This window comes from Phalacrocorax aristotelis, chromosome 20, assembly GCF_949628215.1.
Source record: "Phalacrocorax aristotelis chromosome 20, bGulAri2.1, whole genome shotgun sequence".
NCBI lineage: Eukaryota > Metazoa > Chordata > Aves > Suliformes > Phalacrocoracidae > Phalacrocorax > Phalacrocorax aristotelis.
Window position 1 is genome coordinate 3,987,516 of NC_134295.1, and position 122,870 is coordinate 4,110,385.

The 122,870-nt window shown below is 54.7% G+C and overlaps 8 protein-coding genes and 1 long non-coding RNA gene across 16 annotated transcripts; 5 read left to right on the forward strand and 4 right to left on the reverse strand.

The window, feature by feature from the left end:
* The first annotated feature begins 9,192 nt into the window (after window positions 1-9,192).
* WASF2 (WASP family member 2) lies at window positions 9,193-39,091 on the forward strand. The gene is made up of 9 exons (XM_075115011.1): window positions 9,193-9,312; window positions 26,131-26,284; window positions 30,221-30,355; window positions 30,880-31,033; window positions 32,143-32,260; window positions 33,410-33,540; window positions 35,098-35,253; window positions 37,011-37,531; window positions 38,017-39,091. The coding sequence occupies exons 2-9, from the start codon at window positions 26,155-26,157 to the stop codon at window positions 38,172-38,174; spliced, it is 1,503 nt and encodes a 500-aa protein (XP_074971112.1). The 5' UTR covers window positions 9,193-9,312; window positions 26,131-26,154; the 3' UTR covers window positions 38,175-39,091.
* Window positions 39,092-45,641: 6,550 nt separating this feature from the next.
* LOC142066904 (uncharacterized) lies at window positions 45,642-47,597 on the forward strand. The gene is made up of 2 exons (XM_075115012.1): window positions 45,642-45,845; window positions 46,477-47,597. The coding sequence occupies exons 1-2, from the start codon at window positions 45,719-45,721 to the stop codon at window positions 47,469-47,471; spliced, it is 1,122 nt and encodes a 373-aa protein (XP_074971113.1). The 5' UTR covers window positions 45,642-45,718; the 3' UTR covers window positions 47,472-47,597.
* Window positions 47,598-49,019: 1,422 nt separating this feature from the next.
* Window positions 49,020-50,605, reverse strand: GPR3 (G protein-coupled receptor 3). Its single transcript, XM_075115013.1, has one exon. It carries the CDS (start codon window positions 50,316-50,318, stop codon window positions 49,332-49,334), a length of 987 nt encoding a protein of 328 aa, XP_074971114.1. The 5' UTR covers window positions 50,319-50,605; the 3' UTR covers window positions 49,020-49,331.
* A 3,469-nt stretch (window positions 50,606-54,074) lies between these two features.
* On the forward strand, window positions 54,075-60,093 carry CD164L2 (CD164 molecule like 2). Its single transcript, XM_075115014.1, has 6 exons — window positions 54,075-54,292; window positions 56,070-56,183; window positions 56,719-56,796; window positions 56,976-57,053; window positions 57,761-57,926; window positions 59,488-60,093. The coding sequence occupies exons 1-6, from the start codon at window positions 54,208-54,210 to the stop codon at window positions 59,492-59,494; spliced, it is 528 nt and encodes a 175-aa protein (XP_074971115.1). The 5' UTR covers window positions 54,075-54,207; the 3' UTR covers window positions 59,495-60,093.
* Window positions 60,094-60,990: 897 nt separating this feature from the next.
* On the forward strand, window positions 60,991-71,145 carry MAP3K6 (mitogen-activated protein kinase kinase kinase 6). Of its 6 annotated transcripts, none has more exons than XM_075114712.1 (29): window positions 60,993-61,506; window positions 61,877-62,176; window positions 62,673-62,812; window positions 63,501-63,524; window positions 63,952-64,136; window positions 64,255-64,423; window positions 64,599-64,705; window positions 64,821-64,991; window positions 65,275-65,387; window positions 65,539-65,698; window positions 65,830-66,004; window positions 66,169-66,276; window positions 66,346-66,395; window positions 66,525-66,620; window positions 66,938-67,022; window positions 67,104-67,237; window positions 67,316-67,443; window positions 67,545-67,681; window positions 67,870-67,975; window positions 68,125-68,282; window positions 68,391-68,571; window positions 68,649-68,811; window positions 69,102-69,267; window positions 69,364-69,549; window positions 69,651-69,756; window positions 69,988-70,216; window positions 70,297-70,552; window positions 70,673-70,749; window positions 70,868-71,143. In XM_075114712.1, exons 1-29 carry the CDS (start codon window positions 61,062-61,064, stop codon window positions 70,944-70,946), a joined length of 4,434 nt encoding a protein of 1,477 aa, XP_074970813.1. In that variant the 5' UTR covers window positions 60,993-61,061; the 3' UTR covers window positions 70,947-71,143. The 6 variants fall into 6 exon arrangements, with proteins under 6 accessions (XP_074970817.1, XP_074970813.1, XP_074970814.1 ...); XM_075114713.1 differs by having other exon boundaries at window positions 60,994-61,506; window positions 70,871-71,145; XM_075114715.1 differs by having other exon boundaries at window positions 60,994-61,506; window positions 65,830-65,980; window positions 70,871-71,145.
* SYTL1 (synaptotagmin like 1) lies at window positions 71,141-77,735 on the reverse strand. Of its 2 annotated transcripts, none has more exons than XM_075114718.1 (15): window positions 77,275-77,735; window positions 74,985-75,281; window positions 74,516-74,661; window positions 74,328-74,436; window positions 73,936-73,975; window positions 73,478-73,577; window positions 73,188-73,282; window positions 72,859-72,981; window positions 72,607-72,773; window positions 72,421-72,523; window positions 72,148-72,309; window positions 71,999-72,077; window positions 71,828-71,927; window positions 71,537-71,742; window positions 71,141-71,429 (listed from the first exon to the last, which is right to left on the reverse strand). In XM_075114718.1, the coding sequence occupies exons 2-15, from the start codon at window positions 75,230-75,232 to the stop codon at window positions 71,290-71,292; spliced, it is 1,818 nt and encodes a 605-aa protein (XP_074970819.1). In that variant the 5' UTR covers window positions 75,233-75,281; window positions 77,275-77,735; the 3' UTR covers window positions 71,141-71,289. The 2 variants fall into 2 exon arrangements, with proteins under 2 accessions (XP_074970819.1, XP_074970820.1); XM_075114719.1 differs by lacking the exon at window positions 77,275-77,735 and adding an exon at window positions 76,471-76,730.
* A 4,471-nt stretch (window positions 77,736-82,206) lies between these two features.
* On the reverse strand, window positions 82,207-90,975 carry TMEM222 (transmembrane protein 222). 2 transcript variants are annotated; one of them, XM_075114799.1, is made up of 6 exons: window positions 90,819-90,975; window positions 88,388-88,472; window positions 87,612-87,643; window positions 86,828-86,924; window positions 86,529-86,659; window positions 82,207-83,010 (listed from the first exon to the last, which is right to left on the reverse strand). In XM_075114799.1, exons 1-6 carry the CDS (start codon window positions 90,929-90,931, stop codon window positions 82,905-82,907), a joined length of 564 nt encoding a protein of 187 aa, XP_074970900.1. In that variant the 5' UTR covers window positions 90,932-90,975; the 3' UTR covers window positions 82,207-82,904. The 2 variants fall into 2 exon arrangements, with proteins under 2 accessions (XP_074970900.1, XP_074970901.1); XM_075114800.1 differs by having other exon boundaries at window positions 82,207-85,563; window positions 90,819-90,972.
* A 512-nt stretch (window positions 90,976-91,487) lies between these two features.
* Window positions 91,488-116,733, reverse strand: WDTC1 (WD and tetratricopeptide repeats 1). Its single transcript, XM_075114797.1, has 15 exons — window positions 116,600-116,733; window positions 113,991-114,074; window positions 113,002-113,048; window positions 111,690-111,801; window positions 111,010-111,197; window positions 110,160-110,342; window positions 109,754-109,848; window positions 108,553-108,668; window positions 107,356-107,431; window positions 105,518-105,614; window positions 104,162-104,335; window positions 100,691-100,926; window positions 100,147-100,315; window positions 99,532-99,724; window positions 91,488-99,378 (listed from the first exon to the last, which is right to left on the reverse strand). The coding sequence occupies exons 1-15, from the start codon at window positions 116,705-116,707 to the stop codon at window positions 99,181-99,183; spliced, it is 2,076 nt and encodes a 691-aa protein (XP_074970898.1). The 5' UTR covers window positions 116,708-116,733; the 3' UTR covers window positions 91,488-99,180.
* On the forward strand, window positions 105,532-117,162 carry LOC142066815 (uncharacterized). Its single transcript, XR_012663792.1, has 3 exons — window positions 105,532-105,620; window positions 107,581-107,684; window positions 108,311-117,162. It is a non-coding gene; the product is annotated as an uncharacterized LOC142066815 (long non-coding RNA).
* Window positions 117,163-122,870: the final 5,708 nt, after the last annotated feature.

The window sequence follows — 122,870 nt, forward strand, 5'->3', positions numbered from 1 at the left end:
AACAGGGAAACTGAGGCACGGGGAGGTGGGGGGAGAACAGCCTTCCTGGCTGCTCTGCCCTCGCCGTGGCTGTGCCGCATCCTGCACCCATCCCACAGGCACTGATCCCCCCGGCCAGCCCCCGCACGGCCATTCCTGGGGGGACGGGGGTGTCTCTTGGGGATGCATGACCATTCCCACCTTGGCTCTAATGCGATGCTTCTCACAAGCATCAGATTTGCTCTTTTCCCCTCATTTTTTTATTCTCTTTCATTTCAGGTCACAAAAAGCAGCAGCGAAGGAGGACGAAATCCACTGTGGCCTGATAAACACCCTGGTAAGGTGGGTGCAAACAAACGTGAGACTGATGGCGGCACTGGGGTGAGCTGGGAGAGAAATCCCCCAGGAGGTAAATCCCGCCAGGAGGCATCGCCTGGCACGGCCACAGCTTCATCGGGTACGGCCGGCTGCTTGGAGCACAGCTTGATTTTATTTATTTTATTTTATGTTTTTTTTTTTCTTTTTAAGACTCAATTAAATCTATCAAGCAGCGTGCGCCGTTTCTGAGGCTGAAAAGCCTTGTGATTGGGCTGATTGCTGGGGGTTTATCAGCATAGCCCAGCGTCGCCCGTCTCCGCACCCAGCTCTCACCTGGGTTTTGCCAGCGGAGGCTGCTCTGGGAGGGGGGAAAAAAAGGAGAAAAGACATCAAAATTAGGTGGGGAAGCGTTTGGTTTGCTACTTCTTTATTTGCACGGCATGTGTTTGTCAAAGGTTTCTGGGATCTGCTTGCGGGGATGCTCGGGGGGAGCCTGGCGTGGCGGCAGTGCCACGCAGCGCCCAGGGTGACGTGGGATAGCGGGGAGAGGAAAGCCTGGTCCCCGGGCACCTGGCTGTACCTGCTCGGCCACGCCGCCTCCTCGGCATGGAAATTATGATTTTAATTAATCAGCTCTGCTGGGAGGAGGTTTCTGGCCTCTCGTCGTGCTAACGGTGCAGGTGTTGGTGCTCGGAGCCCGGGGGTGCCGTGGGACAGCGGGACGAGGGATGCTCCATGTCCCAGGTGCCGGCCGAGGGGTCCAGGGCTGACCCCGGAGCTGCTGCGCTGTGGCGAGTGCCGGAGCTTTGCCCGCAAGTGCCACGGGGAGCGTGGCTGTAAGGAAGCTCGTTGCGCTGCTGCCAGGATTTGGCATGTGCTGGTGGAAGGCAGCTTTGCCGCCATTTCGACTTTTTCCATCCCCTTGGAAACAAGGCAGGAATTTGCCCTCCCCTCCTGCCCACCGCATGGGGACGGATCTGGGGGGCAAGGCTGGGGAAATGCCCTGTCCCCAAGGAGGTGAGGGGCGATGTGCCGGGGCAGAGGATGGTGTGCATGCATGCACACGTGTTGCACACCCATTCCAGGCTTCACCATCACCCTGGCACGGGGAAGCACACACATGGGATGCCCATGCCCATGCGGAGCTCACCCGAGGACCGGCACCCGGCTCAGGTGCTGCCCGCCGGCACCTGGAGCGGGGCAAGGGCCGCATCACCCACCCCAGCCCTGGGGTCTGGCCCTGGGGGGGCAGTGGTGGGACCCTGCCTTCACCCCGCAGGGCCGGGGCCAGTGGAGCCACCTGGAGCTGCCCGGGAGGTTTGGACACCCCCTTCTCCTCTAAATTAATGGCTGTGCCATGAAGAAAATTGAAGCCATTATTCTTAGCTCGCATCCTTTATACCCACCAACTTCAACCACTTGACATGCTAATCACAAGCTAACGAGGAAGGGAGGCGATTTCCCACGTCAGACCTGCAATCCAGTGCATCTGGCAGCTGGGGTGGGGAGCATCTCGTGCCGGGGGGCCACTGGCACCCCACCCCAACGCCGGCACCCTTCCCTCCAGGAGTGCCCCGCCGAAGAGCCCCGTAAGCCCTTTTGAAGCCCTCCACGTCCCCGCTGGCTGCTGCCCCCCCAGGACAGCCAGGGAGGGGGCGCGGGGCGATGGCGGTGCTCCCCAGGACCATCGCGCCGCAGGCAGCCCGTGCCATGCCACGTCCCTGCCGCGGGAACGGCCTCCTGCGCCGGCAGCGGGGGCGGCGCGGAGCCCAGCTGGAGGACCAGACCACCCCTGCTTTTCCCAGAGGAAGGGCCAGGCCCTTGGAAGATATTTCCACCACCCCCCCGCCGTGTCCACCCCCCCCCCCCATCCCCCTTCCGCTCCGCCAGCAGCCGCTCGGGCTCCCCATGCGCTCCCCGCTCTGGGGTCCAGCTGAGCCCTGGCGCACTCATCGCACCCGCCGCAGGGCTGCGCCTGCCCGTCCCCAGCCACCCCGGGCTGGATGCGGCCCAGCCGCCGGCCAGGCAGAAAGCTCTGGAGTCCATTAACATTCCCCCGAGCGATCTAATCCTCCTCTCTGCCCTGGCTCTGGCTTTTACTTGGTTTTAATCAAGCCCAGCCTGGCGCCTTTTAAATAACGGGGGCGGGTGGCACCCTGCTCCCTGCACGGCACATGGGTGCTGCCATCCCCGGTGTGGGTGCTGGCGTGGAGGGGGAGGCAGGGGTGGCCGGGGGCAGAGCATTTGCAGAGGTCTCCACTCTCCAGTAATTTTAAAAGGCGTTTTGGAGCTGGAGGAGCTGAGATCAGCAGAGCGGGGGCCAGGAAAGCGAGGGAATAAAAGCAAAGGCTATTGCAGGGGTTGTTATTAATATTTGCTGGCTGATGATGGCGGGGGGGAGCCGGCACTGGGGGGTGGGCTGCGTGCCCACCTCGTGGGGAAAGGGCAGGCTGGGCTCCTCATGAAGGGAGGGGGATTTGGCAGCCGGACGCCTGGGTTCCTTCCTGGCACCCAGTGATGGGGTGGGGGGTGTAGGAGCCATGCCAGCACGCCTGGGTCTTGTGCAGCCGCCGGCGGGGCCCTGGCTGGGGCGAGAGGCGATGCTTTCCACACCGACACTCCTAAACCAAAGCGCTGGGGCACAGCTGGGGCGTGTCAGGGGGGCCCTGGACCCCCCTGGGGTGGGGACACCCAGGGGATCCCCCCTAACACCTCGGGGACCAGAAAGGTGCAAGGGGATGGCACCCTGGGGGGGGCTCAGCTTCCAGGGGCTTTGCCATGTCCCTGCTGCAAAGGGAGCAGGAGCCTGGGGGAGCAGAGTGGGGGTCCTGGATGGGCCCCCTCCCCAGCTGGGGGCTCTGTGGGGTCATGGTGGCTTTGCCCTGTGGGAAGGAGCCAGGAGCGATGCTGGTTCCCCCCAGGCTGGCACCGGGACTGGGTGGGGGTCTGGGGGTGCTGGGGTGGAAGGAGCCAGGGGCCAGCACGTGGGGTTTTGGGGGGCAAAGCATGAGCCAAAGCGTTTGTTTTTCCAAGGGCCCTGGCGGTGTGAGTTATCAGCAGCGGCAGAAGTGCGGTGCTTCCCGGCCGGGTATGCGCACCAGCTCCTCGGGGAGGGATTAAGGGGATTATATTATTATTTGTTATCACTGAGGGGGGAGAAAAAAGAAGAAACCTCCATTGCTGGGAACTCTGCCTAATCGGAGCAGAGATTAGCTCCCTGCCTCCGCCCAGCCGGGCTGGGATGGCTTCTGTGGGCACTGGGACTGCGGCTGCCCCTGCCCAGGATGGGGGTCCGGGGGGCTGCCCGGTGCCCAACCCACCGGCAGTGGGAGCCCAGCGGGGTGACACGAGGCCGCTGGGTCCCTGGGGAGCCACCTTGCCTGCGAGCCACATATGGGACCAGATTTTGGAGGCAACGGTTACTGCCCGAAGCGGTTGGCAGAGGAAACGGTGGCTCCTCTTCCAGCCTCCCCTGGGACCATGGGGACCGTCACCCTCAGCCGGGCATGGTGGCACCCCGGCCCTGAGGGGACCAGCCCCGTGGTTTGGCACAGGGCAAGCTGGGAGTGATGCTGTGTGATGCTGTGCCCTGGGGATGGTGAGAGCCGCCTCAAAGGCTGCTGGCGAGGGCGAGCTCATGGCCGTGGCCATGGTTTTCCATCTCCCCTGGCCACGGTGGGGAAATCTTGGCAGGTTTGGGGGGAGCAGGAGCTCAGCTTGGCAGCACTGGCAGGGGTTTTGTGCCTCCCCTGGCATCGCGATGAGGGTAAGCGCTCCCAGCGACACCCCAGCATCTCTGGGAGATGGGGACAAACTTGGCTGTGATCCCTCCTCAAGTAACCAGCTCCCAGCCCTGAGTCACAGGGTGAGAAATGGAGCTCCTGGAGGGACCCAAGACCGGTGCCCCGGGTCTCGCACCAGGCAAATCTCTCCCCGCCGCAGTGCTGGGACACGTTGGCTGCCCTGCCTCCCCCTTGTCTGCTGCTTTCGCCCTCCTCCTGCAGTCGCTGCGTGGCAGGCGGTGAGTGATGCTGCTGCCAGCTCAGGCCTGCCTGGCTCTGACTCAGGGGGGCCACCCTGGCCGGGGCCGCTGGGGAAGATGGGTGGCTCGGTGGGGTGATGTGCCACGGGCTGATGTGTCATGGGGTGACATGTCACGGGGCAACATGTCATGGGGGGCAGGGGATGGAGGCTGGGCTGAGCCGGGGTGCTTTGGGGCATGCTGGCATGTGAGGAGGCAGGGGAGACCCTGCAAGTCAGCTTGGGCTCTGCCACCCCCGTGCCTGCTCCCAGTAAGGGCTGGCAGGGGAGCAGGAGGATGAGGAGGGTTTAGAGAGCCAGGTACCCATGCATGGCAAAGTTTTGGGGTTCCCCCTTGCAGCAGGGTCGTGTGCCCCATCCGATCCCCTCGTGTGCCTGTCAGGGGCAGATGGCTGGTACCTGTGGGCACTGCGGGTCCTGTGCCACTCCCTGCCCATCCCGAGCTCCACGGGGCTGTGAGCATCCCCTGCCTGCACGGTGGGCTCCGGAGGGCTTTGGTGGGCTGGGGATGGAAATACTCCAGGACAGCCAGCACAGAGGGGCCACCCCCGCCCTGCTCCCTGCTGGCTCCACAGGTGCCAGGGCAGGGTAGTCACACCACGGAGCAGAGGAGGTGTGGGACCACGCTGGCTGTGCCAGGAGCCAGTGCAGCCATCTCAGGAGATAAGGCTATTTTTTTCCGCCCCTCCTTAAGCCCCCAGCTCTGTCTGCTGGACCGGGAGTCCCCCAAGGACAGCCTCACTCATTACACTGCAGCTTACAAGTGCGCTTCTTGAATTTTTCTTTCAAAACCCCCACTTTCCAGCAAGTGGAGGCCTAGCCAGGTTCAAACGTGGGGTGCAGTCATGGGGCAGCCCCTCTCCAATTTTGCCTTGCCTGTAGGGAGGCTGAAGCCACCACCACCACCACAGAAAGCCCGTCATTAGAGCTGCTTCCACGCACTCTTTCCGCTGATGGACCGCGCTATTTTCTTTAGTCTTTTATTTACACTTTATTGCTCTTGTTTTTGCACCGGCAAGCGCTGCTGGAGTGCACAGAAATCCTTCAGATCTCCGCTGGCAGCAGAGCTCTGCCTAATCATAGTCATTATCTGAAAGCAGGTAATGGGCATCTTTCCCATGTTAATTTGAAAACAGAATCGGCGAGAGCAGGACACCGGGGACGGAGCATGCTCCCAGCAGCCACAGCTGCCTTTGGATGATTTTTGGGTGCCAGTGGCTTCAGTGAGTGCTGACCGCCGGGCAGGGGTGGGTTTGGGATGGGGCCACACACAACCCTGGGCACAATGGCTTGTCCCGAGCCCCGTGGCTCAATAAATCAGTCAGGAAGGGGCTGCTGGCCGACATCCCGCATGGCCGGAGCCTGTCCTTGCTGCCGCAGCAATAAAATCCCCCAGCCTTGTTTTTTTGGCGGCGAGGAGGATGGCGGTTCTCCCTCCTCCCCGCACCACCGTCAGAACTTGCCCCTGGCTCAGCCCAGCGTGGCTGGGTCCTTCGTTAACAAGGACTCATGCCTTTTATCCCCATCGGCGGGAGGGGACGGGTATGGAGGTGAGAGGCGAGGATTTCTCCCGGGGCCGGGAGGGGAAGGCTGGGTGGCGTTGGAGTTTCGTTTGCTGAGATACCATTAACGAGTGAGCAAAGGTTGCGGAGTCTCCATGGAGACAAGACAGCAAGCGAGACGGAGCGGGTGTGCAGCTGAGGTTAGAGCTGATTAGTAAATGTCAGTGGCACAGCAACTGCCCGCTGCCACGCTGGCTCGGGGACCCGGCGGGCAGCGGGTGCCCCGGGCACCCCACACACCCCGGGCACCCTGTGCACCCCGTGTGCCTCACTGCGCCCCAGGTACCCCGTGCATCACATACACCCTGGGTACCCCATCTGTCCTGTGCATCCCAGGCACCCCGTCCGTCCCATGTGCCCCATTGCATCCCGTGTGCACCGTGCATCCCGTGCACCCTGGGTACCCTGGGCACCCTGGGCATCCCAGGCATCCCACACTCCCTGACTACATCCAGGTGCTCCACGCGCCCTGTGCATCCCACCTGCCCCATGCCCAGGCACCCCAGCTCGCGGCTGCGGCCCAGATTGATGCCAGGGTGTCACGGTCCATGGGACTCAGGGATGCGGCAGAAGCCTGGAACACGCTGCTGGGTGCGCATTTCTGGAGCACCCTCGCAGCTCCGCTGCCAACAGCCCTGTCTCCTTTCCCGCAGGGAGCAGGGATGCAGCTGGAGCCATTCCACCCTCGCACTGGCCCCCGTGCCACGCTGCTGCACGCTGCGGGGGCTCCTTGACCATTTTGTGAGACGCTGGGGAGCAGGATGGCAGGGCCGGGACAGGGGCAGTCGGCCAGGGAAGGGGCACCCACGGCTCCCCAGCAGATTGTGGGTGACTCCAGAGAGCCGCTTGGCCGCCATCCCCAGGCGAGGACGTGGCCGTGGCCTTGTGCAAGGCTGGGGTGGCACACAGGCTGCGATAAGTTGTCACCTCCTTCCTCCCGTGGAGGGTGTCTGCTCCTCCATTCCTGGGTCACGCAGAGGAAGGATGAGGCTGAACATGCTGGGTCCCACCTTGTTTTTGGCAGAAGCAAAGCCCAGGCTGAGGGAAGCAGAGCTGGAACAAAGCCAGAGGCGACAGCAATTTGTGCCAGGGTCTGTCTGGGGTTATCAAGGGCTTGGATGAGGCTGGAGCTCACCAGGGAGGCCGGAGCAGCCCAGCTATCCTTCCCCGTCACCCCAAGCATCATTTACCTCCAGCAAAATGCAGGGAAGCACCTGGCAGGCGAGAGCATCCCTCTTGCAGAGAAACAAGTGTCAGGGGGTACTGGTGGTGGTGGTGGGGTTGGATCTCGCAATTTAGCGGGTATTATTTGGCAGCTATAAACAGAGCCTCTCACACAGCCTGGGAGAGATAAAGGTTGCAGTGCAGATACAGATTAGGTGGTTCCCTTGAGGATGTGACACCTTGAGATAGAAGCAGATCTTCTTCAAGGGAATGGCTCACTGGCAGCCTGGAAAACCTGGAGCTGAGTAGCCTCCATCAGCACCTTGGCCCTTGCCTGGCTCCTGCAGTGGGATACAGGGGGTGCAGGGGACTGGTGGGTGCTGGTGACACTGGGAGGTGCTGAGCATTGCACCCAAGGCAGCTGTGCGTGGGGAGGAGTGATGCAAAATGGGCAAGAAATGGCTGTTTGCAACACATGCATGTGCCAGTCTTGCCCAGGAGGAGCCAAAGGAGATAGTGGCAGTGGTGGAGACACCCCCGAGCAGGAAAAGGCTGTGCCACAGCGCAGGGCGGCCAGGGGTTGTGGTCAAAACAGGCAGGCACAGCACATACTGGAGTGACCCCAGGCTGCCCCAGTTGGGGCTGCCGGCTCTGCCTGTGGCTGGGGTGCCCTCGCTGGCTGCTGCCATGGCTCCCAGCAGCACTGACATGGATTTGGTCAGGAGTGATGGTCATTTCCTCCCCACGGTTCGATTTAGAGCACAAGGAACACTCTGAGCATGGAAGAGAGAGGTGGCTTCGCCCTTCATCCTGCTCCCACCCGCTCCCTCTTCCCCCTTCTGCAGGCATAAATGAACCCGGCGCTTAACGTTGATAGTCAGAGGAAGAAAGATTTAATATCCAGGTGCGCAGGCAGAAATGCGGTGTGTTGTGGGCTGGTAATTTTTGATCAAGTCTTTGCTCCCACAGTTTCTATGGGGAGCATTAGCATCGCCCCGGCTCGGCCGAGGACTGGGCTGAGCTGCCCATCCCAGCATGACCTGCCGCAACCACGGTGCGATGTCCTTGTGGGACCCAGATGGCGTCATGTCCTTGTGGGACCTGGATGCACGGCAGCGTCTGCTCCGCAGGACCCGTCCTGTGTCCCCCCCATACCGACACTGCCAGCCCCGCTCATTAAACCAGACTTGTTTATGCTTCAACTTCGCTCCCCGCCTCGTCAGGCCGTGGGGAGAAACCCAGGCGGGAGCCAAAATCAGCGTCACCCACCGGCTTCCAGCGGCCATCACCCCCGCGCGGCTAGTGAGGAGAGCGGCCGGCGTCTCCGTGCCCCCAGCGCCGGGTGCCCCTGTACTGGGAACCCCCCGCCCTGTTTTGGGGGCTGGAGGCGGATGGGGCCCCTCTGGGTTTGTGGCAGGAGGACACGGAGGTGTCAGGCTATGGTTCCACTCACCAGCCCAGCGCCATCCCTGTCACCTGCACCCCCTGCCACCCCCCCAACCTCTCCCCCAAGCCCCCCATCCCTCCACCCCTTCCACCCACCCAGTCCTGTCCCCCCAGCCCCGTCCCCTAACCCCCGCCCCACAGTCCTGGCCCCCAATCCCTGCCCCATAGCTCCCAGCCCTGACCCCAAAACCCTGACCCCCCCCCAAGCCTTGACCCCCCCCCCGCCCCGCCCTGGAGTGACACCCCCGCTCCCCCAGGTGGAACTTTCCTCCCAGGGCGTGAGACCATAGAGGCGAAAGGCAACACCAAAGGGGAGCTCTCCGGAGGGGGGGAGGAAGAGGCAGAGACCCCTTTCCTCCTGGAAGAATACGGAGCTCAGGCACTCACAAACACAGAAGCATATTTCGGGTATGTCGTGGAATGAGCATGCTGTCGCGATTCTTCTCTCTGCCCCGGGAGTCTGTCCCAAAGCCGCACAGGGATCCCCCCCGTCTAGCCTCCCCGATGGTACGTTCCTCCCTGTTTACTCTCTTTGCGCGGCCGGCTTGGGTGGGGTTCTTCTGCTGCTCCATTTTCGTACGCAAGTGGCGCAGAGCGGCTTTGATAGACATCCAGGCTTGGCCAGTAGCGTGGCAGTATTGTTGGCCGGCGAGCCAATGGCGCAGCGGACCGGCGGCCGGGAGGAGGCGGGGCGAGGCTCAGTCAGGGCAGGGAGGGGGAGTTGTGGAATGGCGGACGGCCGGGCTGGCCCGCCCTGGTGGTAGCGAGCCGAGGGGGCCGGAGGGGACAGCCGCGGAGAGGGGTGAGTACGAGAGGGGCGAGCGGCGACTCCTCGGGCCTCCTGGGCCGCCTCTTCTCGGAGGAGGGACGCGGAGGCGCTGGGGTGGGCCTCTAGGCCCTTGCAAAATAGTGAGCTGTGGGGTGAGGCGAATACTGTTTCCTGCCACATAGTGATCCCCATTGGTGCGGGCCCTGGTGCCCCCGGGCCGGCGGGGTGGGGGCGAGCCTGGCCCCGGCCTGGGGTCGGGGAGGAGGAAAGGGTTTCCTCCCTGGGCTGACACTTGCCCAGCCCCTCCCAGGTGCCGTGGCTGGCTTGCAGGGTGTGTGCCCTGGGCCGTGGCTGGGCTGGCCGGAGGGGCTGGGGTGTAAGGGGAGGGCTGGCCTGCCCGGGGAGGGAGAGCCCTGTGCTGGGTTAAGGAAATGCCGGTCTGCTGGGCTCTCCCTAGGCCTCGCCGGTGCCTGCTGTCCTGGGGCCGTTACAGAGGTCTGACTAAGTGGGGAATGGCTTGGGGGGGCTGGGGAGAAGGCGGGGGTGCTGCAGGGTGCCCCCGAAGGGAGAGGCAGTCGTACTGTGCTGGGGAAAGGGAGGGGGTGTCTCTCCCTTTCCAGGCGGGTCACAGTCTTTGCTGTCTGGGTTTGACATCAGTGCTTATGAAAACGCGTGCGTGTCTGTGCACAAAGTCTACTTGGGTGTGAGCTGGCTGCCCCTGTTGGTGCAAGCCCTGGTGATTGCACTCACGCAGCGTTGCTGTGAAAACGACTTCTCCCTCCTGGCTGTCCTCCCACCCCGCGAGCGGATGCACCCTTCAGTGTGTCTGGCTACGCTTTTAGGATGTGCGTAAGCCCCTTGACTATTAACTGTGGGCACGCAAAATGTAAAACTACTTGGGGTGAGTCTGTGTGGGTGCTGTAGCATGCTTTGGGAAATGTTTTTCCCCAATATTAAATCCCTGGGCACCCTTGGAAAGGAAACTTGGAAGGGTGTAACGGGATATGATCGAGTAGTTTGGTCAAACACACTGACCTGCCAGGGACCCTAGACTGTATTTCTTCCAGAGATGAAGTAAGTTGTTAGGGAATGTCCTTAGGGTTGTAGCCCACCAGCATTTAGGTTTGTGTTGGGGTTACCCCTTTGAGATGCAAACAGCATATGCCCTTTGGAGATAGGTAAGAGATTGCAGCTCCTCCCTGTTAGCTATTATTTGATCTCGGGGATCTTCCTGTGGTGAGATATTGGGTTTTTCCTGCCAAAAGTTTCACATTTGGCATTACTGTTTTACTTTCATGGGTAGCAATGGCAGAATTGGGCACCTCTGCATAGATCACACCACCAGTGGGGCTGCACGATGTGTTAATGCCAGCAGTAGGCCTGTTCGATAAGACACTGGAAAACACTGAAAGTCTACGTCTTTCAGCACTGCAGGTGTTAGTGGAGATGAAATGATACTAATGAATAATGCTGAAAAAGTTTTATTAAGTTATAAGACAGGGTCATAATTGCCTGAGCCCTCTGTAACCCTCACTCTTGCGTGTCCTTCCCAAGACTTGTGAGGTGGAAAAGTTAAAAGATGTGAGAAGCCAGCAGGGTGTGCGTGCGTGTGCTTCCCTGGTGCTAAATGTTACTTTACGGGAAGTACTAAAGTCTGTATGCTTGGTCACATGAGGAAGGGGAATAGTTATGCTTTCCACCCATTTTAAACATCTGCAGAATCAGTCACTACTAAACACTGCAGGAATTTGAAATGCTGCGTTGCGACACTTTTAGTTCTGATTTGCCCCTTATTGACCTTGAGTGGGTTTTTGTAATAGAATCCGATACAGAGTTTAATCCAAAACTTAGTTAAAAACAAACCAAAGCTAACATCTACCCACTGAAAACACAGACAGCATGTCAATAGAGTGACTTTGAAAATCCGCTTGCATTCACAGCGAAGGGCAAGCTTTATCCAGGAAGTGGGGTGGAGCAGGCCAGGCACTCCAGTTCCCTGCTTTTTTTTTCTCCTCCTTTTATTTTTTTTTTTTTTAAGGATTGTGCTTGAAAACATAAAGTTTGAATGAGAGAGAGCTCGACCCAAGCTTTAGGCCCACCTAACGCTGATGTTCGGTCAAGCTACAGTTGTCACTGTTATCCCCGGGTGGGTTGGTGACAGTGGGGATCAAACCCAGGACTTCTACCTCCCAAAGCATCGCTTTCTGCTTGATTAAAAGCCTCATTCTGTTTGGGGCGAGGGGCAGGTTTACCAGCTCCCTGTGTAGCCCGGTTGAAACAGGGTGAAGCCTTGCTGTACTGAATAGTAAGTATGGGTTGCAAGAGGATAAACTTCCAGGGGTGAACTGAATGTAAACTTTTCCCTAAACCGTGTATTTTCACTCCTTTTAAAAAGAAATGTGATAATTTATCTGTCTGGTAACAAGTTCAAAAAGTAAATGCCCCAAATTCCATTATTTTCATTTAAAAAAAGAAAAAACCTCCTGATGGCTCATGCCTGTCAAGACTCCTTCCTCTTCACAGCTGTGAAGATAACGCCTTTCCAAGCTGTCTGCTGCTGATCAGGTTTTTCCAAGCCGCTGCACGGTGACATTAGCAAGACCCCTGCTTCATTTCACTGTTCCCATACCCCCGTCCCCAGCCCCGCCAAAAACCAGCGGCGCAGCCGTGCAATGCTGCTGCCTGATCTCTGGCTGCGGGCTCGCCCCCCTTCCTCACTTCAGCTTCTGTCCAGTCTACATTCCGAACAAATCTTTCAAGCTCTGGTTTTACAAAACTATGCTGGGGTGGTAGGGAGGAGGATGTAAGCTGAGGCTACAGGGAGGGAGGGGGAAGGAAATACAGTGTGTTTCTGGCTACTTTATTTTGTACAAGACTTACATGAAATGTGGTGTTGTGAAGTGAGTGTCTTACTGAAGAAGGGTAGAGGCTGGAACTGCAGCCCTCATGTCTTTAGAGATGCCACTGCTGGGGTCTGAAGTAAGGAGTTAATAGTAAAGTTCTGTTAAGGAGAGTACAAAACTGGTTTCCCTATGAATAATGTGACACACCGAACAGAAATGGTGTATTTTTAAGTTACAGCTCAGAAGGTATTTGTGAGCAGTGATTCATTAAAAAGAATACAACCTTTATGATAAGTACCAACCCAGTTTCTCAGCATGCTTTGAATATATCTCATTCTTCAGGGCTGGTCTAGGAAAAGTTGATTTCATTCACAAAGCTTAGATAATCATGTAGTGTGGGTGGAGGGGTTAAAACTTCAGTGATTGCCTCATATGCATATAGTTACAGCTGCAAATCCATCCCCTGATTTTTTTTTTATTATTTTATTTTTTTTGTGATCATAGAAGAACAAAGAAGGTTGTTAGGATTAACGTTTCAACAAAATCAGGTTGGTTTTCTTTGACAGACCGTAATAAGGAAGATTTCAACAAGTGTAAGACTTGGCTTTAATCCTTCTAGATAGTTTCTCTCTGTGGGCTTTCTGGACTCAAACGTTTAATAACCTTAAATGTAAGGTTTGTGTTTTGTTTCTGCTAGGTTTGATGATAATACTTAGCCCTTGGTCATACAGCTGAGCAAAATACATTGCTGCGTGTGCTGCACGAGTCAGTCACAAACCAGGAAAAGGATTGAATAGCAATTGCGTTTGCCTGCGTTGCGTATGAAGTTCCCGCTGCCCCCACATGGAATGGGACCCCAGCGCCCGCGGAAACACGTACGGCCAAAAGCTTCTTCTGAGGGTTAAAGTAGCCGGAACAGGCCGCTGTCTGATGGCTCAACGCTGGGCTTGCTCCTTTGCATAGTTTCTAAAGTAATGCTGTGTGAAATGCACAGGACGCAAACCAAAAGTGACACTTTCACTGTGCCGAAATCTAGGAGAGCAAAATGTAACTGTTTTCCCAGCCTGTCTCATGGTGTGTTACTGTTTTCAGCAGCCTTCTCTCTTCTAATGGGATCCGTAGTAAGAAATTGTGTATTTGAGTATTTATTCTCACTGTGCAAGGATAAATATTTGTGAGATCGGGCCCTTAGTTATGGCAGATTACCATTTATTTAAATATTTTAGGTATTTATAAACACTGGATTTTAAAAAAGGCATGTGGAAATGGCTTCTGGGTAATAAGCAAATGGCTGCTCAAAACAGAACTACTCTGGTGACATTTACTTCCTTTGTATTTTTGCAACTCTGTGTATTAAGAAGACCGTGTGTTTTCTTTCTGAGGAGGGGAGGCTACTGGTGCTGCCGATCAGGCTTTGCTGCAAAGGGCGTGCTTGCTACCAGGGGCTTCGACAGAAGGTTGTCGGATTCAGGCCTGGTTCTGATTTATGTAAGATTTGTTTTTCCATCTGAAGGCCTGCAGGATGTCTTTGCCCTGGATAGGAGGCAGTAGGGGGGAGGTCCCCTCCCAGAAGAACTGAAACGTGAACTTCCATGTTATTTTGTTGAGCAAGCAGCGCAGTGGCAGCACAAAGCGTTAATCGCATTTTCCATCCTGAGCTGGCCTTCGCCGCAGTAATGGGCCTGGGAAATAGTTCCTCTAGATCCTACCCTAATTCTTGAAATCACAGTAAAGCTTTCTGGTATTATGTTGCTGCTGGAGAAGTGGTGGAGCACAGACATATCTCAAGTATGCATCTGCCGGGGGCTTTGAAGAAGAAGATTTAAAGGACCAGGAATCTCAACTGGTCTCCCACAAATGGGGTCAGTGGCGACCTGCTCTGTTCCTTTGATGCCTTCTGTGTCGTCTCCTTTTACAGAGCATTATCCCAGACCTGTTTTGGGGAGAGGTGGTGGTTTAAAGGATGCTGTGATGCCAAGAGAGGAAGAAGGGAGATGCCTATAAGCAGCAGCAGTTAGCATTTGTTCTTGAGGGCTTAAATGTCTGCATGGGAGGCTGTTGCTGTGCCACTGCTTTAGAGGAGCTGCTCTTAGATCGCTAGTGACCTGTTGTCCTGGAGGTTTTGATTCTCCTGTGTTACTGTTGAAGTGGTGCGCAGTCGAGAATGGGACAGACAGCACGCAAAGAGCTGGCCACTAAAAATAATTGGTTCTTACTGCCGCTGTAAATCAAACCTAAACCATGAGTTTATTACTTCGGTTTCTGCTGGAAGTGCTCAATAAGAATTGAGAGATTCTCTTGTGCTGTCTGATGCAGCCAGATAACCTTCTCCTCGGAAGGTGCTTGTTTAGTATGAATGCATTTATTTGAACAACTCCTTTATGAAGCAAAGACACGCATGGAATTGAGGTTAAAAATCTCCTAATTGTAAAGCGAAGGGCATAAAAGGAAACATCTTTTTACCTAGCGTATAAGAAATGTAGGACTTGCTGCCCTGGGATTTCATGGTTGCTGACTGTTTAGATGAGTTGGGAAGCTGATGAGACCAGTTTATGTAATTGAAATCCATAAAGGACAATTAAATGATAGCGTTTGTTTCCGCGTGGTCTTAAGGTGCCATGGGATGCTGCAATGTGGAAAAGGACAGGAGGGCGAACTGTTGCTCTGTGCTTGCATTTTTCTCATGCTCTTTTCTTTATGCATCTGATAACTGGCCACTGACGGACAGAGGATGCTGGTTTATCTGGAGGCTGGATGACCTAGCATGGCTATTCTTAAGTCCTGTGGCTTAGGGTTTCTTGCCTTGTTTGCTCGCTGACGTTTCCGATGATGTTACAGAGCAACCTGCCTCTTCTGAGCCGCCATTTCTACCCGCTCATAAAACTGGGCTAATGACTCTGACCTTTTGTTTGTAAAGGAAAAGGATCAACAAAATACTGGAGCTTATTTACTATCATTACTGAAATGATGAGCAATGCCACTTTGCGGTACTTCAAAGAGGCTTCGTTTATAAGATGCTGGAAATCCCTAGAGAGAGAAAATGTTTCAGATGGAAAAGGGGGGTGGGGGTAGGGGGGGAATATTCCTCCCGTTCTCATCTTGTAAGTCTGCTATCCTGCAAGGCGCGGAGGTGATATCTCCAGCCATCTCCCCTCCCAGCTGCGCTATTTAAAATAGCTTCTGACAATCTTTGCATTTTTCCGTAATAGCCGAACGGGCTGGTATCACTGGTTGCATCGAGTTCAGCGTAAGTTGTTCACGTGCTGTGCAGTTTTGCAAAGTACTTTGTTGACCTATTGTATTACCGCTAATAAGATAGAACGTGGTTTTAATTTCTCATTTCCTCTTTCACTGGATGTCCTTTTCCTACTTTTTAGAGTCTTACTTCAAGTCTCTGTATAGCAAAACTCTTTTTCTGTTGCTCAAAGAATGAATGATGCTTTGCTTTCAAGCAGCTCCGCACTGGAGGGCTTTAAGTGGCATTCAGAGGAGGCTATCAGCCACAATATCTGATGTATTGGTGTAGCTGCGGTTCATGCATGGAGTGCAAAAAATGGGATTTAATTGGGAGGGAGGGGGAGTAGTGGCCTTGGCTGAATGGATGGGTGAAAGTTCCCCGACCACCCCTTAGCCCAGCAAATAGTTCGTTGAGTGCTTGCCAGAGCGGAAGCGAGTTCCCTTTCAGGCACCCTGCTTTTGTGCACCGTAAGAAAAAACACACACTCTTATGGTTTTGGCCTTGCAGCTGCAAAAAAAAAAAAAAAAGGCGAGAGAACCGTGCACACACCCAGATCCTGTTCTTTCAATACCAACAGCTGCTGAGCCGATCCTTTGCTGGGGGAAGGCATACAGCTATAAACACAGCTTGTGTAAAACCTTTACCTTCTGTCTAGGGCAGCATGAAATAACTAGCCGCTTCCCTTTTGGAGGCGAAATTAAAAACGCGTGTAATTAACTTATACAAAATAGCCTTTTGGTTGCTATCGAGAATTCAATATTGTATCAAGGAGGTTACATCTAGGGTCTGGCTTCACATGAGAGGTTTCCATAAAGCAGCTTATTATAGACCTTGTGGAGAGCTTTGATAGAAAGACTTGCTTCTTTAGCATCCCTAATACAGTCTAATCTCTCTTCTCCCAAAAAGATCGGTTCAATAAAGTGGTTTCAAACACTCTGAAATAGTTTTGGATGGTCCAGAGCCTCGAGTTTGTACTGTAGATTACATAAGGTGAGATCACTGCTGGGCTCAAAACATGCGAAATGGAAACAACTGCAGCTTGAAAAGAACTACATCTTAAAAAGAATATTTTTCTGACTGTCCCAAGGAGATTACACAGGCATCTGTCACCATATCCAAGCTGAAATTTGACCCTGCTCTGTCAGACCAAGGGGGTTGTTTGAAACAGTGGGCCTTGCCGAAGTCTGCCTGGAAGGTTGTTTGGTCCCGCTGGCTGCACGGATGGAGCAAGTGAGTCCAAGGATTGTCACGCTGTTGAGCAAAACCAGAAGACTGCTACTCGCAGCTTCCCGCAGCTCTGCCTGCAAATCCCAAACGGCAGCCCGGGATCACGCACCGTGCCCGTACGTTGCACAGATGGCTTGTGCATGCACAAAAAATGGATTTGGTGTTTCTGTGCCGTCGCCTCGCCAGGCACCTCTGTGGAGGAACTGGGTAATTCCAGACATGGGACAGGCTCCTTCTCCCCCAGCTCTGGTTCCTCTTCCCACCCTTGGACAGGACAAACCGTAGGCGTGGGAAAGAACTGCCTGGAAAACCCCAGATATGTGGGGGCTTTTGGTACTGGTGGGGGCCTGCCTGTTCTCCCGAGCTCATAGTAGCACCCATCTGGCTTGAGTCCTGAGATCCAAAAGCCATATTCAGGGCCTTAATGTGGCATCATGTGTCTCTTTTTTTTTTTTTTTCCCTTCCCTTCCACAATAGAAAAACTCATGTATTATTTTGACTTTACTAAGACGCTGTTCATAAGCCACTTTAATTTAGACGCTCAAGGCTGTTCCCTTGGTTTTTTTTGTGACAGAAATCCCAGCAGATATAACACTTCTGGAAAATACCAGGGAGTCAGTGTCCTTTCCCCCCCCCCACCTCGTGTCAAAGGTTAACTTAAAATACTAATGCTGCAAAGATTCATTTAAGATATTAAAACTGTTCAGGCAAGAATACATGTACATATTGTAATTACTTCCTTTTTCTTACAATTAAAGTAATTGGATTATATTTAATGAGCTATTTACATTTAATAATTAAGAAAAGACTTATCTTTCCAGTATTCCCCAAGTGCAGCAGAAGGGTGGGGGCACTCAGAACTGTGATATAATTATCTAGGCGTGAGTTGAAACTGAAAGAGCAGTTGAGCTGTATAGAAAACACTTGGAACTGGTTTGTTCCTACTCTTTCATTAATCAAAATAGTTTAGTGTGTGTTAAAGGAGGGGAGGCTGAGCTTAGCTGCAAATGAGACAGAGTTTATCTGCTGAAAAGGAAGGTTAAAATATGTTCAGACTTCAGGAATAAGTCATTTAGAAAGAAAACCACACCCTCTCTTTCCGTATTAATTACCGAGCGCTGCCCTAGAATGAGAATGTGCTGATGTATTGTGAGCGTTGTGCTTTGCACCGAGCGCTTTGTTCGTGCTAACAGGCACAAGCCTTTCCTCTTGCTGGAGGAGGCTGGTGTGAAGGAGAGGAAGAAAACATGCAATCCTCATTAGCAGTAATTCAGCCTGGCAATGAGCGATTCGGCAGCGTTTGCTTTAGCGGCCGCGCACCATTTGCAGAAGCTGGCCTGCAGTTCTGCGCAGGCATCCCCGCAGCGGCAGCGCGAGGCTCAGGTACCTGCAGTACCCCCAGTGAAGCCCTTGGGAACGATGCTGCTTGTGTTGCCACCTCAATTACATCTCTTCTAGTCAAGACTTTTTGAAGAGAATCCAGTGCTCTTACAGACTTCGAAGCTTGGAAAATGAAATCTTGTGACTTTATCCAGAGCTCGTTTTGCCTGGGTCAGGACAGAAACAAACGGGTGGCTTTGCCAATGAAAACTCCACAACCTTGACCTTTAAGGACTGGCTTTTGGGGCCGAGTGGCAATCCCGTTTTAGTAGACATCTCTCCCTTGGGTTGCTGTGGCTCCTAACCTGGGTGGTTGTCACTCCTCAGGGGACTCATCTCCTAGGACAGGTAGAGACTCTGGATTCCGTGAATAGTCTCATTGACTTTGGGGAGGGGTTTGGGCTCAGACCAGGCGTCATTGGAGACCTCCTGCCCACGGAGCTGCCCACTGACCAGGCACTGACCCCGCATCCTCCTAAAATGTTTGAGAACCTATAGCGGCTTTTCCGTACCTGAGTATGCCGAGTATGCCAAAGCTACCTGTTGATTGAAGCTGGTGATACTACTCTGTATTGTCACCAACCTTGTATCCCTGCCAAAATTATTCATAGGTTTAACTGAAAGCATTCTGCTCCCTTTGCTGCTCCTGTTTCCTAGGAAGCAACAAAGCCGGAGCTCTTCTGGCGCTGAAGGAGCCCTGCCTCTCTCCTGATGTATATCCTCACAGCAAAGACCTTGAAACCTTTCTGTTTCGGAGCTTTAATTCCTGTTTAATCAATAGTTCTGTATTCTGAGAATCAAATCCCTGTGACAGCTCTCTTTAATTGAGCTAAACTGCCTTTCTCTTGTCACATCTCTCCTAGAGTTTTATTTGAATGCGTTTGTTCTGCCTGTATCCTAGTCAGGCATTGATAGGAACACCAGGTGACCCTCTTTGTTTAACTTGTTTTTCAGCTAAATGAATGGAAACGTTAATTAGGGCAATGGTGTATTTTTTTAGGAATTAAAAAAAAAAAAGTCTAGGTCAAACTGCTGGCTGTATTTGCACTCCAACAGAAGCGAGGAGGATCTGTATGTTCCCCATTAGTGACACCCCCATCCTTCCACCCCCAGCTTGCTTTCTGCCAGCGGCTTTGAGCGAGTCCCTCTCCAGGAGAGCAGGCTGGCATTTATTCCAGCAAGATCATCTTCAGTAAAGCTGATAACAAAAGTTTAAAAGAAAGAGCCAAATTTTCAGTCACACCTGTGCAATCCCCTTGAGGGCAGTAAATGATGACGATAATGTATGAGCCAGACAAAAAAACGCAGAAAATGGCTTTCTGAGCCTCTTTTGCATTTTTCAGAGCCAGCAGACTGGAGGGGGGGGGGCGGGGGGGGCGAAGAGTATTTTTACTCCAGGAACTGGGCGGGCTGGATGTTTGTTGTCTCAAGGACTCCACAGTGTGCTGTACAATGCTTCGTTATTCTGCGAGATCAGGGCTGACGTTTCCTAGTGGCAGAACATCGCTGTGGAAATGTGCGGCGCTGCTCTTGCCCCACGCTATTGCCAAAACACCTCTTTCGTAATGCCGGCAGATTGTATCTGCGACGTTCTGAAGTTGGTGATTGAAGTGGATTATTAATATATGGGGGGGGGGGTGGGTATGTGTGGGGTTGTTTTTTTTTTTTTTTTTTTTTCAATGGGCTAACTGTGTTTTCCTGAAGGCCCCGTATTTCCAATAGATCCTCCTTCAGGAAAGCTTTTGTGCGATGGTGGGTGAAAACGCAGCCTGCGCTTCCCATCTTAGCGGCTGGTAAGAGATGGTGGGCAGCATTTTGCCCAGTGCCCGGGGGGTTTTACCCGTGCATCTCCCCTGTGGCTTTTGGGGAAGATTAGACCACTGTGAAAGGAAGCAGCCCTGCAGCTGCCCTTCACTGCTGACTCCTGCTCAGCTGCTGGCAGGCTGGGCTGTTAATGACAGATGAGCCTGTGACGCGTTTTGGGGAATGAATACTTGTTACAGCTGGCGGGATGGAGTAGTTTGTGGCATCACATGGCAGTTTGCTCTATAATTTCACTCCCTATTGCTCGGATGCAGCACTGATTGCTAGGTCTCTCTCAGAGTGTGGAACTGTAGCATTTCTGATTGCTGCATCCCACTTCTCTGTGGCTGCATTGTGAGCTTGGATATAGCCCTGAGCACTCAGCAGAGCCTTCTGCTGAATTTTTTTTTTTTCAGTTCTCCATGTGTGTGTGTGGCTGCTGCTTCCCTTTCTGCTAGTCTTTTGGGGTTACATAAAAGCCAGTCTCTTTCTGGCCATTACAGCTACATGGGGGAGTAGTTACTGCTGAGAGAAGCTTGAAATTTGAAGCAGAGTTGTCACAGACATTAGAAAGAACAGTCAGTCTGCGTTGGCAAGCTACTGAGTTAAGTCTCATTTCATACTGATGGGAATTTCAGATCTGATTATCTTCTTCCTCCCTCATTCCCAAACCTGCTGGTGTGTCTAATCCCCCGATGGGTACTCCTAAAGGCTACTCTCCAAGGCACTTAGCTGAAGGCTTGGTCTCCTTGACTGTGCTGCTTGTTTGTGTCCAGGCGGAGGATTTGATAAGCCCTGCTGAGGGCAGGGTGATTGGTGACCCTGATGGACTTGAAAATCAAGCCTAATTTCCCTCCCCTTCCCCAAAAATGAGCTCTTGTCCTCCTTAGGTGCTTTGTGCTACACCAGACACTATGACAGATGATATCACTGCTGGGGTCCAGATTTATTTGCAGATGGTCCCTGATCTAAGAGGTTGTGTGTCACATTGAGTGGGGAATTACCCAGGTGACTCCCAGTAATGCTATGCTAGCTGGTCAAATACCAGTGAGAAGAACCTTGCCAGATCTCTCCCTCCACCAACTCGGCTGTTATTTACAGCTCTTTGTGTGCATTGCATACACACATCTCACCTTGTAGTCCTGCCTGCCTTCTCCTCTGCATCACAGTGTTGACTGTGCTATCTGCCTGCTGCACAGAAAAAGAAAGACTGGTTCCTCTCTTGCTGTGCAGTGCTGTTTTCTGCTCTGCTCCTAACTGCTTGTTAAGGAGTATTTGCTCCGAGTTGCTGTTTTCACTTGACAGAAGTCGCCTTGGAAAGCAAATACTCAACCCTAAAATGTCCCTGTATTGCTTCTCAATACTTGTAATCAAAGTCTGTCTCCTTTATTGTTCATAACAATTGTCCAATTTTACTGAGCCAGCCCTATTTATTAAAAATAGTCAATAAGACGCAGCTTTGTGCGAGGGGTTTATAGACTGGCAGTTCTTGTTTGAAACAAACCAATTGTACTTGATTCTAATCCAGAACTGGGATTCCTGAGTGATCCGCTACAGCAGAGCTCATGGGGAGAGCAGTCGATGACTTGCTGATAAGAAATCTTAGAGCAGCACGCTCATCTTGAATTTACCTTGTGCTTTGCTCATTGCATCATTGGATTCAGAAAGGCAACGACTGCAAGTTGCATTCCCTACCCCCCCCTTTATGGGCCTGTGTTGCGCCACGCTTGTTCCCCAGCGCCCCAAGAGTATTTACAGAAATAATTGGCCGAAGTCGGAATCCACTTAAAAAGTGGTGAGCAAGGCATTTGAGGTTAGAGCTTGTTGTGGTGGGAGCGGGGTGTTGGATTGGCACCCATGTGAAGAAGCACGGGTTGATCCTGCTTTCCTGGAGAAATACGAGGCATCCAAGACCCCCTGTGTGTGCAGTGAGCAAGCACAGGAGTTTGTAGGAAGGGTGATAGGGAGCAAAAGCCCAGTGAATCCTGGAAACGAGGTGCCAGTTGTGGCTGGAAGATCAGTAGGAATATAGGAGGGGTGAGCTCAGCTTCCAGGGCTTTTGTCATGCTCAGCAAACTCTTTCTGGGCCGGCATGGGGCTGTGGAGCGGGCCAGGGCTCGGCAACGCCTGCGTAAGCATTTTGGGAGAGGGGAAGTTATGAGGAATTCTGGCAGTGCCCGGCTGGAGGTGGGGCAGTGTACAGCTGCGGGGAGGTGGGGGGAAAAGAGCTACGGGGCAAAGCTGGGCTTTTCAGATAGTTTGGCTTTTAGTCACTGCCGTCATAACAAGGCTTGGAGCCTTCTTTGATTCAAGCCGTGACTTGGAGACTTCAGAGGAAATGCTTGCCGTGAGCAGGTAGGAAGGTTCTGATTCAAGTGGGAGAGAAAAATCATTTGTTACCATAAGAAAAGACCTTACTTCTTGTTTTTAAGAAGGTGTGAAGCATGGCAGTTGGGAGGATGAATATGTTGAACGTCGACTGATGCAGCAGTGTTCATAAATTTGGCACACGACTGACTTCGGCATCGGCCCGTTTCCTTACAGCTCTCCCAACCAGCAGTGCTCTGCACCAGCAAAGATCACTTAACTTCTCTCCTCACACAGCTAGCAATGTGTTTCAATTTGATGCCTTTTTTTCAATATTCATTAGAAATCTGTTGCAGACGGTTTTCTGTTTCTTAGAGGCAGCTTCCTTTTACTTTTAAGGTACTTGGGTCTCCTCTCCTCTTACAGTGGGATCTGGGCAGGTCCTGTGTGCCCAGGACACATCATTCTTGCAGCTTCTGCAAACAGCACATGTACCCCAAACTCCAGTACTGAAACAAATATAATCTTCAACATTAATAAGCAAGTGGAAATGCTTATCTTTGCCCGAAAAATAAGGATTTCTGGCCTCGCAATTCATTTAACTTGCCTCTGAATGGTAGGATTTAGTTATAATATATGGTCTGCGGTAGTTACGTGACAGTGACTAATGCCGGATGACCAGTCTGGCTAGCTGGGGTGGAAAACTGCTGTGCTGTCATGCCCTGACCACTGAAAGTAAAGCGGTTCTGGATGGCCCTTGCTGGTAGCATGCTGTCAATTGGCTTCTTAATGACTCTCTTAAAGAATAAAAGCAAGAGCCTCCTGGAAAGCTTTTTTTTCTTAGGTCTGTCCCTTCCTTGTTTCGTTTGCTGTCTCTCTTCCCTGCCCCCAACTCTGTGCCTTGTGCAGTCTCCGGTGTTTTGCTTCCTCCTTCTCCCTCTGCTCTCATACCTTCTCCCTTCTCCACACTTGATTTTCTGCCCCTCCTGACTGCTGCTTTTGAAATACACCACTTATTTTCCAATCCAGACTATTAATCTTTGTCCCACCTACTCATGAGGCATGAAGGTTTTACAGGAGCCCATTAGCTGTTATCTCTATACCTACCCTCCAAAGGCTCACGGGGAAAAACCAAGGTCTAACAGTGAAGTGCCTTCTTGCGGGGACATCGGCTGCTCTTTTTGCGAATGTTGGCACCAAGCTCTGGTTGTAGGTCCCAGATTTCCTATCTGCCTGCCTCCACCCTGCAAAAACATCTGAAACCTTGAAGCTCCTTGTCCTTCCGCTCAGAGGAGAGGAAATTTTGCTTTAAAATGCCTCTTATCCCAGGGACCGTTGGCTGCTGTGAGTGCAGAAGGGTGGTTGCCCACAGCCCATCCTGTCCTCCCTGCCTTGCTCATCTCCGGTTAATCTCCTCTTTCAGTTTGACTGCTGCTTGCTGGATCCCGATGGCGTTAGGAGCAGCAGCGGGGCAGCAGAGCCCCGTCGCCTTGGGAAGAAGCGATGCTGCCGTACTCTTTGCGAGGAGGGCTGTCGTAGCGATCACGAGGGCGAAACTCTTGATTCTGCAGTGGAGTGTGGCAGGCTGTGCTGGGAGGGTGGGGGTGGCTGGCAGGATGAGCCAGGCTATAAAGGGAGTGTTTTTCTTAGCCCTTATCTCTGCTGTCTTGCACCGGTGCAAATTCATAATGTACCTGTGCTGTACCGTTGTTACTTAAAAGAGTGACTTTCACCAGTACTCCTTGCTTTTAGTTTCAAAATGTGTTTTGAAGGCAAACACTTTGGGGTGGGGGCGCTTTATGTAGACACCATATTCTAAGCCTTTGTTTATTTGTGGGTATTTGAGGCTCCTCTCCATTTTCTGCCCTGTTCTCCTGATACTCGCAGAGATTAGTGGTACCTGAATTTATCTGACCTGGCTACCTCTCATCTTTTGAGGGTTGGGTTTTTTTGCTGCTTTTCACATGCATGGTCACATCTCTTCCCTGTTACAGGCTTATTTTTTCTCTTGCTGTTTTCCTTCTGTCTGTCCTGCACCTTGGAAGGTTTCCAGCTGGGTTTGGTGGATGGGCTGTCCACTCTGGCTCTGCAGATCCCACCGCGTGTGCTCCCCGGCCGAGCCCTGGGGAAGCACGGGGGAGAAGCTCGATGCAGGCAGCCTGCAAATGCTGCCTTGTTTATGAGAGCTGCTTGTTGGTGCAGACTGCAGTCTGGGGGGAGCTGGGAAAGTTTGTCTGGCATAAAGCGCTAAAGCTGACAAAAGATTGTAGGGCTTGGGCTGTAATCGATAAAACATGGGGTATTTAGAAGCGAAGGTCAGAGTCCTTCCTTAGTTCACCCTGTTCTTTAAATATCCCAGCAGTTACTGATGGCTGCTGCAGTGGTTGGACATGGTGAAGAACAACACGGCCTTCAGTCCTCGGAGGGTCTCTGCTTTTATTTATTTGGATGCAGATCTCGCTCCCCTTTTCTATAAGGCGTACGGTTTGGGGGACCCTTTCCTTGCGCAGGGACAAGCACGCAAAATCCCTCGCATGGAGGCATTGTAAAATGGCAACCTGCATCTGCTTGTCTGGGAGATATCCGTGCGCCTGGTATGCTGCGGCTCTTGAACCCCTCTGCCTTAATGGGTCAAATTTAGCAATTCAAAATCTGGCTTGTGAGGTAATTACGAGGGATAATGCCCACTTCTTCCTCTTAACACCCTGATAGAAAAGCATCCAGGAAGGACTCCTGGACCTCAAAGATAAGCTGCCAGCTGCCACAGAGACTATCAAAGGGTGGCTCAAAGTCAAGAGCAAACAGCTGATTTTTTATGGTTCTTGGGTTTTTGCTGTTGGTGACAGGAAGCCATGTTCCCCAAGCTGTTAGCTTCCTGTTTTATTTTTATACCCAGCCCAGGCAGATCAGCATGCCTATCACATGGGAGCTGGCTGCTTCTCTTGGGTTGTTCCTCAGCTGACCTAGAAAAGTGATTCTTTCCCCTTCTAAATTAATCAAGAAGTTGGGGTGTATTTGCTTTCACTTAGTCTTAAAGATTTCAGGCATATATCATCAGCTCCTTGTTCTGAGCTGTTTACCCGAGTTTCCTCCTCTCTCTTGGAGGCGGACAGTCTGAGAGGGAACTGTTTGTTGCTTCAACATTTCAGCCTCTTAGCAAAGAAGATTTTTTGTTAGTTCAAGACACTGACCTGCACATAAAAGCATTTTCTGTCTAAAGCATAACTTCCGGACACTTATGGTTTGTTTTTTTTTTTTTTTTTTTAAGAAAGAACTGGAAGTTTGTCCTGAGTGTTGTACAATCAATCTTGACTTCTTTCTGAGCACACTCTAGTCCTGCATCCTGATTAGAGCTCCCTCATCGTTAAACTGCTGTAGCACGAAAACAATGGTCCAGTGTAAACCTCGGCCCCGGGGGATTTCCCAAGGGAAGAGGGGTGCAGCCTGCAGGATAAGGAACAGTCACCAGAAAGTTTCCTGGTCAGCTGCAAGCGCTTCCTGTTGTTTCAGGAGAGCCCTGTCTCTGCTGCTCCGGGAGAGCGGCACTACGCATGCTTTGGTGTGCTGGCAGAAGCTGGTTGTGTTAGTTGTTTGGTTTTTTTTCTAACATCTCCCATCTTCATCCTCTTGGTTTAAGCAAACCTATTGATTGCAAGTTTAAAATATTTCTGAAGAAGAGGTTGTAAGACTCACCAAAGACGCTGTGCGCGAGCGCGGGAGGAAGGAGACTGCTCAGAGGCGGCGGATGGGTAGGAAGGGAACAACGGCTGTGGTGATGCCAGCAGCACCTTGCGTGTGGGTGAAGATGTGTAGTTTTCCATCTCTGCCTCTGTACCTGAGCTGGTGGGGCTTTGCTGTCACTGCAAGTCATAGAACAGCGGGATCATTATTTCTGATGAACCAGTTTTATAAGGGTGAGGAGGGGGGAAAGAAGGCTTATAAATAAAGCCATTTGAGAGCAGGAAAAATGAACACCATGGCTCTGGTGTGCCTGGAATTTGCGGTTGAGTAATCCTTTCCTGTTTCTTTTTTGGGTTGTTTTTCATCTTTCAGAACAGTGCCTGAAGCAGGTCCACCATGCCGTTAGTAACGAGGAACATTGAGCCAAGGCACCTGTGCCGTCAGACGTTGCCTAGCGTTCGAAGCGAGCTGGAATGCATGACCAACATCACCCTGGCAAATGTCATTCGACAGCTGGGCAGCCTGAGTGAGTACCATGGCGAGCCTGCGCGTTGCCCTCAGGAGTCGCTAGTGCTCTTTATTTAGCTCCCTTTCTACTCTCGTGTTCCTATTTCTCCCCCATCTGCCTTCCCTGGGTAATGCTAAAATGTTTTCCTAAAGAAATCTGATGCTAATTTCATATCCCTGGTCCCACTGCCTTCCCATCTAAGAGAAAATGGGGAGGGGGGGGGTGTATGTGTGTGTGCGTGCATGTGTGAGAGGCTGCAGCAAAACTGCAGATGGGAGGATGGAGCACAACTCGGGCTTGTAAAATGGGAGGCTCTCCGAGCAGCCAGGATCTTGTGTCAGAGAATGTGCCTGTAATTGCACGCGCTACTAAATGGAGCTTGACTGTGTTGAATCTACAGTGTGTCAGTAGCCTTATTTTTAATGAAAGATAATTAAAGCGCACACGCAGAAGCTGCCTGTTTGCCCCTGCTGTTTGTTGTGTTGCAAGACCCAAAGTCCCCAGTCTGAGCCAAGTGTTGCCTCTGGAGTATTGGGGGTTTGGGGCTGCTCGCTCAAATGGCGGCACAAGCTGTAGCGATGCCTGGCTCAGCTCTCCAGTGGGCTGACCGATAGCCTTGTAAAGGCTGGAGGGAAAACGTGGGCCTACGTGCCATAGGAGAAATGAAGAGTTAATTGTCATCTCTCTAGGCTGGCTCCTTAGTTTGTTGAAATGCTCTGGGTTCTGATTAGCCACCTTTGCCCCTGAAGCAAGGCTTTGATAATCAAATTAATATATTGTTTAGCTTCTCCGTTGTGTCTGCAAGCACTTCTGCTTGCTCTGCAAAGCAAGTCCCTTGTCTTCCACCATAGCATGAATGTGGCAGGGAAAGTTTGGGTGCAGTCTCTTTCCAGCAGTGAAAACCATGGCTGTCGCTAAAATCTGGGCCTGTGTTTGCTGCCAGTCGGTATCACATTCTGTTGGGCTGTAGAAATGTCACTGCACAGGCAAGACCAGTCTCTCTGCTTGCGTTCAGCTGGCCGTTGTTGTTCATTTGTTAGGTCTTGTAGCCAAGATGGTTGTGGAGTGTGAGTAAAATCCACCTCGTGCATGTGAAATGATGAGGAAGAAGGCAGTAAAGCTGTGCAAATCTCAGCTGCAGAGAAAGCTAATCCCAGTCCAAAGGCATGCAGTAGGTTAGTGTGACAGAGCTGTGGTGAGATCCTTCAGGTTTAGACCTTCTTTGCACAGCTCAGATATTCAAAGCATCTCTGCTTCTACTTCCTCAGAGAGGATGAAGCGCTGGGAAGGCAAACTGCAGCCCAGTTTCTTTATCAGGAAGGTACCCTGGGAGCCTCACTGGGCAGTGTGGGGAGGGCTGTGCGTGCTGCTGGACCGATTGTAGATACTGCGAGGAGAGCGCTGGAGAGAAAACTCGGGAGAGGTGGCTCTTGCTGACACTTGCGTGCTTGTCTGTGTAAGAGGGGAGCGAGGCAGGTGGGGAGGAAATGCTGAGCACTGTCTCTTACCGCTTCCCTAGGGTCAGCAGTACTTTGCAGTACTTCAAATGAAGCAATATTTAGAGTAGCTGCTACAGAACACTTGCACCCAAATGACCAAACTCCTACCTCTCCTCCTGTTCTCTTCTTACTTCTGAAAAATAAATCCGCTCCTTCCTTGTACGCTGAGTATTACAGGAACGTAAAGCAGGTTCAGTAGGCTGTGACAGCCCTGTCAAGTGAATAATCAGCCATGCCTAGTGCACCACAGTCTCTTTACAAAGATGCAAACATAAATCTTGTCAAACTTTCATATTCCAGTGAGTTTACCCTTCGTTACTATCACAGCTGGTAGCACTTTGTATAAGTCGACTGCGTTTCTGTGTGATTTTATAGAATCCACAAGCTAAAGATGGAAAGACCTATTAAATCATGCCGTCTGTCTTCCTGCCAGTGCATGACAAAGATAATTCTGATTGTAAGCTGCACTTTTGCAGTCAAAGTAACTAAACCAAAAAATTAATCTCTGCCTTACCTCATCTGAAAGCATACATGAAACACAGAACAGTATGGGAGATGCTGGATGATAACTCTGTACAGGTGCACTTCCACAGGCAAGGGGATATGGGCCATCCCTTCTTCTCCCTTCAGGGTCAAGAGCAGTATATACAATGCTGTTTGTTTATTTTTTTATGCTTGACACACACTACTCAGCATTGCAAACCAAAGACTTTATTTTTCCCCTAGTGCTCACCGCAGTTCCTCATGAAATTCAGAAACTGGTTTCGGCTCTCATGAAAGCAGAAACCAGATTACAACTTTTCTTTCTTGAAATGTTGCTGGGAGGTCTCAAATTATCCCACAGACAAATGTTCACCCTCTTTGGTCAAATAGGAAAGTATTGTGCTGATGTTGAACATGGAGAGTGTTTCATGAAACCTGGCTGTAGCAAGAGCTACCTGGCCCTTAGGTCTCCAGAAACAAAATCCCTCTCATGAGTTGGAGGACAGCTGGTTGGGCTTGTTAATGGAGCGTATGTGGAGACTCTATTGTCCGGGAGAGCAGAGGGAGGAGGTCAACTGAAGTTAATGTCCAGCATTTGCTTTCTATGAACACTTCAAGCTGGCATTGCCACCAAAAGGGGTGGAGGAGGTTGATTTTTAACCTGGCTGGTTCTCCGTGCTTGGCAGTGTAAGGAGAACTGTGCAGGAGCATGAACAAGTAGCTGATATGTCAGTTTAGATAGCTGAAAGTATTTGTGCAGCTGGGCTTTGGGGGATGCCCTCGTGTTGCCCTGTGGAAGGGGCGCTTGTCTTCCTGATGTGACTCACTGCAGACAACCAGATTTTCCAAAATTGCTGTTGAAGTTAGGCTTCCAACTGGTTATCCTTTCCTGAGTGTGGGAGAGGATCTTCAGAGGTAACAGATTCCAGAAGAAACTGTCGACCATATGATGATGCACTTCAAAACCAGACTGCTTATTGGGAGCCGCCTTGTACTCAACAGCCGCGGCTGGAAGTGTTTCCCATCAGTGGGAACTCCACGGGCCTATGTCTGCCGTCAGTGCCAAGTCTGTTCTGATCAGTCCTCGGCGTGGTTAGGGCTCCCTGTCTTGGGTTATGCCTAGAGAGCAGAACAAAAAGACAGTACTTAATGTAAGTTCTTGGTTTTCTTCCAGTTCTCCCACCTCTCTCTACCTGTGGTCATCTCATGTTTATCCTAGATTTAAGATTTTTTTTGTTGTTGTTACACTTATAAGTGGTGCAGCGAGCTCCCGATCCAAGCCCCCAGGCCCTCTCGCAGTCCAAACGATGGGTGATGTTTGTCATGGCAGCCCACTGGGCCATCCAGCCTGTTACAGAAAGAATATCCCTGTGTGAGAAGTTCCCCTTTGGTTTTGATTTAGAATAAACGTGAATGCATCAATTTTTCAGACACTGCCACCTGAAGGAACAAAAGGGTCAGTGCTTCCGTCTGTGGTTATAGCTCAGCCTCTAGGATCAAGGACTGGGTCTGCTCTCCAGTTCCAGAGTACTTTGAGCTTGTAAATACGTGCCAGTTACCCTGGAGGCAGGCCTGCTGGAGACTGGGAGCCTTTGAGATTCTCCAGAGCAATAAAAATCTAACTGTATTTGCTTGTCTAATAAACAGAACAGCAGAGAATCTTAAAGGACCTGCAGACCCATCCAGATTCAGACCAGCAGAGCGGTGTCAGCCCTCTTTATTTCATTACTCCTAATAACGACTTGAAAGTATGTCCCGATTGTTTCTTTATTGCTTGAAGATCCCTTGGAAATATCAGGTTTTGGTGGAATAGAGCGTTTTCTTCCTGGATGTTAAACTCAACCCTGACAAACTTGAAAAGAAGCATGGTTCGTTCTTTCTTTCTTTCTTCTTTCTTCAAGAAAACAAGCTGGGAGACTGAATATGGTCTGATGTGGCTCATGAGGGTAATGTGGACACTTTAATATTCCAGGTAAATTTGCAGAAGACATATTTGGAGAGTTGTTTACTCAAGCCAACACCTTTGCCTCTCGGGTGAGCGTTCTAGTCGAGAGAGTTGACCGCTTGCAAGTCAAAGTCACTCAGCTGGATCCCAAAGAGGAAGAAGGTAATGGAGTGGAGCGCAGTCCTTGCAGACCAAGCGTGGTAAAGATTCTTATTGAGTCAGCGTGGTTGGTTCACGGCCATAAAATGAGCATGATCCTGTGATGGGGTTGGAATGTCTTCTCTTGGACTAAGAGGGACCATTTCCTCCCCTCCTGAAAAAGCACTGTGCTGCTCATGTGGACAGCCTTTCTGGCTGAGTCTAGATTTGCTCGTTAGCACGTCTCCATGTGGAAGCTCACTTTTCAGCAGTTTGATAGCGGTGCACTTCTCGAGTCTTGGTCGCAGAGGTTTGAAACCACATTGGCAACTCTCGGGAGAGCTGTGTCTATACAGCAGCAGATCTTGGCACGGCATGATCTGAGATTTTCTGGGTTTCCCAAGAGATCTGTGGGAAAAGGAACCTGACCTTAAGAAGTGCTAAGCATGCCAAGAACTCCAACTGAAATCAGATGTTCGCTACTTGATCTTCAGTGTCATTGGCCTGGGTCAAGCTGTTCTTCACTTGCTCTCTCGTCTTTCTTACAGTCTCCCTGCAAGGCATTAACACCAGGAAGGCCTTCAAAAGCTCCACTACTCAGGACCAGAAGCTCTTCGACAGAGATTCTCTCCCTGTGCCTGTCCTTGAAACCTATAGGACCTGCAATACTCCTCCACCTCTCAACATTCTCTCACCTTACAGGTATGGCTGCAACACCACCTTGGCCCCTTGTTCCCTTGCAGAGGAGAAGCTCTTCCTCCTGACCTGCCAGGGAGGTAACTTCCCATCCCGAGTTGTACTGAAGTAGCTGTTTCCAATGGGAAATCGAGTTGCTAAACTGAGATCCACCAGGAAACCTCCATGCTCTGGATTGCATGAAACTTTGCTTTTGGGGCTGTAAAAATGAGCGTAGCTAGAAAATTTTTTGGTTACCTGGTGTCACTTTTGTGACTGCCTTGGGGCGAGGCTTGGCTGGCACTGCATAAACATGCTAGGTGTTGTGCAGATGATGCATTTTTCTTGTGCTTCTCTGTAGCCCTGTGGCTGCTTTCCAGCAAGCCGCAGTGCAAACTGCAGAGCATACATCTGTAAATGGCTCTCACCCAGGTGGGTGCAGCAGGCTCCTGTAGATCTGGAGATGCTTTCTGTGGCCTTCTGTGCCTGGTCTGAGGCATCTGATGTGACCTATGCTGGCTGTGTAACCAGTTCTCCTGAGCAGTCTCCTCTCTGATTTCATCTTGTAGGTAGTAGAAGTAAAGGGGGTCAGAATACAGAGACTTAGCCCACATCCATAAATATCTTTTGAACAGGTAAAAAGTAATTACAGATAGCTGGAGGCAGCTGTCTTCTGCCAGACGCGGCTGCACTGCAAAGTAGGAGGAGAGTGTGTGTGTGTGTGTGTGTGTGCTCACTCATGAGTTTCAAGGATGCTGCTGGTCTGATTTAGGGTTCCTGGGCTGGAGAAGGGCTTTTTTCACACCAAAAATACAACACAAACAAGTGGGAGTTGAAGTGAGAGACCTGCTGCTCTCTTGGTGATCGTTCAGAGCAGTTGAGCTCTTCAGGTACTGAGTAAAGGAGAGTTTGCGCGAGAGATAAAGCGATGGCAAGTGGGAGAGCTGGGACATGTGGGGCTGTGGGTCTGCTGCCTGTTCTGAAATGGAGGACAGAGGCGAGAGCAGCATGTTTGACCTCACTGCAGACTTATTAAACTGCCATCTGTGGTTGTGCCTTGTGTTTTCTTTGGGCTTCCAACAAATGTGTGACTTGGTCCTTGTTTGTGTGTGTTTTCCACCCCCCCCCCCTTCTAGGGATGATGGCAAAGAGGCGCTTAAGTTCTACACAGATCCTTCATATTTCTTTGACCTTTGGAAAGAGAAAATGCTTCAGGACACCAAGGATATTATGAAAGAGAAGCGGAAACATAGGGTGAGGAAATGGGAGATCTCTGCCAACAGAGGCATGTCAGGGAAGAATAGGAGGTGGGAAGTGTTAATGAATCTCGGACTCCAAAGTTGCTATCCAAAATTCAGGTTTTCTCTCTTAAACTCTTCAGGGATCAATTCAGCAAAGTTTTTATCTGGTTTACTCTCATCCTTGATAACTAAAAAAAGAAAACAAAGATACCCTTAATCTGTTTTTCCAAATGCCACCGTCTTTGTATGGTTATAATGGCTTAATTTGTAGTCCTCAAACACAGTGCTGGTGCAGTCAGCAGGGGAGAAAGTTGTCTTGAAGTCTTTTCTGCACTTATGATATTGCACAGGGGTCTGTTCAGTGTTGAAGCAGTGCAAATCCCACTGCCCCAGCACCACAGTGTGTTGTGTGTGTAATAAATTCTACTGTGGAAGAATAAAGGAAGGAGAAAAGGTCCCTTCAGGAGTGCGAAACTGGCCCCTAATGTTAAATCGGGGGCAAGCAGGGGCTTAATGAAACCATTTAAGCTGAAAATGCCAGGTACAGTTCCTGGTTTGGTTGCCTCGGGATTTGGACCCGTGTTTACCAACGCTGAAACTTACTCCATAAAAGATGCAGTTTGAGCATTCTTTATTTAGCTTTTGAGCAACTGGAGTATTAACTATCAAAACAGATAATGATTTTTTTTCCCCTCAAAATAACAAAGGAGAGATTTAGGGCATGTTAGAATACAGAGAGTGAGGCTAGCTGCAGCCCAGTTCTTTGTGGGCTAGTGTGCTTATTGCACCCCAAAGCACGTAACACCAGCAAGGCGATGGTGAGATTTGGCAGTCTTGACGCAGGGGCCAAAAACTGAATTGATGTGGGAAACCGAGCTTTCACTCTGCCCTCAAGGTGGTCACGCCGGGAGTAACGATGGCATCATGTCTGGGCTGCACTGGGGAAATCTGATGCTTTCTTTTTTTTTTTTTTTTTTTTAAATGCTATCTGTGCTCCAACTTCTTTGTATGGGAGATCTTTGGAGCTTGGAGCAATCAGGGAAGTAAATTAAAAATCCTGGCCCTCTTTGAGACTGTATCTTCTTGAAACTGCTACAGGTCTGTCTTATTCCCAGGGAGCTTAAAGCAAAATAAGGCTTCTGTTTGATTCCTCCTCCCTTAGAAAGAGAAAAAGGAGAATCCGAACCGGGGAAATGTGAATCCGCGGAAAATCAAAACCCGGAAAGAAGAGTGGGAGAAGCTGAAAATGGGACAAGAGTTTGTTGAGTCAAAGGACAAACACGGTCCTGCCGGGTAAGCAAGTCTGGGGCTCTCTGTTCAGCTCCCCGGCGAGGGGGAGCGGGCGGGCGTTGTTGATTGTAATGCAGTTCACCCTGCTCTGCAGCTTCTCCAGATCTGCTGCACAGTGCGGATCGATACTGCCACTAATCAGATTCTCCAAAGTAAATCCGTCTGCTGATTTAAAATTTGCTAAATAAATCAGGGAGCTACATGGTTTGAACAAGGTGGCAGGAACAGCTTCGGTAGCGAGTCTGCTCTCAGCTGCCTGTCTTGTGGGCACAGAAGTGTTGAGAGCTTTGGCTCCCTACCCCATCGCGATGCCCTTCCCATCACACCTAGCCTCTGGGCCTTACGCTGAGGAGCGGGGTGGCATCTCAGTGGTATTGTGTGATTGCTTTGTTACATTTCACAAATGGCTCTTCACACCCAAAAGTTGAAGCGGGGGCTGTCCCCATCCAAGTATTTCAAGCCACAGATCTCTCTTTAGCACTTCTGGCTTGGGAATTCATTTAACTTTTGACACCAGCGAGGCTGGAAGCAGCCCGAGTTCCCCACAATGCACTTCGCGCTTGCTCGCTCCTTGCAGCTTCCTTTCATATAAGAAAAATCTCTCTTTAAATCACACTCTCCAGCTAAAAATAAAACTTGCTTTTAGTTTAATAGGAGAACAGGTTTGGTTTCTAGCAGAGGAATCAGGCGGCACAACAGCACATTTTTCTTGCTCCTCTCTTCTCTCGTGTAAGCATGTTTGTGCATTTGAATTCACTTGAGGTCCAGAGCCCCCAGGAATGGGGTGGTTCCACCACCCCGCAGTGAAATGAGCTCACTGAAAGCAGAGTGTGAGAGTGGTCTCTTCCTTCAGTACTATTTCAGCTTTGGAGACTTACTTTTAATGGCATCGCTGTTTCTTGGGTTCCTTTTGATATTCTATTTTCAAGCTTATTTTTTGGCATCTCGGAGTACCTCTTCTTTTTTTGCCACTGATGATATCCACTGTAACTGGGAGTCCTTCAAGTCCAGGTTGGTCAAAACACTCTTAAAGTGCTTTTTCTATAATAAAATGTTAAGAAAAATATTTTTTAAATATTTAATTTTGGTGTTTTCTTGTTCACTAAAATATATACTCATGCTGTTCTGGTGTGTGGTAGCAGTAAACACACATGAGAGCATCTGGGCAAATTCTAGCAAAAGAATTATGCAGAGCAAACTAATACAGCTGGATGTGGTTCTTCATATAGGATGCTTCGAGAAATAGAGACTTTTTATTTTTTTAAATGTTGCTTTAAGGTTTTGTTTTGTGTGTCCTGTTGTGGTGGTTGATAAGGATCCACCTAAAGGCAGGTCCCACTGTGCTGGGAACAGCAGTTCCTGCTAGAAAGCCTCATTTCTAAATCTTGCAGGTCGAACCAGCCACGTGGTTAATATCACTGCTGTTTGGTGGCTGAACTGCTGCACAGTTGTTTGTTGTAACCCTTCCAGGAGGCAAAGCTCTTGTGAGTGCAGGGGGAAATGAGCTTTAGCCGTTGCCTTGAACTCTTTAAAAAAATTGCTTGTCTTGCTTTCACTCAGGTACCCCTCAAACGTGGTGTATCAGAACGGCAGCATCGGTTCAAACGAAAGCATGGACGTGAACTGCTACCCGCCACCGCCGCAGACTGACTCTATTGTGCCACCACCTCCTTCGTTCCCAGATGACAGCCTGCCTCCACCCCCGGTGGAATTTAGGTAAGCCTACGGGATCCCTTCTGTCACCAAGGAGTAGTAGGTGGTGTAAAAGGATGACATGAGACAGGCTGAGATAGTTCAGCATAACTTCCTAACGGGTGCTGTATGGGAACCAGAATGCTCCTGTCTGGAGGGGAAGTGCAACTGCAGGCAGGGACAGAGGCGCAGGCAGCACAGCTCTCCATAAATCCCAACTGTGTCCTTGTTCCTTTACCGAAGGGGAGAATGAGAGCTAGAGCAGACTTATTTCCCTTTCTAGAGGAGCGGGGTCCCAAGTAACGGTCTGGCTCCCTTGCATGAGTTTTCCAACGCAGTTATCCCAGATCACGTAGACTCACGTTCCTGAATGTAGACTGACATTCCTGATAGAACCGCGTAAAGAATGGCTTCTTTTCGCCTCTGTTTTTTGTTACCATTTGCCCTATGATCTTTGACAAACGCACGATGTGGGCGCTGAAGATGTAGATGTAGTTAAATTTAAAAGACTTGAGCACACCAGCTGACTTCTTCCCAGAGACTTCAGCGCAAGTTCAGGGCAGCTGCTTTGTATCAGATGAATTGGTGACTTCCAGTCACCTCTGAAGATGAGAATTACGGTCCAGCGGTGGCTCAAGACAAAGGGTGAAACAAGAGAGTAGCTTTTTTTTAAAGGCAGTAAAACAGAGTCAAGAGTAACAGGAGGAAGTACGTCTGATAGACAGGACTGTGTTAGTTTATCTCCATCTTATCCAAAGGCAGCAATGCTGCAGAAAAGGCTCTTCTGATGTGTCAAAGAGACCAAGCACTCCACTCTGCAGCATGTTCCTCTAGAGCAGAGCAGAAACGAGCTTTCAGATGAAGCTTACACTGCTTTATGCAGTTGCTTAGATCTCTGCCTAGCCACAGAGATCTCCCCTCTCTGGGTTTGTTTTGGTGGCTGTTTTTAAAGAACCAGGGGAGCTAGGTTTGATCTCCAGTAGTCTGTCTTGGATCAGCACTGTGCGCTGCTAAAAACTGTGACGTTTTTGTGGTAAATATACCTTATTTTTATGTTTTACCATGGAAGGAGATGTCAATTTAGGGCTTCCTTTATGCGTGCGTAGGATATTACGGTATCTTATGGGCAGTAGTGTTTTCTGGTATAACACAGCTTCTGTAAGTGGGAGATTCAGTCACTCAGGAATTGGTGCTTTCCTTAAAAGCACGTTGGGTTTCCATGTCTTCCTCTTCGCTCCCCACGGCGAGCTATGAGACATGGCTGCTGCACTCCAGCTCTGAGCTGTGGAATCCAGTGAAGAGATCTGTTCCTAGCAGGTGTTCAGAGCATATGCTTTCCTGGCACACCCACCAGTCCTTGTGCGATTTATCACGGTAGACATCCCTGCTTGGCGTGTCGTAAGTCTGACCTCAGCATGGAGGGGTAGTGGCTTGCATTGCTGCAGGAGCTCTTAAGCCAGGAGGCTGCTCTGAGCTCAGACGTGACGCCTGGCCTCTGGCGGAGAGGTGAGATGGCTCATGTTCTTGTCAGCCTGGGAGATGGGACGGACGATAGCATTTCTGCCAGTCCCTAGAAGCTTTCCTTTGTTCTGGTGGTGTAGGCCAAAAGAAACACTGTGAGGGAACTAAAACCAAGGAGTGAGGTCTCATGGAAATACCAGTTAAAGCTGGAACTTAGATTTTTGTCTGGATACATGATTTGCACTAACATTGAGATTGTACGGTCTAATCTGGCCTCACAGCTAATAGCCTTATTTCTCTCTCTCCTTCTGTTGCAACAGCTATCCTGTAGACAACCAAAGAGGTTCTGGTTCTGGAGGGACCAAACGATCCAGCCTGGTTAGCCCAAGTCACCCACCTCCAGCTCCTCCGATCGGATCCCCCTCAGCAGCCAGGCCGGGCTTTGCTCCCCCTCCGGCGCCGCCGCCACCACCACCACTGATGGGAAGCACCCCGCCTCCACCACCTCCCATGGGCTTCCCATCCCCGGGAACCCCACCACCACCCTCGCCTCCTTCTTTCCCTCCTCACCCCGAGTTTGCTGCCCCGCCGCCGCCGCCGCCTCCTCCAGCAGTCGAATATACCAGTGTGCTCCCACCTCCGCTGCCGCAGCCAGGCAGTGGGAGCGCGCCACCTCCCCCTCCACCACCGCCGCCTCCTGGCCCGCCGCCTCTGTCTTCCAGTGGCCTGGATGGTCCCCCACCCCCTCCTCCACCCTCAGACACCTCTGCCTCCAAGCCCAAGTCATCCTTGCCTGCGGTTAGCGATGCCAGGAGTGATCTACTTTCAGCTATTCGTCAAGGTAAGGTTTTGTTTCAATACCAACTCTCCTTTACCTGTGGAAAAAACCCACAGTATCCAAGTGAGAGCACTTGGGAGCCATCACATGAGCAGTGGTGCGACTGCCTCGCTGCTCAAGACCTGACCCTTGAGGTCCCTCCTTGTCTGCCCACCCTGATGACAACCTCACTAGGTTTTACGCCTCCGCCTGCACCTTTGGAGACGGCGGTGCTGGAATTGGTGCGGTCCAAGTTTGCGAGTGGATTGAATGGTGGTGGTGTTAACCCCTCGGAGGAGACGGAAACGATTCGCTTCCCATTCCACCTGCCCACCCAGGCTGTCTTGGCTGTCATTCACCACCAGTGTTATCCCACAGTGTGTCCAATACTCACTGGCACAGGACAGGCTGCCTTGCGCGGAGGATTGTGTCAAAGGGATGGCTGCTTTGGAGATTTCAGTGTGACCAAAGCCTTTGCGTGATTCCTTCCGTTGCCTTCTTCCCAACAGGCTTCCAGCTCCGCAAGGTGGAGGAGCAGCGGGAACAGGAGAAGCGGGACGTTGTGGGCAACGATGTGGCAACCATCCTGTCACGCCGCATCGCTGTGGAGTACAGCGACTCTGAGGACGACTCTTCGGAGTTCGATGAGGACGAATGGTCGGATTAACCACGGTCCCGTCCCCTTCTTCCCCTTCTCTCCTGGGTTAACGTCTTCCTAAAGAATCAGGTGGCCAAACCTTCCACCACTTCCTTTCTCATCCCGTAACCAAAGATGTGCCAAGGGTTTTCAGACAACCAGCAGCATATCTCCCCTCTCCCTCCCCCTCTGGCTTTGGCAGGACTTTGTGCTCTGCCTTTCCAAAAGGTTTCCTCACTGACACTGAGGACGCGGTGTTGGGATTTAGCTGGAGGGGGTGTAACGGTTGCTTATTTAAAAGGGAGCTAAACCTCCAGATTCTCGATGCCACCAGGCAGAGCACATATAAACCCTGCATCCTGAGGGATTTTTAAAGTAAAGATGGATGATCCTGTTGTGGCCGCGTGGCCTTTCAGATGAAGGACATTTTCAGCTAGTTTTCTCATTGCAACAGCAGACAGTTGATCTGATGGCTCTTCCCTTCCAGTGAATACTGGTAGTGCTGCAAGAAAATGGGCTTTAAATGTCAGTTCTCTGCTGCATCCCACTGTCAAATAATCAGGTTTTGGCAATAGTGCACAATTCTTTCCCCTCTGACCCCCTAGTATTATTTCCAGACTGCCCTGCGTGGGGTGCGCGTCCTGGCTCTAGGGCTGCGGAGTGCATTGGGTGCAATGTGAGGAGGGACTGTTTGTTTTATTTTATTTTAAAAGCTGCCTTTACCTTCCTCAAATCTCCTGGACTGCTTTGCCAAGTCTGCCAAAGGAGACTTGTACAAAGGGATGCAAAGCCAGAGCAGAACGGTTGCTCGGCTTCCCGCTTCTGGGAGAGCAGAGCCGCTGCCCCACTGAGACGCATCTGTGTGGTCAGCGCTGAGTGGTGGCGAAACTCCGCTTTGCTGATTTCTCCAGCTCATGCTGAGAGTGTGTTTAAAAAATGAAAAATTTAAAAAAAAAAAAAAAAAAAAAAAGCCTAGAGCAGGGAGATGGTGTGGGGAGGGTTCTCTGAACACCAGGCACTTTGATCTTTTTGGCCTGTTCAGGGCGATGCTGCAGTCCGTTTGAAGAGGTGCTTTTTCTAGCAGGGTGACCGTACTTTTTACACAGGGACTTGAGTAGCAGAAAATGCTGGTTATTACCTTTGCTTCCTCCTCCCTTCCACCTGAGGAGGGGAGTTCATGTGCCTAAAAACGTCTTGTGTGTGAACTGCGTTGCCCATCAGTTACATCAGACCTAACCTACGTCTCTTCCCATAATTTTGTTATTAGAATTCATTAGTTAATTTTAAGAAAACGTTTTTTTTTCTGCTCACTAACAGTATGAGTTCCCAGGCTGCTTAGTACAGGTACAGTACTGGCAGGGGGAGAAAATGGTGAACTTGAACTAGCTGACCTAGGTTTTATATTACCTTCCATAGAATATGAGAGTGTCTTGGAAATGTAGAAACAAATACCCCCGATGCTACAGATGTGTATTTTAATTTGGACATGACTCAGTCAGGGTCATGCAAGAAAGCAATTCCAAAGCCTTTTCGAGATCATGGGTCCAGCTGTTGTGGGGTGGGACTGTTAAGAACAACTCTCCCACCTCTTTGCCTTTCCTATTGTAAAGTATTTTGCCAGCCTGTGCCTGTTCTTTCTTCTCTGGCTTGCCTCGTTTAATGATGTTCCTGATACCTGGAACGCCAGGCCCAGCCCGAGGCTGCCAGGCTGCTGAAAATCCTTCTTGGGGTTTGATTGATGGCTCCAGTTTGTGCCATTGAATTCTTACTGATTTCTTGTGTGTGTGTGTGCATGTGTGCGCGTGCGCGTGTGCATTTTTAATCTTTGAAAGAGCAGATGAGGGCCTGGAGGATGGGCTTTTCTGGGGTGCGGATCAAGCCGAGATCCAGTGCGACCCTGAGCACAATCAGGAGAGATTTACTGGACCGCTACGCCATCAGATTTTTGTCTGCAAATCAGCTGCAAGGCAGGATGCAAAGGGCATCCCGATGGGCTGGGAACATCTGAGCGGTGCTAGTTCCAGGTTCTGGAAGAGGGAACAAACCCCTCGAGTGCCAGTGAGCCATCGTGCAGTGGAGGGACTTGGAAATGCAAACTGATTATTGCTGCGAGCTGGGTAAGGGGAGCTAGAGGAGAATCGCTGCCTCTTGTTTTTCTGCTCTTTCTGTAAGCATCCTCCTCTGGCTTCTCTCGGAGACAGGTTCCTGGGGAAAACAGACCTTTAAGCTAACCCGGGCTGACAGCATTATCACACAGGGAAGCGAGGAGCTCGTAAATGCCAAACCTGGGTTAATTTTAAATTGCCTTAACTAGACTTGGCCCCTGTTGGGAAAGGGGAGCGAGTATTCCTGTCGTGTGAAATACAGGAAGGTGCCATATTCTCTGTGACCCAGATGGATGGTCTGTCAGGCAGGGCCGTGCCTGGGGGCGGTAGGGACACGGTTGCCCCACGCGCTGCCTGTTGCACAAGGATGCTGTGTGGGCGATCTGGCATGGCCGCGGGTGGAGTCGGCTCCTCCGACTGCCTCGCCTGCTTGCAAGGCCCTCCTGGCAGCGGGAGGGACGCTGCTTTGTCCGTGCAAGCCTGCTGTAACCACCCTCTGCTTTCGAACTCCCACCCCGAGGTGAGAATCAAAACTGCTGGATCCTAAACGGAAGAGTTGTGGACAGGTAGGGAAGGTTGTTGTGTTGGTTTGGGGCTTTCTGGTTTTTTTAAACCTCCTTTGATGGCAAAAAGCAGTGGTATGAGCCTAGCGCGGAGATCCCTGAGAAACAACTGGTGTAAAGTGACCGTCTTTGAGCATCGTTGCAAAATCGCAGAGCGCTGGGCCACCAAGTAGGCTTAATATTTCTTAAACCAGTAGGGGAAGAGGAGAGGTGCCAAAAACAACCTTTGCAAGACAGAGCAGCTGTGCTGTAACTGCAGGGCTGCTGCCCCATGTAGACCGAGGGCCTGTGCTGGACTCCCCTGCCATCTTTGTCATTTCGTGTTAACTTACTCTTTCCTCCCCTTTTCCCACGTAAGGCTGGGTCGAACGGCACGGCGGGCGAACCTCAAGCATTTCACAAAGCCAAAAGCGAGAGCTGGCAGCTGCGGTCCTCCCAGTCTTTCCATTTCAGCCCGAGCCGTGTCCATATGGAGACGCAGAGCCGGAGCAGCCATTTCGCCAGTCCTGGGAGCCGTTTGCTTGGGGCGTGCTCGCTCCCTCCCTGCACACGGCGAGTTTGGGCAGGCCGCCGCTGCCTTCCTCTTCCCGGCGCCGCGCTCCTGGTTAAACATTCTCCCGGTGTCCTCGCCCGCAGTGCTTGGCTGCTGCTCCCGGCAGCCTTTCCCCCGCCGCCCCCCTTCCCGCGCTCGCAGGGAAAGCCTCGTCCCGGCTCCCTGGGCTCAGCCTGGAGCCTCATCCGCAGTCGGTGACCTTCACTGCTTTCTCCTCTCCTTATCAGACCCAAAGCACCAGACCAGATCGAGGGAAGGGGGCTCCTGGAGGTCCCAGATGGCCGAGAAGCCGTGCGGAGTGTCGTTTCAGGGAAAGGATATATATATATGTATTTTATTTTGGGTTTTTTTTTTTTCAGTCCATGAACTTATTTAACGTGCCTCTTTTGAAAGTACCTGCCCTTGACGGGCTCCGGCGGGGAGCTGGCAGGCAGGGCCTCGCGTGGGGCAGATGCAGCTGCCCCGGGTCAGGTTTCATTGCTGTTGGATTTCGGGGGGTTGGTTTCTTTTCCTTTTTTTTTTTTTTTAAACAAAGCCTTGAAGTGGGAAGTGGATCCGATTGTTTTTATTACTGTATTAACATTCGTTTAAATTCATTTCAGAAACTAACCTATTTTTCTTCCTGATTAGAATGTCATAGAATTAGACGAGCTGTAACCCTCCTGAAGTGCCTTATTTTCCTAATGATATAAATATATTTATAAGAGTAATTATTCCACTTGTGTCTTAGGGGTTTATCGCTGAGCAGAAGGTATGGTGGGAGGAGGGATGGGAAGTGCCCTCAAAGGACCCGGCCAGGCCAGGGATCGGAAGGGCGATGTTTGACGGCTACTCTCAGGGTGCAGGGGGTTGCTCACTTCAGACCAAAGGGGTTTCAGCAGTGAAACTCTGCTTAGAAAAAAGACAAAGGAAAAAAATTAAAAAATAAGCCAAACAAACCCCAAACCCCAACCTCATGAGCAAAAATACTGTAGACTTGTTTGGTTTTCTTACCCCTGCAAAAAAAAAAAAAAAAGCCAAACAAAACACTGATGGCCAAACTCTGCCGCCTCGTGTGCACGGATGCAGCGGGCGTAAAGCCCGCTTTAAAGGGAGCGGAGCCCGCTCCGTGTCCGTACCTGTGCGTCCCGGCGCAGACTCGCTGCCTTCTGTTTTCCCGTGTAACGTCTGTCTGTGCTTTCCCTGTCGGTTGCTGTGTAAGCCAGGCTTTCCTGCTGCTTTTTTATTTTTTTATTTTAAATAATCAGCTCAGTAACCTCTGGATGAAGAACCTAATTGCAAGAGTTTTTGTAATGTACATGTAAAAAAAAAAAAAGACAATTTTTTGATTCTTTTTTAAAACTGTAAAATTGATAAAACCTTTCAATCCAACCGGCGCCTGCGTGTGTTACTCCGGGCGCGTGTTGGGGAGCCGCGGTGTGGTCCTTCGTGCGTGGAAGGTGGCTGGTGCTGGGCAGAGGGGCTGCTGCGACTTGGCTGCGTGTCGCTTCTGCTGCCCGGGAGCGCGGGGAGGCGCCGGGCCGCGTGAGCGCCTCGTGCCCCTGCAACTCGTGTCCTGTAGTGCGTCTCACGGGGCTGCCGGGGTGTAATTTGGGGAGCCCGGCTGCGTTCGGTGTTCCGAGGGCGCCTGGGCCGTGTCCTGTCCGCAGGTGTCTGGGCAGAGGGACGAGGGAAGCCAGCGGGGCCCGAGGTGTCTTGCAAATGCCGTCCACGTAGAAGCCTCTTCCAGCACCAAAACGCAGCCGTGCCAAGGTGGGTTGAGGATTATCGATGGCGGTAGTTCGTGCTGCCTGCGGTGGGTAACGGCGCCAAGGAAGCGCTATCCAGGAGGAGATACCAGCCTCCCGCGTGTGCTCCCTGCCATACGAAATGAGCCCATGCTCCATCTTGCAGGAGCGGAGCCGCTGCAGCTGGGGTGGGAGGGGGCTGCTTCTGCTTGCCTTTTTTTTTTTTTTTTTTTTTTTTTTTTGCCTCCATTTCAGCTGCTCAAGGTCCCTTCTGCAGTTAATCTGCCTGGCCCCAGCCGCAGCAGCGATGGCTCCTGGCCCTGTTTTCAGGTGCCTTGTCTGGGTTTGGTACGTGAGCCTGTTGTGTGGGTGTATTTTCTTGCCGGTCGGTGGAGAGCAACAAAAGGATCCGTCCCTGCTGCTCCTCGTCCCTGCTTTTACCACGAGCTTTGCTCTGCCAAATTCCCTTGGCTTCTAGGCGACACCCGTGCGCTCGCTCTGCAGCGCTGTGCCTTTCTTGGCTGACAATAGTCCCTGGCTGCAAAACCTCATTAGATTAATTGGCCTTGCCAGCTTCTGAACAAGCAAGCCCTTTAGTCGTGCTGGGGCGCGGAGGGCAGGGGAAGGAGGGATCTCTTGGGCTTCCACGCTCCCTGGTGCTGCGTGTCCGGGCGCTTGGCTCCGTCTCGAATCCAGGAGGTGCAGCCGGCGCCCCTGGCTCCCTTGTCTGCATGGGTGCGGCTGTGGCCAGGGCTAACTTGGTGCCTCTGCTTTTTTGGGGTACATGCTAGCACACAGCCCAGCGTTTTTGGGTTACCAGCCCTTGAAGGTCATCTTTGGGAACTGGGGTGTGTATCAGTGAGCGTCGTGCTGGTTTGCCTCCCTAAAAGACAGGGAAGTCTCCGTGCCAGCTCCACCTGCCCGCGTAGCCCGCCTGCCCCTGGCAAGGAGGTGACACTTCACCCTCTGCTGGCAACCCACGGAGCCCGGGGGAGCCCCTGGAGACCCCAGAGCCTCCCCTCCGCCCCTGCTCCCCAGCTCAGGGTTTAGTTCAGTGCAGGGAGGAGAGAGAAGCCCAGCAGCGAGATTAATCGTGTGCTGGTGCTCTCAGAGCCCGAGCCCTTTCTGTGAGCAGCCGTTTCTTATGGAGGAGCTGATTGCAGCTGGGGGAGAGTCTCTCGGGCTCTGCTGTGCCTTGGCACTCTGGCCTTGGCCCCAGCCTTTGATGTGTTTGCCTGTCTGTCTCTTCCACGGAGCTCGGCACCGGATCACAGCTGGCCGGGCTCTGGCTTCATAGGAGCCCCTGTCTCCAAAGACCTATTTAATTTTCTCCTTCAAGGTGGTGTTAGCAACACCCAGAAGATGCTGCCGGCTGCCTTGGATGAGTGGGCTGCGTGTCCTTTCCACGACTGACGTCAGCTTCTCTCCCTTAATTCCCCCTCTGGGACCAAAGCGAGTGCAGGCGCTGCCAGCTCTGATCAGCGTTAACAGCCTGCTCTCCCAGTGTGTGGCAGCGCTCTGCCTTGCCAATGTCACCCCCGACTCGCGCTGCCTTCGTTAGCCAAGCATCCATGGGTGGTGGGAGAGCACTACCCTCTTCCAACTCCCCGGGAAGGGCCCGCTGCCAGCAGAGAGTCCCCATTTCTTGCACGTAGGTGTGCTGAGATGGCAGCTCAGCCCCTGTAGAAATGGCTGACTCCTTCTCTCTCGCTCTCTTTCTGCCTTTTTCTTTTTTTTTTTTCCCCTTCTCCCTCCTCCCTGCCTTTGCTGTTGCCTACGCGGTTGTGTGGGGAAGGCAATCGGCTCCCGTGCTGCGGATGGCTTTATCTGTAACTCTTCCATCTGCTCACAGCAGCTCACAAATAACCACGGGGTGCCAGAGGAATTATGTATTTGGAGCTCAAGTTTCTGCAGTCTGGCAGGGCAGCAGCTCTGCGCTGGGCTCATCCGCTCCCGCAAAGGCCAGCGCCTGCATGTGGAGGGCTTAAGGCAGCCGGCGCGGAGCTGGGGCTGCGGCCAGGGCCAAATCACGCTCCCCATCGCCGTCTCCAGGCCAGGGCCATTTAGACAAAGCCCCGGCCTCGAGCCAGCGCAGGAGCCCGGCCCTCTGTGAGCTGCCGGTGGGGAGCAGAGGGTGCTGCCACCCCTGGGTCCCTGCACCCTGACCAGGCAGCCGAGGCGCACCCCGGCAGCACCGAGCCGCCTTCTGCATCGGATGTTGCTGCAGGAATAAAATGGGAGGCTGCTGGGTGCTAGAGAGAGACCTGCTTTCCACCCTGCTGCTGTCTCCCACCCCAAGCAGGACTTTCGGCCAGGCTCTCCTCCCTGGGAAGCACCAGCGATGCCTCCTGGAGCCCCGGCTCCGGTGGTGGCCGGGGACGACGCTCCACAGCCCGAGCCGCAACGGGAAATGCCTCCCGCTGCCTTCGGCATTTGGTAAAACGCTTACGAGCGGGGCCGCGTTTTCTTCATTTCCTGCCTGCTCCCGCTTCCAAGGAAACAAAATCCCCCAAGCCAGGGCTGAGGTTTCTCATTTAAATGTAACCCAGGCCAATAACCAGAGCTGCTCTCAGCCCTCCCTGCGGCCCGGTGTTCCCAGCACGGCCGCCCGCAGTGGTGCCGGGGGATGTCGGGGCTCGTGCTCCCCGACAGGACGCACCCCTCGCAGGCACCCCGGAACATCGCGGGGAGCAGAGACCTGTCCCTGGGATGCGGTGTGGGCGATGGGCAGCTCTCGGCGCTGCCCCAGGCAGGTCAGTTGGGGTTCAGAGTGCTGGTGGGAGGTTTTTGGGGTCACATTGACCTCCCTCCATCCTCCAAGCTGGCAAAGCCCCTGTTTTCAGCGCCAGGGTTAGGGGAGGGAGGGCTGTCTCCTGGCAGGACCTGGCCCTGGCTTTGCCGTGGTTGCTGCCAGCGCTCTTGCCCGGTGTCCCTGCTCCCGGCAAGGTGGCAAAGGGCAGGCGCTGGAGCCGCAGCTGAGCCCCCTGCTGCCAACGGGGCAGGGACTGCCCACGGCAGAGAAGGGAGCAAAACCTGCCCTGAGCCCCATGGCCTTGCTGCGGCACAGGCAGGGTTCGGAGGCAAGAGGCTGCCCGTGGCTTACAGCATCTGCTGGGAGCCGTGGCGCGGGGCAGGGGGTGCCTGGGGAGCGCTGGGCCTGCCAGGTGTGCGTGCACAGCTGGGGCAAGGGCGGACCCCGCCTTTAACCTGTTTGCAGCCTCTCAGCTCATGTTTTAACCCCAAAGCCGGGCCACTGGTCCCCCCCGAGCCTCTCCTGCACATCAGCGGCGTGGGGGTGGCTGCTCGGCACTCGGGCGCCTTCTCGGATGGATTTGACTATTTTTTTTATACCTCTGCTTTCTGCATCTTCCTCCACTGAAAAAGGGAGCCGGCTGGGCCCTGCTGCAGGCTGTTTTTCTCCCCACTCGGTGCCGCCTGCTCCATCCCCCAAAGGCCCGGAGCAGCTGGGAACATCTCCGGACTCGCTGGCTGGTGTGCCGGGAGACCAACCGGTACCGCGGCAGTGTCGGGGTCCCGGCTTCCTCCTGCCCTGCGTTCAGCCTCGGCTTTCCTCATCCATCTTAGCAGGAGGGAATCAGACACAGGTAGGAGCCGAAGGGTGCGTTTCCCAGCCGGGAAGCAGCGCCCAGAGCAGCCACGCACTGAGCAATGGTGCCACCGCGGTGTCTGGGGGCAGCAGGGGATGGAGCTGTGAGGGGCGATGTTCTCGGGGGACCCATGGTGGTGGGTTTGAGGGCTCCTTAATTGCTGGCCGTGGGGGGAACCAGGCACGGGCAGCCCCTTGGCCTGACGTGGTGCGATGCGGCTGGGTCGTGGTGGCTTTTGATGCTGGGCTGTTGCTGCGGGCTCACCCCAGCTCCTGTGAATCCCCTCCAGATGAATCTGGGAAGCCCATCGGCTCCAGCACAGCCCTGCCAGGAGCTGGGGGCTGGAGCCCTGTGCCCCCCTGCACCGCCAGCCATGGTGGGGGGCTCCCAACAGACCTGCGTGGTGCTGCCTTTATGCCACGTGCTTGCACACCCTGCAGCAAAGCCTGGCATCTCACCCCAGGAGAGGTGACAGGGACCCCCGGGAGCAGGAGGGACCTGCCAGGCATGCCACCGTGGAGAAGCAAAGGAGCTGTGGCTGCTCCCTCAAAGACCTCAGCAGAGGAAGCACAAGGGAGAAAAAAGCTATTTAAGCTGTTGTATGATGTTGATATTAGAACAACCAGGTATAAACTGCCCATGAATAAAGCAGGGCTGGGAAGTGCAGGATTTTTCACTGCCGGGGGAGGTGGGCTCAGGAATTATCCCCTGGCTGAGGGACGGAGTGTCCTCAGCTCAGCCCCGGGGCACTGCCAGTGTCTCCAACCCTGAGCTTTGCTCCTTTTCCCCCTGGCTTAACTTCGGTGGGGACAAGGGAGCCCCAAATTCCCCAACCCCATCCCCAGCGCTGAACCCAGCCCCTGGAGAGCAAGAGACGTTGGGCTGTGGGTCCTTCAGCCCCTCCCCAGTCCCATCTCCCCTCGATGCTTGCTGCCGTAACCCCTCTCCCGCGCTCAGAGGAGGGGAAGGAAATCTTTTTTTCTTTTGCAATAAAGAGCACCAACCCTCCGGGCCCCCACCAGGTCCCGGAGCCCGAGGTGAAGTGAAGCCTCGGGGGCCGGCACGCATCCTGCACCGCCCGCGCCGCAGCACCCAGCCGGGCTCCGGCTGCTCTTCAGCCCTGGGCTCTGCCACATCCCGGCGCGTCTGCGGATGCACAAATGCCTGTAAGAAACCTGCTGCTGCTCCCTGACTGGGGTGCGCAGGGGCACAGGGGGCTCTCGGGGCACAGAGCCCTGCTACCGGAGGGGACGAGCTGCCCTAATTAGCTTTGCCATCGTTAACCCTGCCTTCCCTGTGACAAGCACCCGTGGGCAGCGATGATGGGCACCCCAGACCCTGTTTGAGGCGCACGGGCACCTCGGTGCGGGCTCCTGGGCAGAGCCCCGAGCCCCCCTGTGCCACCCTCGCCAGGCGAGGGGCCGGGGTGCAGGCAGCTGCCCGTGATCTCGCTCTGATCGGGGTGGCAATAACGGCACAAGGCTGGATGAAGCCCCTCTGCCTGCTGGGCGCTGGACTGCTGTGAGGATGAGGATGGCCAGGGCCCTCGGTGCTGCTCCCCCCGGGGCCCACTCCTGCTAACTGGATGTGATGGGTGGGGGAAGTGCTGTCGCTTGGGATTTTTTAACTGGGCACGGGGAAAGGGAGTGGGGAGGAGGCCCTGCCTTGGCTCGGGGTGACGGTGCAGGGACCTCACTGTGCCTTCCCTCCCCCTGCCGCGGGAGCCAGCAGCCCACCCCCTCCCCAGCACCAAACAGCTGCACCTCGTATCACAAATTACTTTTATTTCCCCCCCTGCCCATGATTGTAAACAAGAAGCAGCCCCCCCCAACCCCTGAACGACCCCACCGAGGGGTCCCCGGCCCAAGGGGCCTCTTCACAGCCGTATCTCCCCCCCCACGCCCAAAATGTGCAAATCTAGTCCCAGTGCAAAGAAAGGCTTTGGCGCGGGGGGGGGGGGGGGGGGGGCAGCCCTGGGTGCCATAAAGGGCAGGGAGCACCCAGGGGAACCCAAAGCTGCTGGGTTTGGGGGTGCGGAGCCTCCAGCAGCACCCTCTGCCCAAAGGCAGCGAGCGCTAGAGGGCAGCAAGCCCCAGCGCTGGGAGGGCGGCGTTAAAATCATATTAAATAATAATTTAAAAATAAATAAATGGATGGACAGCTGGGAGAAAGGGGTGGGTCTGAGTCCCTCCTCCTCCAGCAAGTGAGTCCCCCCCTTCCCCAAACGTACAAAATATATTTTAACACTCTGAGGTAAATAACGAGGCTGTAAAAAACGCGTAGAGGGGAGCGACCATACCCAGTATCGCCCCCCCCTTTAAAAAAATAAAGCATCATAAATAGTTTTAAAGAAAATATGAGGATTTCCCTCCTCTCTCTCATGTGTGCATGCATAAATATAGATTATATTATGGATAAAAAATATGTTTTTCTCTCTTGTAAATTCAAAAAGTGGAAAAATAGAGCAAGAGAATGGGCTGTGCCCGAAAGGATGGGGCTGGGGAAAGCTGCTTGGTACTGAGAGCTCCTGCAATGTGTCTCTGGGAACGAAAAAAGGAGAAAAAGAAAAACCCCCGACTGCAATCGGTAAGTGAAAGGTGCAGAGAGGCCGGGGGGGACGGGGACGGGACATCAGACGTCACTGGGGGAGCGGGACCGGAAAGGCATGGTGGAGGAGAAGCACCCACAGCAGACGGTCCACAGCACCTTCTGGATCTCCTGGTTCCTGAAGGCGTAAATGACGGGGTTGATCATGGAGTTGTAGGTGGCGGGGAGGAGGGTGGCGTAGGTGTAGAGGGCCGGGTAGCTGTAATCCCCCAGGAGACAGTAAACGGCGAAGGGCAGCCAGCAGGACGCGAAGGTGCCCAGGATGACGGCCAAGGTGGCGATGCCTTTTCGGGTGGTGACGTAGTGGGAACTGGCCAGGAAATGTCTCTGGACGGCGATCTGGTGGGCGTGCCGGCAGACGATCTTACAGATCTGCACGTAGAGCTGGAGCATCACTGCAAAGACCATGAAGAAGGAGACGGAGAGGATGATGAGGTGGTTCTTTGTCAGGGGCTTGACGATGCTGCAGGCTGAGGGGTCCTTCAGGCAGTTCCAGCCCATGATGGGCAGGAGCCCGTAGCAGATGGAGGCTCCCCAGGTGAGGATCAACATGATGTAAGTCCTGGTGACCGTCTTCTCTGAGTAGTAGGTCAGGGCGTTGTAGAGGGACAGGTAGCGGTCGATGGTGATGGTCAGCAGGCTGCTGACGCTGGCTGTGAAGGAGGTGACCAGGAGCCCCACCGTGAGCAGGCTGACCGCCTCCGACGGGACGAAGTAGACAAAGGCAAAATGCAGGATCAACCCCAAACCAGCCAGGAGGTCGGCTGTGGCCAAACTGCCGATGAGGAGGAACATAGGAGCCCGGAAAGTCGGGGTGTAGAAGATGACCACCACCACAATGGCATTTTCACAGGAGATAATGGTCCCGGAGATGCAGAGGATGACGTCCCATGGGTTCAAGACAAGGGGTTGTACCACAGACTCCAGGTCCAAGGAGCTGCTGCTGCTGTTCCTGGCCGCAAACCAGCCTTGCTGGCCTTCGCTGGAGTTGGGGGGCCCTTCCTCCATCATGCTGACGGAAGCCGACCTGCTGCAGCCGAAAGTGAGACAGCAGCACCCTCAGCACCCGCTGCCCACAGCGGGGACCCACCCAAGCTGTTCCCGAGGCACCCGGCCACGCACAGTCCTGCCTCACCCAAAAAGTTGTCTTGGGGAGGGGGGGAAGAGCGTTGAGGGGGTGCTCACTGTTTGCTCCGAGGGGATTTTTCTGGACAAGGTGGTTTGGTTTTGATTCTTTCGCAAGCAAAGAAAAATATGTGAATAAAGGTGGGGGTGGGGCTTGCTCAGCACCTCCTGCCTGCATTAGCTGCTGGGGTCGTGGGGGTGTTGTGCACCAGATGATTTTGATGGATAAATACAGGGGAGCAGGACCGGCCCCCGCTCACCCCCTCAGAGAGAGCTTCAGGGCAACAATGTGGGGATCCCAAGCAGCAGGTGAAGGGGGTGACCCAGCTTCTTACCTGGGAATAAGGTGGGGGGAAAAACACAGGAGCCCTCCCGGCCCTGCAACACACCCCCAACCGAGAGGATCCGCCCCTTACCTTGGGGGTCCGTCCCTCCCAGGGTACCTGGGGGAGGAGCACATCCCCGGAGGTGGGGGAGGTGGGTGGGGCACAGGTGCCCCTTGACCTCCTTCCCATAGCGCTGCGCTTTGCCCAAGCAGGCTCGCAGCTCCTCCGGGTGCCCCCCCACCACGTCCGGGTACCCCCCGCCCCCCACCTCCATGCGCCCCCCCAGGGCTCCGTGCCCCCCCCAGGTGGCCATGCCCCCCCCAGGTGGCCATGCCCGCCCCAGGTGGCCATGCTCCCCCCCCCAGGTGGCCGTGCCCCCTCCCCAGGTCCGTGCCCCCCCCCGTGCCAAGCACCCACCTGCCGGGCTGCTCGGCCGGGCTGCGCTGCGCTCCCGGCTGGGGGCCGCTGCCATGGGCGCCGCCGAGTTATAGTGACCGAGCCCCGCCAGGGGGGCTGGGGGGTGTGGGGGGTGTGTGTGTGGGGGGTGACTCACCACCGCCCCCCCCCCCCAGCCCCGATCGCCCCGCTGTGACGTCAATAGCGCGCCGGAGCCAATCAGCACCCCGCCAGGCAGCGCGGGCGCGCGCGCGCCGCATAGTAATCGCGCCGGGGATGGAGCAACCCATTCATAAAAACAGCGCACCCCCGACCCACCCCCGCCGCCCCCGGGACCCCCCCCCCCGGCCGGGTGCCCCCGCCACGGCCTTGCAAAGCCCCTGCAGGGAGGGGTGCGCCGGGACGTGTGTCCCCCCCCACATTGCAGAGATTTGGGGGCTCCGCTTTGCACCCTGGGCGTGGGATGTGGAGGGGGCGGCCCGGAGGGGGAAGGGGGGGGTGATGCTGGGTCCTCCCCGCCCCCCCTCCCGCCCCCGCGGAGCCGGGGGTGCTCAGCCCCCCTCCGGCCTCCCAGCGGGTCCCCGCGGCCCGGCTTTCCCACACGGGCCTGAATAATTCATCGCCGGGAGAACCGGGAAGGCCCGGCCCGACCGGGGGAGCTGCGGGAAGGGCGGCTGGCGGGCAGCCTTCCTCCCCGGGGGAGGAGGAGGAGAAGGAGGAAGGCGTGCGCACCCCCGGGACCCTGCCGGGACTCTCCCCCGTGCCCGTTCCTCGAAGCCCGGTGCGTTTCAGGCCTTCCCCGGCAGCCTGTCCCCTCCGTGAGCCCCAAAGCGTGGCGGGTCCCGGGGTGACCGGGCCGGCGCCCCGCGGGGTCGGGACCTCGCCCCCGGTGCTCCTGGGCACGGCTGCAGCCGCCCCTCGGAGCGCGGCCAGGGGCCAGGGAGGACTCGGCCGGCTCGGCTCGGCTCGGCCCGGCTCGGCTCGGCTCGGCCCGGCCCGGCCCGGCCCGGTGGAGCTGTCCGCGGTGCTGAACGCCGCCGGCCCCGGTCCCGGCGGGGCCCCCCCGCCCCCCCGATCCGGGGGTGGGGGTGGGGGTGGCGGGGCGGGACCGGCGGAGAGACCCGGGAGGGGTTCGGGGTGCTCCGGGCACGGGGGTGGGGGAGGGGGTCGGTGTGCGGGGGGCTGGGGACGGAGGGGCCGTGCGGGGCGTGGGCGGGGCGCGGGCGGGGCGCGGGGTGTGCAGCGCGCTGTGTGCGTGCCCTGTGCGGGGTGTGCAGCGTGTGCAGTGCGCAGGGTGTGCAGGGTGTGCAGCGGCCTGTGTGCATGCACTGCGCAGGGTGTGCAAGGTGTGCAGCGGCCTGTGTGCACGCACTGCGCAGGGTGTGCAGTGCGCAGGGTGTGCAGCGGCCTGTGTGCATGCACTGCGCAGGGTGTGCAAGGTGTGCAGCGGCCTGTGTGCATGCACTGCGCAGGGTGTGCAGTGCGCAGGGTGTGCAGCGGCCTGTGTGCACGCACTGCGCAGGGTGTGCAGTGCGCAGGGTGTGCAGCGGCCTGTGTGCATGCACTGCGCAGGGTGTGCAGCGGCCTGTGTGCACGCACTGCGCAGGGTGTGCAGTGCGCAGGGTGTGCAGCGGCCTGTGTGCATGCACTGCGCAGGGTGTGCAAGGTGAGCAGCGGCCTGTGTGCACGCACTGCGCAGGGTGTGCAGCGGCCTGTGTGCATGCACTGCGCAGGGTGTGCAAGGTGAGCAGCGGCCTGTGTGCATGCACTGCGCAGGGTGTGCAGTGCGCAGGGTGTGCAGCGGCCTGTGTGCATGCACTGCGCAGGGTGTGCAGTGCGCAGGGTGTGCAGCGGCCTGTGTGCATGCACTGCGCAGGGTGTGCAAGGTGTGCAGCGGCCTGTGTGCATGCACTGCGCAGGGTGTGCAGTGCGCAGGGTGTGCAAGGTGTGCAGCGGCCTGTGTGCATGCACTGCGCAGGGTGTGCAGTGCGCAGGCAGCGTGCAAGGTGTGCAGCGGCCTGTGTGCACGCACTGCGCAGGGTGTGCAGTGCGCAGGGTGTGCAAGGTGTGCAGCGGCCTGTGTGCATGCACTGCGCAGGGTGTGCAGTGCGCAGGGTGTGCAGCGGCCTGTGTGCATGCACTGCGCAGGGTGTGCAGTGCGCAGGGTGTGCAAGGTGTGCAGCGGCCTGTGTGCATGCACTGCGCAGGGTGTGCAAGGTGTGCAGCGGCCTGTGTGCACGCACTGCGCAGGGTGTGCAGTGCGCAGGGTGTGCAGCGGCCTGTGTGCACGCACTGCGCAGGGTGTGCAGTGCGCAGGGTGTGCAAGGTGTGCAGCGGCCTGTGTGCATGCACTGCGCAGGGTGTGCAGTGCGCAGGCAGCGTGCAAGGTGTGCAGCGGCCTGTGTGCACGCACTGCGCAGGGTGTGCAGTGCGCAGGGTGTGCAAGGTGTGCAGCGGCCTGTGTGCACACACTGCGCAGGGTGTGCAGTGCGCAGGGTGTGCAAGGTGTGCAGCGGCCTGTGTGCACGCACTGCGCAGGGTGTGCAGTGCGCAGGATGTGCAGGGTGTGCAGCGGCCTGTGTGCATGCACTGTGCAGTGTGTGCAAGGTGTGCAGCGCACAGGCAGCGTGCAGTGAGCGCAGGGCGTGCAGTGTGCAGGCAGGGTGCAGCGTGCGCAGCCGGTGCAGCGTGCGCAGTGGCTGCAGTGAATGCAGCCAGTGCAGTGTGTCCCGGGGGTGCAGCGCCCGGCGCCCCGGAACCCCCCAAAACCGGGACATCCCCGCCTTTCCCACGGGCACGGCAGCCCAGAGGCGGGGTGGGGAAGGAAGGGATGCACCTCCGGAGCGGGGCCCCCCCCTCGGGCCGGCCCCCCCGGGGCGGGACGAGGCGGGGCCGCCCCTGCCCGCCCCCCCCCCCGCCCGCCTCCCGCGGGCGCGCATGTGTCCGCAGCTCCGCTCCGTTCTCCCGGGAGCTCCGCGGTACCGCAGCCGACACCTCCCCCTGGGACCGGGCTGAGCCGAGCCTGGCTAAGCCGAGCATAACCGGGCCGGGCCATGGCCCCGCCGTGCGCCGGGGCGCTGCGCTGCGCGCTGCTCTGCGCGCTACTGTGCGCGCAGGGACCCGCTCCCACCCGCGCAGGTACGGCCGGGGGCGGGGGGGTGGGGGGGGAGCGAGGGGAGTTTGCAGTTTCGGGCCAGCTGAACTTTTGGGGGGGTCTTTTTTTTTTTTTTCAGGGGTTCCCCTCACCCCCGGCCCCCACGGGCCCCCCTCGCCTGTGATGGGACCGGGAGCGCCCCGTTCCCTCGGCTGGCCCCGGTTTGGGGGTAGAGGGACCCCTGCTCTCCCACCCGTGGGGCTGGGACCCCCAGGGCCAGGAGGAGAGTGCCCTGGACAGCTGTGGGAAAGCAGGGTGCAGGGTCCGGCTTCCTCTCTGAAGAACGGGGGTGGATCTCGGGGTTCGTGGCGGTTTCCATGGGGGAGCAGAGCCGTCATCCTCCTGCCCAGGGCGTCTGCAACTTTGGGCATTAATTATGCAAACCCCAGGCTTGCTTCTGCTCCCCTCCTCCCATCCCCCTGCTGCTCACAGGAGACGTTTCCATCCTGACGTGTCCTACGGGGTCCCACGCGTATTCCCAGAGCACCCATCGGGGTGGGGCTGCCCTCAGCCGACCCCGCTGCCCCCCTTATTTCCCTCTCCCTCCCCACACCTGACGGCAGGAGCGGGAGTTGACAATGTTGGGCTCAAACGTCTGTTCCTGTGCCTGCCACGATAAAAATAACTTAAATTACAAACCTGCCTGAAACCCTTGTGAACAAAGTCCTACTTTCCCATTGGTTCCCGGCAGGTCTCTAAATGCTGGAGGGGGGGCCCCGGCGGCATGCCCACCACGCCGTAGCTATGGCAATGGGTCTGCAGCATCCCACTTCGTGTGTTATGTCTCAAGAAAGAGCCTTTTCTGACAGCCAAGCATGACCCGGGTGGCCAGGAGGACCCTAAAATCCATGGGGGACTGGAGTTGCCCACCCCAAAGGGGGGTGGTGGGGTGGGAAACCCTCTGCAAAGCACTGCCAGTGGGGATGGGGTGCAGCCGGTGTGGGAAAGCCAGGCACAAGGTTGGGTCGGGCCCTATGTGGCAGAGACCCCAGCCCAAGGGGGTGCCAGCCCCCAGCCCCCTCCTGCGAGCTCTGGCAGGGGGTTGTTGTTTGTCCCCTGAAAGCCTGGATGCATGTCCAGGGTGAGGAATGGCTCCCAGCCCCTTCCTGGGATGGTGCAAATGCGGGCGCGGGCGTGGGATGCAGGGAGGTGCAGGTAGGGCCCGGCAGCGGCTCCCCGTTGCAGCCTCCCTCGCTGACAGTCATCGCTGTAAATTAATGATGAGTGTGTGTGTGTGTGGGGAGAGCTTGTGGCAGAGCAGCTCCGCAAACACCCTAGTGACTCACTGCCATCGCTGGGGCGACGGGGAGCGGGGGGTCCTGCAGGACAGCCTTGGGGGGTGGGGGCAGAGGGGTGATGCTGCTTAAATAACCCCACGCGGGGTGCTGGGAGCAGCCAGGCTGGTGCTGCTGCCTCGTCTCTTTTAAACCTCCACCGAAAGATCCCAGGCTGGGGTGGGCTCGCCCTGTGCTGCAGCCTGCTGTGGCTGCAGGTGATGGGGTGAGCCCTGCGTGCCCCAGGTGGCCATGGGTGCTGGGAGCTGTTGGGTGCGGGATGTCCCCTCTCCGGAGAGCTGGTGATGCCACAAACACACCTGCAGCCAGCCGGGACGGGTCTGGCAGTGGGTTTGGTGCTGCAAGAGGTGCCTTCACCTCTCCTGCTGCATCATGAGGAATTCTCCTTGGTAAAGCAGAGGGTCTAGCCCTGACCCTGGCTGGTGAGGGGATGGATGCTGGCCCTGCCCTCACCTCTTTCCTCCAGCTTTGGCAGGAGAGTGCGGCAAGCTGAGGTCCTGCGAGGCATGCACGGCCGGCACTGCCTTACACAACACCACTGGCTGCGTCTGGGTGGGCTGCGGGACCCCCGAGGAGCCAGGTGAGGGGGCTCAGCCATGTGGGGGGACAGCAAGGGGCTCCCAGCCACCACCAGCCTTCCCCTGCTGCTGGGCTGGGATGGTGCTGGCAGCTCAGCACCCTTGCCAAGCTGCCAAGGTCCGACTCACCCAACCCATCCGGGGGGAGGCAGGGGATCCGTGCCAGCCCAGCGGGCAGGGATGCAGGATATCAGCGTGTGCTGCTCCCAGCTATGCAGGCCTTGGGGTAACTCTGGGAACCTTCCACCTCCCTCTCCATGGGGGTGTGGAGGGCGCAGCACCAAGTGATGGAGATGGGAGAGAGCAGGTGCTTTCTAAAGCCCTTCTTTGGGGCTCCTCCAGGTAGGGGTGCAGATGTGAGCCCCAGCCTGCAGCCCCTTGGATGGATGCCCACTCCTGGGAACGAGTCCTCACCATCCCGAACCCTTGGGTGCCCAGGGCAGCCCTGGGCCCAAACGCTGTGGGCTGCACTGGGTGCCCCCATGGGCTGGTTTGCTGGGGGGTCCCTTAGGAAAACCCTACTCCCTCTTCCCGCAGAGACAGGGACCTGCGTGCAGAAAGGGGCAGCAGCGTGGGAGACCTGTGCGCTCTACAACACCAGCACCCTGTGTCGAGGTAACCCCGCTCCCGCCGTGAGAGCGGGTGCCCCCAGACCCCAGCAGCCGTTGGGATGGAGGTGCTGCTGTAGGTGCCGGGGCCGTGGGGATGAAATCCCACCCCGGGACAGGGACATGGGGGAGGGGGTGCACAGCGGTGTCTCTTGATGACCCTTTTTTCCTCCTTCCCTCTGGCAGTGCCTCTGGCAGCGCTGAAGTCCCCCACCGAAGAGCCGCCACAGTCCCATAGCAAGGAGCCGGCGACGCACTCCCCAAGTGAGCGGGTCGGGGGGGGTGGGAGGTGGTGGGATGGGGGGGGCTCCGGGTGCCCCAGGGGACAGTGGCCAGTGGAATGGGACAAGCCGCTTCCCTCCATGTTTTGCATCCCCTTGGGAGGGATGAGCAGAGCCTCCCCTGGGGTTGCATCCGTGGAGGTTCAACATTGGCTGTGCCCCAGGAGGTGCCGGTGCCAAGCCCGGGGTCACAGCTCGGTCCCTGTCCCCCCCCTCTGCCCTAAGCAATGCTGCTGTGGGCTGCAGCGATGCCAGGATGGGGCGAGGGGGGGTCATAACACCCTGCAGCTCCCCCAGGAACCAGCCCTGCTGCCGTCCTTGCCGGGAAGTGCTGTCTCTGGCCGGGTTGGGGCAGGGGCTGGGAGCGGAGAAGGAGCTTCTTCCAGGAAGCGGGAACTGGAGAGCACTGGGCTAATTACAGTGGGTAACTGGAGCCCGGAGCCCTCTGAATTATTGATCCCACTGGGATCCTTTCACCGCTGGCTGCTCTCCCATGCGGTGCCGGCTGCTCTGGCATGCGAAGGGGCTGAGCCCATTGCTGCATCCGTGTGTGGATGGGGACATCCCAGCCCCATGCAGATGCTGGGGTCTGTGCGGACCCCAAACCCCTCTCCTTGGCAGAGGCATCCATACCCCAGGGATGCCAACAGCACCCATAACACCCACCACCCTGTTTCCCCCTGCCATTAGGGACCACCACCACCAGTGCCCCGTTGACAGGCAGCCCTGAATTTCACCCGCCTGGCTTTGACACGGCCAGCTTCATCGGCGGCATCGTGCTGGTGCTGAGCATCCAAGCCGTGGTCTTCTTCATCATCAAGTTCATCAAGTCGAAGGACAGCACCTACCAAACGCTGTAAGGCTCCCGCGCCCCCAGCCGGGATGGAGGGGGGGGAGCCCTGTGCTGGCTCGTGCCTGGGCCAAGCCCACCCTTGAAGCCAAAAACGGGGGTCAGCCCTGGTGCGTGGGGCTCTGTGGCCCGTCTGCCCGTGTCCTGTCTCGCAGCTGAGTGTTGTCTCCCGTGGCTGTTTGTGCCGGTCAGTCCTTGCCCAGCGGGGGGTGCGCAGATTTGGGAGATGGAGGGGCTCATCCTCCCCTGCTGCCCCCTCACTGGTGTCCGGCTGTCCTGCCGCCTCCTCTGTCTGTTGCTGCCTGGCCAGATCCTGGCACTGAGCCCCATGGGAAGTGCGGAGCCCCCAGATCCATCCCCCTGAGCTGAGCCAAGTGGGGGCCTGTTGCTCTTCTCCCCCCTTGCCTGGTGCCATGGGGCTTGCCATGTCTAACACGTGGGGCCGTGCCCCATCTCTCTTTCCTTCCACGCTGCCAGAGAGGACAACCAGTAGGTGCTGGGTGCCAGCGGCGATGGGGAGGGGGCTTCCCCTCTGCACCCCGAGAGCTTGACCCTTCCCTCACTCCTCCCGGGGTGGGGATGGCGTGGACCCTCTCTCCTGGTTTGCATGAAGGGGGTTTCCTGGCTGGTTTGCTGTTTTCCCGGGAGTCATTAGTGGTAAAAGGGAAGGGGGTGTCCCCCCTCCACCCCCCTTTCATGCACAGAGCCCCTGGTGGGATGCAGCCAATGCAGGGCTGCTTGGAACATCTGTGATTCGAGGTGTCCCCAGCCCTGCAGCGATGGGGTGCAGCCCCCCCTGCCCCGAACACCCTCGGCAGGACAGGAGCTACAGGGCCCAGTTTGGCCCCAGTTAGAGAGCACCCAGCAGCCCCCCTCCCCACCCTGGGCACCCCGTGATCTCCCTGCTGCAATCCCTGCCCCATTGCCTCCCCACAGCCTTGGGGCTTGCGGGGGGGGGCTTGGGGTCCCCTATTTCCCCAGTGGGCTCTCAGATGCTTTTCCCTTCAGCGTTTTGGCTGGAGCACCCAGCCCCCTGCTCCAACGCCCTGCCAGCTGCTAACCACCCCAGCCCCCCCCAGCCCCTCTGTGCCCACCGGAGGAGCGGAGCCTTGCTGTGTGCTTTTGCTGTGCCTCTGTGTTGCTGTGGGGAGGGGGGGTGTGGGAGTCCCCAACTCCCTCCCCTCCTTCTGTGTGTTGTTTTTGGGGGGGGGTGCGTGCTGTGTGCCGTGGGGTGAGACTTGTAGCTCGGGCTGCCCCAATTAAACTGCGAGGTGGTGTCAGTCTTGTGTCCAGGGAGGGAGGAGGAGTTTGTGTAGCTGGAGTGGGGCTGAAGAAAGACTGTGCCCCACCATCCCTCCCCTGTGGCAGCTCCTATCCATGCACCCCTATTCCCAGGTGCGGGGCCAACCCTTCCCCATGGCATTGCCACCAGCATGGGTGCAGCGGGGTGGGTGCTGGGGCACCCCTCCCTGCACCCCACTCCCTGGGGGCTGTGGGGGGCTGAACCCTAACAGGGCAAAGCTGCCCGGGCCCTTTCTGCTATGCCTTTCTCTGTCCGCCGTACCAGGATCTGAGGCTGCTGCGTGCCCCGGGCTGGGGAGATGCTGCCCTCGTCCTCTTCAGGGCAGGTAGAGAAGAGGCCAGCGCTGCCGGCATCCCTGCCCGCTGCCGGTGTCCCTGCCTGGTGACAGCGTCCCTCCCCACTGCCGGACCCTCCGTGTGTTCCCCAGCCGCAGGGCCCCTGCCCACACCACAACTATGCAAAGCTGGCTCTGCCCCAGGCTGCCCTCTCTGCCCCGTGGGGGGGACACCAGGGTAGGACGCGTCACCCAGGCCTGACCCCTCTCCCCAGCACGGCTGGGGTGCTCTGAGGGGTTTGCACCCAGTGTGGCCACTGTCACACCTTCTGGCCACTCCTCGGAGGGGTGCAGCTGGGCATGGGGGTACCATCCAGCCCTGAACCCCAGCCTTGGGGTGCCCCACACACACCCTCTGTGCTTGCCAGGATCCCGGAGGACCCAAGGCACCCCAGGGGTCAGAGGACACATGGCCACAGCTGGCAGCAGTATGGCCCTATGCCAGCCAAGCCCCCAGCCCCATGGTGGGCAGAGCCCGAGCTGGCACCGGGTGGGGATGGAGAGGGACAGAGACTCAATAAAGGATTTTCCTCCTATTTCTGTTGTCGGTGTCATGGTCACCTGTCACCCCCAGAGCCTGAGCAGTGGGTGCTGCCCTGGGAGACTTTGGTTGCAAACCCCATACCCACAGCTAGGGATGTGACTGTGTCCTGCTGACAGGTTGGTGTTGGCAGGTGGTCCCAAGTGACTCCAGTCCTCCCAGTGACCAGGGGAGGGAAACCAGTATGGGGAGGGGTGATGCCATGCTGGAGGATGGAGGAACAGGATGTCATCCCCTCCTGTCCCAGGGATGTCACCCTGTGGTGTCCTCCTCCATGCGGCACACCCCCTTGCCTGGCCCCGGGGTCTGCAGCAGGCAGGGGCTGCCGTGGGCCGAGCCTGGGGGAATTGCTGGGCTGGGCTCCCCAGCTCCAGATGAGCGCGGGCTGGGGCTGGAGGAGGGGTACACACCTCTGTGGCCGCATCCAGTCCCACTAGCACTGGCACCCCAGGGATGGCGATGGGGAGGAGGGACACGTTCCTTCCCGTGGCAGCAGGGGAGGATGCTGGGCACGGTGTGTGCCGCAGCCACGGCTCTGCCTTTCCCGCAACAGCAGTGGGGCTGAGCAGCAGGCCTGGGCAGGCAGGGCTCCGTGCCCCACTGGCCCCAGGCACCCACATCCCTGCTCAGCCTTCCTGCCCCACGCTGGCCCAGCCCTGCAGGGGAAACAAAGCGGGGGTGGCTTGTCTGCCTGTGCCATGGCTTGTCTGCCTGTGCGGCGGCCTGTCTGCCTGTGCGGCGACTTTGCCTCTGCTGTGACTTGTCTGCCTGCACCGTGGTTTGTCTGCCTGCACGGTAGCTCAGGTCAGGGGGCAGTGCCAGCCTGTCCCCGCCTACCCGCGGCTCTCCCGCAGCTCTCCCGCACGCCTCCCGCCGCCCCAGCCAGGCCCACCAGCCGTTTGCATCCCCGTCTCCATCCCGCGGGGACCTTCCCGGGCCCCTCGCCCCGGCCAAGGGGGTACGATGGGGGATATGGGGAGAGGGGGGCTACCCGACCCTTCGCCCCTCAGCGAACCCCGGCTTCGCTTCGCCACCGCTCCGGCCACCCGGCGGGACTTCGGGGCCGTTATTTCGGCTGCGACCCGTGCAGGGAGGGGGAACCGGCCCCGGACAGCCCCCCCCCCCCGGGGCCCCCCTGCCGCTTCCCCTTCCCCTCGCTCCCGTTTCGCAACCGGCCCTTTGCAACCGGTGCCCGTCGGGGGGCAGGATCCGGCCGGGGGGTCCCTCCCGTCCCGTCCCGTCCCGGGCGGGGCGGCCGGTGACTCACGGCCGGGACAGGCGGAAGCAGCGCCCGGTGCCCGGGGCGGAGCGGGGCGGAGCGCAGCCCGGTGCGGGGTAGCCCCGGTGCGGAGCAGCCCGGGAAGGAGCCCGGGGAGCGGGACGGACCCTCCCGGTGCGAGCCGGCCCGGTAGGGAGCTCTCCCGGTGGGGAACGGGGCGGCTCGGTGCAGGACAGCCTGGTGCAGAGTACAGGCTCTCCCGGGGCGGGGGGAATTAGGGCAGCCCGGTGGAGACTACGGGCTCTCCCCGGGGAGGGAATAGGGCACCGTGGTGCAGGGCAGCCCGGTGCAGAGTACAGGCTCTCCCGGTAAGGACCGGGGCAGCCCGGCGCAAGGTGAGGGCTCTCCCGGTAAGGACCGGGGCAGCCCGGCGCAAGGTGAGGGCTCTCCCGGTAAGGACCGGGGCAGCCCGGCGCAAGGTGAGGGCTCTCCCGGTAAGGACCGGGGCAGCCCGGCGCAAGGTGAGGGCTGTCCCAGTGCTCAGTGTAATCCCCCGTAGTGGGTCTGGCCACCCCAGTCATGGAGGTGCCCGGACCCACCCTGGTCACCGGGAGCTGCTGGCAGGACCCGCTGGCAGTGGCGGGCACGACAGGCCGGCCGGTGTGCGGGACCCGGGGACGGGCGGGTGGGCGGCGGGTGTTGAGCATCGTCTGCGTGCTGGGCCGGGAGCCGGCCGCCTGCCCCACGCTGTGCAGCCTGCACGACGCCTGCCGTGACCTGCGGGCACGCCTGCACGCCCTGCCCTTTGGCACCCTGGCGCTGGGTGACACCGCCGCCCTCGACTGCTTCTACAACGCAGGTGAGGATGCGGCCTGCTCCGCCAGAAGCATCCGTGGTATGGGGTTTCTATCGCCCTCATTTTCCTGCTGTTCTGCCTGGTTATCCCAGCTGCCCGGGAATATCTGGGCCACGACTTTCCCTAACCGCTGTGCAGCTCCCGGCGGAGCTCTGCCGGCTGTGTGCTCAAGTTGTTCACTGTTTGCTTTTCTGCTTTCCTCCTGTTTACTTTCCAAGGTGATTGGACGTTTGCTGGGACGTCTTCCTCCCTGGGGTTAAACACACGGGTGTGATTTGGAAAAGGGTGTTTTTTTGTCGAGGGTTTGCTCAGGGTTCAGCCCTGTGCCGGGGGGAAGCAGATGCTCCTCACTGTGGCCTCAGGTGCTGTGATGGCAGGGGCCATTCCCTCTCGTAGGGGATGCAGACCTCCTCCAAACCAGGGGGTGGCTGGTTCTCCTGCCCCATGAATTCGGGGTCTGGTGTCGGTCCCTTGAGCATCCCTGCCATCCTGCCCACAGACGTGGCTGTGGTGGAGCTGAGCGACTCCGTCTGCCAACCCTCCCTTTTCTACCACCTGGGCATCCGTGAGAGCTTCAACATGTCCCACAACATCGTGCTGTGTGGCCAGGCCGACCTGCCCCACCTCCAGGCCCTGCAGGTTAGTGGGGACGGGGGCACCCTGCCCCCCCCCGGGTGCTGCTTCTCCAGGGTGGGAATAGCCCTAAACCTCTGGAGCATCCATCCCAGCAGGAGGGGGACCTCCATCCCTCCCCTGAGCCCGGCTGAGTTCCCACGCTTGCGTCCTGCTCTGGCAGAGCTTTCCCTGCAGCTGATGGGATGAGGAGGGGGGGCTGGGGACCCCAGTGAGCCCCAGAGCCGGGTGGGGGATGCTGGGTGCTCCCCTGGCCCCAGCCGGCCAGGAATTTGGGAACAGGCGCTTTTCCCTGGGAAAAGCCGATTCCTTGGAAGCAGAACCCTCTGCACGGAAGGGGCCAGCGGAAGGGATTCTCGCCTCTCGGGGGGGCGGAAAAATGTGGATGGGAGCATGTCCAAATCGTCCCCAGATGTCACCCTGACTTGGGGGAGCACCTGTTTGGAGACCCCTTCCCTGTGCTGGGTTTGGATGAGGAGCCGGCTGCGTTTGCAGCCCTGCCCGGGGTCGGGGGGGGGTGTCCACACGCAACTCTCACAGTGTGGGGGCGCCCAGCCACCCTTGTGGCTCGGCCCCGGTGCCCCTCGCTGTCCCTGGCTGTTTTCCAGGTAATTCCGATCTCTGAGCCTGAAATCAGCTGATTTCTTTTGTCGGGGATGCTCATTAAATCCCCCCTCCTTCCCTCTCTCCCCAGGAGGACATTTGCCAGAAGAACTCGGTGTGTCCCTTGTCCCCCTGCTCACTGCTGTGGTGCCGGGGGGTCTGAGCCCTTCTCTCCCCCTGAGCCGCCTCTCTCCAGCCTCAGAGGGTGGACATTGCGGATGGGGAGCGAGACCCCTCCACACATCTGAGCTGGGGGGGGGTGTCACTCATGCAGAGCAAGCACCAGGAACAGCAGCATGGAGAGGGGTACCTGGTTTTGAAAAGAACCAGGAGTGTTCACTCTGGAGCGTAATGATGGCAGTCAAAGATAAAGCTGGTTTGCCTTTCCCTGCTAATGACTTACGGATGGTGGTTGTGTTAGCGTGGCCTGTATGGTCTGGGCAGTGTGGGGAGGCCTGGGGAGAGGGGACTGGTCCATGACATAAGTAGAGGGGTTCTCAGCTCGGCTGGCAGAGACACTCACCCCTTCTGCCCTCCCTCAGGACCTCTGCAGCAGCTACACCTTCATCCCCTATGTGGTGACCCCCCAGAACAAGGTCGTCTGCTGCGATGCCGGGCCTATGAAGTGCCTGACAGAGCTTTTCCAGCCCAGCTTCGAGACCGAGAACTTCACCCCGCTGGCAGCCCGGCTCGTCCAACTGCTGGAGGGTATCCCCACCAACTCCTGGTACTGCTGCTCACCCCCCAGCAGCGGGCAAACCCCCGCACCCCCGTGGGCTGGCAGGGCTTGGTGGAGAATTGCCACCACCCCAAAAGCCCCACGTCTCTGCTCCCACCATCCCCAGTGGGTATTTTCGGGAGACGATCCGGCGGGATATCCGGAGGGCGCGGGAGATGTACCGAGGGGAGCAGCTGAGCCGGGAGCTGGCCCGCATCCAGCGGCGCCTGGACAGCGTGGAGCTGCTCAGCCTGGACATCGTGGTGAACCTCCTCCTCTCCTACCGCGACGTGCAGGTGAGGGCTGGGGGTGGCTCATATCAGCATCCTGGGGAGGGGCTCCACAGCCTGCCCTTGCTTGCAGGAGCTTGTAACCCTCAGGGCTTGGCTGGTCCGGGGAGAGCATTGCCCCGCAGAGCTGGGGACGGGCAGCGTGGGGGCCACGGGCTCAGCCCCGCCGCCGTCCCTGCAGGACTACGATGCCATCATCTCGCTGGTGGAGACCCTCCAGGCGCTGCCGACCTGCACCGTGGCTGAGCAGCACAACGTCCGCTTCCACTACGCTTTTGCCCTCAGCCGGTGAGCGGTGGGGGACGGCGACGACAGACACCCCCTGGGCATCCCGATGGCACGGAGCCAGGGGGCCGGGGTAAATGGTGGTGCCGTTTACCGAGCGTCGGTCGCGTGTGCACAGGCGTAACCGTGCCGGGGACCGGGAGAAGGCCCTGTCGGTGCTGCTGCCCGTGGTGGAGCGAGGAGAGGGGGCTGCGCCTGACCTCCTCTGCTTGTGCGGCCGCATCTACAAGGACGTGTTCATCGACTCCGGCCTCGCCGACACTGAGATGAGGGACCGGGCTCTCTACTGGTGAGACTGGGACAGGGCTGGGAGCTGTCTGGGGGGTTTGCAGGAGCTCTGGGGGCTTTCAGGGCAGTGCAGCCCCACGTTCAACCCCCCTCCAGCAGCAACGCAGAGGCAGGTGATGGTAATTCCTGCTGGGCTTTTGGTTTTTTAACTTCTTTTTTGGGGTTTTCTGGTTTGGGAGTGCTCCCCCATCATACGGGGCAGCTCCGGGACCCCAAGGCAGCCACGTTTTGGCTGGCAGGGTGGGTGGCAGCAGCCGTGCCCTCCACACAGCATCTCTGCCCAGGTACAGCAAAGCCTTCGAGGTAGAGCCGAGCCTCCCTGCAGGCATCAATGCTGCTGTCCTCCTCATGGCCGCTGGGCACCAGTTCGAAACCTCCGTGCAGCTGCAGCAAATCGGTGGGTGCCCACCTGCAGGTCGGAGCCAAGGACCCACCAGGGATGGGGACCAAGTGCGGGGGTCCGTTGGCATCAGGGCACCCCCCAAGTGGCCGTGCCCAGGTGTGGGGTGGCTGGCGGAGGGGTGATGGGCTCTGGCTCCCACATCCAGGGGTGAAGCTGAGCTGCCTGCAGGGTCGCAAGGGCAGCCTGGAGGAGCTGCGCTACTACTGGGATGTGGGATTTTGCCTCGGAACTGGCATCTTGGCCAACGACCTCAGCAAAGTCATCCAAGCCTCTGAGAAGCTCTACAAGCTTAATGCGCCGGGCTGGTATGGCACGGCACAGCATGTCCCCACCTGCGTGAGACTGGGGCTCCAGTCCCCAGTGGTTGTGCCCCAGAAGGGGGTTTAGGGGGTGCTGGGGACATCTCTTTCTTCTCTTGCTCCCCACGTCCCTGCAGGTACCTGGTCTCGGTCATGGAGACCTTCCTGCTCTACAAACACTTCCACAGGAGCCCGCAGGTCCCCTCCACCCGGCAGGAGCTGGCTGATTTTTGGCTGGGCTTCCTCCTCGATGCGTGCCAGCCCTTCGTTGCCGCACCACACTGCCCGGTGAGGGGCCCCACGGAGCCTGGGGTGGGTTGTCCGTGGGGATCACCCAGTGGTCCAAGCTCACCTGGGATTTGGAGAGGCACTGAGCAGCCCACCAGTGGCAACCCTGTGGGAGGAGGAGGGTGCAGGGATGCGGGCTGGGGACCCAGCGGGTGGGGGGCTCACCCCACAGCTCCCTGCTGCCACAGGTCCTGGTCCTGGAGCTCAACAAAGTCCTGCGGCCGGCCCGGCTGGCGCTGCACAGTGGCACAGAGGAGCCCGCCCTAACACTTGCTCTCGTCTGCCCCACAGAGGAGGTAGGGATGGGGCTGGGGGAGGCTTGGGGGGGTCCCCACCGACCCCCTCCTCACCTGCCCCTTCTGCAGAAAGCAGTATCGAGCTGGACCTTTGCAGCCACAGCCATCCGGGGCGTCAGGTGAGTGTGTCCCTAGTCCCCTTGCTGGCAGGACCGAGGATGCCCCCCATGTGCCCACAGCCCCTCTGCCCACCCCATGGGCAGGATCAGCCCCACTGCTGACGGGGTGGGGGGGGCCTCTCCCTCCAGCATCTGCAAGTGTGACGAACGGGGCTGCTTCCTCTATGTGATGCACACGGAGGAGGATTTCCAGCTTTACTTCCCCTCTCAGCAGCACTGCCGGTGGTGAGCAGAGGGTTGGGGGGCACAGGGACCCCCATATCACTGGTGGGGGCCATGGGGAACCCCCAATCACAGCTCTGGTGAACAGAGAGGGATGGGAGCATGCTATTTCTTCCCTACCTTAATTTTAGGGGAAAGGGGTGTCCTAGGGACCAAACCCCTGCAGGTGGGTCCCAGAAAGCAGGGTGGCACAGACCCCCCTGTGCCACTGGTGGGGGACAGACTGGGAGGGGGAGCAGGAGCCCCTCTGTGCTGGGGGTCAGTGGCTGGGTCCCCAGCAACCTCACCAGGGCTCAGGACCTTCATCCTCCTGCCGGCAGGTTCTACGACTGGGTCCAGTCCCTCCTGGCCAAGCAGGGGGTGGGCGGCGAGGAGGTGCCCAGCCCCACGCAGCCCATCCTGGAGGTAAGATGGGGACATGGGGTGACAGAGGGTGACACGGGGTGCTGGGTGGTGCAGGCAGCCACCCTGCATCTCTACCCACAGTACAGCTACGAGTGCATGGAGACGGGCGAGCGGGTGGTCCTGGGCAGGGGGACATATGGGGTCGTCTATGCCGGGCGCTGCCTCAGCAACCAAGTGCGGATCGCTATCAAGGAGATCCCAGAGCGGGACAGCTGGTAGGTGCCATGCTGGGGGGTCCCTGGGGGTCCCGGGGGACCCTGGGCAGCCCCTCACCCCAGTGTCTCACCACACAGGTACTCACAGTCCTTGCACGAGGAGATCGCCTTGCACAAGCACCTGCGGCACAGGAACATCGTGCAGTACCTGGGCTCCATCAGCCAGGATGGCTTCATCAAGATCTTCATGGAGGAGGTGCCGGGAGGTGGGCAGCACTGGGGATGGGATTTGGGGGTCAGTGGGGAACACGTGGCCATATGTGGGGACTAAACAGGGTTGCTGCCCCCCTCTGTGCCCCCTCTCCAGGCAGTCTCTCATCCCTGCTGCGCTCCAAGTGGGGACCCCTGAAGGACAACGAACCCACCATCGTCTTCTACACCCGCCAGATTCTCGACGGGCTCAGCTACCTCCACGATAACCACATTGTGCACCGTGACATCAAGGTGAAGGGGCGGGGGACGTCACCCATCTTGGGGGCATGAGCCCTGATCCCCTCATCTTGGGGGGCACCAGGCACCCAGGAGCTGCCCCGCCATGCCCAGAGCCCCTGGGCTGATGCTCGATGTTCCTGCTCGAGCTCCAGGAGATTTCTGTAGCTTGGTTTTATTTTGGGGTGCCCTTCTCACACTAGGGAGACAACATCCTCATCAACACATACAGTGGGGTGCTGAAGATCTCTGACTTCGGCACCTCCAAGCGGCTGGCGGGCATCAGCCCCAGCGCAGAGACCTTCACGGGTAAGGGCAGCCCGGGGCTGGGGGCGGGGGGATGCTGAGGGCCAGACCGTGCTGGGGTCTGCATCCTTTGCACCTGGCATGGGGAGAGAAGGACCCACCCCAGGGTGGTGGATATGGGCTCCTCTCATGCCTCCTCATCCTCTCCCCAGGCACCCTGCAGTACATGGCCCCGGAAATCATTGACCAGGGGCCGTGGGGCTATGGGAAGCCAGCGGATATCTGGTCCTTGGGCTGCACCATCATTGAGATGGCCACAGGCAAGCCTCCCTTCTACGAGCTGGGCAGCCCCCAGGCTGCGATGTTCAAGGTACCCATGGGGTTGGACAGGAGATGGGGTGGTTCCGCAGCCCTGAAATTGCCCCCCTTTGGGGGGTGGCCGGTCCCTTTGCAGCCCCCACAATTGCCTCCCCTCCAGGTGGGCATGTTCAAGATGCACCCAGAGGTGCCCGAGTCCATGTCAGACAAAGCCAAGGCGTTCATCCTGCGCTGCTTCCAGGCCGATCCGGCCGAGCGGGCGACAGCCACCGCGCTGCTGCAGGACCCCTTCCTCACCAGTGCCAGGAGGGCCCGGAGCCGTCCCAACCCCCCGGCGGGGAGTGAGTTGGGGGGGGGGGTGGCATGGGGGGACCTGGCATGAGCTGCTAAATAACGATGTCCATCATCTCCCGGGCAGGTGATCCCCGCAACTTTGAGCAGCTGGATGGGGATGTGGAGGGCAGCGATGGGACCAGGAGATGTTCATCAGCCAGGCTGGACGTCCCAGTGAGGGGCACAGCGGGCAGCCCCCTGCTCCTGTGCCACCCTGGCGAGGCAGCCTCCAGCCACAGCTATTTGAGGTAGGGCATCCTGGACATAGGGGCGATGGAGGGACCCCCAGCGTGGGAGCGGGTTGGCTTTCTGCCTCCCATGACACCCACTTTCCCTGCCGTGCCCCAGCACTGCCTCCCTCGATGCTCCCTCGTTATGCCAGGACAACACATCCCTCCCCCTTGCAGCTTGGGGGGCTTGCAGGAGGTCCCCCATGCCCTCTGCCAAGCCCAATGGCCATGCCCACGCTGGGGCCACGCTCCTAAATGCCTGAGGCTGGCAGGGGGGGACAGTGCCGACCCTCCCCACCTCCCACCAGCACCGCCCAGGACTCGGCTGGCTCCGACCACAGCCTCCGCTCATCCTCCCCCGAGGAGAGCGGGGACGGGTTCCTTCTGCGGAAGGACAGCAAGCGCCGAGCCACACTGCACGGCATCCTCGCCACCGAGGCGCCAGCCATCATCGCCGCCTTGGAGGAGAGCAAGGTGGGTGCTGAGTGCCCGGCGTGGGGGGGTCTGTACAGCAGCCGGGCAGAGCATGGCCATGGTGGCAGCCCCTGAGCATCTCCTTTGCCCACCCAGAGCATGGCGGGTGTGAGGCTGGGCTCGGAGCATCTCGCCCAGCTGCTGAGCTGCCTGCGGAGCTACATCCAGTGCCCCAGGCAGCACCAACTGTGCCAGGACCTCCTGGCACTGAGCACCCAGCTACGGGCAGAAGGGCTGAGCCTCACCCACCTCCAGGCTCCCCTCTTGGGCTTCCAGGCAGCGGTGAGTGCCCGGGGTGGAGGGGTAGGGTGCTGAGTGGGTGATGCCCCGGCACGGTGATGCCCCGGCACAGCCACGCCCTGGTGCAGGTGATGCTCTTCCAGGTGAGGCAGGTGCTGCGCCGACATCACATCAAACCCCACTGGATGTTTGCGCTGGACGACGCCATGAGCCAGGCGGTGCAGGCGGCTTTCACTGTGCTGGCGGGAGGTGGGTGGCACTGGGGGATGGCCGGGATGCAGGTCCGGGTCCCACCACTATGGCTGGGTGGGTGGAGGAAGAGGGAGACTGGCCTGGGGTGGGCTGAGGAACTTTGGGGTGCTGGGAAAGGGATATGAGGGGCAGCCTGAGCTGGGCCCAGCTCCCCGTTTCATCCCCTGTGCTCTGGGGTCTGAGGCCATCAGGCACCCCTCTGTGCCCACCACCGCCTCTGCCCCACAGACCTGGGACAGAAGACCAGCTGCCCTGGGGGGGACACCACTAAGGACACGAGCGACGAGGATGACCCCATGCTGCCGAGGCTGTCCATCCCCAGGAGCCAACCCCAGCAGGACAGCACCAATTCAGGACTCAGCACCGGCCCCAGCACCCAGACAGACCCCCTGCCCTCTCTGCGGGCACCCTCTGCGCTGCTGGCACAGCTCTGCCACCTCCGCATGGAGACAAGAAGGTAGGGCTTTGCTGGTCCTGTGCCCCCCGGGTGCCAGTCCATGCTCCCCCGGGTGCCATCCATGCCCTGCTCTCCCCCAGGCTGCTCCAGGAGCTGGCTGAGAAGGAGCAGGAGTGCCAGCAGCTGATGCAGCAGGTGCTTCGCTCTGGGGACGATGACAGCTCGGTCACCAGCCGGCCCCAGCACAGTGGGGAGCATGGGGAGGCCCCCCCGGGGTGCTTCACCCTGGGGCAGGGTCACTCGCCCCCGAGCCCCCAGCCCCACCAGGAACAGGCTGACCCCCTCCTCCTCGAGTGGCTGCAGCAGCACGGCACAGACCCGGCCACCATGGCCATGGTGAGGCCTGTGGGCACATGGAGCAACGTGGGGGCTGGGGTTTGGGGCCCACTGGTGTGAGCAGTGCACCCACCCCTCCCCCCGCCATTGCCCCCCAACACTCCTCACCCCCTCCCGCAGCTCCTCTCCCACGGCTTCACCCTGAGGGACTTGCTGGGCTGTGCCACCCGTGACGACCTCTTCTACGTGGGCATCAGGTACCCCCAGCCCGCGTTGACCCTTCTGGCCTGGCCAGGGCAGGGAGAGCAGGGCGGCGGTGCTGGGTGGGGGGACATGGTGTGGCCCCCTCCCTCCAACAGCCCCCCCGTGTCCCAGCAGGCGCGGGTCAGCTTACCGCCTCTGGGCAGCCATCCTGGAGCACCGCCGGACCCTCGCCCAGCGGGAAGGGGAGTGAGCCCTGGCCCCAGCACTGGGCCGTGTCCCCTGGGGACCCAGCCCCTGGAGCGCCGGGGCTGCCACCTCGGGAGCTGGCAGGATGGTGGCGGAGGGGACAGCCCCATGCCAGGAGCAGGTGACACAGTGGCTCTAGCCCCACGCTGGAGAGAGAAGTCGGGGTACGGTGCCCACAGCAATAAACAGCCGCCAAATGTGCCCTCCGGTGCCACTTCATTGCTGCTGGAAGGGGGGGGGGGGGCACAGACCCCAGCCCCACACAGTGATGCTCCGGGCGCAGCTCTGTCCCTGCCCGGCTCCCGCAGTCCCACTGGCACGGGGTGGTCCATGGGGGGGGCCAGGGGCTACGCCCGAGGGACCAGGTTGGTCCGCAGGGGCAGCAGTGCTTCCACCCACTGCCCGGGCTGCTGGAGCAGGCGCCCCCACACCTCCCGCTCCTCTGCCGTCGAGTCCATCCAGCCCACCGGCAGCCCGTAGCTGCTCCCTGCAGAGAGACCACTGCTGTCACCCCCATGGCCACGCCACTGCCACCACCACCCCCCCCCGCAAGCCATGGGGGGCACCCCAGGGTGCGCGGGGCTCCCCCCTCACCTGTGCCCAGGCTGAGCCGGATGCCGCCCAGCTGGCGCTTGGAAAAGGCTTCGTGGTGCCAGAGGGTGAACTCAGCGCACGCCTCGGCCAGGTCCTTGGCCTGGAAGCCGTCGTACACCATGGTGTGGTTAAAGAGGGGGTTGAGGCTCCGCTTCACCACCCGTGTCTTCTGCCGGCTCGCCTTGCTGTCATCCGGTAGCACGTAGCTGGGGGTGACAGCGGGGTGAGAGGGGGACACACACACACCCCAGCCCCTCCGGGTGCCCCCCAGGGTGCCACCCTCCACCTTACCACTGCACGAAGGCGTCCACGGTGCCGCTCTGCAGGGGGATGAGGCTCTGAGCATCCTTCACCCAGATGTGCAGCTCGCCCGTGGGTGGCAGCCCCCCGCCTGCAGGTAAGAGGGTTCAGGGGCACCCTGCCACGCCGGACCCCACCCCGGTGCCCACGGGCATCTCTCACCTTCTGAGCCAACAGGGATGAACTTCAGTGCCAAGTTGAGGTTGCCTCGGCTGGTGAGACCGTCTGAGGAGATGGGTGTCTGGGGACGATGCGGGGAGTTACGGGGGGCTGTGGGTGAGGGTGGGTGGTCTGGGGGACTGGGAGCTCACCCGGGGCTGGAGGTTGAACCACTCGGGGCGCGTGTTGGCCCAGTCCCAGGTGCCCAGCGCGATCTCCACCTCCCCCAGGAAGAGGTTCCTGCCCAGGCTGTCGTGGTGCCACACCGAGAGGTTCAGGGTCCGGCCCAGCAGGTCCCTCTTCTCCAGCTTGTACTGGCAGGGAGGGCACACAGCAGGGTGAGGTTATCCACCACCACCCCCCAGCCCTCTCCCCTTGAACCAGGGGGACCCCCAAAAGACACCCCAAAAAAAAGGGTTAGAAACCTTGAGGGTCTCATTGAAGATGGGATCCAAGCTCCTCTTCCGCACCGTCGTCTTGCGTTTGCTGCGGTTGGACTTATCCGGCAGCAGGTACGTCTTGATGTACCTGGAGGCAAAAATTGAGGTGGGTGCAATGGGTACCACTGTGGGCATCGCTCGGATGTCCCCGCTCGGGGCTGGGGCACTCACGGGTCCGACCGCTGCTTCTTGGCCTCGGCCAGCTCGCGGCACCGCAGCACATGGACCTGCAGCTCCTTCTTGGCTGGGTCGTAGCGGAGGGAGAACTGGACGCAGCCCCGCACGGCCACGCTGCCCAGCTCGCCCTCGCTGTACAGGCTCATCAGGCTGCCACTCAGCTGCAGGGCGGCAGGACAGGGTCAGGCCCCTGGAGATGGGGGGGTTGGAGAGGTCACCCCCCCGCAGCAGCCCCCAGCCCCGTACCGTGGAGGAGCTGAGGCTGGACACGGAGGAGCTGGTGGTCAGCAGGCTCCGTGGGGGCACGTGGCCGTTCTGTGGGGACACCCGGCCCAGGGATGCCTGATCCGGCTGGGGGATCCCCGGCCCCTGGAAGTGCAAAGCAAAGCGGGGTCAGGTTCCCCTCCAAGACCCCCATCCACAGTGCGGGCTCCTAGGGGCACCCAGCTCCCAGCAAGTACCCGGTGCTTGGGCACAGCCCGTGCCGTGCTGGCTTTGCACACCCCAGACAGCCCCATATAACCCCCCCACCAGCCCCCCAACCCCATACAGCCCCTCCAGTCCCACCATCCCACCTGCCCAGCATTGGGGCCACTGTGCGCGGAGTCGGGCTCCTCCTCGTTGTCCTCAGCGCTGGACGTGCTGAAGGGGTTCCCACCTGCTGTGCCACCTGCAAGGGCACGGTGTGGGTGGGGGGGTCCCGACACGGCAGGGGTGGATGGGGAGAGGGTGCCCTTTTTTCAGCAAGAGGAATGAGCAGGCAAGCAAGGGATGGGGGCCAGGAGGAAATAGGAGGCTAGTAAGCCGTGCTGGGTGCTCCAACCCCCCCAGATCTTGACAGCACCACCCCCCCCACCATGGTTACCTGGCTGGGCCACGACATCCTGCTCCCTTGCCAGGATGTCACCCTGCTGCGGGGGCTGTGACACCGGCATCCTCTCCAGAGTCGGGGATGTGGGGCTGGGCTGCAAGGTGGCACACAGGGCAATGGGTGAAAACGGGCACCCTGGGGACCCTCCTCTCCCCTCGGACCAGCCCCTGTGGGTCCCTGGGACAAGGTGGGGGGTGTCCCATGGGACATCCCCCATCGCTCCCCATGCTATGGGGTTCAGGATCGTACTTTGCAAGACCATGCATAAGGCTGGCCCCAAAGCCAGCACCCTCCTGGGGTGACACCACAAATCCTTCCCTGCCAGGATCATGGCAATTTGAGGGGGGTCCAGGCTACGGGGTGCTCCCCCACTGACCGAGCCCATCACCAGGGTGTCGGGTACCGGCTGCAGGTGCTGCTGTGCCGGCTCAACCCCCACACCAGGCACCGACCTGGGGCTCTGCAGCCGCCTGCGCCTCCTCCGTAGGGGGGCTGCGAGAAGAGGCGATAATTAGATTCTCTCAACAGGGCATCAGGCTAACGAGCACTTTCTCCACCCCCCCCCCCCCAACATTCCCAAAGATATTTATAGAGCCGGGGTCCAGCAGGGCTCCAGAAAACCCCCTGGGTGGCAGGCGGACACTGGGATGGTGGACAGACACCAGGACAGCACAGCTCTGGCCATGTCATCCCCTTTACCATGTGCTCTGCTCCCACTTCCCCACCTCCAGCTCCCCCCGGGCACCTCAGGGCCGTGCCACCCCCAGCGGGATACTGATAAGAGATGCCACCAGCCCTGGGGGACCCAGGGTGCGAGCCCCCCGCCCCCCCCCCCCACCCTCACCTCTCCTCCGGCTCCACCACACCATCCTCATCCTCCTTCTCCTCGGCCAGCAGCTCGCCAATGGCCTCCAGCTCACCCAGGCTGGGGCCACGCTCCAGGTTCCCTGTTCCTGGGGGCAGCAGGGACCTCAGCGGGCTGAGCCCTGGTCCCCAGCGCCCCCCCCCGCCGTGTCCCCATCCCTCACCTACCCCGGGGCCGCCTCCTGCGGCGGATGGAGGCGCGGACGAGGTCGGAGCCCAGGTGGTGCCGGTGGCGCTGGGCACGGGCGTCACAGAACCAGTCCCCGGTGAGGGTCCTCAGCCGCACTGGGTCCGACACTGATTTGCGGAGCTTGCTGGTGGCAGGAGGGTGGCGTTGGCTCCCCCCAACCCCAGTGCTGCCATTGGCCCCTGCGCCACTGCCCCCATCACCCTTCCCAAACTGCTGGTGGAGCCACCAGCCACTGTCTCCAGGGGGTTAGGGACCCCTGATGCCGGTGTCACCCACCGCAGGGCTTCACGCTGGCGGGTCTCAGTGGGTGCCCCCATTTCCAGGGGAAAGGGGACCCCCAGCCTGGCTGCTCTGTCCCCAAGGGAGATGGACCCCAGGCTAGCTGCTCTTCGGGGGTGCTCACGCTGTCCCCAAGGGTGATGCTGAGCAGGGGGTCCCCAGCCTCACCTGATACGCCCCTCCTCGTGCCGGCGGAGCTGCCAGTCGCGGCGCAGGACCTCGGTGATGGCACGCTGCTCCTCCTCCGTCAGGAAGCTCAGGTCCAGCAGCGCCTCGGCCCCCACCTCCAGCGCCATGGCGGGATGGGGGGGCACGGTGGGGGCACCCCGAGGTGCTGGCCTAGGTGGGTGCCGAGAAGCGGGGGGCTGCGGTGGGGGGTGCTCAGCGTGCCGGGCATGCACCAGTGATGCCAGCATCCTGAGAAGGACGGCAGGGCCGCTTTGGGGTGAGAATCATCCTGACCCTCTGCAAAGAGATGGCGTGGAAGCTCAGCATGCACCCCCACACACACATTGCACCCCTCTGGGACCCCCAAGGGGGACAAACCAAGGGGTGGGATTGTGCTGAGGGTGCCAAGGGAAGGAGCTCAGGCAATCCCATGGGCGGGCTGCAGGCAGGCCCAGGGAAGCCCTGCCACTCCTCCTGCTGCCAGGCCCCGCTGCCGGCCCTGTGCCAGGGCCAGCCCTGCCTGCTGCCGGGATCCTGCCCGCAGCCCATATTTGCAAAGGGTGTTTGCTCAGGGCCTGCTCTGCCCTTGCCTGCTTTCCCACGGGTTTCATCAGGTGCCACGGCACCAAGACGGGGGCTCAGCCGCTCCCATGATGAGCTGAGACTGAACCAGGCTGAGACCGTACTCAGCTCATCACAGCTCCCAGGGTGGCGGGTGCAGCAGGGGCTCTTGCCCCACTGCCTGGTATTGCCTCACCGCTGCCCTTCCTGGCCCCAGTGTTGGGAAAGCGCTGCCCGGCGCGGGATGCCAAGGGCAGGAAATTGCAGCAGTGATGGGGCAGGATCGGTACTGCCGCCCCCCTACCTCCCCCCAGCCCCCCGCCACCCTGGCTGCCCCACCAGGATGTGGGCACTGGCACGGACACACACCGGCATGGCTGTGGGGGCCCACCTCCACCGTGGGGCTTGGACACCCGCCCAGCCCCAAAGGTGATTCTGTTCCTGCCCCACAGGTGGCCCTGTCCCCAGCCCCACAGAGGGTCCTGCCCCAGCCCCACGGGTGCCCTTATCCCAGTCCTGTGGGTCATCCTGTCCCTGTCCCACAGGTGACCCTGTCTCAGCCTTGTCCCCAGCCCCACGGGTGCCCCTGTCCCAGCGCAGGGGTGGTGGGGTGTGTGTGTGTTTTCTAGACATCCCCCAGTTTTGGGGATCCCAGCCCAGGACCCAGCCCAGGATCTGAGCACACCCGTGCCAGTGGGCAGGCTGGGTGCCAACCCCACCACGGACACCCCACTCACAAGCCAGCACTAGAGACCACCCCACCCCCCCCCCCCCCCCCCATCACACACCAGAGACACCACCACCACCTGGACTCCCCCCAACACCCCACTCCTCACACTAGGCAGGGGGAGCCTGCGGCACCCGCCAGCACCCTGCACCCAGCCAGGCTGCACGGGGCTGGGTGGGGGTCTCGGGGGACACGTACCGGCTGTCACCGGGGCTGGGATGATGCTGCCGCTGCCTCCCCACCGCAGCCTGCTCGTATCCTGTTTACTGGTGGCGCACGGGGGTTTCCCCCAACCCCGGAACAGAACCGGCACCCAAAAAAGTCACCCAGGTCTGGCCCAGGCACTGCCGCGGTTCCCCAGCCCCCGCAGGGACCCCAGCGGGTGGGCGCAGCCGGGGCATAAACAAGCACCCACGTCCCGCTCCTGCAGAGGGGTGCTGAGCACCCTGCCTCCCACCCTGCACAGGAGACCAGTCAAACCAGTTAAACCTCCCCAGAGTTAAACCTAAGCCACAACTGGGGGGGCGCGCATCCCCCCTTTTCTCTTTGCAAGCAGCCCACCGTGATGGAGGGGGGGCGACAGACGGGGCAAAACACCCCCCTTCCCAAATGCACCCCCTTGGTGTCCCCCCAGCAGCCCCCTGGGGACTAGCAGGCACCAGACGCCCCCCACCACAGCCCAGGGCTGCACCTCCCAGCACCCCCCCCATCCTCCTCCCTGCACCAGGGGTCCTGCAGCCCATCACCATGGCCTCAGACCCTGTCCAGCCCCACGGGCCAGGCCAAGCCTCCAGCACAGGGAGGAGGAGATAAAAGGCACTGCAGAAATTCGGGTCCCAGAGCCCCCATCCCATCCCTCCTTGGTGGGGAGCAGACGGGTGGGGGGCTGCAGCCCCCCAAGCAGGGTGAGAGGAGCCAGACCCCCAAACCTGCCCACCCCAGGGTGCCGGTGCAGCCCCGCTGTGGGGTAAACAGTGGTGTCAGCCCCACGGCTGCCCTTACCTGCCCAGGACTGTGCGTGGGGTGTCACGGTGGCTCGTGTTGCCCCTCCCAGCACCCCACGGGGACCCTCGTGGCCGTGGGTGGTCCTCGGTCCCCACCCTCAGAAAGGTGCTGGTGGCCTAGAGCTGAGTCAACCGCAGGCGAGCAAGCGCCTCCTCACCCCGGCGGCGCGAAAGCAGGGACTGGAGCCAGCAGCACCTGCTGGACGGGACTGAACTGGGCTGAACTGGGCTGAACTGGGAGGTGTCAGGCAGCCCGGGAAGGGGTGTTCCAGAGGGGAAGCGCCCTGGGCTAGGGGGACCCCAAGCCTGGTAGAGGCTTGAAGCCAAGGGGGTGGGGATGAGGGGCATGGGAGAACACCCCACACACAACCCCCCCCACCACCCTGTTCGCACCCAGGGGTTTCTGGAGAGCGCACGGGGCAGGATGCGGCCTCAGGGTGCTTCATCCGGAGCAGCTCTGAGAGAGCTCACAGGCTGTACTGGGGGACTGGGCTGACTGGTCTCTGCTGGGCATGGCAGGGTGCCAGTAAATCCAGTAAATCTGCCCTGCACCCGCAGGGTCTCCGCAGCACCCTGCAGCCCCCCACCCCCACCCTGAAAGCCCAGCGTGGGGCACTGCGGGGTCACCGGAGCTTTGCAGAGCCCCCATCCCACCGGGCATCGCCAGCTCCATGGCCCCCGTCCCACAGGACAGCCCCAGCCTCCAGCCTCATCCTTCGGCTACCCCCAGCCCCACAGCTCCCATCCTGACCAGCGCAATCCCATCTTGCTCCGAAGGTCTCCCAACCACCCAGGGCGAACCTGGGTGCTCAGCCCCATGCAGCATCAGGCCAGCAATGCCTGGCAGTGGTAGCCCCCCAGCATCCAGGCCAGGAGTGGCACAGCGGGGGCCCGTGCCTCAGTTTCCCTGGGTCACAGAGGGAGAGCTGCTGGCTGGGGAGGGGTCAGGCACCCCGCCAGGCTCCAGCCAACACCCCACCAGCTTTACAGGGAGACGGCAGCGCTGCTGGGGGAGGCATTGCAGCGGGGTGCAGCGGCAGCAGCCTCGGTAGCACATGCCGAGCACAGGACCGCAAGAAAAGGGGATTATTTTTAGCGTGGTTTCTAAGGAAATGAGACTTCAGCAGCGGCTCTGCCTGTCTTGTCGGTCGCCTTCCCCTTCCTCCCCTCGCAGGGCGCTTGCTGCTCAGCGCCGATGGGGAGAGGCCCCAGACGGACAAAGTCCCTGCTATGGGTGGCTCTGGAAATGCAGCGAGCATGGCCAGGTCTCTGTGGGGGACGGTGGCTCGGGGACGGTCCTGTCCCCACGGGGGCTGTTCGTGGGCTGGTGCCTCTGCTCCAGCTCACCCAGGGCGGGCACCGAGCCCTTTCCGTGCATCCTGGCCCAGGACCCTTCGTACCAGCAACGTACAGAGCGAGAAATGTTAATTGGCTGAGGCTGGGACAGGAAAAGAGGAGGCAGGACCTGTCCCCTTCTCCTGGATCTCTCGAGATCGATGGACAGATGGGTGGGTGGACGGGCGGATGGTACCTGACACCTCGGTGATGGGCAGTGCCCCTCCTCGGGGCCAGGGGCAGGCGGCTCGGGGCAGCCTGGCGCACGGCGCAGCACAGACAGAGCCAAACCTGTGGCCGGAGGCGCAGGGGCGCAGCGGGTCACATCCTGCGGTGTGTCCCCACCACATCCCCAGTGAGTTTGCTGGGTCTCAGCCGTAGCCGCCGTCGCACTGCGGCACCTGTGGAGCGGAGCCTCCCTCAGAACCTCCCTCGGTGCCTCCCTCTGCCTGGGGTGGCCGTGGCCGGAGGCTGCGCCAGCCCGGTGACAGCCAGGAACACCCTGGCCACCGGCACAAGGCGAGCAAGGCGCTGGGTCAGCCCTCGGGGACGGTTTTCCTTGCAGAGGCCCCAGAGCGAGCCAGGCAACCGCAGTGGCCTGCAGCCCGGCTCCAGCCACATCCCGAAGCATCATCCACGGGAGCAAACCCCCCTTCTGTCCCCCGGGTGCCGGGTGCTGGCAGCGTGCCCGTGGGTGTGCGGAACAGGTTCTGCCTCATTTCTGCGCTGGGTGTTTGGGCAGCAGGGAGGAAGCGGGGGTGAGGAGCAAGTCCTGTCCCGCTCCCCAGCCCTGCTGCACCCCACAGGCTCGTTCTTCGGGTCCGCAAGGCGCAGGCAAGCCTGGCTCTCCCGGGGAGGGGAAACTGAGGCAGGGAGCATGTGCCAGGGTGTTGGCAGTGTTTCATCTGCCGGTGGGTTTGCAGGTGGGGGAGCAGGGCAGCACCCTGGCTGGGTGGGCACACCTGTGAGACCACCAGCTGAGGGCGCCCAGGGTGGTCTGCAGAGCTGTGGGGGGGGCGTGGAGGGAAACAGAAGCTTTTAAGGCTCCTGCGAGAGCTGAGCTCTGCAGCCACCAGCTGCCAAGAGCATCTCCAGAGGGACAGGGGCCCTGGAGCGGCTCCAGCGCACGTCCCACCAGCCAGGAGGTGCTGAGTGGGCCGTGGTGGTGGGGAGAAGGCTGGGAGGGGTGGGGGTCCCTCCCACAGGGACCCCGGAGGGGAAGGCAGGACTTCGCCCTGACACAGGCAGCGGATGCAGGAGATGCCAAATCCCCCCACAGGCACCAGCTGCAGGACATAAAACATCTCTGCAAAACAGGGTGGGGGTGTTTCACACCCCAAAGCTGCTCCATGGACACACACCCCCAGCAGCCTCCCCCAGCCCCAAACCCGCCCCTTCCCTTTCTGGCATCGCTTTTACACTGCCACATCCATCCCCTTGCAGCGCTGGGGCCATCTGGCCCCATGCCCCTCTCCCAGGGGCTCAGCTCCCCGAGCCCTCTGCCCTCCCGGTGCCTTTGATGTGCTGCTCCAGCGCTTCCCGGGCACGCAGGGATGGAGCCCAGCTCCCATCTGGACAGAGTCCAGCTCCCAGGGGCTGGGGGGGCTGTTTGCTTGCAGTCATCCCCCCCTTCATTTTTAATTTTTAATCTCTGCAATAGAGCAGGGACCTTGCAGCGATTCCACCTCTGGCTCTGGCTGGGGATGGTTTGCAAGGCCTGCCTGGGAAGGCATCAAGAGCTCCAGAGTTGGGTCTTGCACCCCCTTCCTCTCCCCTGTCTGGGAAACAATGTGGATGACGGGGTGGCTGAGGATGAGGAGGGAGCTGCGGCCTTGGAGGCAGCCCAGCCACTGCGGCTGGCGTTTTCAAAAGCTTCCACCGTGTAAATGCTTAAGTGCAATTTGATATCGCTCCCCAGGGAGCCCTTTGATGTGCACCCCTCACCACTAAGGGGATGAAAAACAGGGGCCCCCTCCCCTCCAGCCAGCTGCAGCAAAGTGACCCTGCTTCAAAGGCGGCCCCATGCCAGCCCCGCGCTGTGGCATGGCCGGCGATGGGGCACCCGCTCCCCCGTCCCCGCAGGGAGGTCAGGGACCCCCAGCTCCACTTCGCAGCCTCCATCCCTCCTGGGGCTGGGCTGGCCACGCTGAGAGGTAGGAGGGGAAAATGAGAGGAGCAGGGCTCACACAGTCCAGCCTCCTGCCACGTCCGGAGAGCTACGAGCACCCCCGGCACCCGAGTGTGACTATCTTCGCACATTCAGACTGGCTGCTTCCATATAATCCCCAAATGCCGTGACCCAAACCGTGCCGCTCAGCTCCCACACACCCCCAGCCAGATTCCCTGCAGCTCCCCGGGCAGCAGAAACAGGTTAGAAAAAATCCTGCCACACTGGGGAGTCCAGCAGGGACCCAGCAGGACAGTAACAGCAGTACAGAGCCACGCACGCTGGGCAGAGCGTGTTCCTGGGGGGGGTTTTGCATCCTCACCCCGTGCTCCGGTGACAGCCATCTGCAGGATAAAACCCTCGGAGGCTGCCTGCCATCCCCCCTGCTGCTGTTTTGCAGCCCCGGAGCCGAAGCAGGGGCTGGAGTTAATGCAGCCGCAGGAGCAGCATGGTTTGGATCGAGGGGCTGAGCAGAAGAGGATCCAGGTGCTGTTTTGTAAGATGGCTGAGCCATCAAATCCCCAAGCCTTGTACACAACCTAATTTTAAGGCTGATCTACTTCCCCCACCGCGCGGCTCTGGCCTCTGGATATCAGATGTAACGGAAAATCAGCTGCTGCATTAGCAATCGTTACAGCACTCGGAGGCCCAGCTTCCCTCGCTCCCAGTTCAGGCAGTGGTATCCTGCTGGGAGAGGGGAAAACGAGGCCGGCTCTTTGCATCCCACTCTGTTCTCCGCTTCTCCCGGCAGCCCCAGGCCCCGCACACACATCCCCTCCCCAACAGCTTGCATGGACATGGAAGGTGGGGGGCTCTGTGCTGGTGGGGGAAAGGAGCCTGGAGGGCAGTGCCCCCAGTCTGCAAGAAAATAAGAGACACCAGAGATTTAGAGCTATGGAAAGGGAAGGTATTCACAGCTAAGGGGGATCAACCTGCAAGAGGGGGCTTATCTTCTAAAAAAGCCTCCTCCTCCCCAGAGCTCTCGGCTCCCCCCTGCCCAGGGCCACGCAGGGTTCTGCCGCCCCAGGCAGAGGCTTAGGGACCAGCAAAGGGCAAGAGCCAGCAGAGAGAAGGTGGCCCTTCTCCCCCCAAACAAAACAAAGGCCCTTGGAAGGTCCCCAGCTTTGAGCCCCAGTGTTAAAGCCTGCAAACCCTTCCTATGCTGTGGCAGTTGGGTCCCCTGGCCCCAAAAACCCCCCTTCCCAAGGGCAGGTCTGAAAACAGGGCTGCGAGTTTCGCCCTGGAGCAGAGCAAAGGGCACGTTCATAAAGTAAAAGGTGCGGGAGCTTCGGGGTCCAGCTCCTGCATGCGGCCAGACACACTGCCGTGGGGCAGGAGAGGGGCCGGAGCCCAGCGAGGCGGGGGAGAACACCAGCCCTACTCCCAGCTGGAGGGAGAAAAGAGCCTCGACAATAAGAGATGCGGCACTTGGAGACATCCACAGAAATAAGTTTATTTCCCCTACCGTCAGGATTATGAAACCACAGAAGCAGAGTTTAAATATTTACAAAGTAATCCAGCGCCCCACAGAGATCAAGAGAACAAAGGATGAGGGTACAGAGGGCTCGCCCTCGCCAAAGAGCAACAGCAACGCCACAGAGCTCTGCAGCACAAGCACGTGCGAAGGGGAGAGGAGCATAAAACTGGTATCTGGAAGGTGAAGGACAGGGTGAACCTTTGATGTGGGTAGTCAAAGGGGCACTGCGAAGAAGCCGGTGGTGAGATGAAGGAAGCTGCAAGGAGAGGACATTCCTTACCTCCCCCCCCCCGCCCTTCTGCTGCCTCCCACGCCCAGAGGAAGCAGCCCACTCCCCACACGACTGGAGCTGCTAGCTGCGGCGCTGCTGGGAAGCCACGCCGAGCACTGCCGGGGTCTCTCCACACTCCTGCAGCACTGGGCTGACACCGCCGCAGCGCAGGAAAACAGTAAATCCAAGCAGCCCACCCGCCCCTCCCAGCACCTGCGGGCACTGTCCTTCATTGCGTGAGTACCGACAGCTTCGCATGTCCGGCGCGGACGCATGGGCTGGCTCTGCGGTACCTCAGCTTTGGGCCTTGCTCTCCTGTTGGCTGTGTTTTCTTCAGATGCCCGGAGTCATCCTCCGTCTGTCGGTGGAAGCGGGTGTTCAGGCAGGCCTTGGGCGAAGCGCCGCCCTCCTTTGCCAGCAGCTAGCGCTCCGACTATGAGGCTCTTTTGCTGCTGCTTGATAAGTCTCCGTTCGAATCCCAGATCTGGTAAAAGCGTTAGGAGCAAACGACAAGGATTTTCACGGTGGGGAATGGCACTCAACATGTTTCCAGAAGTCCCAGGAGCGGGGACTGTGGCCAGCAGCCCTGCTCCCAGCCTCCCCCGACAACTCGAAGTCTCAGCTTTGGCAACACTTGTATAGCTTATTGATAAAACACTGAATCAACGTGTGAGACAGGCCTAAGAGTCTCTAGGTTATTGCTACTGCGTAAGACAGGTTGGCTTCAGCCCTGGGGCCAGGGACTCTGAGAGCATCCTTGGCAGGTCACTCTGAGAAATCATACTTAAATGAAAAACAGAGGCAAAGGACTAATCTCTCCCGTTCAGCTGGCTTGTCCTAGGGCACATTAGGCAGCAGGCTCGCTGGGCGGAGACCGCAGCGACACAGGGTAGCTTGGTAAGACACCATCCTTTCATTGTAAGGTTCTCTTTGATCAAGATCTTGGCCTTCTAATCAGCCTCAGGCCCAGCACCCTCCAGCCTGCTCGACATACAGGCTTGAAATGACTGCACAGCACAGACACTGATGACTATTTCAGTTCCAGGTAGACGAGGAAGGGCGCCGAGGTCTGCACGGCTCCTCCATCCACCCCAGAAAAGCTGGCACCAGATGACAGAGAGACAACGGGATGCCAGGGAGGAGAGAGAGATTTAAGGGGCTATTTAAAAGCGACTGAGGAAAAGGAGGAAATGCAGAAATCAAGAAGCCGAAGAGGAGTCCCCCATGCCTAGAGGAGCTGGGGAGATGGATGTGGATGGGAAGGCACACGGGGACAAGTCTGAAAGCCAGCACGGTGATGGTGAATGTACTTCCCAGTCAGAGGAAGCCACAGGGACAGCAGGCAGTGGAGAAGAGCTTTCTTGCTGGCCACAAGCATTCCTTGCGGTTGAAATCCATCAGGTAGCAGAGCAAAGAGCTGGCCTTTCAAGGCATGCGTGGAAAGGCTCTTCTCCCTCTGCAGTCAGAGGGGATCAGCTCAACTGCACATAACCCTTCAGCTGCGCTTCTTCTAAAATGCCACTTGGCTCAGAGCCCCACAGAAAGCAGCATCTGCAGGCCAGAGCCTCAGCAAACAGACCTGGACCTCTCACCCTGGGAGAGGCTCTGGGTCGTGTCCAAATTCACTTCCTGCCTAGCACTCAAGAACAACCTACCCCCTACTACGCATCCTGCCTGATCCAGGGCTCAAAAGGCCCGTCAGCCCCCACTGCTGCCAGCCCAACACCTCTCACATCAAAGTCAGTCCTGCTTTTGCTCCAGGTGTGCTCTTCAAAGCACGCCAAGGAAGTAAGCAGACCTTCTTGCTCACCCTCCCAGAAGCAGCCGCAGGAAAGCCAGCGCCCCAGTTTGCTGCTGCAAAGCCCAGCCAGAATACGGATGCTTTCCAGTCCCTTCACCTTTTCTTTTAATCTCTGATGGCCCCACTAAGCTCAGGTCTCAGGTGCTGCTCTCATGGATGCTTTCAAAACCCTATGCTACGCCTTCCGTCCCAGAAACGTGTACCTGCTGCTGCTGCCACCTCTGCAGGCTCAGGTGTGCTGCAACAAAGTACTAGGGATCAAAGGAAAGTAAGTCGCTCATGAGAAAGTGGCTCGTGAGAAGCGTTAACGACAATTTTAGATATTCTGAGCACAAGGAGAAGCAGGGGAGCTGTATTTTTTTCTGGCACAAGCTAAAAGGGACTTAGCAGCAGACTCCCAATTTTGCAACAAGCTATTGAAAGTGTGCAGACTGCCATGAGCCATACCCAAGCCAGTCGATCGACTTTCCTGCCTTTCTGGGCTCACCGGCAAGACCAGATGTATTTGCCCTGCCACAGAGCGTTCCTCTGCGCGTCTCCTCAGAGGAGCGTCCCACCGCCAACGCCTTTCCATCCGTACCGGGGAGACCGCCAGCGAGTGCCGTGGCACCGCGCGTCCCCAGGAGGAACCCCACACCTCCACTTTGAGACGTGTGCTGCAGGAGAATCGTGCAACAGGGAAACAACTACAACTTCTTGGAGACTTGGGAAATCTGAGGAAGCATCTGATGAGGTCTGCCAAGAAGAAGAAACCAGGTAATCAGAGAGAACCTTACAAGGTGTATCTGCTCGTGCTCCTGAAGCAGGAGGCAGGGTTTGCCTTGTGGCTTTTTACTTGGCACTGAAAGCAAAGGTGCCCACGCCGCTCCTCTCCTGAGCGCGTTTCTACCTACCAAACTGCAGAAAGGGAGCGTGTTCAGGGAGAGAGCAGGAGGCTTCGGGACCCCTGACACTGGGAGACACCATCGACAGGACAAAAACAGAAGGAAAAGAAGCCAGTTCCAGGAAACAAAGATGAGCTGTTACAATGGAGTGGAGTTGCCACCTTCCCCAGAAAACGCCTCCCAGAGTCCCATGCCTCCATCTTGCTGGATCAGTCACAGTTTCTTCCTTCGTGTGCCCACGGGATGGGGAGTTCACAGCTGCCATCACCGCAAATGAAGTGTCAGAACAACGGTCACGATCACCCCCAAGAAGAGGATAAAGGGAAGCCAGGTCTTCATAAATCCCCCTATGCTGCAAGATGGAAAAAAGAGGGAGGGCTTAAATGTAAGAAATCAGCAGAGAAAGACAAGAGGGAGAGAAGGATGTGAGAATAACTGGAGAAATCAGAGGAAGACAGACACCCTTCTGACTTATCCGCTGGCAGCACTGCCATACAACACATCCTGGAGATTGTCTGTGTTAAAAATTGAAACTAAATCAGGTCCACAAATGACTGTATCATGAACAATAGGGCTGGAGTCTCCTTCCAGCTTAAATTAAAATCAAAGACTAGCACGTTTCATATCTGCATAGACAGGAGACCACAAAAAAATGAAACGCCGTTACTGCAGGCCTTGTTATTCAGACTGCGTTTAACCAGGACAGCAGGGACTACACTTGCCTAAAAGCTGGCAGAGATCTTCCAGAATGGGGAAGTCCCAGCAGAAGTGGAGCAACTAAAAAGCTTTATGTCTTTGTAGAATCTCCTCTTCAGGCACAAGGGGCTGAATTGGAGACTAAGCACCTTTTTTAGTACGGAAAGCTCAGGGTTTACCTCTCCGCTCAGGCTGGAAGCTTCACGCCCTTTGGAAATGTGACTAGTTTTTATATAAACAAGATTCAAGAGAGGGAAGAGAAACCAGTAATCCTTGGAGACAAGCCATTCTGTGACCTTATGTTCTGACCTAACCCAGTCAAAAGACAACACAGAGTGAGATTTGCTTTAGCTAGCATTTCCCAAATTCCAGGCACCCTAAATTAGCTGCCAGATACAGTATTTCAGGAGCAGCATCTAGCGCAACCCAGCAAGCACTCTTGGTTCTTCTCCTAAGCGGCAGCAGGCAGTGACAGCACCGCCTACCAGCAACATACACCCATGTGTTGTGGGGGAGAGATGTTTATCGCTTCTCCACGGGACAGTCTGAAGCTTTGGAGGGCTAGGAAGAATGCAAGAAATAGAGCCCCTTTGCCTGCTGAATCTAGACTTCTCAGCTCACCTTACATACTTGCCATACAGGAGTGAGAAGAAGCAGAGTTTCACCATGTTCCAGGAGGTGCTGTTATCATATCTCATCAAGTTTAAGGCCAGAGCCACATGAGAATGGCAGTTATCGCAGCAAAGGTTGTGCTGGAACAGAAAAAAGGGGCATGGGATTATAAGTCCTGTCCCTGAGGCTCCCCAGTTCTGCACCCTGTGCTGGTACAGACCCACGGGTCCTGCTGCTGCAGCAAGTGCCCAAAACACCAGGGAGATATTCCTGCGCACAAAGACAGGACATCGGCGTCGGAGCCATACCATTCGGTGCTTGTACTCCTCCGAGGCATCATGTACGGCCGTGTCCCAAGCATTGGGACCAGTGGAGTATACTTTGCTGGGATCCAGTTTCCAGTACCTAGAAGGATGAGAACAGATCCCTTTGCATTACTGCTGCACCATCACAACTTCTTGCTCTTCCCAGCAGGAAGATGCTTAAAGGACTTAGAGAAATCCACTACCTCTGGAGTCCACAGAGCCGAGCATTTCCAGACAAGCCTATGCCGCAGAGGGCAGCAATAACTAATGCTCCGCACCCTCTGCCCGACAGCACCCCAGCGAGAGAAACTGCAGACCTCAGGGGCACAGACAAAACTCCAAACCGCTTTCACGGCCCATGATGTGAAACCTTCAGGCCATTCAAAACGTAAACCTGATCTGACAGACACACAAAACCCAGGCACCTCTCCTCCTCCCCCCAGAAAATCACTAACAGGATGTGAGCGATGACAGTTCACTAGTAGAGCACAGGCCGTATTTACTTGGAGCACTTGTTGTTAACATTATCTTAAAATGTTCTAGCCTTTCCCTTTTTTTTTTTTGAAAATAAAGGCTCCATACAGCTCTCATTATACATTGCTGTCACGCTTCTAAAAAGATTTAATTTAATGTGGTTTCTTGAAAAGCAGAGACACAGTAGCCATCTACTTGAATTAGGGCATCTGAACAACAAGAAAAGCAATATTATAGCATGTCTGTCTCCATGAATTATAGGACATCTGCAGGTCAGTTGGTTAGTTTAATAAAAACTAACAAGAGCACTTACTTCACTGGCTTCCCAAATGCCATGTTGTCTTCCTACAAAAAAGGAAAAGCGTCTCAAGAGGATAACCCCGCACAATATTCATGACATGCCTCTTGCTGGAAGGCCTCACAGCCCGCGATCGCTTAGTGATAAAACTGCCACACTGCCTCAGCAGTCTCAAGGCACCAATCTTATTTGTGCGTCTGGATTTAGATTTCAATTGTTTTCCTACTCCTCTTCTGGGCATGAGCATATTTATACTCTATACAGGGTGACATCACCTAGCTATATGGTATATGCACCTTGTTCCCCCTGCCCCCCCTTTTTTTTAACTGTTAATGTCTCGTTAGCTACAAATTGTAGGTGTTCCAATCTATCAAGAGCATTAATCATCCCAACTTAAAACTCCCTTACTTTCAAAATCCACCAGACTATAAAGCAGTTTAGAAGACTGGCACATACCTGATGCTAAGCAGCATGACAGTAACAGGCACGCAGAAGAATTTGGAAGGCAGCTTCTGTTACTCAGAATTAAGAGGATTTAGGTCCAAAATTTCCCATTAAGAGCCTGGACTACAAGATTTTATTTTTCCCCTTTCTGCTCACCAAACCAAACTATCCACTAATCATATCTCCCAAGTGAACTCCACTGGACAGCAGCCCACAGAATAATAGCAAAGATCAACAACCTTCAGAAACACCTAAGCCATTACTTTGTAAAACTGTGAACTCAACAAAGGTGAGAAGACGACCAAGCGCAGATGCTGCTTAAGCACCCGGATCTATCGTCTACTTACTGAGACAAAGTATGGCCCCGCGAAGTCCCGAATGACTCCGGTCGACGTGCAGATACCCATGTGGCCGATGATCGGGAAGAGCCACCTACCGAAGCAAGAAGCGAACCATGAGGCTGAGATATTTGCCCCCCCCGATCACACTTTGTCACCAGGAGACTGCCGGACAACCAGCTGCATAGCGTGGGACAGACGGGAACAGTTAATGTGTTATACGCAGCCGAGAGATGAAAGCACGTGAGCCAAAGCCAGGCAAAGACGCAGAAGAGGTACAAGCAAGAGAAAACCAGGCCGGGAATACCCAAAGCTGCGCTCTCCTGACAAGCGGTTCTAGGGTCAGCTTGTCTGTGGGGCAGTTGGGCTCTGGGATTTTACCGTCAGCGGCTGCGGTCATGGAGAGCGCAAGGCTCCAAAGGCCTGCGCTACACGCGTCCCTGGCCAGGGCAGGGCGAGCCCCAGTATCCCAGAACAAACTGATTTGTGTATCCAAGTAAAAAGGTTAGATCCAGGAGAAACCACCTTGAGATAAAACCAGACTTTCCGCTTCAACAAGCGAAATGAGGTCACCCTGCCCGTCTTCCCATCCACACTGCAGCTTCTCACAGCACACTAGATTTAAGCACCCCAGACAGAAAACAGGGCTCCTGGCTCCAGGAAGAGCATTCCCTCCCCTAAATGATCCCATTATTTCAAAGACCTTCTCCTCCCTGCTGGATATTTACAGCCCCAGGGAGCAGCAGGTCTATATCCTAACTCCCTCCCATCGTCACCACTTAGAAGTAAATACTTCAGGCCAAGTTACAGCTCTCTCCAACGTCCTCCGGCATTCTCAGGTCTGCTGACCTCTCTCTGATTTCCCACTCCTCTCTCCCAGAGGGACTGCGCGCAGCGACTAATATTTCAGAAGAGATTACAGCAATGCTAAACAGAAACAGCTTCATAAGCCGCGGCTCAATTAGAGATCCTGAAACCATCAAAATAAAAAGGGACCAAGGAGGCTGGATGTTATGAGGAAAGACAAGCCGTACAGGCTGATAAGCAAGGCTGAGGTTATAAATAGCACGTAGCTCCTGTTGATAGCATAGCCCCGTGAAGTTTGGTGTCCTGCGCTTGCATCGCTTACCCTCTGCATGTTCCTATCTGGTGTGAGGCAAAGCAGCCAGACAGCTTGGCTATCTGTGCAACGTCTTATCAGCCAGAAGGTATGGCTGAATATAACGCTGTCACAGCGTTGCCACCTTCAAAGGTCTAGACACTTCTTCCTTTTTTTTAATTCTCCTCTCAGCACTGACTAGCTTTCAAACCTCCAAATCCAAGGATGACAGGAAAGGTCAGAGGGGGAAATAGGAGCTATTATGCAATCTTATGAGAGATTTTGCCAAATGACATCGAAACTTCTGCTGCAAAACAAAATCAAGAGGAAGATGTCACTGTTCACGGGGGAACAAACCCACAAATACAGATGCCCAGTGACTTTGGCAGCAGGGCAGCTCTTTTCATCAATCCAGCTGGAGATAAGAAGGTTAAAAACTTTGGGAAATCCGCCAGGAAAAAGACTGAAGTGGAAATTTTAAGCAATCAAAAAAGAAAAGAGGTAAAAGCCAAAGCTGGTTTGTAGCTGTAGGCGAGACAGCAACAGGAAAGGTGCAGCGTCTCCTCAGCGAGGAGAGTTGCTGGTGCCATTCCCAATCCTGGCACCGACCACGCCGCGTCTTCTACCTGACTTTCAGCTCTGGCTCAGTAAACATTATCACCTGATTTGAACCGGAGGGGAAGAGGAAGGCATAAAAATAAGCCTTTGTGTTCCCAGACTACCCCCAAAGCCACATTTTACAGCCTTTCATTTTCCCATGAAACTCAGAAGTTCTCCTTGGAGCCTGCTTACGCTTGGCTGACAAGACCGGGAAGGCAAATGGACTTCTAACTCATTAAAAGCAAAGCGCAGCGGCTCTCCTCGAGGCATAAGGTGGTCTAAGATCTCCATAGCCAAACCTTTACTCCAAAAAACATGAAAGACTTCCCACGTTTCACTGGATCCCCTCCCGCTCCTGCAGAGACAGGCCCGCTCACCGCAAAGCGTTCCCCACACATGCCCTTGCTGCGGGGAGAGGAGAGCCCTACCCCCAGAAGAGCATCCCACACGGGGCCCGAAGCAAGCTGGCACCCCAGAAAGCGGGCCGGGCGCGCTGCCTGCCCGGAGCTGGCCGGTAGCCCCGGTCTGTCTACCCCGAGGCGGGCCAGCACCTGGGCACCCCAAAGCACGGCGGGCTCCCTGCCGGCTCCGGGGCAGCCCGAGCCCCCCGCAGCGGCCCCAGGGGAGGTGAGGGGTGCCCCGGCCTGGGCCCTGCCCCGGCTGCGAGGCGCGGGCCCAAGGCCTGGGCCGGGCCGGGCCCTGCCGCCGGTGCCGGCGGGGAGCGCGGGGCCCCGCACTCACGTCAGGACGGGGATGGGCGTCCACACCACGCAATAGGGGAAACGGCCGCGCTCGGCGTCCAGCCCGGCCCCGCCGCCATTGAACTGCTTCATCTTGGCCTCCGCTTCCGCCATCACCGGGGCCCGCCCGCCCTCCCCATCCGCCGCGGCACGTCACTTCCTGGAAACCGCGCACGCTTCCGGGTACGGCCGGTAACCAGGAAGCGGGAGCGCGGCCTAGCCCCGGGGAGGGGTGGGAGGGGGCAGCACCGGACCGAGCCCCGCGCCCCCTCCTCCGGGCACTGCCCGCTTTGGGGAGGGGGCGCCGGGCCCGGGGCTCACCCACAGCCGCCAGTTCCCCACGCCCACGCAGGGCCGAGCTTTGCCCTCCCCCACCCACCCACGGGGGGCTTCAGCAGCTTCGTGGCGCGCGGAAGCGCCGTGGTCCATGTCACGGCGGGGCCTTGTGCTCTGGCGAGGCTCCGCCTGGCAGGTGCCGTCACCCCCTCGCACCTACCTGGCATAGATCGGCCCCACGAACCTCGGCAGCCCCTTCCCACACACAAGAAGCCAAAGGAATCAGCCCCGGGAGCTGCCGAGTCAGAGACACCCCTCCTCAGGAAATAAACATCACACGGAGCCCCCCGGGGCGGTCACGGTGGAACAGCATTTATACAAATAGAGAATAAGCTTAGAAAAATAACAATCGCTTTATTAGGAAGTTTAATTCAAACTACACGAGAAAGCTGAAGAAGAAAGATGTTTATTCCAGATTTCCACCTGCCACAACACACTCGGCAAACTACAGAGTGACAACTCACTGAGCTACTGGGAAGAAGAGGGAGGACATCACTTGCTGCAGCCCGGCGGACCCAGGAGGGGGATGCAGGAGAGCCGCCCGGCCTCCAGACCCCCCTCTCCTCTTTGCATCCTTCCACGCTTTCCTCGGAAGCTGCTCATTTCCTCCTCCCGCAGAGACCTTGAGCTGCATTTCCCTTCGAGGCCCGGTGGTTATCGGAGCTCTCCAGCAGGGTTTGTGGTGTCACGCAGTACAACACCAAGGGGTTTTGCTAATAAAACAGTCTTGGCCCCTTCCTGCACGTGGTTGGGTTCCTCCGCCCTCATAGCTCCAGCTCGCCGAGCGGAGGCAATGCAGAACGAGCACTCTGCTCACAGAAGGCGCTGGCTTTTGTTATTAGCAAACCCTGTTAATTGCCAGAGCCACGTTCCTAACACTCGTCACAAACTTACAGCTTCTGCATAACGGCCCCCCTTTTTACTGAAATTTCTCTCCTTCATCAACGACTTTTCTTATCTCTACTTTACGCGCTCTGCTTTCCATTACCCGACTTTGCTCAATAATTAAGCTGAGTCCAGCCTTCCCCATTCATCAATGCATTTTCTGTCCTGGGACCAGAATAACACTTACACGCTCACTGAATTTTAGATTAGTGAAGCTTCCAGCTTGAAAGCCCAGGATATTGGTAACCTCTACCTGTGGCAGAGGCACTTTGGAGGGGACACAGGTTTGGAGTCGCCAGTCTGGCAGTAGAAAGCATTGGCTAACAGTCTAGTGCAGAGGTGGCCTACCCTCCCTCGATACATGCTAACTTGTCATAGGAGCACTCAGGCTCCAACTCAACTAGCTTAGTAACGCACTGCAGACTACATTTCCCCGCCTCTACCAAGCCCTCAAGAGATCATCTAACATCCCAGCTTATTTCCTAGTCTAGACCATGCTTTAGGACAGCCCTTCCAAGAGGGAGGACAGCTTCCGAGGCGCCTGGATGGAAGCAGAGCCATGCACCGAGGCGCCACGCAGAGTGGCTCATGTTGAGCTGTAGCGTGGGCATCGTCTCGGCATGACCTGCCACTGCATCAGAGCTGATCAAGAGCCTGACGCCGCGCTCCTCGTGATCTGATGATGAGGGAATTCACCAAATAGTTCAGTTTCGAAAGAGAGAAAGCTGAGGAAATACAGACACCCTCGAGAGCAAAGCCGTGCCTGTGCTGTGGTTTCTAACAGACACTTCATATTTTGGCACTTCATATGGGAGATGACACAAAGGTTGTATGTGTTTCAGTGAACACTTTTTGTTCGATGAAGAAAAATACTTGCATTGATTTGCTCCAGGCTAACAGAAATATCAGAGATTGTTAAAAATCTACAAACAGGGGCCAACGTTCACATCAGTTAACGTGGTCCTGGCGCGTTTGTCGGATTAGGCAATGGATTTGCTCTTCCTGCTTGTGTCTCGGAGGCTGCTAAGCAGCATATCACCAGGGACCAGCTCCCTTGGCAAAGCCACTCGGCAAGGACGCTGCCGACAGCCTCAGCAGGACGCGGCTCCCCGCAGTGCCACCTCACACCTGCGTGGGCAGGGGATGTTTCAGACAGTCCTGTTCATTCCCTCTTAACCAAGTGTAGGAAGGCAAACCCAGCTGCTGGAGCACGGGAAGGACTCACCACTTCCCCATGGCTGGATTTATGAAAAAAAAAAAAAAAAAATCAATACAGCACTCCTGTATGGCAGAGCCTTCTTTTGTGTTTGTCAGGCAAGCAGAAGGGCTCTCCATTCCTGGTACCGCACTGGCAGAAAACGGGTGAGCTGTAGCTGACAGCAGGGTCTTCCTAGTGACAACTCGAAAGCTGCTGCTGTTCTACTGCTATTGATCTAAGCAGAATACAAAACACCTGAAGTCAGCAGGGAAAAATAGCTGCAGTTGGAAAAGAAACTGCGGGGGGGAAACTGGGGCGGGGGGAGAGCAGGTAAGAAGTTTTCCATGCATAAAATTAAAGGCCGGGCTTTTTATTGCAGCTATTTTGCCTGACTACAATACTGGATCGATGTACAGAGCAGGAATACTGCCATCATTGTTTTTGCAATCTCATTTGACGAGAAACAAAAGGTTTCACTCCCACTTCTGCCAGCGCCTTGCCACCGATGGCTCCTCTCCCGCGTTGCTGGCAAGGAAGCGGCTCTGCCTCCCATCGGCCCAGAACGTCCTCAGGACAACGATCTCTGCCTGCTCACTGCCGATGCATCGCTCACACCCCGGAGACGCGGAGCCCTTCCGAGAGGAGAGCCCACCTGCTCCGGGAACGGACGAGCCCAGGCCACGCAACAGTTTGGGTTTGTCCGAGCGCAACGCCGCCATGGCCATAGCCGGGGCTCGGCCTGGAAGGGATTTGGTTACCTCCCCTTTCTACCCCAGCTCATCTCTGAGCCTGAAAGAAGCAGGCACCCAGCCAGCTCTTGTTCAGTAAGCGGCTTCCTTGGGAACCTTCCCTGTTGTGACAGCTCAAACATTACAGGGACTGCCAGAACCAAACCACTCAAGGAAGAGATCCCCTCCCCCTTCTGACATTGACAACCGAGGCAGCAGCAGGCAACACCGCGTGCAGGAGTCTATTTAAAATGTCACCGAGGTACAGGCTGATGGAGGACACCAAGGCGTCCTTCCCCCCGCCCTGGAGGTGATGCTGGGGTGGGTTGCTTTGCATTTTTGTTGTTCCTTTCCTGTGGTCTGTGCCTGCTGCAATCTGACAGCCTCTAATCGCTCAGCGTGAACCAGAAACGTCACTCTCATCTGTACCGATGATGGTGCTACTCACGAGCGCAGGAACATACGCAGGCTCAGCCACCCACCCCAAAAGCAATGCCCCCAAGCCATCTCACCCCTCAGCTTTAACCTTCAGGTCTTTTCTGCTTCCCTGTCACTTGAAAGCTGCATTTCCTTCTCTCTCCCTCTCCAATTGACAGAGTCAATCCACAGGGTAACTTCTATGTTTACAGGGAAAGCCACCAGTTTCTCAGGGACAAGGGGCACAAAGCAGAAGAGCTCAAAGAGCTGAGTGCAGGTCATGACAATTTCTCAGCTACGAAATCCACAAAAAGGCCCACCTTCTCTCCTTGCCAGCCCCGGAGGGGTTCCCCATCAGTCTCACCTCCTGCAGCAGCAAGGCCTGAACAAGCCACAAGGAGCATAACAGGCAGAGGACTGAATTCCTCACTGCAACAACAGCAGGCAGTTTTCTGACATCCTGCTCCCATTTTGCTCAGAGACAGGAGCCATCTTGAGCCCTTTGCCGACTTGTTCCTGGCACTGCAAACAGTTACATCAGAGAAAAGTGAACTCATCAGTAGGGCTGCGATTATTCCTCTCCCCACATCCCAGAGCATAGCGCTCCTCTCCCTCCTCAACCCAATTCCCTTATCCAAATTACAAATAAAAACCCCCTCATTTTCTGGGTCCTTCTAACCATTTCCACCCACGACTCAACCACTCTGCCTCCCCTTCCACGCTTCCTCTGTGTCCAACCATTCAGTCCAAGATCTGACCTAATTAGCTGATTGCCAAATCCAGCTGTGGATGCACATTGCTTTGTTAGAGCAGAGCTGTCTTTTAAAGCAATAATTTATATCAGACAGGATTTGAAATGAAGTGGGCCTCAAAAGGCCTTCAGCTGAAAGGTGTCCAACGGGAATTTTTAAGAGAAGAGTTCAAATAGATTCTGAAAATAGCAGACTGGTTTTCCAGCTCTTACTTAAGGCCTGGCATTCTGCAGCTTAGAGGGCAGGAAAGTATTTGGAAGGTTTTGCAGCAGGAGCCCAGAGGAGAAAGTGAGTTTGGGATATTCTTTAGCAAGAGATCATCTCTGGGTCTAAACGTCGATGTCCGACACACCACGCTGAGTGCGAGACACTTTAAGGCAATAAGTGCATTGTTTCTGACAGCAGAAACATCTCTGAAGATCGGTCAGTAACATGGTGACTCAGGCAGGTGACCTTGGGTCTGTCCCACAGCCTAAGTCACCAGGGCTCTGCTTCTCAGGGCAAGAGGCTATTTTAAGAAGAGCTAAAAGACATGGAGGGGCTGGTTTTCCTACTCAGCTTTTTGCCCCCTTGCCCAGTCCTGGGTTCAGCCAGGACTCAAAGAGGATTTTATTAATTTTACCTCATTCCCTCCCTCCAACAAAACATGATTCAGAGAAACTAACTCCATCACAGCATCATTAATCCTTCTACAAGACGCATGCATCGCTCCTCTCTTCCCCAGCAAGCTCCAGGCAGCCATTCTCATCCTCACCCCACTTCTTGCAGCCTTAGCTCTAAAACCAAGCTGGAGGGCAGGCTCTGCTCCCAAACAGCGCCCTGGCCCTTGCTCCACCGACAGATCTGAGCTCCCACACCTGGATAAACTCACATCAGCACTAACTTGGCAGCCACCACAGCTTACAAGCCATGTTTGGGCTCTCCAGCCCCCTTCCCACTCAAGTTTACTGGGGCCGCTACTCTCCCTGAAGCAGCATGGTTGAACAGACAACGTCCAGCCCAAGCAGGCCACCCTCCACCCACCCTCGTCCACCTCCATAGAGCAGAAAGGTAGAACAAAGCCAGAACAATCCCCCAAACAAAATGACACCAAGAAAGAACTAGAACAAAGAATTGTTTAATTGCTTAACCCTTTCTCTTCCCAGGACGAGAGAAACATGTTTTCTGCTCCTTCTAACGAGGGCAGTAAGGCTTGTGTGTTACCTCTACAGCTGCAGGGGCAAAGTTTATGAGATGATCATCTTTAGTACTTGAAAAAAGCGAGAAGCAGTGGTCATTACAACACGAAGAGAATCACAGAGTCTCCTAACGGAGAGCCCATTGCTAGAATACAAAAATAAAGGAGGCATCCCTGCATATCCCAGGCTGGAAAGAGTTAACCAGAAAGAGCAGGAAGAAGCTTTCCCAAAGAGGGGGTTGAAGTAAACAGCGGAGGTCAATAAAGCAACATCTCCCTACTTCCCCAGCATGTTTTTCCTTCACCAATAAATACAAATTCCTCATTAACAAGCGACAAAGCAGATAATCTGCCCAGGACAAGGAGAAAAGGGGCTAGAGGCAGAAAGATTTTTTTTTTCTCTCCCCTTCTCTCCCATTATTATTTATCTTTTTTAACCAAAGCAGCCATTAAAAAATAGCAATCCACTGCAGAGGCAGGGAATCTTGTAGCTTTCACACTGCAAGTGGCAGGTAAAAGAGCTGCACTGTCTCATAAGGGTAAAACCAACAAAAAATAGCTGCCACTGCAAAAGGTTTATGGGGAGGGAGAGGTCTGTTCTTTTCAGAGCTTTCCATCTCAGTCTCTCAGTTTAAACATCAAAGTCTGCAGACATTGTCTACTGAAAGCTGAAAAAAAGTTTGAGTAGGAGGAGACGGAGGAAAAAAAAAAGAGGATGCGTCTAGTAGGAAAGCCTTAAGCAAAAAAAGAAAAGGCCAGACCATGTCAAAAAGCCACCCAAGTGAGAAGAATTTTCTGTTGCCTCTGGGTTTTGAAGAGCATTGAGCGCCAGGGTACACTTGGGGCGGAGGAGCTTGTACACAACCAAAGAGGTAAACTGAGCAAGCAGTCACATCTACCGCACTGGTACTGCACGCAAACAGCCAACGTGCCCTCAGCAGCCAAGTGCCAACCTGTCCCAGGAGAGCTCTGCTTCCACAGGAGAAGATGGAGGGCGAGTCTGCCATCACAGATCAGCAGAGCACAAGGACAGCCAGTCGTTTCGTGGTGGTGAGGGGCACGCTCCCACAAGACCAGGGCGCGCTAAGGCTCGCTTTCACCAGCAGATGAAAGAGCAGACGGACATCTCTGAGGGGGAGAGATCAGGTCCCAGTTAGCTCCACCACGACTGTAAGAGAGGCGTGGGAGATCTCTCTATGCAGGGAACAGTGTCCTTGGAGAGACGCTGCCAGCTATGAGCCTCTGCGACCTCTCTCCCTCCTGCACAAGGCTCGCTCATCTCAGAGACTGTTCTGGAAGGGAGAGGAAGCCAGTTACCTTGATCAGCCAGCACTGCGCAGTCTCTCTCATCAACGCCTGGCAGCCAGAAGCAGCCAGAGAAGGAAAGGGAGGCCCTCTCATCTTTCCACAGCAGGAACAGGAAGACCAGGGATTGCACCACATGGAAGAACAGCCCTAATGCAGCACACACATATGCGCACACACTCCCAGACACACATCTCACACCCCTGGGACCAAGGCTAGCATGTTCAGACCTTCAGCAGTAAGAGATACGAGACAGCACAGAGCAGTAAAGATCTCCAGGGGCTCTTTGGTCTTAGTTGATAGTCCTAGAAAAAAACAACCTCTTCGGAGTCGGTTGTAGCACAGCTGCGTAAGATCTATTTGATGTTTAGTGTTTGGCAACTGCAAGAGGGGAAAACGGGGCTGCATGTTACATGAGAGGGGGAGGAATGGAAGTACAGTGCTGCATTTCTAGGTGTACTCCTGGCTTTGCAGCCAGAGTCAGTGTGTGGAGAGCGGGAAGAGGAAGGAGGGTTCCTGAGAGGACCACTAATCCATCAGATGTTACACCAACGATGAGGCGGAGAAGGCCCACCTTGGCTAAGACAGAGCAGCTGACTGCACAAAAATACTGCCATCTAAAAGCTCAAAACTTTAGTTGCAACACATACATGGTGGCAACGTTCTCAGCTCCACCAGAGGTGACGTGGAGAGCAGAAGGTGAATACAGCTATGCACATTTGGGCAACAGAGAACGCAGCTCTGAAGAGTGCTGTTAACAGTCCCTCTCCTGAGTAGGTTTAGCTACTTCAGTCCTAGGCCTTTGATCAAACCTGCTCCCTTTGCTGTCACCTTTCTCCAAGGGTTTATAGACCACAGAAGAAAGTATCAGAGCTGGGCAAGCACACCCTGCCCTGTTGAGCTACGCATACTCAGTGCCCTCGTTGATTCATCAACTAAGACAGATGCCCAGGGACAAGACAGGCAACATCCAGTCCTTAATACAACACAGCTACATCTGGTGACAACGTGTTAGAGATGGAAGCCAGAAGAAAGATGTTATGGGACAAAACAGGTGTTTTATGGCCAACAACCCTAAACCAGGGGCCTCTAGATAGGCTGGTAGCACAAAAGCAGAGTCAAGCTTTCAAGACCAAGATCACTGCAGTAAATTCATTCCATAACCCCTGCCCTAGGTTTGTATTTTATTCAGGAATTTAACATCCCCTCTGCAAATGCATGAATGCAGGGAACATCCCCCTGTACCAGACCATACAGCAGCTCTGGAAAAAAAAAAAAAAAATCACCAGCTTACACTGCTTACAGACAACTCAAAGACCCCTGTTGGGACTAAGTTCCACTAAAGGCAAACCCCAGACTGCACTGCCATGCTGCTCAGTAGCGTGACGGGAGAAGGAGGTGGTGGTGGCGGCGATGGTTTAAAGAGATGGCCGCTCCTGCCCCTGCCGGCTTGTCCTACTCTGTGCATAGTGCGAAACAGTGCAGTCATTCAGAGAAAGTTCAGGACCAAGGAAACTAGGTTCCCTTTCAGCCAAACAATTAGAGGAAGGAGAGGCAGTTCTGTTTTAGCTGGGCCGGCACTGGACTTGCCCCTCTGAGCTGTCTTCATCATCTGAGCCTCCAGCCCCACCACTGGTCAGTCCTGTAATCCGGTACCCCATGTTCAGCAACATCACCTCCAGCGGGTCTGCATTCATTCGTCTCTGGTTAGCTTGGGAAGCACCTTCCATGTCTACTACCACGCGGCCATTAAGGGTTTCACTCTGCAAGACAAGAAAGAAGAGGACTCAGCAAGGCAGCGCTAGGACCAAAGAGGGGCTGTTACTGCTGCTGCGACTATCAGGAGATCCCAACAGGAAAGACCAGTGCGCATTACATCTCACAACAACAAGACAGCGTTTTACGGCAGCTCTTACCTCTGGCCTAGGGTTCCACAGTCGTACAACAGGGTCAATGCCACTGGTAGCCAGGAAGCAGTAACTGGGATGAGGCTGGAGACAATTCACAATCGACTCGTCTCCCTGCAGCACTCTAACAAGGTTGGTGGTTTCTTTCTCCCAGATGAAGAAGGAGCCGTCATCTGAGCCACTGACTATGTACTGTGCATTGCTAGGGTGAGAGGAGCAGAGACTGGAGATCACAGCTCAGAGCCAAAGCTAGTCTCTAGCAGACACGAGAATCTCAGTTGGCTTCTACAATCAGCAGGCTGCCACCCCTCATGCTTACGGATCCAGATAAAGCTTTCTGTGTTGGTTCCCTCCATCCCCAGGATTCATGTTTTCACTCCCAAATGGCTTTTCTGAAACGCTAGCCCAACTGGGTCCTCTGTGGATCTGCTACTGAACCAGCTATTCATGCAGCCACACAAGGAGGAGGGTTTCTGTCATCTTTTTCAACCCTGCAAACCAGCGTCAGTGTCATTTTATGAACAGTCACATGGGGCTACGCATGAGGCTTTATCCGATGGAAGAGAGCATTCTGCTGCTGCTCACACTCCTGTCCTGAATCCCTATTACACTCTGCCAACATACCTGCCAAAGAAATTGGCCTCTTTGATGTCTGTAGTAGTGTTACAGTGGCCACAATATCGGAATTTGTAGTCGTAGCTGCGCTCCCTCAGCACCATCTCATCCTCTGAGATGGAATCCTTGCGACCTGTAGCTCGCAGACGGATGGGGCCACCCCCTTTCTTATCTTCAGCTGGAAAGACAAGAGATTTCTCCTGTCATAATTTGGGGAGGAACGTGTTCTAAGCAAACAGCACCCTAGGAGACCCCGACAGCTTTAGAGGAGAGTTAAGGACAATTCCAGCAGGGAGGAGGGCTTAGAGCACAAGCTTCCCTTCCAGATTACCTCCTGGGTACATCAGACTGCTTTTACCATACTCTTGCTTGAGAGTGAACCAGGCCCACGCCCAGGGAAAGAACAGGCGTGGGCTAGTTTTTGTGCACAGTAGCCATCAATCTCTCACAAGTTGGCTTTTCCCTCACGGGGGTAGATTAAAGAGAAAATTCTTTGTCCGATCATTAGATTTTAGTATAACCTTGAAGAACCACACTCAATACCGGCACTCACCATTATCACTCTTGGAGAAGAGGGCTGCATTGATGTCTCTGTCTAGGGCATCGCAGGCACTGCTATGTGCTTGTTCTGGGAACTTCCCTTTAAAGTCATCCAGACACTCCAGTGCTTCTGCCACGTACTTGAGTTCAAAGAGACAGCGGGCAAGACGGAAATGGGCCTTCAGGTGGCATGGATTCAAGGATATGGCCTTCAAGCAGTCTCTTAAAGCATCATAATGGTCCCCATCCCTGAAGAAAAGGGAGGGGTGGCTTAGATAGCCTAAACAGAAACAGCATACATTTTGCACTGCCATTTCCCAGCCCTCATTTCACTCCAGAGCTTGTTGTTTCCAGCTCTGTCTATGCAAGCAGACACCCCACAAGCTCACGTACTACTAACAGCATTTGCTGTTTCCCAGGGGCACCATCTGACCAAGCCCAGCTTCTTGAATGCACCTCCACACGCATACAGGCAGCGCTGTAATGTGACCACACAAGGAAGCCCAGCAAGTCTTGACCTGCCATTTTAAATCCAACAGAGCAGAGCTCACTGATAGAACACATTTAGGGAAGTCCTTTGAAGATGGAGGATGCACAAGCCCTCTGGCCAAGCAGACACAAGGCCTCTCCTGAAAGGCGAGCAGGGCCTCGGCAGAGCACGGCAGCTCACGCGTGCCCCTTTGTGGACGCACAGCGTGGCAGCATGTTTCCCTGCCCGCAGCCAGAGCCACTTGTAGCCCTCAGGAAGGAGCTACAGAACCACCACGCTTCTTAGCCCTGGCGGACATGTGTCTAAAGCAGCAGTCTTTTCCCTCTTTATAAGAAAAACCTTACAGTTTTTGAAATAAGCATTATAGCAGACTGGTATCATAATGGATATTTATACCCTATGTACAGTTACTGGAGACTATGCTTGGTTTCCCTATGCTCCATGGCTGTGGGAATAAGAATGCCTTTGCTTGTGCTCTGGAAGCAGGAGAGACTTGACAAGCCTTGCGTGCTGGTATTCAGTTCAGACTGACAGAGGCTGCGAAGTCAGCCAGGGCTGACAAGCCTGGTGAACCAGATCGAGCCTGAACTGCTCAGAGGCACCACAACCTGTCTCAAGACAGTGCCAAGACTCCATAGGATGGTTTATAATAATAATAGTGCTTCACACCTGTAACCTATGTGCACTGCACCTACCAAAGCCTGACACAGTCCCAAGGGGAAGGGGGTGGATTGCCCTGGACCTCCCACAGGGTGACAGTTTTAGATCATGTGGAGCCTTTGTCAGGGAAGAGGTCCTCCTGAGTCTCTGCTTATTCAAGGGAGCTCCAAATCTTTGGGTTACATGTTAAGTAGCGCTTATTCAGTGCCACAAGCGTGTTGTGCAAACCATTCATCCTATTGCTCCCTCCCGTCTAGGCGGATGTTGGCCACATATTACAGCTTGCTAGCACAGTACAGGAGGTGGAGTGCCTCGTCCATGACATCTGCAGCACAGCAGAAGAAACACGGTTCTTGAGGGCTGTCTTTACAACACTGTGTCTGTGTTAACCCAGGAGGCTGGATGCACAGCATCAGGCCACATTTTATTCAAAGCAAAAGGGAATGCAAGTTACCTGTTCTGATGACAAATGAGTGTCTCACATTTTCAGAGCTGATTAGGCTATTAGCTGCTTTGACACCCTCAAAAATCCTTCAACCTCAACTACCAGCGTCAGACAGCCTGACAGACTGGTGTGAAAATGTACACGTTGAGATGTAAAGCAGGCACTGACTTCTCCCGTTGTTACAGGTTTGACTCAGCTTGCGCAAAAATGCTCTAACTAGAAGTCGGCTAAGTACTGTCAATGTGGACTGCTAAAAGCAATGTGGAGAGTGATGCAGTTGTTGGCTCTTAGGAGCAAATTTTAAAAAGGACAGCCTTAGAAGCGCTGCAGGGTATGAGCAGCATCTTAAGGGAGATGAGCAAGGGGAGCTTAGGAAATTACAGACCTTCCTTTTTTCTAGATCTCTCTGTTATTCAGAGAACAAGGCCAAAGCAAGACCTGCAGTATTCTGCAGGGTGGCCTACGGCTGTTCCTGCTCCAAACGCAAAGGACACCTTAGAGACACATGGTGGTTCAGTGTGGGTCACTGTCCAACTGCTTCACCCTCCTTCTTGGTGATGTCCCAGACACCTTCTGCTATACACCAGTAGCTGTTCCTAGCAGAAAAGCGTGCCGCCTTTTCCGCACCTGAGAAGATATCAGCTCAGTACTATTTAAATTCTAATCATTGCATGCCACAGAAATCCATCGTGCATATATTTTCACATCTTCCTGCTACCAAAAACTGTAGCAAAGCACTAGCTGACACACAGAAGGGTTCAGATCTGCCAACATCCTTTGGGGAAAAACGATTCCTATAAGAAAAATGTCATTCATGAGATCAGCACTCAGCTTCTGCTTCCATTCCTTAATCCCAACCTATTGTTCTTCTCTCTCTGAACACTGAGGTCTTTTTGAGGCAGCTCCCAAATCTCTCCTATTGCAAAACAGCCAGTAGGCCAGTTACCAACAGTCACAACAACTGCTGGCTGCTCTTTATCTTGGCAAGAAGATGGGAGAATTCATACTGGGGATTTCAGCAGGGAGAGAAGGATATCCTCACAAAGCAAATGTAGATGAAGGACCACAGCTATTTTAAATATGTTAATGGCAAGTCATGCTACTCAGTCTTACCCTGCTCAAGGGGACAGACACTAAAATAACTCAGCTGTATCTTGCAGATGCAGCTCTGGCTATTGGTCAGAGAGGACATTACCTACTGCAGAGGCTAACAGGATATTTTGCAAGAATCAAGACAGAACCTCCCCCAGACTCTGAGGCACCAGTTGCCACCTCCCCACAGCCCTCAGAGAGGTTTGTTCCCAGCCAAGGGGAGTGCGGGTTAGCTGGGGTAGCACAGGAACCACCATGGCATGTCTGACTATCTGCAGTACTAGTTACTTGGGTAAAGCAGCAACCAAAGCAACTCCAGGCAGTCCTACAACAATCTTACATCATGAGATAGAAGTAATAAAGCATAGTAACCACTACCTCATCTGTTGACAGCAGATTTAGAGCCATACTCTAATGCAGATCAGAACTATCCAAAGAAACACAAACACTCTTGGAGACACTCATAATGCTATTACGCGGAAGTGCATTTTTGGTTTCTTTTTAAACAGGAAAGGAACAGAACATTACTCAGCATGCCAGTAGGCAAAACGATGAGCTACCACCAGCTGTGCTTCCCTGTGCAGTATCTGTGGCTGTAATGTCTCCAACACATGCTGCTGTGCAATCCCCCTGTCCTGAGCCAGAGGTGACCCACTTGATCCAATAACCCCAACCCTGCTCCACACCTAGGGAAGCCAGGTCCTTCCTAGTGGAGATCAAGGTATCCATGGTACTCAGAAGTCAGGCACCAGCACTGCCTGTGACACTAGACGCTCTGACATTCTCTGCTTCCTTACCACTTGCGCTTCATGTAGGCAGCAGCTCTGTTTCCATACAGCATGGCATTGTTGGGGGCTTTCTGGACTGCTTTGCTGTAGAGCTGGATGGCTTGAGTCCACAGCTGGCAAGCAAAGGCCTCATTGGCTTGCTGCTTGATTCTCTCCAGGTAGGGAGGTAACTCCACTTGGGGACTGAAGGGAAAGAAGAAACGAGCACAGGTAGGTCTCACATGCTAATGCTCTGTTAATTCTGCAGTGTTTTGTTCTAGCTTAGTAAGTCCCAGCAAGCATTAGCTAATACCAAAAGTTTCAGAAAAAGGCAGAAGAGACTCTGTACCTGAATAACCTGAATTTAGGGGGAAGGTTTCTTTTTAACCATCATTTGACTGATTCCATTCTTTTCTTTATATGCAGACATCCACTCAAGATTGAACAGTGGGTATTTTAAGCATCTAATGCCATAGACTTCACCAATACATGTTTGCCTTGACCACATAAACAACATTTCCAATCCCCTTTTAGCAATGTATAACAGACTGCAAATTCAGAAGGAAACCAAGCATCTGAGTTCACTGGGCCGCACAGGGCCCATGCTCAGCAACCCAAAATTCCAGCCACATCTCGGCTGCGTGCTGGAGGGGCCATCTAGAGGAAACAAGCTGAAAACATTCAAAGTGACTTTGGTGGAACCTAGACTACCCATATATGGTATTGAGCAACTGTGTCTTGACTTTTAACCATGTCTCATCAGCCGGAGGAAAAACAGTCAGCAAGATGTGCTTCAAGTCTGCTTCTGCTTCACACCAACTGCATTTTGCTCTTGAAGAAAGCAAGCAGCAGGAACAATGGAAGCGGGCTCTCCATCTGTTCCTAGCTCACATACAGACTGCACGATTAATGACTCCAGTGTCATCGTCATAAAGCAGTTTTGGCCACTTCAGTTTCCAGCAGGCAGGTGCCCAAAAAAAATGATAATGGGAAGCAAGGCTCTTTTGACCTGACAGCCTCTCCCATTTACCAAGACACAGTTCCTGTAGGTCAGGAAGTAGCAACCACTCAGGACAACTACGAACACCTTGCTCCCAGGCCTGAAAAGTCATTTCTTAGTTTTGTCTGCAGTAATTAATCATGAGAGGGGAAAAATCCTCATGGACAACACTTCTCCCAGGACGTTCTTGCCTGATCTGACTCTTGTTCATAGCCCACGCATCAGAAGCAAACACAGCTCGCAGGACAGAGTCCACCTGACAATTGAGTCAACATGCCAAGTGGATTTGGACTTTGCACCTTGTTTAGCAGCACCTAAGCCTGGCAAAAGGAAGAGGACACGAACAAAGCCGTAGGGCTTTCAGGTAGGTAGATCTGTGCCCTTACCTCACATGTGCTCTTCCTTCAGACAAGCGGAAGCCATTGCTGTGCAGATGGATGCCATTCGACACTCCATTGGTAGAGGTTTTTCCATTCTGCACTTCTGAAGGTAAGGAAAAAAAAAATACAGCCATGCTAAGTGTCAATGTAGATTATGAAAACTAACATCTGAAGCTTCAGGGGTTTAATTTTACAGCAGAGCCAAGCCAACGCCACAGCCCCATTCAGAGCAGAAATAAAACTTCCATGATTCCACCCCCACCCTACCCCAGATTTGATTTGCCGCCTTACATTTACCACAAAAAATCTCTGCAGTATCTTTTGTACTACAACTCTAAGACAGAAAACTAGATACACATCGAACTAAATATACACACAGGAAGAGAGGGCAGCTTGAATTGAACCGCCCTCAGACTGAGCCGAGGCCATAATCAGCATACCTGACTGATCACCAGAAGCCTGACATTTAAAACTGCAGAAGCAATTTAGCGACATTAGTAACCTTGTATTTTAGGCTCACTCAGATAAATAATCACAGAGCTAAGTTGTTGAACACTTAATAAAACAAGGGCGATGAGGGGAGCCACTGGAGGAATCCAGTAAAGGAATTCCAGATGCTTTTTTCCTTCCTTTCTTTTCTTACCCTACTGCTCAAGGAGCAGTCACAAGCTGAGGTAATCCTCCGAAGGTCATGCAGCCACATCGTCTGCCATTTCTATAGAAAATATTCAGATTCAAGCTTTACAAACTGCATTTATGTTGCAGCTGGCAACGCTCCTGTGGCCATTTCACAGGTTGGGAAACTGGAGACAACTGTCCAACCAGCCTGCTGAACTGCTCAGAGATTTCAGTGTGCAGAGACATGCATGCACATGAAGTTCAGCCTTTGTACTGATACTGCCTTTTCGCAGCCTTCGCCTGAACTTTCTGTGCCCAACAGGGTGGAGCATTTGCTGCAGCCGCACCACCGTGAGCCTGTTCAAACGCTGTCCTGCCATTTAAAGCATGACCTCACCAGATAGCAGAGTACAGATCACCCACATGCATTCGAGACAGAAGAGAAAGGCAGGCAGGGCATATATTTGCTACCAGGATGTAGTGTTAGATTAAGGCCTAAGGTGAGCTGAGTACACAGACCAAACTCTGCCAGAGTGCTCTGAGAAGAGGGAAGGGGCTGAGCAGGGAAAACTCTCTGATAAGAGCCAGCCTCTGCCTGGGGAATAACACTGCAGCCGTTCACTGCATACTCCCTGCAATAGCTGTGTACTAACAGGCCCTGTAAGGAACAGGGCCAGGAATAAAAAGGCTTTTGGATTTACTTACTCGTCAAATAAATGACTTTCTGATTCAACTATCTCACCACCAGGAGGGATATTAGGGCCAGGCCAGATTCTTAGCCTAGGGAAGAGATTGTTCCATCTCCTTCCTAACGGGTGTATAAGGGGATAACAGATATATTCTACACTTTACTAAAAAGATTTAAAAAATAAAAAGAATATACCGTTTCCATACCTGTCCACAAAGTTTTCTCCCTTAGCTGAAGGCAGGATACCAAGACTTCAACCCCTCTACGAAGTCTACTTTATCCTTTGTGCACAGCTTTAAACATTCTCCTTAGCTCACACGAGCGTACACCTCTCAACAGCTCCCTTCTCCCCTCAAGATACACGATTTGTCAACTCTGTAGAAGGGTTTTAGAACTCAGGGTATGAACTGCACTGCAGAAACACCCCAGTAACAGCCATGCCCTACTTAATTTTCCTAGTTCCTGCACCCTGAAAGAGTTGCGTAGTATGCGATTTCACTCTGCCTTCCACTGACTTTCATGACGGCATCATACTTACCCCCTGAAGTATGGCACTTCTTTGGGAGGAGAAAAGTGTATGGTCGCTGTTTGTATGTTAGATCAAACAAATAGACCTAAGGCATGAAGAAAAAGAATGAGACAAAAAAAAGTCAGTGAAACATAGATGCTCGAGTCACAGAAACAAAACAGTATTAGATGGCTATATGGTGCCACATTTGTGTTTTGCTATTTCCAATTTTCTAACTGGGAATCTTGTTTATAGACATGTATGCACAGGATGACAGCAGTACCAGTGGCATATTCCATTCCAGCACTGGGTTCAGAAAGAATAATGCTGAGAAACAGGAGCCTTGTCGTATTCAAGAGGTAAGAAAACCCTCTCTGCACCTACAGAACTTAAGAGATGACCTGAACACAAACTAATCTGCTCAGAAAGCTTCAACTCTAAAAAGATGTTACACAGTGATCATAAGCAAATCAAACATTTCTTGGCAGGAAAGAGGTGGTATGCTATAGCAAGGCTAAAGTCTCTCTATGCTGAAGCCAGGATTTCCTGAGAAACTTCGAAAGCAGCCCTGCAAAGCCCTAACTTAAAACTGTACTGGTATAGGAATTGACAGCCCAGATCAGACCTACAATTCATCTCACTCGGCACCTTCTCTAAAAGGGAATGAGTGCACGTGTGAGAAAGATGCGTAGAGGACAACCACAGAGTAACCTGCCCACAAGCAAAGTTCCTGCTTAATCCATGCTGATTAATGCTGTCAGGAGGATTTTCTCATTTCACTGATAGGCTTTACAAAAGATCCATGAATATAACCCAGCGCTTAAAATTAAAGCAATCAATATTCCAGGTGAAGGCCTTGGCTTCCCTAAGTTCCTTATTCACTAAATTCTATTACAGAAGCAGTCTGATGTTTCAAGAATGAGTTATGAAATCTTTTCTAGGTCAGCAAAGGTCAGTTCCAGAACATTTTTTTTTTCTCTTCCAGAGAGTGAAATGTGAATTGGAAAACCAGAACAGAATGTGGTTCAAGTTTGATCCGTCGTAGCATAACAAACAAATCCCTAATACCAAGCATTTAGTCCGAAAGAATCAGAAAGAAGCTTAAAAATCAATCAGATTACCCACAGAGAAGTTGCTATACCCATTTTCAAGAATGTACAACAACATATGGTGACCCAAGCACGACTGATTGCGCAGCTTTCTGCCAAACTTTAGCCGTCTTCTTACCTGTTCCCCTCCCATGTTGACTAAGAGCTCAGTGCCATCAGGACTGAAGGTGACATACGTGGCCACCAGAACTCTCAGACGGTTGTTGTAGTCCGGAAGCTTCACTGGAAGGTGCCCTGTGGAGAGAAGAGGTCCAAACGTATTAGCGTAAGTAGTAACTGTTGTCTTTGTCCTACCTCTCCGTCCTACCCCAGCTGCTCCCTTTTACAAGAGGCTGTTAGGAGAGCAATGCCATGAAGCGCATGCACCTAAGTGATTTTCCGTTTCCTGCTGCTGTTTATTGAATCCTTCCATCAGCCACCAAAACACGCAGATGTGCATAGCTGCCTTTTCACAGGTTTTAGGTATCAATTCTAGAAGGCCATTTCTGAAGAGAAGACTGGATTATAACTAGCTTGCTTAACAACAAAGTCTGCAGAACCCAGCAGTTCTCTGTTTTAGTGATTCACTACGGGTTTGGCTTCTGTGATTTGCAGCCATCTGCAAACAAATACCTCCATCTTCAATCCTCTAATCAGGTTTCCTTAATAAAGCTCTTAGCACAACCAAACCAAGGCTCCTAAATATTCAGCTCACACACAGGTTCCTTTGCTTCAGACAGCAGATGTGTTGCATGACCAATTCAGGGGACCTAAGAAATCCTCTAGCGGGACTCATCAGAAGCAAGACTGTCAGAACTGGTCTGCTGAACATGCTGGTCTAAGATACTTTAAAAAATCCAAACATTTGGGGAGGGGGGGGGAAGATCGTAAATAATGAGCACTGGAGAAGAATGTCATCTAGATTGCCCAGATACTGCATCACTGATTCTTGATCTGCAGGATGAAGGCAAGCCAATGCTCCTCTGTGCCAAAAAGATTTTGAACAGCAGCCTTGCTGGGACTGGTTCCAGGAGAAAGCCTATAGCACCCCTGTTATTTAATCCTTGACTTTCCAACAAAAGTGACAAAAAGACATTTACGCTAGACAAGAAGTAAGGCCAGCTCACCCATACGCACCACTGCCAAATCACGGAAAGTGGGCAGGTAACATAAGCAAGAATTCACAGCACAGAAGTGAAATAATCTGCAATTCCATGGAACATCCCTGTATTAGAGAAGAGCTCTTCCAAGCAGTCGTTTCTTGTGTGATGGGTAGAACTCTGCTTTGTCAGGCATTAACTTTAAGTCCCATCAGTCACCCCCAGCACAGGTCCCAATACCTGCCACGTAGTACTGCGCCGCGCCGTCCGGGAGGGGTTTCTGTCGGTCGCAGAACGTGTGTACTCCAGCTGAAGGACTCTGCTTCATGCTTTTTCTAGCCAGAAAGAAGAGTAGTCTTATAATCACAGCATTCAACTGCTGGAAGCCTGATCTATGCTGACAAATCTTGTTCGCACACGACGGCAAGGCCTCATGCCTGTACAGCTGGGCAGTCACAAGCCTGCCTCACAGTCCCCGCTGTACTCACACAGATCAAAAAGACTCTGAGGGTCATAGAAAAGACTGGGTAAAACCGCACGGTGAGACAGGCGACCTCCAGATCATTGAAACTTCCCCTTCCCACCAGAGCCTCGAACAGATTTCTGTGCCACTCACATCTGCCCAGAAAAGCCACGCTGCCATTACCTGTGGTTGTGGATCATGCGTATGTCGTAGAGCCGCACAAAGGGTCCACTTGCCCCTACTGCTAAGTAGTTGTTGTCTTGGGGGTTGACCGTCAGGCATTTGGCCTCCACCAGCTGCCCGCAGTACTCCGTCAGGTCTATCAGGACTTCGGAACGTTTGCTGTTCTCTCGCAGATCGTACTGTCTGCAAAGGGAAGAGAAAGTCAGGCAATCCGCGTCACTAGACAACAGAAGCAGCAATAAAAGAGGCTAGCTCTCCACGGTGACCAAACTGAAGACCACTTAACGCAGCACATTTATACCGCTCAGCAGCGACCTACACTTAATTATGTGGCTTATGCACAAAGAGACGATACTAACGACAATAACTTTCATTTGTGCCACAGATCACTGGAAGCATCTCAGCTCAGTGTACACTAGGCCTCAATATCATGCTAACCATTAAAACCAGCTCCCTAATGTGCCCAAATTTATTCAAGTTCCAAACTCAACTCCAAGTCACAACCTCACAAGCAGTAGCTCGTATGAAAAGAGGAACAGACTCTCGTAGTAACATTAGTCATTTAAGAGTCTCAATGACTCTGGACGGAAACATCGCGCAGTTGTATCTCCCGCTTGACATGGCTCTTCCTTTCTCAGCCTCCCTTTTCAGTGGAGGAAAACAGAGGAGCTGAGGGAAGTATTTATCAGAGGACTCTACATTTCAAGATGAAACTTTCCAGTTTCAGGAAAGAGAGAGATTAGCTCTTTAGTATAGAGGCAGTCTCTGTTCAGATCTGTGCATACATAGTACATACTGCAATGGACCCTAATCCAATAAATTTTGGGGCAGAACAACTGGAGTTCTGTACCTGATCAGTCCGTCTTCTGCCGCACTCCAGAAGGTGTTAGGCCACATGGGAGCCGTGGCAATCCGCTTAACTCGGTTGGTGTGATCTCCAAACATGTGGATGGTCTCCTTGACAGTCAAGTCATGGACGTGCACCTTGGAATCTGCAGCTCCCGTGATGAGGATCCGATCCCCCGAATGCGGCAAGAACTGTGGGAGACAGATTTGACATTCAAGCTTGAGAAGTCCTGAGGCTGTTCACACAGACATCGCTGAGCTGCCCTGGCAGGTCACAGAGCAGCTTGCTTTAGGAACACCTTTATTTAGGAACAATGTTATTCAGGATGACCCACGTTATTACCTACATTACACATATGCCAGTGTGAACACTCAAGAGTCACCAGCTACAGTAGCACACACACACACACACACACACACACACAAAAAAAAAAGATCTTCCTTGCCCATCCCAATTTGCTACAACCATTTCATTTCTTACAGAGAGAATGAAATAAGCCTGGGAGCTGCATAAACTATGAAGTGCCAGTATTAGATTTAATGCATTTTTTCCTAACATTAGATAAATTATTGAGGGAGCAAGGGGAAAAATTGCTTGCAGGAAAATGTTTCTCAGCAAGGATCCATCCTCTTGCTGCTTAGGTTGCTGATTTTGTTAGCCATTCATTCCTTCTAACCATATACCTTGACAGAAAAGATGTTTGCAGTATGTCCCGTGTGCATAGAAAGGAGTTTCTTGTGGTGCAGAGGATCCCAGACAATGGTATGCTGGTCATCAGAGCCAGAGGCCAACAAGCTAAAAGCAACAGAGAAGTATGCATCATGTATTCTTCTGTTCTAAGCTGTGACCAATTTCTTAGAGTGGTTTGACCACAGACAGCCATTAAGTTAATTCAGCTCGAATAAGCCCACTTCCTCTCTCTTTTCTCAGCTCTGTGTTCTTGTTGTTCCCCATGTGCCAATCCATTCAGCCAGTTCAGGGAGCTAAACCAGCCACATAGCAGCTCCACAGAAAATAAAGCGAGTGGTTTTCATTGGTTTAGCTCATTGAACCAGCTCACCACAGATTCAGATGGCACAGGGGAAAACAATAGGAGCATTTGGTCAACAACAAAATGCAGGGCCTCCATTTTCCTTATTAGCCTGGCTGCATTAACTGTTCCACATCATCCCCAAACCCAAGCCAAAGCATTCATTCCTGGAGTTCGGATGTGCCCAGGCAGTCCCAAGCCAGGGCTTATTTAGTGATTCACAGACTGCTTTTTAAGTGCAGGGTGTGGCAGTGGTATTGCAAAGCGCTGTTTGCCCTGTACATCTGTATTCATTTGAAGCAAAAGAACTTGACATCTGCAACCATCAGCTGTTTTAAACTTATTTCCTTATAGCCAGATCTCTTTCGAATACAAGAAACTTTCACTGGTAAATAACTCTGAAGAGTATCAGACAGCAGACTTCGGATCTTGTAAGAGGCATGTCAAGAAATATGTACTCTGCCTTCCATCTAGTCATTTCTCTTGCAGTAACTCTTTGTTCCCCTTGGTTAACAGAAATGCTCCCACGTCTAGTTTCCCTCTAAAACTGCAGAGAAGGGTACGTGCTCTGCCTCCCACCTTTATATATTTTGTCCCCAGCAGCTTTTAACAGCACAGTGATGGGGGTGGGGAAATGTCACTACCAGCTGGACAAATCCTGAAGATCCATTATAATCCATAATACCACTTACGAGAAGAGAAGCAGCCTTCAATCTCCACTTCTTAGTCTGACCATTTCCCTTCTGAACTCACTAAAGGGGCATTTATAAGAATATCCAGACATATTTAATAAAAGAAAGCTTCTTTTGAAGCGTGAGCTCTACTACAGTTCAAAACTTTGAGCTTGAGCTCCACTTTACTAGGAGTGGGAAGCAGCTGCTTATGATAAGATGACCTACATCCTACTCTTGGAAAAACCTTGGGTTATCAGTTTGTTGATCCCCTGGATCAAGCCGCATACTTACTCTCCTTTTTCATTCCATTCTAGACAGTTGACACAGCCAGAGTGACCCTGAGAGGAAAAAAAAAAAAGGGAAGATGGTATTAGACAAACTTCAGACTTATCAAACAGAGCTGTTCTAAGACAAGGACACAGTGAGCTCCCAACACTTAACAACTTGTTCCAATACAAGTAGGTTTTTTTATTCCAACCCTGAAAAAAAAAAAAAAAAACACCCACGTGGCAGAGAAGCACCTCCAGAAAAGACAGACATGCTATAGCAGTTGGGGTAGAAACGGCAAAATGAAACAAATAATGAAAATTTAAAAGTAGTGTTGAATAAAATGGCATTTTAGTCTCAGAGGCTACAGATGAAATCCTGCTGTACACAGGGAAAGGTGACTTTGCTTCAAAAGCTCTTGGCTAGGCTGACAAATTACATGCAGAGGTTCTGTGGGAACACAGGGAAAACGCACTTTTGATAACTCTCTTAGAAGCCCCTTGCTGCTGGGTGACTGTATCACATGTCTTCACCCAAATTAACCAACAACTCTACCAGGAAAGACTAAGAGAACATTGAGTAGAGTTTGATATGGGAGATGCGACTGGAAAGGGGGATGAAAGAATCCTTTCCTCCCCCAAACCAAGACAACCTGAAGATCTTTTTAAGCTGTGTCAGACTGCAATACAACCAATTTTTTAGGCAACACATTACATCCTTCAGCATTAGAGCTGACTATCGTGAACAGTTGACAGTTGCCTTCTTCAGGCACCATTGCTAGGATTAGCTGACCCACACCCATTAAAGGCTGGCTTGTAGGTGCATTAGGTAATGCAAAAAGCTCACACAAGATCTCACTGAGCTATTCCTGGCTCTAATGCAGTTTAGGGGACTAAGTAATCAGTATCTGTCCCATACAAGAGAGAGAATTATGTACTCTCCCACAGGCTGCCCTTTTTGCAGTAAGTTGTACAAAAGCATCTCCATTTGCTCTTTAAACGCTGCCTGCTTACCTGCAGTTCTGCTTCTAGGCCCAGGCGTCGAATGAATGGATCGGTGACATGATAGTGTCGTTCGAAGCCCAGCGCACCCCTCTCCTGTGTGAACAAACGAGCACCACACTGACTAGAGCAAACAAAACACTCCTTTTTCCCTTTAAGAGAAGATTCAAGAACTTTAAAAATCAAGTGGGGACCTTGCCAGGTATTGGGGTGTCCATAGCATCAGGTACCTGTCCTTCTGCATCTTTTGCATCATCTCCAGGTAGGCTGTTTGTAATCCTTGCCCCTGAATTGGTTTAAAATTAAGTGTATCTAATCACCAGGCTCCAGCTAGGCAGCTGAGACAGGGATTGAGAGGCCCACACTAAGACAGAGTAAGTTGCCTACTTTGGGCCACAAACAGAAGATACAGAATAGCTTGGAAACACCTGTTATCCCTTGGCAAGGGTTTCAGTAGCAACTCACTCCTGAGGACTGCAGTACTAGACCACAGCTGCTCAGAAGTCTGCCATTACACAGAATCGGTTGGACTTGATGATCTTAGAGGTCTTCTCCAACTTTAATGATTCTATAAAATCATCAAGTCCAACCGCCAACCCAACACCCCCAGGCCTCCTAAACCATGTCCTGAAGTGCCACATCTGCATGTATTTTTAACACCCCTAGGGACGGTGACTCCCCCCCCTCTCTGGGCAGCCTGTGCCAGTGCCTGACCACTCTGGCAGTGAAGACGTTTTTCCTAATCTCCAATCTAAACCTCCCTTGGTGCAACTTGAGGCCATTTCCTCTCATCCTATCACTTGTTACTTGGGAGCAGACACCAACCCCACCTCACTACAGCCTCCTTTCAGGCAGTTGCAGAGAGCGAGAAGGTCTCCCCTCAGCCTCCTCTTCTCCAGGCTAAACAACCCCAGTTCCCTGTGAATCTGCCCTGAAGCACCACAACCAAGGGGCAAAGTATTGGGGAAGGCAACTGGACAGCATCCTTTAGAGATGGCTTACTTCATCAGAAGTGGAGTAGGAGCGTATAGCTGCAGTACCACAGCACAGCCTGTTCTACAGGGAAGAGAACAGCTGCCACAGAACTGCGTCAGTACAAATGAAGGTGAAGAAAAGCAGGACAGTTGTTTCCCCTGTGATCTCACAGAGTTCACAGATGTATTAGCAGATGGCTTTGATGAAAGAAGGCCAACTGCAGAGGCAGACATGAAGAAAAAGGAATGCAAGTCGTATTTTGGATGAAACATCTAATGTCCGAGGAGATCCCTTTCTAGGACCTAATCCAGCCTCGGACCCGTCCCATGCCATGCTATAGTCAGGCAAAGACAACTTAAGCCTTCATTATCACCATTTATAGATGAGAACAGCAACATCAAAAATTACACTTATGGTACTAGGAACATGTTACTAGTCACAGAGCAGACACAAAGGACTAGTGTACTACGTTACAGCTCTGCAGACCAATATTAGGTAATGAACTCCACACAACAAAAGCTATTTGAAAACAAAATGGAGACAGATACAAGGGGATTGGAGGAAAACCAAATCAAACCAGGCTTTTTGTAGTAACTTTCATTACAAACTTCAAACCCTTGACATATTTTTACAGACAGTATTCCCAAAACGCTGCTAGGCCCAGTGCAAGGTGCTGCAGTTATAATTGCCTTGCTATCGCAACCTCAGTGGCTTTGTGAGGTCTGTGCAGTAGGATATTGCATTTCCTACAAGGAACTGTCAGACTTAGCAACCTTCCCAAGGTCACACATGAAAGTCTAACAGAGCAGACAGTGTGAAAAAGTCTCAGGCTAACGCTCTAACCACAGAACCATCTCTTCCTTGTTAGAGCAGCAAAATAAATCCTTGCACGTGGATCAAATCACAACCTTATAATACAAAGTTTAGTACCAAACTGCAAAGCAAAGTGAGCATTCAAGCCCCTAGCTCCTTATACTGGCCACTAACAGACCACTTTTGTGAATGCTGATTACCAGCAAAGCTGCAAATGATTTAAGGCCTCTGAGCTCAAGTAATAATTGCCTATTGTGTCTGCTGTAGCTAGTCCTTTCACGTTAAGAGATATTTCACAAATGTAGCCATCAGATGACTGATTCAACCACCACAGAAGTTTTTCCCTACACAAAGGAAGCAAGACACCACTCTTTAAAGAAAAAGAGACAGAGATCATTAGCTTTACTACAGTCAGAAAATACCTTTGATGGCAAGATCACACGAAGAGACCACATAAAGCAGCAGACAGAAAACCCATGAGGGAAGCTAGCTAAGGGTCCTTTATGGTGCCCAAACACAAGTAGGCAGATCTCTCTCTTCAACATTGTACTCAAAAGCAACAGACCTGGTGATGTCAAACTAGCGTGGTGCGCTCCTGCTGGGGAGGAGAGCTGTATTCCTGTTATGCCATACTTCAGCCCAGCTCTTCATTAAGGACAGCAAAAGGTCCTATGCGTCTGTTCTCTTAAGCTTCTTACACAGCTTATCAATACGTAAGTAGCAGAGATCTTTTCAGACGTAAAGGCAACAACGTGAGTATTTCCCCATCCGGAGTGAATGCTGATTCTCCACCTGCCCTCCACCCAACACAAGTGAACACTTGGCTAACATACCTTGATCTGTCTGTGGATGATGTCTCTGGTAATGTTTGCTTTTGCCATCTTCTTGCAATGGGGCAAACGAAAAGAAACTATCGGAAGAGCTGCTGTGCATCCAAGCATGCCAACAGAGCAAAGATCCACACCAAGGGCATTTAATTACCTGCAGGACAGAACAGGGAGGGAACAAAGGCAGGCATACAAACATATTAGGCCATTCATATGCAATGTCAAGCACTTTATTATCAAAAAATAGCGGTGGCTAAGGACTAAAACATTTTGTATAAAGGCTCCTTGAAGAAACCCAAGGATGGGAAGGAACAATGTAAGACTGAAGAACACCTGACTTAAGAGGCCATCCCCAGTTTGCACAGTAATTCAAGACGAACAGAACTCGTGGACTAAATCAGCCTAGAAAAGCCACGTTTGGACCCTCAAAAGACCCTCAAATCCAGGGTAAGCAGCCTGTTTCACAGCTTGCCTCCCACCGCTACATGTCCACTCACACCCCGTTCCATTTTTCCCAAACTCGACAATCAACAAAACTTATTATATTGTGAATAAACAAGGCATCGACATTTTTGGCCACTTCTTCTCTCTCATTTACTACATCTGATCAGCAGCCAAAAAAAAACCAACCCCAAACCAGAAGGGCGTAAGTGTTCCTTAGAAATCACAAGAGCCAACCATCAGGTGACACTATCACCTGAACACCTAACTATATTAGCAGCAGAAAAGGGATGATCATTTAAAGTTTTATTTCCAGGAGAAAATAGAGTTTTCCAGATTTTTAATGGAGTTCCATATTTAATGCACTAACCTAAATAATTTAAACCCCATAAAATTAGCTACACTTGCTAGAAAACATTCAAATTGCAGAGCGATTGTCACGACACTGCTCCGGACAGGCTGCCTAGCAAAGGACCAGTCAGTCTCTGAGAGATGGTGTAACTCGCCTCATTTACATACTGCAGGCCCTGTGTTGTCCCATTTTGGCATTTCTACAGTCCTCTTTAAAAAACAAAATTTAAAAAAAAAACATTTAAACACCCTTTTTTGTCCTATGAAACCCAATGGTTTTAAATTCTCTTTAAAAGCATTCACAAGTAGAACAAGCCAAAATTTTCAAATGAGTCCTCTTTTGAATGAGGAAATGCTGACTCATTGAAACAAGAACATTTCACAGAAACGCAGCAACAAATAACTCTGCTGAGGCCGGGCAGAAGTTTTGATGAACCCTGCCCAATTCTCTACCGGTTTGTCTGTCAGGTTGCTGCAAAGCAAGGGCTTCCACCATTAGCAACCGCAGGGCCGTGCAGCCGTACTGCACAGCAAAACCACAAGGCTCCTGCACCCCAGGATCCCCAAAGCCCTGGGCTTCAGCCTCCGTTTGCTTTCAAAAAACTGTTAGTGTGCATATACAGGCATTTCCCCATGGGTAGGAAGTATCAAGAATACATGTTTCCTCACAGAAAGCAGAGTTTGTCCAAAGCAGTAGTTCAGATCACTCTCCTAACACAGCTGGCTCCTCTATGCAGCTCCACAGTGAACGCAGAAATGCCATTACACCTACGGATAGCAAGAAAAGCTATACAAACAAACTGAAATGGGATTTTCTTGCAGTGAGCTCCTAAGCAGTCTTTTAGGGTAGCCATAGGATCTCTCCAATACAACACACAGAAAAGGCACAGCTGCTTGGAGGTCTCTGAAGACCTACGTCCCTACTGCAGGCAGCAGCAGACTAGCAGCCCTCACGGCTGATTCGGGTCCTATTTTGGATATTTGATAGAATTCCCACAGCGAGAGCGCAGGCCTTGAACACAAGGTGAGTCAGAATGACAGGGAGGCTTTGCATGGCATGGCTGCTCCCAGTCCCTGCCCAGTGAGGGCTAATGAGGCCGTGCTTTCACCAGGACCAACTCAAAGCCCAGACTCAAACAGAGCAGCCCAAACTTACCACAGCCCAAGTCTAGTTTCTGCAGCAGATGTGTCCAGTAAGCCAACATCCTCTGCCACACATCCCAAGTTCACCATGGCAGAAGAAGCTCAACTCGTACCCCCAGATGTTGGGGCAATCAGCTGAGATGTTTTTGGACCCCATCATCTGTTTTAGTGCATAAATTGGGGCTCCCCTAGTACCCACTGGCCAGCCTGCAGCTGACCTAGAGGGTATGTATACATCCGCCATTATGTATCATCACACATTAAATACAGATGTATTTAATCCACATTCCTTTTACTCCAGAAGCAGCACCTGGAAAGCTAGCATGCCTGCCCAGGAAGACACCTCATGTTTTAAGCATCTTTAACCTCACTCACTCATGTTAACTAACAGTTGCTTCACTTCCAGGCTTTGTAGCAAGAGGCAGCACTATGACTGCATTTGATCATCAATATTTCATGATAATTCTCGTAGTAGGATGATTAAGCTATCAGATTTTTATACTCATCCTCAGGCTTTCCACATAGGCTTAGTGTAGGTATCATTTTGCCTGTTTATGGAGAGTGCCTACAAGGGGACAGCAACAACTGCCCTCACAACCAGCTCACGAGCACGGGAAGGACAGGAAGCAGCACCTGCAGCGAAGCGCCTCAGCACAAGGGCAGGTGGATCATGCTGACTCTGCAGCTCAGAGGTAAACACGGAAACCAGGACAGCCCCATCGCTACTTGTGCCCAAGGCCAACTCCACATAAACATGCCAGCTGGGCTAAACAAGCTACATTGCTGGAGATATCCATGAGGATGTGGCTTCCAGACACACTTTTCCACGAAGTTTTGCAAGCAAGAGAAGAGGTCTGCTAACTCAAAAAGCAGGTTCAAGTATGGATAGACTAAACATGCAGGGATGAGCAGTATCTGTGATCTCTCTCCTCCAGTTTCCCCAGACGCCCTTTCCAGCTAACAAGCCTCCGCCTGCCCTTCTCCTGGGCTGGATCCCCAGACTGGCCTCCTTAAACTCTCCAGGATATGCAAGTGTACCCTGGAGCTGCAACAGGGCAGAGAGACCCCCCCATCACTCTGCGATGCCCCAGCAGCTCACCCCCGAGGGACTCTGGTACTCACTGTACAAAATCCAAGATCCTCTTACCTCTAAGATTATATCCCGAGGCTCCCCTCCTCCATGTAGCCCTATTAAACACACCAGCCACCCGACCTCACACAGCACTTTTCCGCAGGAACCTGTGACCAGTGACTGGTGACAGTTAAACAACTTTTTCCAGGGAAGTAAATGATCCATTAGCCCAAAGTACATCAGCAAGAGACATGAGGGACAATATTCCAGCAGATCTCAGCGCCTCAGTCTTGCCTGCAACTTTCCACTCTTCTTAGTGCTTCCCTACAACGCTCCCAGACTGTCTGCAGTCCCCGCTCTCCAAGTGGCATCTGGCTAGCTCTTCTTCTTCCCTGCCAGGCAGGGACTGCTTGTTGTCATCTTTAAGAGCAGTTTAGGGTTTTTTTTGATCTTAGGACCCCAAAGAGGCCTAATACCACGCCAGAGCCATGCAGGCAGTCACCTCCCGACTGACAAATGCCCCACTGCTCTCTTACGACCCCGGAAGTATTTTTGTCAGATTTCCTACCTCTAGTCATGGCTAATTAGTTCTAAACAGCTTTTTATTCAACTCATAACTAGCAAGGAAGGGCACCAAATGACCTGAAGGACACACATGGAGGAATGGCATGTTCACAGAAAGATACCGATCTCCCATACTCTACAGACATAAATCACCCATACCAAGAAGCCAGTTTACTGCTAAATAAGTTACTGCAAAACCACTAATACACTATAAATCCACTCTCTGACTATATGAACAGGCTGCTTAGAGGGAATGAACACCTAAACCCACCAAAACCTACCATCCCTTGAGAGAGACTCAAATTCCCTTGCTCTTCAACAGACTCTCCTCTCACAGCATTTTGTACCTTCTGGAACTTTGAAACACACACTGGCCGGGGGAGTGCAGGAATACACAGGAGCTTGCTATTTCTGTGAGTGTTTTTAAGATTACAGACGTGTTGTGGAGCTTCGCAGCTCTCTGGTCTTTGTCAGCTGCAGTAAGACAGGAGTTCTCAACAGATCGGTGTCCAGCAGGTCTCAACAAGAGATCAACTGATACATCTTAACTTTATTTCTTAAAATATATAGGTCAAGAAAATCATCCATGAAATTGGCCCTTTGGTTGACAAAGCAGAATAAGCCAGAGCTTAAAGCAAAACATCTGATGCAAAACTGACTTTAAACATACTAATACCAGTACCCAAAGCTATGCTAGCAAACTGTTCAGTGTCTAGTATACCTGCGATGCTCATGTGTGCCTTTTAGCATTTGACCATTAAAACAAGGACAGGCTTGGAAAGAAAAAACAGTCAAACGGGAATGTATGAATCTAAGAGGTCTCTCTTGCCTGGACAGGGCTTGGTTCAGCAACTGAATGTTGTAAAATGCTTAAAGGCCTCCCAGAGTATACATATATGCTTGGCCAAGATGACTCTAAGAGTCTTCCTTGCTTTCACGATTATATGTTTTGTTGCTCAACAGGTATTCAGCAGTAAGAAACCACAGCTCCAAGGCTTTGGCAACCTTAAATTATCATGGAATCACAGACAAAGAATTCAGAAGTCCCAAGTTCTCATTCCAGGTCAAACTTTGTCCATTAGCCACAACTGGTCACAATCCCAGACTCACATTCACCATGAATATGTCACTTAATTGCTAACTTGTGAACTAGGTAAGACATGTAGAGCTCCTACTATGAAAGAAGCATTAAGTGCTCTTAACGCTAAAGACTATATTCACCACACTATTGTACATGTAGATCAACAGTCTCCAGTTACATTAGAAACTGACCCTGGCATAAAGCATAAAATCCCCTAAGATTTGTAGGTCTCCTGGGGGGGGGGGGGGAAAAATCTGTATCTATCTATCTCTAAATAATCAGAGAAGAACAAACTGTACCTGTGATTTCTTAGACACATAAAGGCTTCCAAAAAGTCTGTCCACTTATTACCCCTAAAGGCATGTAAATTGGTATAGGATGCTCCTCTTTCAGCAAAACCACTGTACAAATCCTGTCCACTTTTAGCTATATTGTTTCCTAAACCATTCATGCAGTTCTTTGGCTTTTAACTAAACCTGCACAACTAACTCATGATGAAATGAGAGGATTAAGTCCCAGTGACAAGGAACAATTTAGGATAAATCTGTGCTATTGCTACCAGTGATGACCCCACAAGCAGCTTCACTTTGGCTACATGTAAGAGATCGCCATGACCTTTTCTGTCATTTATTAGATGATACTGGAGCACGTCAAGAGCATCTCTGCGCTCAACTCCAAGCCAGGACAACCGTTCCTCATGCCTCACTATTCCAAACGTGCCTGGAATACCCCAGACAAGACTAAAAACCTGGATCCAGTTAAAGCTGTCACCTCACCCACAGTAACAGCCTCTTCCCAAACTACACCCTGAAGCAGAAAGAGGACTACCCCACCCACAGTTAGCTGTCGTTCACTCTTCTGCTCCTGCAGTGCAAAGCTCCAGCAGAAAGAACTTTTGCAACACTTGGCCTTTAAATCTGCAGTCAAAAATTAACAAGCCACAGATTTCTGCAGGCTGTGGGCTCAAAATCCGCTAGGCTGTATTTACACTGACAGTAACTTAAGAGCCTCTTAAGCTCCTGGAAAAAGTACACTTTCAAAGGATGCTTCAGGGTATGGGGAGGAAGGGGAGTAACAAATTTCTCTGGCTTTCCCCGGCTAGCTCTTTAGATTTTTCTGAAACACTTGCTCAAAGCCTCAACATCGATAACACAAATTTAGTTGCTTTAATACTGAACAGTCCCAATGCAGCTAGGATTTGGGAGGTCTTTCCTTTGCTTGAATGTATTTTCCCCTCACAGAAGCACCTACACACACACCCCCTCCTCACCTACACACAGAGCAACGCACTGATGCAGAGAAGCGCCCTGCAGACGTGGGCTTCGAAGTTCAAACCCAGGATCACTGCCCTTCAGGAAAGCTCCATCAACACTAAGAAACTCCACAAAGCAGCAGGACTCATTCTTAAATTAGCAATCTTAAAAAAGCAATCCAATTCCTAACTGTTAGGATGCGCACAAGTTTCTCAATCTACAAACTCAAGGTCATTGAAAAAAGCAGCACTCTACACACTACAAGCCTTGTGGATACGCGACTCATCCCAAAGGAAGACTCCTATGACCCTTCCCTTAAGCTTCTATAAATTACTTCACCCAGGAACTCATTTATACCACCTGGGTATACCC

What these genes read in the sequence shown, in the direction of transcription:
- SYTL1 (XM_075114718.1), bottom strand. Translation starts at nt 75,232, where the DNA reads ATGCTGGCATCACTGGTGCATGCCCGGCACGCTGAGCACCCCCCACCG. An exon ending in CCAGCCTCAGCTCCTCCACG is followed by an intron (nt 72,774 to 72,858) that starts GTACGGGGCTGG and finishes GCCGCCCTGCAG; the next exon opens with CTGAGTGGCAGCCTGATGAG. An exon ending in CCGGCTCAGCCTGGGCACAG is followed by an intron (nt 71,430 to 71,536) that starts GTGAGGGGGGAG and finishes GTCTCTCTGCAG; the next exon opens with GGAGCAGCTACGGGCTGCCG.
- WASF2 (XM_075115011.1), top strand. Translation starts at nt 26,155, where the DNA reads ATGCCGTTAGTAACGAGGAACATTGAGCCAAGGCACCTGTGCCGTCAG. An exon ending in GACAAACACGGTCCTGCCGG is followed by an intron (nt 33,541 to 35,097) that starts GTAAGCAAGTCT and finishes GCTTTCACTCAG; the next exon opens with GTACCCCTCAAACGTGGTGT. An exon ending in CCACCCCCGGTGGAATTTAG is followed by an intron (nt 35,254 to 37,010) that starts GTAAGCCTACGG and finishes CTGTTGCAACAG; the next exon opens with CTATCCTGTAGACAACCAAA.
- TMEM222 (XM_075114799.1), bottom strand. Translation starts at nt 90,931, where the DNA reads ATGGCGGAAGCGGAGGCCAAGATGAAGCAGTTCAATGGCGGCGGGGCC. An exon ending in ACGCCCATCCCCGTCCTGAC is followed by an intron (nt 88,473 to 90,818) that starts GTGAGTGCGGGG and finishes TTGCTTCGGTAG; the next exon opens with GTGGCTCTTCCCGATCATCG. An exon ending in AGGAGTACAAGCACCGAATG is followed by an intron (nt 86,660 to 86,827) that starts GTATGGCTCCGA and finishes TTTCTGTTCCAG; the next exon opens with CACAACCTTTGCTGCGATAA.
- LOC142066904 (XM_075115012.1), top strand. Translation starts at nt 45,719, where the DNA reads ATGTCGGGGCTCGTGCTCCCCGACAGGACGCACCCCTCGCAGGCACCC. An exon ending in CTCGGCGCTGCCCCAGGCAG is followed by an intron (nt 45,846 to 46,476) that starts GTCAGTTGGGGT and finishes CCACTGAAAAAG; the next exon opens with GGAGCCGGCTGGGCCCTGCT.
- WDTC1 (XM_075114797.1), bottom strand. Translation starts at nt 116,707, where the DNA reads ATGCTTGGATGCACAGCAGCTCTTCCGATAGTTTCTTTTCGTTTGCCC. An exon ending in GAAGTGCCATACTTCAGGGG is followed by an intron (nt 105,615 to 107,355) that starts GTAAGTATGATG and finishes CCTTACCTTCAG; the next exon opens with AAGTGCAGAATGGAAAAACC. An exon ending in GAAGGAAGAGCACATGTGAG is followed by an intron (nt 104,336 to 105,517) that starts GTAAGGGCACAG and finishes CTTTCCCTTCAG; the next exon opens with TCCCCAAGTGGAGTTACCTC.
- GPR3 (XM_075115013.1), bottom strand. Translation starts at nt 50,318, where the DNA reads ATGATGGAGGAAGGGCCCCCCAACTCCAGCGAAGGCCAGCAAGGCTGG.
- CD164L2 (XM_075115014.1), top strand. Translation starts at nt 54,208, where the DNA reads ATGGCCCCGCCGTGCGCCGGGGCGCTGCGCTGCGCGCTGCTCTGCGCG. An exon ending in ACCCGCTCCCACCCGCGCAG is followed by an intron (nt 54,293 to 56,069) that starts GTACGGCCGGGG and finishes TCTTTCCTCCAG; the next exon opens with CTTTGGCAGGAGAGTGCGGC. An exon ending in CGGGACCCCCGAGGAGCCAG is followed by an intron (nt 56,184 to 56,718) that starts GTGAGGGGGCTC and finishes CTCTTCCCGCAG; the next exon opens with AGACAGGGACCTGCGTGCAG.
- MAP3K6 (XM_075114712.1), top strand. Translation starts at nt 61,062, where the DNA reads ATGGGGGATATGGGGAGAGGGGGGCTACCCGACCCTTCGCCCCTCAGC. An exon ending in CGTGCAGCTGCAGCAAATCG is followed by an intron (nt 65,388 to 65,538) that starts GTGGGTGCCCAC and finishes TCCCACATCCAG; the next exon opens with GGGTGAAGCTGAGCTGCCTG. An exon ending in TCCCAACCCCCCGGCGGGGA is followed by an intron (nt 68,572 to 68,648) that starts GTGAGTTGGGGG and finishes TCTCCCGGGCAG; the next exon opens with GTGATCCCCGCAACTTTGAG.